This window comes from Sceloporus undulatus, chromosome 7, assembly GCF_019175285.1.
Source record: "Sceloporus undulatus isolate JIND9_A2432 ecotype Alabama chromosome 7, SceUnd_v1.1, whole genome shotgun sequence".
NCBI classification, from domain to species: Eukaryota; Metazoa; Chordata; class Lepidosauria; order Squamata; family Phrynosomatidae; genus Sceloporus; species Sceloporus undulatus.
Window position 1 is genome coordinate 2,884,352 of NC_056528.1, and position 125,608 is coordinate 3,009,959.

Here is a 125,608-nt window from a genome sequence, read left to right on the forward strand (position 1 = left end):
CATGCCTGGTCTTGAGCGATAAAGCCAATGGATTCTCAAAGAAGTGATTGGTTTTTACCTGTTTCGTGCAAGTGATCCCTCGCCAGTTCAAAGAGTCGGAGATGCATGTTGGTGATTGGATTGAAAGACCCACATGCCAGAAGAACCACCTCACTCCTGGTATCTGAATTCTCCATAGTCTTTTGACGCAGGGGGAGAAACAAGGTCGGGCAATCGCACGCTGCATATTAATAAGAAAATAAGATAGTAATAGCTGTTTGTAACAGTCATTTGCAACAATAAATTTGTTAACAGTCATTTATAACAACAGTTCCAAAAAAAAGAGGCTCAGTCATTTTCTGTTTACTGCCTTGCCTTGCTTTTCTGGCTCAAATGTTTCATGGCCACAACAGCAGCGGCCTTTACCTGCATCACACCTCCTTCCATCGCCATCTTAAAAGTCAGCTTTAATGTCTCAAGAAAGATGCAATATATGTGACTTTCCATCATCACATCTCTTCCCCTAAAATGACTTTTAACAAAGAAACTTGTGAGATTTGAAAGCGTTCTGATTTTGTGTTTTTGATTGGCCCTAATGCATGTAATTTACAGTTGGATGCATTCAGTTAAAGAAGCCACAGCTGCACTGAGTTTGCAAGACAGTTGAGAACTAGGGATCTTGCAAGTCTTCCTTTCACTGGATTGTTGTAACTCAAAGTCAACTTGATGGCAAATAACAACCAAATAATGGTACCACAAGAATATATACTGTATTTTAGATTTTGCTGTTTGGCCAACACAGCTAGCTACCTCTAGATATATAATTGTTCAATCATTCTTGTTTCTCCATGAATTCAGACTTCTGGAAAGGCCACCTGCAACCTGAAACCATCTCACAAGAGTGTAATTTGAACGCCTGCAGACTCAACCCCCCTCCTTTGACTTTGTTCATCACCTAACCCTGAGTTACTTTTTGGGGACTTCAGCTCCCATCAGCCTCAGCCAGCAAGGCCAATAGTAAGGGATTATGGGAGCTGTAGGTCACAACAGCAGAAGAGGTGACAGTTACTACCGGCAGTATCTGATGAGTGAAAGAGAAGTCTAAATTCTGCACGCTCCCTCTTGTGATCTGGAGTTGGCCTAAAAGAAAGGTATTGCCCTACATAAGGATTTTTAAAAACAATTCCTCCTTCCTCTTCCTGGACAAAATGTCTGCCTTGGGGATTTTTATGTATATGCCTTTCTTGGTATGAAATGTTTTGTGTGTTTTAGGATTTTAGTCTCTTTTTACTGCGATTCCTATGTGTTTGTATGTATTCTGACCTCTATTTCTTTTCTTTTTGGTAAGCTGCCTTGATCCAAGTATTGGGGAAGAGGCAGGATATAAATGGCTTTTTAAAATGATGATGATGATGATTTTATTTCTTACCCACCTCCCCTCGCAGCTCGAGACGGGTTACAACATAGTTAAAACACAATCGTTACATAAAATACACATATTAGGCTGCATAACATACACATATTAAGAGATCTACACAATATTTATATTACAATATTTTGATGATGATGATGATGATCTCTACTACATCTGTTATAAACAATTGGAAATGCTAAGGTCTGAGTTTCCATTGAGCTTCAGGCTTTTCCTTTGTTGGGAAGCAGAACAGAGAAACAGGTAAATTTGGGGTTTTATGTTTAAAATCCTAAAAGAAGGAATTCTAAGCTGCTGCTCTCTCTCTTCCCAGATTCTTGACAGTCAGTAATGATTCACTTCTGCCTGGCCCATGCTGCCTACCATGCCGGCCGATGCCTACCAAAGCGTCACCACTTGAGATTGTAAGCACCCATGACTTACTCTCCAACATTTCACAGACGAAAACAAGGACATGTATGGCCAAGCATCACCAGAGAGTGGTCAAGATGGCAATGTTATTCATGAGGAAGAACACATAAGCTAGGAGAGGTTGCATTTTGGACTACAATTCCCAGGCTCCACAATGAACTGGCTGGGAAACCTGGGAGATGTAGTGCAAAAAGGATATTTCCCCAAACTCTATGGAAATTTGTGTAGAGATAAGCTAAGGAAAGCTAAACTGCTGGATCTGTAGTAGATTTGTGACTCCAGTCCAGGTTGAAAAATCTTAACAGTCCTCTGTATTTCTCCCCGTTTCTCTTTCCTCAGCCAGCTCATCATCTTTGCCATTGGGCTCGCCATTCTCCTCCTGCAACTCTATGTCCTACTAAGGTAAAAACAGGGGCTCTCATTCATTCATCTTGCTTGTGATTTGCCTTGATTTGCTGGCATACCTTCTAAGACGTCTGAGGAGCCACCCAGAATATCCCACGGCAGCATTCTTGAGCAGAGAGAACTGGCAGCCTGGCCCATTAGTATTTTGGGATTGGTCTTGGTTACTTTTTTTTAAAAACCACAGGGAGATTAGCAGCAGTTTTCCTGATATTGTCCCCTCATAGTTCTGAGGATTCAAACTCCAGACCCAAAGGACTCAAAATGCAGCCGAAGCCTGTAGGAATGTTTGTTAAATTTCAAATTTCAGTTTGTTAAATTTCTGTTTACAGCAGCAATAATGTAATCTCCAGCGCCTGTGTATGGCATCCTCATCGAGGGCATAGCATGAGAAAGTTACTTTTTTGGAACATACCTCCCCAAATCCTCCAGCCAGCATGGCCAGTCTCTCTCAACTGGTATCCTCCAGATATGGTTTGAATTAGTTGGGAAGGACAACACTTCCCAGTAGTGGCTGCACGTTTCTAGCCCTTAAACAAAGGAATACATGAAAGTGTATTTTCCAGTGGGAAGGATGCATTGCCTAACAGCCTAGAGCTGTCCAAAGAAGTGAAATTACTCTGTCATACTTGAAGATCTCCTTATTAACCTGGGACACAGTTGGATTCCTGTTTTCTCAATGCTGCTTTTTCAGACCAAAATCCGCTCGCTACTGCAGCCAGCCTCTTCTGAATAACCTAGTTGGAAGCATCGTCTTCACGTTCTTTGCCACTGGTATGTTCCTGGCTCCACTGCCATTTAGAGAGCTAAATGTCTGAACAGCCATTGTTCAGATGGATGCGTGTGTGTGTTTTATTTCTGCCAAAGGTGCCATTTGGAGAGGTTTTTGTATTTTGGATGAAAGTCACAGTCTTGTTCCTCACTCTTGTTCATTGTGGCATGTGCCCAATAATGAAACAGTCACATGGCATCACTGTGGAAGTGTTCCTCCTTCACTCCCTTTGCTTCTGTGAGATCTGGAACACAATTTCTAAACTTCTGGTTTCAGTGTTCGACTACAATGCTGGAGACCAGGGTTCAAATCCCTGCTCAGCCATGAAACCCACTGGGTGAGCTTGGGCAAGTTACATGCCCTCAGCCTCAGGGAAAGCAATGGCAAACCTCTGAATAAATCTTGCCAATAAAACTGAATGACAGGAAACTTGAATTTTTCAAGTCAGAAATAACTTGAAGGCACAAGTACACACAAGAGTGTATCAACCGTCCTGTCTCTTGGCCTTGATGCAAACTCCCTCCTTGCCATCTCTGCAGGGCTGTCTCTGCTGCTGGTCTTGTTGGAACCCATTCCCTGGGAGCTAAGGACCATCTTCTCCATCTTCGGAGTGGCATCTTTTGCCCAAGGAGTTTGCACCACTGCACTGACTGCCTTAGCAATGCAATGTGTGGGTAATCGCTGCTCCCATTATATCTAGCCACAAGTACTAGAGTTTTCCTATTTCTATATATAGTTAAGGCTCGACTGCAAAGAAGACTGACGGGAAGAGAACTCATTTGAATTATGGTGCTGGAGAAGGGTTTTGCAGATATCATGGGCTGTCAGAAGACAAATAAATGGGCAAACCAGGCCTGAACTCTCCCTAGAAGCCAAAATGACTTCTGAGGCGTTCATGTTCTGGACATATCATGAGATGACATGATTTATTAGAAGAGTTTGGTAAGGTGGAAAGCATTAGGAACAGAGGAAAACGACAGTACAAGGTAGATAGATTCAATGAAGGAAGCCTAATTTTTAAATTGTTGGGGGCAAATCTTTAGAAACAAGAAAATGTCTGTTTCCTTCCAACAGGTTAAAACTACTCCTGAGCTATATTACTTCTCAGTGACTCTGTCTGTAACCAGCATAATATCAGTTGGTACGTATCATTATATCTCTTCACATTTCCTTGTTAGAACCCGCTGTTGGTAAAGAGCTTTATCTTAGTACCTATTGATCAACATGAGACATTCTGCCTATTTGTAGCACTGCTGAAAACCTATCTTATCAGTATTGCAGCCTTACCTGGAAATGTCCCTGTATTCTCCCACAAAGCTGCTGTTGGCCACTTTGAGCATGGTTTCACCATGAAAAAGCAGCACAGAAATCAATAGGTGCCGATGATCAAGTGGGCAAGGGTGCTCCAGATGTTGTTGGACTGCAACTTCCATCAGCTCTTGCCAGTAGAGCCAAATGGTGAGGAATCATGGGAGGTGCAGTGTAATGACATCCAGTGGGATATATGCCCCCAAGTCCTGCATTCACATCTGATGGGGGGTTTATAGCTGAAATGATGTGCCTTTCTCCCCTCCCCACTCTAACTGCAACTTTTGTTGTTGTTGGTTGCTTTCTTACAGCCTTTTTCTGTTTCCTGGGACCATTCTGGTTGGCCAACATGGTATCTCCTGGCCTGGTCCTGAACAAGGAGACCAAGACTGGGATCTGTTACAAGCCAGTGTCTGAATGCAGCTGCCTCTGGCACGTCTGACCTTTAAAGCGCTGGGCATCGGGTTCAGCAGTTCCTTCCGCTCCATCCTTGCCAACCATGGGCACCCCACTAGATTCACTCTACTTCCATCCTTTCTTTGCCAATGGAGAAAACTGACTGATCTCTGCAGTGGCCACAGTGGAAAGATATTCAGAATCAGGGATAGCTAAGGTGTTTAACTATTCATAGGATGCTCACCTCAGGTGGTGTTTTGAGTTGAAAAGAGAGTTATTTAAGGAGGGAAGAGGTTTTACAGTCCCGAGACTTCAAACTGGCTTTCAAGTGTGCAGGATCCCATCATCCACATTTTAAAATAGCTCACAAACTCCCCTTTGTTGTTGCTATAGGGAACAGTTAGCGGTCACAAGCCCTGCGCATGTAGCGTGAAGCATGGCAGGAGGAGCGATGGGGAGACAGTTGCCATGGGAACTGCCAGGGAACCGGAGACGAGAGGAGCAGCATCTAGTGTGAGCTGTTTCAATGTCAAGGGAGCAAGTTGAAAGAGGGGGGTGGGAGGGATTTTGGACAGCGCCTTTTCCTCATTGCAAGCATTAGGTGGATGGTTCAGTCTGGAAGGACAGGCAGATGTTTAGATCAGGGGAACATCAAGCCCTGGCATGTTATGTATATTTGATACTACTGTGAACCGCTTTGATCGCTGTGGAAAAGCAGTATATAAATAAAATTTATATTTTTTATTATTATTATTATTATTATTATTAGACCAACTGAATGATAACACAACTGACGGCTTCCCAGTTTTTGTATCTGCCCTATCCCCACTACTCTAAAAGACTATTAGGCTATTAGCATCGCAAAAGGGGTTAGGCAAGGCTGCATACTATCCCTCTTTATATTCAACCTGTATGCAGAAAATATCATGCACAGAAAAAGTCTCCTTGCAGAAAAAGAGAGAGAGAGTGTGTGTGTGTATGACACTAATAAGGATGAGTCCTCCTTAGCCAAAATTCCAAAGTACTCCAAAAACCTTTTTCATGGGTGGCTGAGATAGTGACACTTTTGCTTCCTGATGGTTCAGTGTACACAACCTTTGTTTCATGTACAAAATTATTCAAAAACATTGTATAAAATTACCTTCAGGCCATGCATATAAAGTGTGTGTGTGTATGCATTCATGAATTTTGCATTTAGACTTGTGTCCCATCTCCAAAATACTTTATTATCTACGTATACATGTTTATTCCAAAATAAAATCAAAATACAAAACAGTTTCGGTCCCAGGCGTTTCAGACACTTGTACCTGAATCCCCAAGGATTCCTAGCCTTTTTTGATATGCTAGAATTTGCCGCCGTTTGTTGAAATTTGTCTGACAGAACTTAGTGTTTTCTTATGGCATCATCCTCTGAGCCACTCCTGACAGTTTGAGCCGAGGGACAGCTCTTACAAATCATTAACTTGACCAAATGCATCTGAGGAAGCAAACTCATGCCTTTCTTTTAGTTAGTCTCAAAGGTACCAGATCTCTCTACATACGAAAAGCTCTCAAGTCTTTCCTCCGCTTCGCCCAGATCGGTTGTGTGCACACTGCAGAATTGATACAGTTTGGCACCGCTTCCATGGCCATGGCTCCTTGCTATGGAATCCTGGGTTTTGTAGTTTTGTGAGGTATTGAGCCTGAAGTATCATAGAGCTCTGGTGCCACTGCAAACCACAATTCCAGGATCCCATTATATGGAGCCATGGCCAATTTCCAGGGCTGGGGAGTAAGAAGTTTTTATAGGAGTAGGAATAAGGAATAACAAGATATTATATATTTTATTCCTTATTCCTGTTCTTATATTGTATATGCAAACACACATTTTTATTTTTTGACTGAGGAGTAGAGTAGGAGTAGGCGTAACATTAAGAAAAAATATCTTACTCCAGAGTAGACAAGGAGTAACCCCCAAAATTGCCCAACTTCCCAGCCCTGGTTTTGGAGCCCTGTTTGATGGTGTCTTCCTACATGGCTGAGGGTTGGACTGGGTGACCCTTGAGGGGGGGGGTCTCTTCAAACCCTAGGGTTCGAAGTCACATACTCTCAGCCCTGATTATTTATACTGTATAGATCAGTGGCCCCCAAACTGTGCCCTTGGAGAGATTTTGGACTTCACCTGTTTTCCTGTCTCTGATGGTTTCAATGATTTAATGCATTTAATGCCGTCAGAAGAACTGTAAGATCTCCGACTGCACTTTAGTCCCGTTCTATAGTTTGCTCTGTGTGTGTGTGTTTGTGTGTTTGTGTGTGTATTAACTCTTATATCGTATAATTGTATTTTAAGAGGACGGGGGACTGAGGGTTTGGAAATACATGTTCTTTTCTAATCTTTGTCAGCTGCCCCAATATAAATTAGCGGGATATAAATAAATTTTATTACTACTATTATTATTATATTTTATTAGTGTTATATTGGAATTATTATGTTTTTGTCTGAGGAAGGAGGGAACGACAGGACTTATTTTACTGTATATTGTATGGGTTTAATTATTGCTGTAAGCCGCCCCGATCCTATGGAGAGGCAGGATAGAAATAAAAGTTTATTATTATTATTATTATTAGCCTTGGCCATGTTGGCCAATAGTCTGGAATTCTGGGAACTGGAGTCCAAAGAAATCCCTAAAAGAGCACAGTTTTGGGGACCACTGGTATAGATGCACCTATAGATACAAAATAAGTGCTCCTGGTAAGTAAGCAAGGAAACAGCCTTATAGAAGGGAGGCAGAATGCAATTAACGGTCAGCTAGCTTAATATACTAAGGCTGCCCTTCCCTTAAAGACCCCCTTTACCTGCTTCTCAGTGACCCTTTAAGGCCCCTTCATCCCCCAGAGCACCCCTTTGCCCCTCTGAAAGCCCCTAAAACAGCCCTTACCAGCCTGGAAAAGGCGGCCTCCTTGGAGAGGGGAGAAGGAGCGGAAGCACCGCAGCATCGGAACCAAAGAGTGCGGTCGAGGTTCCCGGGGGAACGCTATCGCCGCCGTACCCCCGAAGCGCCTTCTGATTGGCCGCGCACACGCCGGAAGTGGCTCTCGAGTCCGTCGCCAAACATGTTCCCCCACGACCTGGAAACCGGAAGTGGGGAGGTTTCGATCCTCCTTAATAGGAGACCCCCATTTGCTTGAAGGGAGGATGTGATTGGAAGGTTTTGGAGGCTGGAGAAGGAGGAAGGTTGGTAGGTAGGGTTGTCTTTGTGTGGTTGTGTGTCACTCTTGGGTTTGTGGAAGTGATGGGAAAGGGTTAATAAGGATGGTGGGTGGGGGCCTTGGGAGGAATAGGTTCCCATTTTATCAAAGACCCTTTAAGGTTTTGAGGCAGGAGAACCTTTTGGGCTGAGGTAAGGCACTAGGATGCTAAATTAATAAAGTAATAATAATAAATATCTAGTTTGTTGTGGCACCAGAGCTCTCTCACAAAAGGTGAGCACAGGTGGCTTAATGTTCCTATGGAATATGGTTGGGAATGCTTTGACTTGGGGTGCATCTACACTGTAGAAATAATGCAGTTTGACACAAGCCTTGGCTCCATCCTACAGAAAACTGGGATTTTTAGTTTGGTAGACACCAGCACTCTTTGGTACAGATGGCTAAAGACCTTGGAAAACTACAAACCCCACAATTCCATCGGATGGAGCTGCAGCACTTAAAGGGGTGTCAAACTATTATTTCTATGCTGTAGATCCTTTGTAATACATTGCTGCTGTATAGATTAGGTGAGTATATGCATACCGTATGTATTTTGTAAGTTGTTGAAAAGGTGTTGATGTTGCAAAAATAAAAGAAATGAGAGTGATGTGAAATGCCTTTTCACTAAGGCTGGGGTAAAGAAATTGAGATTTTAGCACTAGAAATACAATGAACCTAGGTGAGCTAAACATATTGCAATAATCCTCCCAAGCCTGTTATTTTTCTTGAGACTCTGTAGGATGGACATATTTAAATAAGCAAGAGAATAAACATTGACCTTTGCACTAAAGCAACGTAGTTTTATTATTCCTCGCTTTATAACTTTAGCTGGTTATTTCCACTGCACATTATGTTTCTTTTCTCTCCCAGAAGTGGTTGTGCAAATAATTTAAAATGGCTTCAAGAGGAACGATTGAAACCAGTAAGTTGAAACAGAACTTGGAAGAGCAGCTGGATAGATTAATGCAGCAATTGCAAGATCTGGAGGAGTGCCGGTAATAAGCAAATTCTTGGAAATGTCTATGTTAGAAAATGTTGCCTTTTTAATGTGATAAAGGTTTTGCTTTTGGCAAGGAATGGGTCATTGTATTGAGTGGTATTGTGATTAATCCCAAAGTTTAGACATTTTTAGTTACAAAATGATTACCTACTTGCATTTAATTCCTTTCCCCACTAATAGAGGTATAACTATATCACACTGTATTTGTAATTAACAGCGAATGGTGTCACTTCTTCTCGTGGGTAACTGTAACTTTGTAGTTCCTTACATAGTTATGGGAATGGGGTGTCGGTAGATGTTGGAGAAACAATAACACGGTTCAAACACTGGATCACACTATGCTTCGTGTCTGTGAATGAAAAGCATCCAGGTGTTTGGAGGGGAAAGCAACTAAAACTACTAGCATCTTTTGAGAAATGGGAGGGGGAAAATACTGTTAAGATGTGTAACTACAACAGTAGTTATGGTTTGGAAACACAGGAATCATCTGTAATAACTTAGAGACACACTTATGTTAGCCTGGAATATCAGTATGAAAACTGATCTTGAAGCACTTCGAGAAAGGTGGGAAAGAAGTTGTAGTATAAGCTTTCATAGACTTGATCTACTTCCTCAGATGCACAGTGTGAACTGGTATCTAGAAAGGACCATTATGGACTGTATGAATACCCATCTTTACTCAACAGCTTCCATTAAAACTGAACTTGTCACTCCATCACCATACCCAAATTTTGCATTTCCATGGGTATTCATACACTCTACAAAGGTCCTCCTTGGGCATCAGTTCACTCCATGCATCTGAAGAAGGAGACCACATCTGAGCTACAACTGCTTTCTCACAGTCTCAGAGGTGCTGCAAGATCCTTTTGCATATTGAATAACTTAGTTTTTAAAAGTATCTCTCCTCGTTCTCATTAATTTCTTGGCTCTCAATAAGAGATGACCTGGATGCAGATGAGTATGAAGAAACCAAGAAGGAAACCCTGGAGCAGCTGAGGGAGTTCAATGACTCCTTGAAGAAGATTATGTCTGGAAATATGACCCTGGTAGATGAACTCAGTGGGATGCAGTTGGTGAGTGCTTTTATTTGAACCATTGTGAATCAACACATTTGCTAACCCCTTTTCTCTAGAGTAAATATGACTTACTGCCACTACCTTGGATATTGTGATTGCTGGCAAACATTTACTCACCTTTGTCCTGAAGAGTTTGTTGGCGCACATAACCTCATAATCTGAGGTGTATGTGCTGTTGAGAATAAGAAATGTTGAAAGAAACAAGATGGGGGATATATATGCAAAAACACCAACCTTCCAGTAATATGTAACACACCCACGTTCCAGAGGGTGGCACAAGAGTTCTCTGGCTGACGGAGAATAAAACATACCTTCCTGCTGCCTTCTTGGTAGGGATTTTAAAAATTAAATTTATATCCCATCTCCAGTGAGCGCATAGCCTTTTACATGACTCATCCTCCCCACATAATCCCTGCAACAACCCTGTGAAGAATGTCAGGTTGAGAGAAAATGACTGACCCAACCCCACCCAGTGAGTTTCACAGCTCAATGGTACCTGAATCTAGAACTAGCCCTAGTCTTATACTCTAGCCAGTTAATCACATTATCTTGTAAGTATTCATGTTTTGATCTCTCTCACAGGGTTATTCTGAGGATAAACTGGGGTGAGGCGGAAAAACTTGTTTTCCACCATGAGCTCATTTGGGAAGAAGAATCATATAAATGTAATAAAATATCAAATGCTTATGTAACTTACATATTATACCAGAGCGTGTTGAAGAAGCTGAACCAGGCTTTGACCTAGTTCAAATAATAATAAATATTTTTAGTTAATAGACACCGCTATCCAGCAATGACAGAGCGGTGTACAGTAAAACTGGCAATACAATAAAAAATTGCAAGGCTCTCTCCCCCTCAAGATGGGGTTGGAGGAGGGCTCTTTGTCTTACCAGGCCTGGCCTCTCGCCCCCTCAAGATGGCGTTGGAGGAGGCTCTTTGTCTTCCAGGCCAGGCTCTCTCCCCCTCAAGATGGGCGGTTGGAGGAGGGCTCTTGTCTTCCAGGCCCAGGCCCTCCCCCCTCAAGATGGCGGTTGGAGGAGGGCTCATTGTCTTCAGGCAGGCCTCTCTCCCCCCACAAGATGGGTTGGAGGAGGGCTCTTTGGCCTTCTGGGCTCTCTGAAGGGATTCTCCCTGGTTGTCTTGGACAGAGCTTGATCTCATATATCATAGTTTATCAGGCTAGGACTATTACGGGATCAGTAACAAACTTCACACCACCTTCCCTTTGTCCTGGTGTCTCAAGCCACAATATCACAATCCCTGTATCATGATATTCTAAACCACAGTGTCCCATGACATTGTCCCAGAAAACTGGTTTCAAACTTTCTTCAAAGGTTATGAACCCCTGTTTCTTCTCATACAGTGAACTAAATCCAGTGTTAGTCCTACCCAGGGCAGGCTAATTGAAATAAATAGGATTTGAGAGTTATAATTAACTTTAGCCCCAGCAGGTCTTATTTGTGCTGGACCAACATTAAGCTTAAGAAAATTGCTTCGGATTAATAAGATATTGTTTTGCAAACACATAGAAACATCAATTTATGGTCTAATTACAAAGTCTAATGTCAGGGTGGGCAACTGCAGCAGATCTAGGGGCCAGTTTTATGTCCTAAGACCTTCTAGGTGCTGCATGGACAGCCAAAAACAAAACAGATAGATAGGTTATTATTATATATTATTTTAAATGGACATGTCTGGAATGTTGATTGTGGTTTGGAAAAACAGGGTTTGGGTTTTTTATGATACAGGAGACACTGTTGCTTGTTTTAAAAATATTCTGCTTCTCCTGGGGTTTCCAGGAAAGGCCCTCTCTAGGTTCCCCTTGTTGTTGTTGTTGATGTGTGCCTTCAAGTCATTTCTGACTTACGATGACAGTAAGTCAAACCTATTGTAGGGTTTTCTTTGCAAGATTTATTCAGAGGTGGTTGGCCTTCCTCTGAAGCTGAGAGAGCGTGACTTGCCCAAGGTGATCCAGTGAGTTTCTCTGGCTGAGCAGGGATTTAAACCCTGGTCTCTAGAGTCATAGTCCAACTTTTAAACAACTGCACCACGCTGGCTCTCTAGGTTCCCTTAGAGTTGCAATAAGTTGAAAATGACTTGAAGCTACATGAACAATAAAGTGGCAGGAAGCATGATGTATGATTGTATCTCAAGGACTTTATTCAAACAGAAATTGAGCATCTCTTTGCAAGTGTATTAATTACTTGCTTCAACAGTGGATAACTGGCTCTTGATATGCGTCAAGAGGAGTACACCATGATTTTAGCATGTCTCTTTATCTTGCAGGCCATACAAGCAGCCATCAGCCAGGCTTTTAAAACCCCAGAAGTCATCAGGATGTTTGCCAAAAAACAGCCTGGGCAGTTGCGGACAAGGTTGGCTGAGGTAAAGATCTTCTCTCCCATATGCATTAAAAAATGCACATATGTTGCCTGCTGGGATTTGCAAAGTCAAAGATGTAAGGTGTATTATAGTGTTGCTTCTCAGCATGACAAACAGAATAGCTTTCAGAATCAAGGTTAAATCTCTTCCTTGGTCAGGCAGCTTTCAGAACCGGTACTTGAGTTTGTATTTTTCCTCTTGCCTCTCGCTCTCTTTATTCTTTGGTGTCATGCATTTTCTATATAAGCGTGGAGACACAGACTGTCTTGTTTTTGCAGATATTTACCTAAGCTGGTCTGCCAAACATTTTGGCTGAAGGAGAATGTAAACATGCTTTAAACTGAAATTCATGTAAATTTATGTAAAGCGTACAGAATTTTGTGTGTCTTAAGGTCTGTGTATTGGACCAGTTGCTTGCATGAATAGTTGGAATGTAGGAGAAGAGAAATTGGGAAGTAGGCTGGACTGTGGGCATGGCTTTGGATTCTCCCTAGGGTTTTAGCTATGATGGATTTTACTTGTATTATTTTTATTACAATCATTACTTTATTTATCTAGCACTATCAGTGTACATGGTGCTTCACAAGCCCTTTGGGTGGATCTGAGAACTGTCATCCAAAAAAGCAACCTTTCCAAACTTTAGTTGTGATAAGGTCCTCTGTTAAACATTTACCAGCGTGTCCCTTAGGAGCTGTGACTTGCTAGAAAAACATGCATCTCTTTGCGTACATAACTTTAGAATTATTGCTGTGAACTCTGTAAATCTTCATTCATTGTGAGTATCTGGTCTCTCTCTTTCTTTCCCCCTTTCCTCCTCCTCCACTTTACTGCATAGATGGACAGAGATTTGATGGTTGGGAAGCTCGGACGGGACCTTTACACCCAGCAGAAAGTTGAAATCCTCACTGCTCTCCGTAAGCTTGGGGAGAAGGTACTTATTTTCAATATGCGTCCTTCACAGAACTATATAGTTCACAAAACTCTAAATAGAACTGTATGTATTATTTTCTGCTCTCTGTGTAAAGAGAGATTAGACTGATCGGTTGTACCAAGGACAGGGCCTTTTAAACAGTGGGCCCACATCTTGATCTCTGTCTCTCCTAGTGTGACTTTGTAAATGTCCAAGAAACAGATTAATGCACTAGTAAATCCCCCCATTTCCCCTTCAGCACATTTGGGGACATGAAGCAGGTACAGTTGGGAGATATATCCCTCTGCAGGGGCTAATGTGGCCCCCTGCCCTCCATAGTTGCCCACCACTCATTTATAGCTTCATATGAAATCTAAGGATTATGAAAACCCTTTGCCCTTTCTCTGTGGATTGGTTACACTCTTCCCATTCATAGATTAATGACTTGTCAGATGCCATGTAAATATGATACGGTCAACTCTTTTCCTTTCCCTTTTCAGCTGACTCTAGATGATGAGACCTTCCTATCAACAAATGCCGGAGCTGCCCTTAGCCAATTTGAGAGGGTCTCCAGTGACCTTGGTCAGTCCGTCCGTTGGTCTGCCTCGCTTGCTTTCTTTTCATGACTTCCTTGCAGTTGGTTGGGAAAAAATGGCTTGAATCGTCTTAGATTCAGAGGGAGTTAGGAACATGGAAATAGGACTGGGCTTGTGGTACGGTTTTGCCTGCTTCCTCTATGTTAAGAGGCCTGAGGCCTGGATGGGTCATAAGGTAGAAAAATGTATTTGATGGGCATTGGGATGCAGCCCATGGATCTCATGCCCTCGATTTCCCAGAAACGTTGAATATCTTTTGGAAAGAAAATAACGAGAATTGCTTTTTTGTGGGTTCCCCATCCACCCACCCAGAAGTAACAAATTAATTGGTCTCAAAGTATCCAGAGGTGATTTTGGTTCATTATGGTTCAACTGAAACTTGGTTTCTGGATATGCTGGTCTGCCTAGGATTCGTATGAGCTGGAAATGGCCATCTTCCACCCCTTATGTGTTTCCTCCTGTTTTTAATACATCTGCTTAATGTACCTACATAAAAATCCTCTAGTGCTGCATCCGCACTGCAAAAAAGCAAAGCTCTGGTGCCCCAACAAACTACAAAGCCCAGAATTCCATAGCAGGCTGGGGCTGGTAGGAGTTGTAATCCAAAGCATCAACCCAGAACCAGATTAGATGGTTGTTTGTGGGGTGGGCTTTGGTGCTTTGGGGGTGTTTCTAAAGCTCTGTGATCCCAGCACATGGTCACAATGAAGCATAAGCCGGAGTGGGAATCAAACAGTCTTCTAGATGTTAGTTTTTTGTGGGTTTTTCAAGCTATGTGGCCATGTTCTAGAAGAATTTATGCCTGACATTTTGCCAGTGTGTATTGTTCTGTTGCTGATGGCAACAACATTGACTTCACTTCTAGATGTTGTTCGACAGCAGCTCCCAGCATTCCTCACTTGCACTGCTGGATAGGGCTGCTGGGAATTGTTGTTCAGCACCATCTGCACAGTCGCACAACTCCTGTCCCCGATTTAAAGTTTCAGTTTAAACCCTATTTTGGGTGGCTATCGTTTATTAGAGGAAGGACCTTGATTGAATGAAGGCAGGGTTTTTAAATGGTTCATTCTCTCTCTTTCTCTGACTACAGGATCAGGGGACAAGGTCTTCGCTCTGGCAAGTTTTGAGGTAGAAAAATCCAAGCAATGAAGGCTTTTTTCCCTGTTTGCGGGCTACTTCTCTCTGCCATGAGAAGCTATATTGGCCTCACCTTTTTAAAAAAGAAAAGCTAAGTTGTATGTATGTGTTTCTTATGGACTTTTTATATATATATATATAACATACTTTCTCATAACAGCAAGCTAACTGAAAGCAACAAGTTTTTCAAGTACCTTTCAGAAGCTCAACAAAGTAAGACTCTGAGGCTGAAACACTAAGTGGTACTTTTGGAACAAAAAGAAACAAACCTAATGTAACTGTGATTGTCATTTTCTTTTTGAACACAGGCAAATGGGGACAAGTCTTCTCCCCCACTTTGCCTTTGAAATGTGCGTTTTTCTAGTAAAATGTCCTCTCTTTCCTTCCTTGTTGTTTTCTTGCACCTAATGGCAGAAATCCTCTCTGTCTTCCGCAACCAGACAGTAGTGCAAGTGTAGCCGTTGGCCCGAAATCTAGATACCTTTGTTTCCTCGAAATCCCCTATTTATTTTAGTGGAGGGGGGGAAGAGTCTGGTTCGGTATGGAATGTGGCAGCGTCTGCTTCAGACCCCATTTCTCTAAGAACGGAGCGCGCACACAAGCCAAGTGTACTACTCCCACCCTGCCAGTTTCGCCCTGGCTATGAATGGGCGCCATTGTATTGCCAGATCTTGATTGGCAAACAATGGCAGCCCTGTCGGGAGCTGTTCTAGCCCAATTTAACTCCATGTAACGGAATGACAGGGAACGCGGTCAGAAACAGCAGCCAGGGGCTGCGCCTCGGGCCTCTTTCAGGGAGCCTGGTGTGTTATCGGCTGCGGGCCGCCATTCTTCTCCATCGTGTTTTGCGGGCAGCATGAAAACAGCTTCCTCCCAAGTAGAAACAAACAAACAGAGTCTATTCTCTTGATGAATGAAAGTCATGCTTGCTGTCTACTGACCTCCTTAGCCTCCAGGGCTCCCTTTTAGCTTCCAGACTGATCTGCTGGATGCTGCTTTTGACCTACAAGTAGGACTGGTCTCTTACGTACCTGAGAGCACTCCTTTTCTTTTGTAATCACAATTTCTTTATTTCTGGCCTTCCTTTTCTCCAAAGCTCTTGGAATAATGCCCTTCTCTTCCCCCAACCCACCTGATACTACTATCTTCAGAACCCTGCAAAGTAAATTAGGACAAGGTGGATTAGATCAGGATCTCTTCAGTGGGCTTGATGGCTTAGTAGGAATTTGAGCATACATGTTCTTACCTTAGGAGGGCAGAACCCTGGACTGAGAGGACTCTGGGAGACCAGGGTTTGAGTTACCGCTCAGTCATGGAAAGCCACTGGGTGATCTTGAGCAAGTCTCACGCTCTTAGCATAAGAGAAAGGCATTGGCAAACCTCCTCAGAATTATCTTGCCAAGAAAACTAGGATAGGATCATTGTAAGTCAGAGTTGACTTGAAGGCACCTAACAACAAAGAATATATTAAATTTCTATATTGCTTGCCTTGAAACTTGAAAAATGGATAAGAAAACTATTTTCCAGACAGAACTTCTTTCTCCTTACCTTGTCTGCTTAAGTAATTTCCCCTGGGGACCTTCATTCCTCAAGGTTTAACAAAGGATGAGGTATCACTCTATGAATCAACTCTTACCATTTCTACAAATCCCAAGTGAAGTCACTCTGTAGTACCTTGAGAAATTCCTTGACTTTCTCTCCGATTTAAGAAACGAACAACCATGACACTGTGTTCTCTCTTCCTGGCTTGCAAACGTGTGCGGATTGCCAAAAGGGTACTGGCTGTAGCATACTGTGGTGTTGTTACAACACGATTCTCCCTTATTCAGCAGTTTTGGGAATGCAATAACAGCAGGGTTGTGTTGGGGGGAGATAGGAAAGGAGGCTTGTTTGTTAGGGAACAGTGGCCAGGGTGAATCTGTCCTAAAACAACCTCCTGGACAAAGATGACAATGACCTTCCAGGTTTATGGAGCAGTTTTGGATGGCTTTGTTCTAAACAAGATGGCTCTAAGGTCAAACTGGGCAAGTGGGAAAGTTTTCACAATAATCAGACTAGTAATATTCAACCTTTATTAGGAAGGGCTCTGTAACTTTAAATCATATTGTCCAACCTCTAGTAATGTCCGATGTAGAGAAACTGAAAGTCATATTTACTTCTGGCATCCGGAGAAGGGTTTTTGTAGAACCAGATGACTTGCGTAACTGAGCCAAACCACAAATGCCAAGGGAAGGCAAAAGACCCAAAGGCTAGTCCTTGCACAATTCCTACCCAGCTACACAAGTCTGCCTAAACGCAAGCAAAAGGTAGTGTGTTAATCTGGTAGACACAGCTAAGGGTTATCTTTAGCACTGTGTTCCAAGGTTTTGTGGTCCTACAGAAGAGTTTATGTTATCCTGGCATGCTGAAGCATATTCCCCCAAAGACTATGAAGTGACAACTTTAACCTCTCTGACAATTTAGAGGTAATCTGGTATTCTGACTTTTCTCAATCTTACTCTCACTGAAGCATCAGTAGAATGGTGCTTTGGGATTCAGAACATCACTCAGTTATAGATGCTTCAGCATGTCATGGACTTTGTTTATCTTAAGAAAGTAATTTGCCTTTAAGGAAGATGGGGAAATAACCTGCCCAGAAAGACAAGAGGAGAGAAGATGGTTGTGGAGACTGAGTAATTGTATGTTTGTTGGGATTTGGGACCATGAAGGCCTCAGCAAAGCAGGTTGGAGGGTCAGGCTGTCCTCTTTTGACTGGTCTGCCTTGCCCTCTGGGTTGCCATTAGGCCTGGGCAGTTGGGAGCCACATCCTTTGAACATCTTCCCTTTCCAAACTGCCATGCCTAAGTAACAGCTTGTGTGAAATGTGGTTGCGGACCTCCTCTCCCTTGAAGACCTGAGCAGCCTCATTAAAGATGATTAGAGGACGAGTCGGTTGCTTGCAGAAGGGAAGTGTTTGCTGCGCTGCAGTCATAAATCTGTGCCTTGAGCCAAACCCAGCCGTCACACCAGCTCTTAATAGGCTGCCGCTGCTTCTGATCTCCCTCTTTCTGCGTACCGATTTACATTTGTGTGCCTCCATTTGCATACGATTCATCTCACTTGAATAAGCCGTCGCTCAGAAATGCACTTTATCTCGATTGTCAATTGATACCTCCCCACACACTTTAAGCAACAGTGACTTCGCCGGAGTTTTCCCCCTAATAAGACCATTGATTTTGAACGCAATACATAATTGTTAGTACGGGAAGAGAGGAGACTCTTGCGAGCTGGGATTGCTTAAAGCGATGATAAATGAGGCTCAAGGTGTCTTCATGCTGGGTTTTGAAAATTCCAATCTTTAAAACCCTCCTTTTAAAATGGGTAGATTCTGAAAGTGTTTCATGGAGGGATGGGTGAGAAAAGAGCAGCAAGGACAATGAGAGGTATGGAAAACACAAGAGGAAAGGCTGAGGGAACTGGGCATGTTCATCCTGGTGAAGAGAAGACCGAGGGGGTGATGTGACCCCACTTTTTAACTATCTAAAGGGCTGCCACAGAGAAGAAGGTACAGGTTTATTCTCTGCTGCCCCAAAGAGTAGGACCAGGTCTAATGGTTTGAAGTAACAAGAGGCTAGGTTTCAATTGAACATTATAAATAACCTTGAGCAGCTTGGCAGTGACCTAGAGATAGTAGGGCTTCTTTCTGTGGTGAAGCTGGACAGTTACTTGCTGGGGATATTCTAGATCAGTGCTTCCCAAACTCTGGTCTGCCAGGTGTTTTGGACTTCAACTCCCAGAAGCCCCAACCAGATTGGCTAACAGTCAGGAATTCTGGGAGCTAAAGTCCAGAACTTCTCGAGGACCAAAGTTTGGGAACCACTGTTCTAGATGAGGTTCCTACAATGAACAATTATTTTACTGTGCCATTGCATTTAATGGGACTTGAGCATCCATGGATTTTGTTATCCAGGAGGTTCCAAGAACCAAATCCCAGTGGATACCAAGAGTTTGCTGTATCCACAACAGTCCTTGTAGGCAGGACACTGTCATTTCTGCTCCGCATCCAGTGCTTTTGCCTTGTTGGTGCTGCTCTGTTGAGTACAAAAGCTCACACGCTCCGTTTTTGCTTCTGTGTCTCTCTCTCTCCGAGAAAGGAGAGCAAAAAACACTTTGCCTTCCTTTTATTCTTCTCAGCAAGAATAATAAAAACGGCAATCATTTTACATTTTTCCAAAGTGAGAGATTTGGGGTTCCAAAGGGAAGAGTGTCATGTATTGATTGTCTCTTCTGAACACCATAAAAAGAGTCAGGATGGAAACCATAGCAGGGAATTCAATTTAGGGAAAATGAAAATGTCTTAGCATGAGGCTTAATCCACTTTCGCCGCCATACGGGAAGGTTTAGTTTTGGGGCGGCAGCGGGATTATGGGAGAATCCGAAATGAATTTTCAAAGGAGATTACTCTGGATGGCTGAAGGGAAAGAGATTGAAGCGGAGAGGTTTTTGTCCAGATGGAAGGAGGGCTGGGAGAAGCCTTGGGCTTGCGGATGACTGAATTAACCGTTACACCTAAAACGGAGGATGCGTAACACAAAGGGAGCCGCAGGAGTCGGGCAAAGATGCAAAACATACAGCAGGATCTACTGTAAAGATGTGCGTTTTAACACCTTGAAATGTATTTTGTTAAACCAAAGGACAAGACGAAGCCAAAGGGATCCTACGGTCCTCAAAATAATACCTGGGTACATAGATTTCAAAAGGCTTTAGCACTGCAGGTTTGACCAGTTATGGCTATTTTTAACGGCTCTCCAAAACCAAAGAGGTTTGGAGAGCTGTGCCAAGGGGAAAAATAGCCTCCTGGCTGTTGCTTCCATGCATCTCTGGAAGATTGTACCATCGCTTTGGCTGGGAACTGGGTCAGGAGCAGCAGAGGCTTGTGAATAATAGTAATAAAAATGCTCCTGTCCCTTTCCTCCAGGCTCAGCCTCCTCCAGAAAAATGCTTTCCATTCGTTTTCATGGATGCTGTATACTTTATCAGGTGCTAATGAAGTTAATTCAGATCTTCCCCAAAGGCCTTCTTCAATATCCAGGTTTTCATTGCTCACACCAAAGGCAAGCAGTGTGTGTTTCATACACTGTCCAAGGCTATCTTAGGTGTCCTTGCGTGAGAATAACAACACTGGTGTGTGTTTCTTGTGTGCCTTCAAGTCATTTTTTACTTACGGTGACCCTGTCTTGGGGTTTTCTTGGCAAGATTGGTTCAGAGGAGGCTTGCCATTGCCTTCCCCTGAGGCTGAGAGCCTGTGACTTGCCCAAGTTCACCCAGTTGGGTTCACAGCCAGGTAGGAATTGAACCCTGGTCTCCAGAGTCGTTGTCCAGTGCTCAAACCACTAGGCCATGCTAGGTCTTAAGAACACTGGTACTTATTTTCAAGTACTTATGGGATTGGAGGGCGACTAAAATGGTGAAGGGTCTGGAAACCAGACCCTTTTGAAGAGGGACTTAGGGAGCTGGGGATGTTTAGTCTGGAGAAGAGAAGGTTAAGAGGTGATATGAGAGCCCTGTTTAAGTATTTGAAGGGATGTCATATTGAGGAGGGAGCAAGCTTGTTTTCTGCTGCTCCAGAGAACAGGACCCAATGGAGTAATGGACGCAAGCTGCAGGAAAAGAGATTCCACCTCAACATTCGAAGGAACTTCCTAAAGTAAGAACTGTTTGACAATGGAAGATGCTGCCTTGGAGGGTGGTGGAGTCTCCTTCTTTGGAGGCCTTTAAACAGAGGCTGGATGGCTTTAAGTCAGGGATGCTTTGAGAGTTCCTGCATGGCAGAATGGGATTGGACTGGATGGCCCTTGCGGTCTCTTCCAACTCTATGATTCTATGATAGTACACAATGCAGAATGTTATACAGGGCCCTGACCCGAAGTGGTTACGCAGTTGCGCAGCCAAACCAGGACAAGGCAGAAGCATACGGTTCCTTCGAAGGCCGCCTCAGTCAATGGCGAAGGGTGCCCAGCTGCCTGGATTGCAGGTCTCCCAGCAAACAGGAGCAGAAGACGGCTCTGGCTGTGGCTCCCTGCTTCCCGGCGTGCGCTAATTAACGCGATGCTGACAGAAGGATCCCCGAGTGATGTTTCCGTCTCCCTTTTCTTCCCCGCAGCCTCCGTTTCCCCTTCAATAATTCATCATCTTCCCTGGCTGCCGCTTGCTGTGTACATGGCAGCGATCCTCTCAGATCCCAGCATATTTGCTCCCTTCCAGTTCCTGTCTTTCAGGGGCTTTCATGTGAAGGTCTTCATTAAATGAGACGGTTGTAGGGTGGCTCTTTCCCCTTTTCTTCCTGTGGCATTCAGGCTTTGATGCCCTCTGTTTCCTCCGTGTGACTTATAGGAGAGAAGGAGAAATGGAAGGGGGGGAAATGATGGCATTTAAGCTTAGTATGTTCACATTATTGTGAGGAAGCAAAATATGAATGTTGTGGGGCAGTGGTTTGAGAACTGGGCTGAGGCCCAAGACGCACGGCAGAAATAACCCAGTTTGAGAGCACTCCAAAGGCCAGGGCACCACGTCTCTCCATACACTAATCGTCCCTCTTCCGAGGCATCGCTCTTTTGTGCATTTTGGAGGTTATTGTGGTTTATGTGTGTGTGTACATATATATATATATATATATATATATATACACACACACACACACACACATATATACACACACACGCACGTGCGTGTGTGTAAATATGTATCTATATATATCTATACACACACATGTGTGTGTTTATATATGTGTGTGTGTGTATACACATATGTATGTATGTATGTATATATAAATCATAATTTATATTCTGCCTTTTGCCAAAGGAATCAATATATGTGTGTGTGTGTGTGTGTGTGTGTGTGTGTGTATAGATAGATAGATAGATCTATATACACACATATTGACTTTTTGTCCAGCTCTGTGTACAGTACATCTATAGTGCTTCATAAATAAAATTTAATAATATATATGTGTGTGTATGGTATGTATAATATAATAGGATATATCACACACACACAGAGATAGTAATGTGTATGTATGCATCCTCCCTGGTTCCCCAAACGACCCTGACCTCCTTTCCCCATTCATTGCCTGACAGGCAGGCAGTCACCTACTTCCGGTCCCGCAAGCCCCGCCCTCAGGACTCGCCCCGCCCCATTCCCAAACCCCTCCCTCCAGCGTTAGCCCCGCCCCCTCGCGGCGAGCGACAATCCTGGCCGCTGCTGCTCGTCAAGGCCCCGCGTGGCCCCGCCCCTTTTACCTGAGGCCTGAGGCGACGGAGGAGGAGGCGGAGGCGGGTCCTTCCTTCCTTCCTTCCTTGCCACCTTCGCTGTGATTCACGACGGAGGAGGAGGAGGAGGAGTCCGGCTTCAGAGAGACTGAGAGAGAGAGAGAGAGAGAGAGCCTCTTCCCCTCAGAGCCCTCTTTGACTCAGTCATAATCAGGAGGGGCGAGAGAGGAAATTGACGCCGAAGAGGAAGGAGAGCGCCTCAGGTAAAGCGCCACAAAAGGCTCCGGGGAAGGAAGGAAGGAAGGAGGGAGGCGTTTGTGTGTCCCTGGGTCCCTCCCTCCCTCCCTCGGAAGGAGCCCCGAAACGTCGCCCACCAAAATGGAGTCCCTCTGGCTCCTTCCCTCCCCACAGGAAGCGGAAGCCAAGGGCACCAGGCGCCCTCTCTCCCCGACTGCAGCCTCCTCCGCTTGGGGCCTTTGAAGCCCTCCTCTCCAGGAGCAGGAATCATGGACGTCTCTAGGGCTGCTCTTAGCCCAAGGTCCTCCATCGCGTCCTCCTTCCCAGGAGGAAGGCCAACATGGGGCTCACGGTGCCAGGCGTCCTCCTTTCTCCAGGAGCTTCTTCCCAGGCTCAGGAGCAGGAATCATGGGCCTCTCTTTGGGGCTCCTGCTATGGCTGGCATCTCCAGAGGCCCCAAAGACGCCAGACGGAGATGCTGGCGAAGCATCAGGAAGGGACTCTTCTAGAAGACGGCCACAGAGCCTGAGAAGCCCACCCAAAGCCACTAGGGATGCCAGCCATGAAAGCCTTCGGCTTGACATCTCCATGAGTCCTAGGGGTTCAAGTCATAGCATCATAGAGTTGGAAGAGACCACCATCCAGCCATGCGCTTGGCCAGACTCATAGCACCCTCCTGTCCTCCATTGCTCTGCTTAAACCCTGTCAATCCAGGCCCCTGGCCTCCCTCCTTGACTCCATGCGCTCTTCTTGTCTTTCTACATCCCTAGATATCATTGCCTTTCCCAATGATTGCGCCTTCTCCGTCTTCTGCCCTAAGAGTCTTGTCCTGAGTACAGATTCCCCATCTGTCCAATGTAGTAGTGCCCCTCCCATGTCTTTAAGAGCGTTCCCAAAGCCATCAAAGGCTCAGCTATAGTCTATAAAGCATGCGCTTACATATATATATATATAGCACATGACGCCAAACATGTTCTCCCCAAAAATGTGGGGAGAGGGAGCTGGTGCTAATCATAGCAGCCGCTGTGGTTTTTATTGCTGCGGTTGTGTGCCTTTGAGTCATTTCCAAGTTACCACAGGTATCTTCAGGAGGGGTTTGCCATGGCTGTCTTATGAGGCTGAGAGAGTGCGAGATGCTTACCCAGCGGTTGAGCTGGGATTTGAACCTTGGTCTCCAAAGGCCTGGTCCCAATGCTCAAACCACTAGGCCACACTGCCTCTCAACCTTATTATTACTTTATGCTATCGTTGTTCTCATGGCTTTTTTTGCTTCTGCTGCTTATGATGACCGTTGTTACTATTCCTAGGGTTGCCAGAGCGAAAACCGAAGAGGGTTCCTGTGCTTTTGATCATTGTGTAGAAGAGGGAGTTTCAACAGGAGAAAGGCATAGCAGGCTTCGCAGGTTTGTTACCACTTTATTTATTTGCTTTATCTCCTTTGTTTCTCTCTCAGTGATATTATTACTTGATGCTGTAGCTGTTATCATAGCTGTTATTGTTAACTGTTGTTCTCATAACGGTTATTATTTCTTCATATTGTTGTTATTTCCAGGATTGCCACCGTGAAAACTGGAGAGGGCTCCTGTGCTTTTAATGGTTGTGTGGAAGAAGGCGTTTCAGCAAGTGTAACACACAACGGACTTAACAGGTTTGTTACCATGTTATTATTATTACTGTTATTTGTTGTTCTCACAACTGTTACTGCTTCTTATTATTATTTCTAAACCAGAGAGGTCTCCTGTGCTTTTAATGTTTGTGTAGAAGAGGGAGTTTCAGCAAGTGTTGCTTGTCAAACAAAGCAGGTCCTGCTGAAATTCCCTCTTACATACACAACCACTAAAGCAGTGGTTCCCAGCCTGTGGGTCGGGACCCCTTTGGGGGTCGAACGACCCTTTCATGGGGGTCGCCTAAGACCATTGGAAAACACCTATTTAATTACAGTTATGAAGTAGCAATGAAAATAATTTCATGGGTTTGGGTCACCACAACATGAAGGACTGTATTAAAGGGTTGCGGCATTAGGAAGGTTGGGAACCACTGCACTAAAAGCACAGGGGCCTCTTCCGATTTCATTCTCACAGTCTTAAATGCAGACATACCTCAGTTAACAAAGTCCCTGACAAAGAAGCTCCTTTTTACAAGCGTCCCCCCTGTTTCCCAGTTCTTTTGTCCTCCCTGCTCTCTGTCTATCTGGAAGTTTTTTGGGAAGCATCAGCATGAAGGATTGGGAAGGAAGGTTGGAGAAACATAGGCTTTGGGTACCAAGTGTCAGGTTTTGTCGTGTGCCTTCAAGACGTTTCTGACTTGCAGTGGCAGAATTTGTTCAGATAGGTTTTTTCTTTGCCTTCCTTTGAGGCTGAGAGTGAGGCTTGCCTTGGGTCACCCAGTGTAGATATCCATGGCCAAGGAGAGGATTGAACTCCCAGAGTCATAGTCCAAAACTCAAACCACTACTACACTTGCACTGGCTCAGTAATGCAGCAAGCAAAGCATTACAGGGTCCTGTTCTAGCTGAGCTTGCTGTATCTATGTATGCCTGCCTTAGGCAGAAAAGGTATCTGCATCTGTCTCAAGCATGTTAAAAAACCATAGACCTCTATGTTTGGCCACCAAAATGGAAATTGTAAGCAAAGTGAAAGAAAAATTATTCCCTGGTTGCTTTTTGGAAGAAGCCTTCAAGCAGTCTCTATGGAAGATTCAAGATTCGTTTTTGTTTGTTTATGCAAGGCTTATGTGACCTGGTTCTTTCATTTCATATGTGCATATTGCGCATGCTGCAACATGTTGAACTGCTCTTCTTCTTTTTGAGGTATAGGACTCTATCCCTGTTTTCTTTCCATGTTCTTTCTTCCTCTGGTATCAAATTTTCTGTTGAAGAAGTTGGGCCCAGGAGGGACACATTGACTATCTCTGTCTCCCTGTTAGCTATGTTACATTACAATGCGTTATCACTACTATTGTCATAACTGGCATCATCATTGCTGGTATATTATCGCCATTGTTAAATTGGCATACAAATAAGTATTTATTATTATGTCTATTTACAAGATGCACGTGTCAGTGTGCAACAGTATAAGTCGATATATAAAATCAAGGTGCAAGGTTTACGTCGCCCATAAAATAGACAGTAAGGCTGAAATGCAGGAATAGTAGCTGGTTATTATGTTGAAGCTTTCCCCCCCCCCTTTCTCTCTAATTCAAATTTATTAGCAAACTAGAAGAAGCCACAAAGTGGTGCAGAGATACGCAGGGATTAGCCAACACAAAGACAATTCAGCATCTCAACAATAAAGTTCACTTCACAAAAATCAAAAGGCTGAATGAATTAAATGTTTGTGGAGGTGGAAGAGGGGATGAGAACATTTTATCCAGCTCTCAGTGTGTTAGAAAACAACCACAAAGATTGGTGTTCTTGTTTGCTTCAAGATTACTTTACTTACCTTTTAACCCGTTTTAGGATTCGTGCTCAAAATCACTTAACTCCTGTTTAAGATTTGTTTAAAATCCCCGCTGTTCTGTATATGTCTACAGGAAAATTGGGAATGTGAATGCTAGTTGGTAACCAGGAGGACAGGACTCTTGATATGGAGCTGACAGGTATTGCTGCAAGACAGTTGGCACTTTCACTTGTGCAATACAATTTGCACCATTTCCAGGTTTGGGAACTGGTACTAAATAAGCTTCATCGTCCGATGCCTTGCACTGACCGTCCAGTTGTAGGTTGACAGTTTGCCACTGTGGTGTAGTGTGTGTTTATATAAATGTCTTACAAACGAACCATGATTTCTTGTAGCTGACATCTGTGTCTCGGAAGTTTATCAAACAGGAGGAATTTCTCTTAAATTTGAATGAAAAGAAAGTGGGGCCAGAACGCATTCACTTAAAGTCGCTAGTTTAGCGCAATTACGTGAATACACATTGCATTCAAACTGGCTCCCCATTGCCCGAAAATAGCATGTCCGAATTTGCGTGTGGCAGTCTATCGCGCAATAACATGAAACCACATGATTGCGTTTGGACTGACTTCCCATTGCTCAAATTTGTGTGTGGCGGTCTATCACGCAATAATGTGAAACCTCATGATTGTGTTCAGATTGCCATCGGATTATACCGTACTTCCAATTTCCCTTGTCTGATAAACTCCTAGGTCAGTGTGATGGCTTCATCTCTGAGCATCTTCCAACTGCTGTTGAGGTAAACACTGGCTCTGAAACACTTTTATATTAGGAAGGCATTGCTAACAGATTTCAATTGACTTGCATTTGCGGTTGTGGGTGGCAGAAAGATCAATATTTACAAGCAGGCCTGACTTCATAAAGGTGTTTTATTACCGTTTACAGGACAGTGATAGATAGATAGATATTGTTTATTATCGTCATAGACCAGTAAAAGTTGCTCCAAAGACATAAGTTACCAATAGTTGCAGAATAGAAAAACTTCAATACTGTATATAAATATGTAATGGCATAGATAAGAATGATCAGAGTGATAAAGCTCACAGGGATTACAGCTACAGGTATTGCATTCATCGTCTGTCCAGAAACATCTGTGTATAAGTTACGAATAGTTACAGATATACATAAAACACAAATGTAAAAGTATACAATGGGATATTAAAACTAGTCAGAGCTACAAAGATTTTTAAATGTTAAAAGTTGCACAGCTATATGTATTGCATTCATTCTCTATCTAATATCATTCTTATCACTGCAGCACAAAATTTGGCGACCTTAAATGTTATATCAGGGTTAGTATCTGATAATGTTAAGAAAATATAAAATGCTTCGGAACCACCTGCACGATCCCAAATTCGGCGAAACAGCCTTCTATTTTTGTCAGTAAAACCTTGAAAGAGTAACTGTAGTCTCAAATTCTGGCTGAATACTGAAAAAAGGATCTTTCTTAATTGTATGCAGTAAGCCCCCAGAAATCCTCAAAACTGTAATTCCTGGTGTACAATAAAGTTTGGGTAACTAAGCTGTTCATGTGGGTTAATCGTAATGCGCATTGTCCGATCTCGGCTAAGTGACTGTGCAAGATTTGTCTGGCAAATGTTCTCAAGAACATAGGCACCCAATGGATAAGTCGGCCTGATAAGTCTTTAACATAATTAATGCTAATCCTGCATAAATCGAGTTTGTATAGCGATTAATTGGAAGCCACGGCACAAAGCTCAGTATAGTCACTTGCATGACTCTTCATCCTAATATCAATTTCACTTTCTCTCATTACAAAATGCCCATGCGGTAATTTAGCATTGATTTAAGGTTTTGTATAGCACTGTCTGGAAGAGCTCAGAAGTATATATTTAAAATAAAGTGTAGTTAAAAGGAAATTTATGTTTGTAAATGTGTTACTGCTTTGAGCTTATTCTGTTTCATAGCAGTTTTACATGTCACTGGTTGGAAAGGAAGGAAACTACACCCTGCTGAGTACATTTCCTTCCCTCTTCTTCTCTTAAAGAACAGCAAATGCAACAACCTAGGGCCATATATTGTGATATATTGGTCTGCAGAGTTTAAGATGCATATGCCTACATTAATGGAGGACGTAGAAGAGGTAGTGGGATGTAAAGTTTACAATGGCCTGATGCAGACAGGCCATAAGAAAGCTGCTTCGAGTCACTTTGGAGGTATGCTGTTTAAAAGATACATGCATCCTAAGAGTCCAGAAGCCGCACCAAAGCCATGCTCCAGTCTTAAGAGCTGCAGTGCAGCTTTGGTGCAGCTTCCAGACTCTTAGGACGCATGCGTCATTGAAACACCATACCCCCAAAGTGACCTGAAGCAGCTTTATTTTGGCCTGTCTGTATAGGGCCAATGTTAGACTGGAACATGAGAGATCCAGCTTCCGTTCCATTTATCCCTGAGTGATAAAGTTGCCGCAATACAATTAGCTTCCTGAGAGAAGGTTGTTTCTGGAATAGCAAACATAGTAATGTGTTCACTACTACAAGTATTGTTGTCATGACTAAAAATAATTTGGTTTCACGAATACAATATTGTGTTCTGTCTCTCCCTGCTCGCTTAAGGAAGTAGAGTAAACTCACCACTGAGGTGTAGTGAGTCTTTGATAAAGACTACTGAAGATGCTTGAAAGTTGACCAGACCCAAAGGGGCAGAAGTAATAGCATGGCTGCTTGAAACACTCTATTGTCTCTTGGTATAGATTCAGCTCTATTTTAGCTATATGTTCAAGTCTGAAGGCCAAACTGAGTTAATTCATCTGGAATTAACATTGACTTTTAAAAGCTAAAAACATCAGTTGGTTGGCTTGGAGTATAATAGAGACAGCCTTTCTCTGTTGACGTTGCGGAGTTGGCAGAAATGTAATCGGCTGCAAATGCCGGCTGCAAATGCCTTCAAGGATGGAAGTCAAACAATAATTCACAGTTAACTTGATTCCATGTGGTCAGGCAAAATTACCGAGGGGAATTCTTGAATTTGGCTTCATTAGTGCCCTGAATATGTTTGAAATCTATGAAAGAAGCTATAGACATGCATAGATCATAACCAGGAAAAGAAAATTTCCCTTGTTTTGGTCTATAAACTCTAAGGTATAGATGGCTGCAGCTTATTTTATGTAGAACTGTAAGGGCTTTGTCTAAAACCTGAACCACTTGGGAATCTTAGCTGGAAACAACCATCTGAGAATTCAGTTTGAAGTCAAATGCAACTGAAATCTTACACCAAGAGGGTTGAGAGTCTCTGAGAAGCCTGACACATTCGGAAAAAAGATGAGACGATAAATATTCCACGTCTTGCTGTTCAATTATAAATGGCTAAGTGTTATGGATTTTGCATTGCTAGCCAACCTCTAGAGATGTGGATTAATGCAATCTCAGCTGCCTGTGGTTGAAAGTTGCGAATCACATTGAGTCTGAACAAGATAATCGGGAGCATGAAGATGGGTTTTCTGGTTTCAGTGCTCCAGTCTTCATTAGAAAATCTGATTGTGAATTAACAAGGATTAAAGGTACGGCACACTCTTGTATACCTTCCAATTGTGACCACATTGTAACCATTAAAATCTTTTCCAAAACCCGCAAAACATTGTGATAATCATACTGCTGAGCTAAAGGAATGGCTCCCTGCATGTTATTAAATTGCGACTCTGGAGATCAGAGTTTGAATCTCCATTAAGCCATGGAAACTCAATGAGTGTCTTTGGCCTCAGAGGAAGGCAATGGCATACCACCCTGAACAAATCTTGCCAATACAACCCCATGATGGGGTCACCTTAGGGTTGCCATAAGTCCGAAACAACTTAAAGGCACATGACAACAAGGGATGTAGACATTTAGGCTCTCCAGAAGACATCCAGGGATAGCTGTGATACCTTTATTGGGACAACCAAAATGCACTATATACATGTTGCAAGCTTTCGATGCTCCACTGGCGCTTTGAAAGCTTGCAACATGTATATTGAGTTTTTCCAGAACTTGTACCAAGGATCTGAATCAGTATCTACTCTTCTTGTTCCCATATATTGCCCAGAAAAGACACTTTTAATATACATTTCACCATTATGGGAATTAGTGTAGATGTAGAATGTCTGAGAGATGTGTATATAATGCTTGTGTGGTAGAAATGGTGGTTTTGAAGAAGCTTTTGTAAGTTTACCCCTACAGACAAAGTATTTAGAGCCTCATATTCCACATCCTGAAACTCCTGTGAGATTGTGTTGAGTGATATATTGGGGATATGTAGATGACTTCAGGAATTGTAAGTCATTAACTCATGTTCTACAAATGAGACGCTGGTGTTACTCAGTGAATCCATGGCTGAACTACCCATGGAATTCAGTGCTGACCGCCTGGAACCATTATGGTTCTCCCTGAATTGCACAATGAGATCGAAAAGACCTTGGTGTTAGTGGTTCAGCTGTTGTACAGCTGTCTTGCTAAGCATTGCTGCTTGCTTTAGGGACCTTGGTCATCTACAAATGTCCGATCCCCGCCACTTCAAATATCCTGTTACCGAGTATTTGGGGATCCTATTTCTTGCGAGTCTGCGTCTTGTTGAACATTTCAGATTTTTGGTTGAAATGAAAATCCTTAAGCCTAGCCTTAAGAGTCCTTGGGATCAAGGTCATAGGCTTGGTTTGTGGTTCTGAATATGTTCATTGGGACTTTGCCTCCTAGAGAAGTATAGATATTGGCGAGAAAATGGAGGAATAGAGCTGGGGCAGGTTAGTCCCTCAATATGTACCATTAATTTCAGTGTAGTCAAAGCATGACTTACAAAACTGGGCCCATCCCAATATAGCTTAACAAACAGAGAATTTACTCTTGCTTTATCGAATGTCTCTTTTTCTTATGAGTGTATTTTAGTGATGTTTTGTTTGCAGTCTGTGTTGTCAGCTCCCATAGGTCCCATATTTAGAGAAAGGCAGGACATACATTCATTAAATAATAAATCAAGAAATCTGTGCCTTTATTCAGAAGTGTATTCTTTCCAGGCTATATAGAAATCTCTTTAATCAAAATACTAGTGTCCTCAAGTACTAAAGCTAGATCTCAGTTGAAAGCTTATATGCAAGATGTTGTGATGGAGCAATAGTCAAGGAACTGTAAACTTGCCTTGTAAGACCTGGAGATGGTGGTTCAAATGGCCGAAGCTGCATGCCTTTGTCCATCCTCCTATTAAAGCCATCCAACCTGGTGACCATCCGTATATCTTATGATTGTAGATTCCACAATTTGACTTATGAACTGGGTGAAGAAGTCCTTTATTTTCCTAACCTGAATCTCCCACAATATAGTTTCACCCAATAATCCCTTTGGCTTCTAGTACTGTGTGTAAGAGAGTGTGTTTTCTCCATACCAGGCATTATTTTATACACCTTTATCGTGCCTCGCCTTTTGAAGCTAAACAGCCCCAAGTATTGTAACATTCCCCGTAAGGGACTTGTTCCATTTGGTAATCTTCTTTGCCCTTTTTGCACCTTCCCCAGATCTACAATATCCTTTTCCAGGTGAATAGTAGTATTTTCAGTGTAGTTGGTTACTATAACTCTCTTGACTCTCTTGTCGGAATTGTGCTGAAGCTCTCTGTTATTTGTTGAGCTAGTAAAGATAACAGAAAGTAATTACTGAACTGAAAAAAAATTAGCTAAGGCCTCATACAGACAGGCCAAAATAAAGCTGCTTCAGGTCACTTTGGAGGTATGCTGTTTCAATGATGCATACATCCTAAGAGTCTGGAAGTTGCACCAAAGCCACGATCCAATCCTAAGGACTAGAACGCAGCTTTGGCGCAGCTTCCACACTCTTAGTATATATGCATCATTGAAACAGCATACCTCCAAAGTGACCCAAAGCAGCTTTATTTTGGCCTGTCTGTATGGGGCCTAAGTTTTTAAAATAGCCCTTTCCTCCTGAATTTTCTTCTTTGGAGGCAAGACAATTTTTTAAAAGAGGGGCTGGTTAGCTTATTTACTCCAGGTCCTTCCTGGGGTGTTTCATTGTAGAAGGGATTTGCAGGAATCCCAGCTACAGGGTCCCTTTCTGATGGAGACATTCTAGGGATTAGTTTGGCATCTCTTCCAGATGCTTTGTGGGATAGCAGAAATAAGCTGACACTCAGGATTACCAGTCTTTGCTTTCTGACTGAAGCTAACACTTGTGTGCTGCTTGAATCAGTAACATTTGAACAGCGTTCTGTGGAGCCTTCAGGCTCCTTGAGAGGATATTGAAAGGGATTTCTCAGTCTTTTGTGGGTTTTTTGGGCTATCAGGCCATGTTCTACCATCTTCTTTTTAAGTTCATGAGCCCAGTTGGGTCTGCAAGAGCATGCAAAAGAGCTATCTCATAGGTTCAGAACATCTTCCCTGTGAACATAGCAAGGATATATGAGTATATTCTAAATAATAATAACAATATTCTGAAAATGATGTAAGTGACGATCCATAGATGGACCCAGCCAGAATGGGAGAGCATTTCTTGATAATATCTGCATCCAATCTCCTAGCATCTCTTCATATTCTGTGACCACAAAATTATCACAACCACACAATCCTACCAACAAGGAGGTAGGTTAACATGTTGGTTTATGGTTAGCCCATCTCAGGTTGTTGGTCTTGTTTTGCTCATTGGTGTGAACTTGTTCTTGCATAGACAATGCTTCTAGATGTCTGTATTAGGAAGAGGTTACTTTTGTGTAAATAACAGTAGCTAGTCTTGGAACGTTCCTGACATTGCTTCTTTAATTTTCCTAATACATCTTGAAGAACAAGATCATCTTGATAGGAAAAGGATTGCTGTACAGTACAGAAAATACAACCTTATCTGGTTCAGTACTGTGATTTCAATTTTCATTCGTTGTCTCAGCTTACCTTCTATGTTAGTCTTATTTTCATGATTCCCACATGTCCTAAAGTCAAAAGAAGGGTGATAAATTTGGTTTACACTGAACAGGATTGATTTTTAGGAGGGGACTTTTTTCTTTGGCCTTTGAAAGTGGTGCCATCTACTGGAAGATAAAGCCAAAAAATCCCACTTTGTATTTTTCAGAGCTGCTTACATTCTGTTTCCTCTGTTTGTACTTTCCTTTCTAGTTTCCCTAGAGTGACCGTTGCTCAGTAGCATTCCCTGTAACGCACTTAAAATGTATATCATGCTACCTTTTTTCCTCCCTACCCTTCTGGCCATAGAGCTAAATCGTTGGATTGTCATACAAGTATCCATCAGGTCTCTACAGTTTAGAGTTCCATAATTTATGAAGCAATTGTAAAGCCCAGATTGCGACTTCATGGACTGTTATTGGACTAACTGGGATGCTGAGTGGTATAGCGGGGAAGATGGCTTGTTGTGTCACATGAGAAACTGCTGGCATTCAGATTGTAATACCTAATGATGCCAAGAAGGTATAATAGGTGCCATTGTACTGCCACTTGTTCAGTGTCTGATACAGAGTGTTGTCCTTCAGTATCCAGCCCATCTGTGGGGAATATTCTCATGTTTATCTGGAATATATCTCTATTAATAGTTGAATGCATTTGGGCTAGTTCACAAAATAACCTAGATAGTGGTATGAACAGGCAGTAATGCCCTTTAAAAAGAGGGTTGCATCCCTTTTGCAGTATGTACTTGTTCCAAATTAGCCAACATCAGTGACACGTTGCAACTGGTAAGTAGGCAACCAATATCTACCCTACAGATATGCTAGACCAGTGGTTCTCAAATGCTTTTACAATTGTTACCCTCTTTACATGTGAATTGTGCCCCACAACATATTATTATTATTATTATTATTATTATTATTATTTATATAGCATTGTAAATTTACACATTTAGTATATGCATACTATTTACCCATAGTATATGAATAAAAATATTTTGTTTAGTGTGCATATTTTCATTTGCACATCCATGTATATTCATATTTTAACATTTTGGGGGGCATTGGACCTCCAAATCTCTGCCCCACAGTTTGGGAACCACTGCACTAGGTAGTAATTCCCACTGGCACCATGCTAGGGAAGACTGAGTTGTGCAAGGTTGCTGGATATAGTTATGCTCTTGTTGTTTAAACCTTCCCGGAGAAATGTGTGGCCCTCCAGATGTTGTTAGACTGGAACTTGCTATTGCCTCCCACGTTATTGCCTGTTCGGGCTAGAGCTGATGAGAATTGCAGTCCACTAACTTGAAAACCAAAAATTGCCTATCCATGGTTGAAATACATGCTATAGAAATTGCCAGATGCCTAAATGAAGCCTCATCTTTCTCGGTGTTTGTTGCAGGAGGTACCCTTCATGCTTCCCCCAAGGCCTGAATTACATCTTTGATTTCTTCTACCCAGCTGTCCTTGACTAAACATTCTCATAGCCTGAAGTGACCAGGCAAACAGGTAACACAGCCTCTTCTTATACCCTGTTGCGTCTTGTTTTGCTTCTTTCTCTTTATGAACTGTGACCAGTCTGGCATGGGTTGAAGGCATCCAAAGGATAGCATGGAGGATCTGTCAGCTATGCACAGTATAAGAAGTTAATTTATGGCTAGAAATTCCTGCTGGTGACGGATCAAGGAGGCATCTAGAATAAATCCTCCTGATAATTTAGAACCAATGGCCCAGTGGCTAAAGCTCTAAAAGCAGCAGTACATGCCATCATTCTATAACATTTTAGCTCATTACCTGATAGTCTTAGAATAGTGATTTGTTAAAGGGAGCGGCACTTGATGTAATCATGTATGTTAAACAGAAAGTCTTGACACTACAAGTCCACTAAAACACTGTTTGGAATAATAACACCATAAGCTCCCATTTGCTGATTCTTCTGTGTCAAACACTATTGATGCATACACTGGTCTGTGGTACTGTTGTTCTTCTGACAACATTTTCTTCCCTAAGAAGAAGCGCTGAACCGTTTCTTCCCTACGGAAAATGAACTTGTCAGTTCTACTAGAATTTGGCTCAAGCTGAACGCTCCCAGGAGCCAAACCTGTCCATGACGTTTTCTAGCAGAGTTGAATGGCATACTAGTCAACAAGTCCCAACTAGTCAGCTTTTCTGAGCGAGGTAATGATGGCTTTCACTGTTAATATTTTGGTTTGCTCCTTTTTTTCTTGGTGTCAAATATCTAGAAGTCTCAGGAACTGGGAAGAGGGGAATGAACCGTGAGGGTGTCCCCGGGAAGAGTCCGGAGGAGATGTATATACAACAGAAAGTGAGAGTCCTGCTTATGCTTAGGAAGATGGGGTCAAATGTAAGTATTGCAGGCAGCCTTGATGACAAGCTCACCGAAAGTTAATAACCTAGATTTTTTTTACCAGCCTCCTAGAACTTAATAGCCAAGTTGAGGTTATTACTAAAACATCTAGCCATCTTCTAATTTATGAAGACATCTGCTTCTTAGTCACCATGGGCTGCTGGGTGAGTAGATATTTATAAGCCTGATCATAGACATTTTAGACCAAGATTATTTCGGGAAGTGGTGCAGGATAATATCCCTCAACTTGGCTTTACATCTGAAGAACTTTGTGGGCAAAGGCTAAGCTGGTTTTCATTAAATTATGTAAAGTAGTTTTAAAGTCTTGCCTTCTGGCCTGTACCCAATTGCCTAATAGTTTATGTCTTATATTGCATCTAGGTGTAAGTAATTCTTCTGCCTTCTGATTTCTAAAATATAAAGGTGTAAAATGAAACTGTACAGTATCACTTGAGAATTGGAGTTAATTTAGGAATTCGTGCTTTAGTTCCCTGTGTGTCTATATAAATGTTTGTTTGGTGTATTTGAGGGTGTTTTAATATCAAATTGAATAATAATAATAAATAAAAATTTTATTTATATACCGCTTTTCTAAAAATCAAAGTGGTTAACAACATGTGCAAATACAATCTAAAACCATCAAAATACAAAACATCATATAAAACATCAGAACACCAACTACAGCAAATAAAACCACATCTCGTGCCAGCTCAACAGTGCTGACGAGGGGGGGGAGCACATCGGGAGTCAGGAGTCAGGGGTATGCCTGCTCAAAGAGGTGTGTTTTTAAACCCCTTCTTAAATTGGTTCAGTGAGTTGGCCGAGCGGAGCTCATGGGGAAGCGAGTTCCAGAGATTGGGGGCCGAGATAGAGAAGGCCCTCCTGGTGGTAGTAACTAATCTGACCTCCGGAACTCTTAATAATTGCTTCCCGGTGGATCTGAGTGTGCGGGGCGGATGTACAGAGAGAGGCGGTCCTCCAAGTACCCTGGGCCCAAGCCATTTAGGGCTTTTATAGGTAATAACCAACACCTTGTATTGTGCCCGCAAGCGAATAGGCAGCCAGTGAAGGTCTTTAAGGACCGGTGTTATGTGGCTGGTCCTAGGTGTATTAGTGACCAGTCTTGCTGCCATATTCTGCACCAATTGCAGCTTCCGGGTATGGTACAAGGGTTGCCCCATGTAGAGCGCATTGCAGAAATCCAATCAAGAGGTTACCAGAGCATGTACTACCGTTTCAAGGTCCCCCCGGCCCAGGTAGGGTCACAGCTGGCATATCAGCCTAAGCTGATAACAGGTGCTCCTGACCGTCACATCCACCTGAGATGTAAGGAATGGCTGATTTAGACACACAACAGCATCTCTAATGGTTAGAGAAAATTAAATTCAATTTATAGCTGCACAGCTAGGTTCATAAACCACATCAATCCATTGTCAGTGTTGTTTGGTTATTTTCCTTGGGGATCATTTGATGCGGGGTTTGTATACCTTCTGTGAAAGGGAGTATTTTGTGTGCCAGGGCTTTACTTTATCTGACTTGTGTGCCAGGGCTTTACTTATCTGATTACTGTCAGCAAAGGAGACTAATATGAATTGTAACAAGACATGGACCTTGCTAATGAGTTTTATCTTCCACTGTATTCTTGTGGATTTACTCTGCTTTGTCCTTTTCCCAGTTAACCACCAGCGAGGAAGAGTTTTTACGGACATATGCAGGGGTAGTGAACAGCCAACTTAGCCAGCTTCCTCAGCACTCTATTGATCAAGGTGAGTAAGAAGGAAAAGGGAAGCAGAGGAAAGTTTTTGTTTCTTGTTGGTGCAAATAACTGGGTGCTGGATCATATCTGGACACAATTCAAAGCACTGATTATGACTTATAAGGGAACCTGGGAAAGGACTTTCTCCCTAGAGCTTCAGGCTGTAGAACAATCTTCTAATAGATGTTAGGCTGACACCCTCCTTACTGTCTTTCCACAGGCAGGTAAACACCTTTTTATTCTGGCAATTGCAATTCCTCATTTTCCATGCTTGAATGGATTAAAATAATTTCAGAAAATGATAACACATTTTTAGCAATCCTGAACCTTTGAAACATGGTTTGGTAAGGTGCAAAACCCACCGTGCGTTTTGATGATTGACAAAGTGATTTAAACATCCTTGAGATGCTTGAGGAATGAAAAGCAGCATAAGCCACAAAGACTTCAAATGGTAATCAATCGGCAGGAAAGCTCACTTAAAGACAGTTTCAGGTTCTGTGTTTCTGTACAGCGTAACAGTTTTGATCATTTTCTTGGCCTTGAGCAAAGTTGAAAAGGTGGTTGCGGAAAGAATGGTTAATTTTAACAGCATACATATCTTTTTGATGTGCTGCTAGCAGCCGCTTGCTGACACTGACCTGGATTTTTCCCCCACTTCTAAAATTGGAAGTTGCTCATAGAGTAAATTATGATGCCTTCTGCTGGGATGGAAGGGCAGAGTGCAGCCTACAGGTTACATTTAGGCCCAAAGCCCCCTTTCCAGCCCTTAAATATGTTTTCAGTTTGACATCCTGGTTTGCTGCCAAAATTTGGCAGCAGACCACTGAAGGCATTATAGTCAGTGAGGACAAGAACCAATATCCTATATTCAATGGAACATTTAGTCAGTAGCAAATTAATTAATGCTAATAGCATATTCATTCATGTTAATATATCAATTAAAAGGAAGTAATCTATATCTGTTTAATGAGTTTTCATGAAAAGGTATACTAGGTTTTGCCCCTTCCTTAGGCCATGCCCACTGATATGCAACCCTTGACCATGTATCCCTTCTGAAAAGTGGCCCCCAGACATACAAACTGGCATTAGAAGTAGGTGACCTACAGATTAGAGCCAGTTGAAGCAATGTTTGATCTGATGTGGACCATCAGGTTGCTTATGTGTGTGTTTTATTAACTCACAGTCATGGGAATGCATTTTGTGGTGTTGTGTTGCTTGTCCTTGCGCTACATTGGTTTCAGTTCTAAATATTCTATACTCGCTTACACTTTTCTTAGTTCCACTTCTACATCATGGCACTTGCATTTCATGAATGCTGTTTATATGCCATCCATATAAGACCCTTCTTCCTTTGTCCTGTGGCACACAGTAGGCTTTCTGACCTGGACCACATCACACTTGTGTTTTGGATGCTACTACTTTATATATATTGAGAGAGAATCCTTTTTAAAAATCTTTGGTGAGAGGGAGAGCCCATCATGGAGCAAAATTAAACCTATTTCAGTGTCTGAATGGCCAAACTGAAATTTGGAGTCTGAATAGAAGCATTATCCACTAGATGGCAATATCTTCCTGGAAAATGTGTCCCATGCCTCTGGGATGCTTGAAATAAAAACATTCAACACCTCCTTCCCAATCGTTTAAAGGTATTTCTTTTAGTACCTTAAACCCGTGGCTGATCAGCAGAGCTCATTGTAAGCTTCCTTTTATCTTACATCATTTATTTTATAGTGTCTTGTATGGTATATTAATGTTTATCTTCTTAGTTATTACTCCCACAAGAGATCTGACTGATGCTGTTCAGTGGAACTGCCTTTTACTTCTCTGTTAAGGGTTTGCATGCTTTCTCTTTTCCCATGTGTTTTCTGCATTCTGTATATTCTGCTTATGTCTGGAATTCTTGGCATTTAAATATTCTGACAGATATTTGGCAGTAACAAAGAGAGGTATATGCTGAAGACTGGCAATCAGGTCTGATTTTAGGTCCAAAATAGTTGCCAATGGCATCTTGGCTGAAGATTAATACAGTCTCGTATAGCTGCTGCTACATCATGTGCCTCATAGACATGGGGCATGTGTGCAGAATAGACTTAACAGGCGGTCTAGTCATGGGTCCATTGCTTACTTGGAGGTCTCTCACTCATAGGATCACCATAAACTGAGGGTGACTTGATGGCAGCTAACAACAATAACCAAACTGAGGTCCAAACCACACTGCAGAAATTTTCCAGTTTGAGACCGTTTTAATTGCCCTGGCTCAGTGCTAGGGAATCCTGAGAACTGTAGTGTATTGTGGCACCAGAGCTCTCTGGCAGAGAAGGCTAAATGTCTCATAACACTACAGTTTACAGAATTCCTTTGTCCTATACCAGGGTGGTTAAAGGGGTCTCAAACTGGATTATTTCTGCTGTGTGTTTTGGACTTAAATTTCAGTATGTGATTGAACAAGGGATAGTGTCATTTCTTATATAGTGTAACTATTACCGTTATGATGAGGAACCCTCAATGAATGATGGAGGAGAAATATACAATCATAGAGTTGGAAGAAACCACAAGGGCCATCCAATCCAACCCCCTGCCATGCAGGAAATCACAATCAAAGCATCCCTGACAGATGGCCATCCAGCCTCTGTTTAAAGGCTTCCAAGGATGGAGACTGCCACAATCTCTGAGGGACTGTGTTCCACTGTCAAACAGCCCTTACTATCAGGAAGTTCCTCCTAATGTTCAGGTGGAATCTCTTTTCCTGCAGCTTGCATCCATTGTTCCGGGTCCTGTTCTCTGGAGCATCAGAAAACAAGCTTGCTCCCTCCTCAATATGACATCCCTTCAAATATTTAAACAGGGCTATCATAGCACCTCTAAACCTTCTCTTCTCCAGGCTAAACATCCCCAGCTCCCTGAGTCGTTCCTCATAGGGCATGGTTTCCAGACCTTTCACCATTTTAGTCGCCCTCCTTTGGACACGCTCCTAGGTTTCACAAGGTTTAAGTCCTAACTCATGCTCAGTTGAGGATACTGACGCATCAAAGCAGGCAGGGAAAGTAGTCGTTGAAATTAAACACTGGGGATAATTTCACTTGCAAGTAGTCTACCTGGTTACTATACACTGGTGGCACAGTGGTTCAATGCTGGTCCTGCAGCCACAGCATTGTAAGTTCGATCCTAGAGGAGGGCTCCGGGGTTGACTCAGCCTCCCATCCTTTCGTAGGTCAGTAAAATGAGTCCCCAGCTTGTTGGGGGCAATTGGCTTAGAAAGTGTTAGTTCTCTGACAAGTGGTATAAAAATGTACTTGCTGTTGCTATATATCACTGGCCAATAGTGCAAGGCATGCTCTCTTCCTTCTAAGTTTAGATCTGTGCCAAGCATGTTGAAGGAAATTAATTTGAAGTAGCTTTTGCAGAGGAGTTCCTACGGCGAGTGAACGGCTGAGCTAGTTATTTCGCAAACCTGGGTGAAATCTGAAAAGTTCCAGAGTGCTCTGTTGGGTGATCTTGAACTACTGCAATGGCCATGGCATTAACCATGAGGTGGTGAAGGATAATTAGCACTCTGCCTCTCTAAAGCAAGCTGTGCCTCTTGGAGCCTTTGCCATCAAGGGATATTTTGAAACAAGACCCCAAGGTTTGCGCTTCGGCAGGAGCTCAGATGTGCGAAAGATCTGAAGAGCCGAGGCATTAATCTGTGTAAGTACATGCCTGGGGGAACGTTGGCCGCCTTCTTTCTCAGTCATCTGTTTTGATCTATACTGCCTAGCTCCTTGCCTATTAAAGGAGGAGCAAACGCAGCGGCTCTGGAGGGTTTGCGCTAAGCTGCGGGTGCTTGTCAGATAAAACCCAAAGGCTTCTTGCTCTTGAAATGCCTTGTGCACCATGCAGCCTGGTTTGGAGGTTGGTTTGGTTCATTTGCAGAATGAATAAGGTTAGCATGATGAGGTTGGAGAAAAGGGAACCCGCACGGTCCGGCTAGGGGTAGTACCAACCGTAGTGGCTCTGCCCTTGCTTGTTGCTGTAGCAACTGTGCCTTGTGGGTTTTTGCAGAAACATGGATCCCTCTGGGAGCGCAGAGCTGAGAAGATAGGTTGATGGGCTGGCGTTTAGAAATAAAGCTGCTCGACCTGCGCTTGTCTTAACCGGGGGAAAGTTGTTTGGGGGACTGAGAAGAGAAGGTTAAATAGGAAAGATGCGGGATCCATGCTAAGCTGCCTCCTTTTGCAGGTGTGGTGTGCAAGCATACTGTGCAGTCTGCCCTTCCTTTGTAGTCTGTGACTTGTGCCTTCATGTTTGTGCTTGAAGGCAGAGGCTCTTTTGAGGCTGTGGAAGAAGTGTTTTTATCTCTTCTAATAATGCTAGGCCAGGAGTGGGGAAAATGTAGGCCTCTGGATGTTGTTTAATTACAACTCCCATCATCCCTCACCACTGGCAATGCTGGCTCGGTCTGATGGCTGTTGTAGTCCAACAGTATTTGGAGGGCCACACATTCCCCAGCATTGTTGTGGGTCCTTTAGAATCATAGAGTTGGAAGAAACCACAAGAGCCATCCAGTCCAACCCCATTCTGCCATGCAGGAACACACAATCAAAGCATCCCCGACAGGTGACCATCCAGCCTCTGTTTAAAGACCTACAAAGAAGGAGACGCCACCATTCTCTGAAGGAGCATCTTCCGTTGTCGAACAGTTCTTATTGTCAAGAAGTTCTTCCTAATGTTTAACTGGAATCTCTTTTCCTGTAGCTTCCATCCATGTTCCAGGTCCTGTTCTCTGGAGCAGCAGAAAACAAGCTTGCTTCCTCCTCAATATGACATCCCTTCAAATATTTAAACAGGGCTGTCATAGGGCTTGGAGTAGCATGAGCGTTGTTCATACCTGAAATGTTGCAAATGTGCGCCAAAGAGGCAAAGGTGCAAAGCATAAAACGGGTCTTAATTCTGAAGCCATCGCTGAAGAGATTTCCAGTAGGGATTATTAATCTACAGAGTTCCTAATCCCTGCACTTCTTATCTCCAGAAATCCCCTATGGTGAGTGACTGTCAGGTGGAGAGGAGTGGTATATTGTGTCCTAATCTTGGAGGAAAAAATAGTCTTTCAAAAACTGAATATGTCAGTGGTTCTGCTGAGATAATGAATGTAGTAGGGGAAGCACATAAGCCACATATTAGAAAACACACCTTAATTTCATATTGTCAGATCATCTTCACAAGAAGCTAAACCACTCTGAAAGCAGTTCTCCTTCCTAACTTTGATTCTGATTCCCATTATTGGGCAAACCTGCCTTTTTCAAGCCTAGACACTTTGGTGAGTCACTCAGCCTTACTTTGGGGCATCATTTGGGAGTCTAAAAGCTGCAACAGAATTAAGCAGCTCAAACAAGCCTATGTAAATTGGGACTTGCTGGGATTGAATCACTTAATGCCAAACCTCACATTGCTTCCTACTTGGTTCCTTCTGTTCAGCGAAGTCTATGTTTGCTCATGCTGAACAGGGGACATTTTCTCTGGTGAATGCTGAGTTTAGAGACTGCTTGTCTCCTCTGCTTGATTCCAATAGCCTTTTCTTCTTCTTCTAACATCCCGGTCTGCTGAATTCCTTCAAAAAGAGAGAAGTTGGGGAACAAGATATTAAGCACTTTGAGGGAGTAGACTTCTTAGTCTTTTAGTCTTCTTATTTTTAAGAAAGCAAGGGTTGACAGGAAAGAGAAGCAGGCCTATGGGAAGCACCCCTGAGCCAGATGAGGAACCCTGTAGGTCACATTTGGCCCACCACTTGGATGTTCTCCATTGATGTCTTGATATCTTGGGATAGTTGGTTTAGCAAACATCTTGTTTTTGTTCTTCTTCTTCTCTATCTATCTATCTACTCTCTGGACTGTCGTGAGTCTTAATGTCTTCCCAATATGGCCTATCAGTTGGTAGTATTTTTTGTATAACATACAAGAATATGGAGACAAAAAACAATTCTGCCCATCAAAGTCCTCACTTTGTATCATCTTCAAACAGAATAATCCTCCCCTGCTACATGCAGCCTCCTGCTCTTATGTTGTTGATGCATGCTTTCCTTGGCGCACCCTGGGGTGCCTCATGGATGCGTGAGATGAGAGAGCATAGATGCATCCACTGGATTCCCTTTGGGAATGAAACATGAAAGAACAGATGGGGTTCTTTATAACTGCAAGGTGCCATTGTGTTGTTGGAGAAAGAACCTGGCACTGTTAAGAAATGCAAGGCCATTGTCAGAATCAAAGTCCGGGTGGTGCGGACGTTCTGTTTGGAGCCGGATTTGTAGACGTACAGCTGCAGTTGGGAAAAGGTTATTCGTAACTGCTGCGGTTCAGATGTCTCGGTAATTTTCCTGTTGCCACAGGCTGTTCCCCTGCCGTGCACGCACCGTTTTGCGTGCGAGGCACACATTGCCTTTGAATATCATCCTGTATAGAATCAGGACAGGTTAAGGCAAGTTGAAGCTTTGAAACAGCTTCACACACTGAATGCAGAGAAGCCTGGATGAGCACAAGCCACATACGCTCCCTGCCAAGGACAATTTGACAAGTCTGCCATGTGTGTGTTTGTGTCCACCGACTTGCACATATCACTGGCAGCCATTGGTGACCTCAGTCGAAAAATAAAGCAATGCTTCAGACTGATCACCTGCAAGCAGTTTCTTAGTCTCCAGAGCCTGCTAAGAGTGATTTGATATCTTCCACGGTGTAGGCTCTGGGCCAGCTGCTTTGTTTAAACAAGAGGTAATTTAAGCCTTCTTTTTAGCCTTTGAGTGACATCATTTTTACTCTTTCTGTGAGTCAGTATTGGGTGCGGATCCCTGAAGGGTTACATGCCGAAACCTTGACTTCCAGACATATAAGTGCCTTTGACTGCCACAGTCTCCTCATTTCACCCTTGAGATTTTTTGGTGGGGCAAATAGAAAGGAGCCCAACTGAATTGCAAGTCGGGGTGCCTCCTTCCCTATACACAGTGTTCTCTCCTACTCCTCCCTTCTCAAGACCATTTATTTAGTGGGTTTATATCTCACCCTTTCCCGAGTCTATAGTCCTTGAAACATACAGTCAGGATATAGTCAGGATTATCAATATGTCTACACATATGTCTGTGTAGTCACTGAACAACATACTGCATTTCTTTGTGCAAAATAACTCTGTAGAAACTAGCACTTAGCCTGAATACACAGTGCTCTCCATAACAACCAACAGCGGCAACAGCCTCATAGTCTTGTCTTTGGATGTTTTCCTGGTAGATCTACCCACTACAGTTTTACTCATGATTTTCAGTAAATACATTGGGACCCCAGGATCTTGAGTTTAATTTAGAACATGATCTTGAAAGGACACAGAAAAGCCCTTTTCATAAATGAAATACTCTGCCTGGCTCATAGTTGTCTCACAGAATTCGTGAAAGATTGCTTTCTTGACTCTTTTTCTTACATCTCTCCTTTTTAGAAGATGTTGCGCTCAATTTGTCTCAACACACTAAGCTTCTTAGCTTTGCTAAACCTTCAATAATGTTAGTTCAGAGAGTGGTATCTGCCAGATCCGTGTTCCTTTTCGATTTGAAGCAAAGCCACATAGTTGAAAATAACTGTTATTGATTATGGAAATAGATGTTCGTTATTTGTTTAAATATTGCAAGGTGGCCTCTGTCTCCATTTGTTCTCTTGTTAATTCATTAAAGGAATGAGGAAAAATCTGAACCATACTGAAAACAAGTTGACTTTGACATATGGTGACCCTATGAATGAGAGACCTCCCAAGTCACCTTATCGCCAACCGTTCCACTCAGGTTTTGCAAACTCAGGGCTATGGCTTTCTTGGCCGAGTCTATCTATCTAGAATGTGGCCTTCATCTTTTTCTACTGCCTTCCACCTTAACAAGCATTATTGTCTTTTCTATGATATGTCTAAAGTATGACAGTCAGTTTAGTCATCTTGGCTTCCAAGGAAAGCTCAGGCCTAATTTGATTTAAGAAACATTAATTTGTCCTTTTATTAGTTCAGGGTATGCTCAGAACTCTCTTCCGGCAACACATCTCAAATAAGTTGACTCTTCAGAGTTATTGGTTACTGAATATTTTAATAATGGCATCTGCATGAAAGCCCAAGCTCTTTCCAGAAGGAGAGTTTTGTCGGTGCATCGGTGCAGTGAGCCACGGACTTAATATGTAGTTGGGGGTCCATCCCATTCTTCTTCAGCCTGTCCTGTTTATGAAACACAAGATGTGGGTACTGGGAACAGTTTTTTGCTGTTAAAAGCAAGTCAACAATGCAATTCCCTTGACTTGCAACAGTAGATCCATAACTGAAAAGGTGCCTTTACAGACCCTTTGCTGTAATGCAGTCTTCCTCAATCTGGTGCCTTCTAAATGTTTAGCTCTCTGCTCCGATCAGCCCTATTTCATTACAACTCAAACATTAAAACTCTAAATAAAGAAATAAGTCTACCACTAGCCCCAACCATCATAGCCAAAAGTCAGGAATCCAGGGAGTTGTAGTACACTGCTGAATCTTGGCATCAGAATAGTGGGCTGCAATGGCTGCCCCTGTTGTCTTTGTATTTGATGTATCTGCTGTCCTTTCTGCTGTTCTTTTCTATGATCTACCTTCTTGGAAAGCAAACTTTTCCCTTGAGGTTTATCAACCGTACTCTTTTTAACCCTGAAGTGCTGTGCTCTGATAAGAGAAACCTCAGGCTGTGGTGGGTCTGTGAAGCAATTCCTTGACTCAAAGCAAAGGCAACTTTCCATGGCACGAAACTGCGATCTTAACAACCTCCATGCTGTTGGTCTGTCTCCAAAGGCTATGCGGCACTTTGAACTGTCTTGCCAAAAGATAGCGGCCTGACCGATTTGGGGGGTTTGCATTTAATCTCTTGTCAGCAAAAACTAAAAAAGTGGCTTCCTTGGGATGTGGTTTGGAGGAAAGGCCATATTGTGCCTGTTGCATTTGGAGTGGTTGTCTCTGTTTAATCCTTTTAACCAAGAGGCTTCAAAGAAAGCCTTATTAAAGGAAATAATCTGTTCGCACAGGCCCTAATTGGTTGGTGTGGGGCCAGGGAGGAAAAAACACCACGCTCCATGTTATCAGTTGCACTTAAATGGCAAAGATCGTTTTAAAAGCAGAGATCAATCGCACATTTAGCCAAACATCTGCAGATGCGTGGGTGGGGACTGCAGGAACACAGACAGCTTCTTAATTTGGTTCCAATAGCTGCTGTTTGAGGATCTGAAGATGGAAGAAGTGTCAGCCACTTCCTCCATGTTCAGTCTGGGAGGCCAGACACATGTTCTGCAGCAAATTAAACATGGCACAGACATTCCCCACAAGACAGCTGGGGCAAGCCTGCCTTGAGAAAGAGGCTCAGGACTGACAGGATGAAACAAGTCTTTTCCCTCCTGTGTCCAAGAGCACAGCCATCCTGTGTTGCGTTCTCAATGAAGAAATATGCTAGATCAAGTACAGTGATAGTGGGAAGCCTCATACCCTGGAAGCAAATCCGGCCCTCTGTGCTTATCCAGATTGCCATGCCCTCTTCCCCGCGTCACTGCTGTTTGGAAGTGTCTTCAAAACAGGAATTATCCAGGCTTATGTCTTTTAAAAATGACCAACAGATTAGACCAGGTGTGTTGAATGGATGTGCTATTTTACAATCATTTGAATAGGGTAATAGAGTGTAAGTTGGGGGATTGCATGGAATGTGATCCTTTTCCCTTGAGTTTATCCCTTAACTCAAACAGTGACATAATTCACAATGCTCATTATGATTCCCCAATGAGAGAATGCTGTATAAATGTGCCATCTTCAACAGAACGTTCTCACCAGGACCTGGCCCAATGAGGACCCCATACCACCATATAGAGATGTCTATGTGGAGACCTCTTTAGTTCTCCAAAACAAGTGAATTCAAACCATATTATGGACAGGTGACTTACAGTGGTCAAATTACTTGTAGCATCTACCCTGGGTGGGTAGATCAATCTTGATAATCTCCTCCCTTTCTTGTCTTCTGATGAGGAACATGGATAGTGTACTCCCATCTCAGAAGAGTATCTTTGTACAGTAAATGTAACAGGTTAGGTTTTTGGCTGTAAACCACGGATCTTCTGAGGCTGAGGGTCACTTTTCAGGCTGGCCAGATGCTTTAAGGCCACACTTCTTTTACAGTAGGTCCTTGTTATCCTCTGGGACTTGGTTCTAGGACCCTCAGCGGATGTTCAAATCCCATTAAATACAATGGCATAGCAAAATGGTGTCCCTTATATAAAATGGAAAAACAAGGTTTGCTATTGAGAGTTTATACTTTTTTTGGAACATTTTCAAGCCATGGATGCTTGAATCCATGGATTAAAAAATCCATGGATAAGGAGGGCTGACTGTATTAGTTTGTTTTTAAGGGTTTATGTGGGGTTATTTTTTAGTGAAAAATAAGTTTAAATCATACTGAATCCAGTCATACTGATTTTTGCTTCTTATTCTTTTGTGCTCCAGGTGCTGAGGATGGGGTGATGGCATTTTCCAGATCGGAGACCGAAGACAGAAGGCAGTAACTTGAAGGGTTGCTTGAGCAATAAATAGCGAGAATGGGGCAAATAACGCTCTGGGAGATCACGGAAGATGGCCGGACAGTCATGAGTTCCTTTGCCTTCCCTGATTTTTGTGTTGTCCTGTGATAGCCTCCCTTACCCTGAGTTCGGTTTCCCCGTTGCCCAACCTCCTGAATGCTCTTCACAGCCATCTGTTCTATATCCCTTCTTGTTGGCTCTGTGCGGTAGTGTTAATCCAGGACAACGCCGGGAACACGTTCACGATTGGCTCCAAAAAAAGGTGGACTCTGATTGGCAGGCTAAAGGAAGAAAACTTGACCAGTGGAAACACGTCCCGCCCCCCCGACTCTCAATTTTTGTATTTTTAAGAATTGTTGCTGACACCCTGCTTCTAAAAAGCCTTCAAGCTCCGGTGCTTATTTAGGTCATGCTTGTGTGGTGTGTTATTTTGGAGAGAGGCGTGCCTGTGTGAAATTGGAAAGGGGACTTCGGTGACTGTTTCCCGAATGAGCGGTTTGCAGGTGTCCTGCTGACAGCAGTATTTTCTTTGCTACAAACCAGGGAGGGGTGGGTAGAGTAGAGGGGAATCGACGTATTTAGTTATCCGCTTCCCATTTTACGTTGGGGCGGGAGATGTTTTGCCATATTTATTACATGCTTGCTTGCCTTTTTTTAAAACATACCTGGTTTAACTATTGACTTCATGTTGGCTGCAAAGTCTCCTGTGTGACTGATGCTCCCCCTTGTCTGCTTCTGTGCTTTCCTTGAAGGATTGGTGCTCCGAGGCATGCGGGCTTTTTCTCAAGCCTACCCAAGCTGCAAGGAGGTGGTCAGAAACTCTCCTGCTTTGTGTAGACTTGCGGCAGTGAATCCTGGCTCCTTCACACCTTGCTTGTGTCCGAGGATTTCACATGCCACAAATCTGTGGCATGGTTCTGTCAACCCAGCCCAGAGTACAGGGCGGTTTTTCAAGTAGTACATACAGACCATCCTCTTTTAAAATCTGCGGACTGATTCGGAGATGGGAAGAGGGAGAACACAAACCTTTGGGTAATATTGGCCTAACATATGAACTGATTTATGAGCTGGGTGTATCCTCAGGTTGGTCTTTCTTACTTGTGATCATTGATTCCTTGGGCAGCAGTGTTACTCTTCCCCAAAGAGAAGCAGTCTTGGTGGTTGCAGGTGCTATCGCCAGATCTACTGAGTCAGGAGCATTATTTTGTGATATGCCTTGACTTGCCAGGAGCCTGTACACTCTGATCTTGATGTTCCATGTGCTCTTGCTTGAGTCCTGAGTGTTTTTCTTCTCTTTATGTGCCATGAATATTCGCAGTACTTCCAGAAAGGCACCTGGATGGGTTGCACTAATAAAAGATTCCAGAACAATGTTGAAACCGAAACGCATTTTGCCTGTTCCCTTGTCTTTAGGACAGAGACCAGTTATCTAGAGGAAACAGTAGAAGGCCAGTTGACATGAGTTGTCCAGGGCCAGTGCTTGTGAAGCTGTAGAAGTGGTCGCAATCTGTGTGTGAATGAAGGGAACGGGGGGAAAGTTTCTGTAGCCAACACAAAGCAGAGGAGAAAAATGACACTTGAGTTTGTAAAGTTTTCAGTTTGAAAGACAAGCCTCAGCTTCCTGAGACTGGCGATAACATGTTTAGTCAAATGAAATGAGCAATAAATTCAGTTCATCCTTTCAATTCACATTTTTTCCCCAAGATGAGAAGGTTCTGACATGAGAACACTGTGGCTGTCACTCTTTTGTTGCTGGGCATCCAGACACTTTCCTATACCCAGACGTTTCCATGAGAAGAAATCCTGATTTCCCCAAGATTTAAACTACAGTATGTTGAGGATTTTTGGGGAGGGTTTTTTTTAACACTTTTTCTCCTACTTACCCAGTGCTCCAGTTAATGGCTGGTAAAATTTGGACTGTGGCTGTGCCATTGCCAGGACCACCTTTCCTCCGCTTTGCCCCATACCAGCCTGTGCCACTTCTTTAATTTATTTGTCTGTTTTTACTACTACTGTCATGACTGAGGAACTCCACAGCTGAAATGCAAGAGAGTTTGTGGGGAAAGGGTCTAGTACCAGTCATGCTACCCCTGTACCCTTTTGTAGCAGTTTCCCAACAGTTTGTGCACCCCCCCCCCAAAAAAAAAAAAGCTTTGTATTTGACTTGTTCTTATCCCTTCCCTACGGACGTTCCACTCCTTAGTATTTTCGTAAAGCAGCAAAAAGGTTGTTCCAGTTTGCCCCATCATTGGATGCCGCTCCCACTCCTGCGCATGCGTTCATACCTATATCTGTTGTATAGGGGATGAGATGTTGCACTCCAGTGCTGCTGCTTTGGGGCTGGTGCAAAGAATTACATGCTCTCTGGAAATAAAGTCCTCTGGAAAGGTCTGGAAAGTGTGGCTTGGTGAGTTTTGTTTTTGGCTGGGTTGAATGAGCGACGTTGAGGCATGTTTGATTCTGGCATGTGTGCCATGAACATGTGGTATGTCCAGGCTGTCATGTCTTTTTAACGGAGCAAGGTGAAGTGTTTCTTTCCCCCCCCCCTTTTTTTTTTATTCATCTTTTGGAGGCTTAAAGTGTATCTGTAACTCGAAGGGGGTAAGGGAAATACAGTTTTTGAGACATATTGCTTGCTTCTTGTATTATGTGGATCCCACTGAACGTCAAAGTGTCTACAGACATTTCAAGAGCCGTGCCACAGGTTCATGAAATAATATAGTTTTGTACTCTCTCTGTAATACTGTCCACTGGTAAAAAATCAGTGTGGAGTAAGCCCCATTTAACTTGGTACTCGGAGTAGAATTGCAATGTTAATGCTGCTGTCTCCTTCTGCCTTCCAATTTGAGCATAGTTCATTCATGCCATGTTCAAAAGTAGATTATCTTTAAACTTGGTAACATCTCTCTCGTACAGCTTTCTCTCCTGTAAATGCAGTGCCCCTTCACAAAGAGCTAAGAAAAGCAACTTCAGAAACACAAGCAGTAAATTGAAAATGTATGTAGCTCAGTTTAATAGCGTCAGTCCGAAAGGAGACAAAATTCCCCTGATTTTATTCCAGCCACACTGAACTGGCATAATGCTGGTACTGTTGGGCAAACCAACTCTCTTAGAATAGAGGATTCTGTAATTTAGATGCCACATTCAAAAGGGCCCTATGCGTTGTTCTTATCTCTTGTACCTGGACCAGCAATGAGTGAACAGTTGAGGATAGGAAGAAGCGGGTCTTTCCAATTTTGAGGGGCATCTACATAGAAGCATTGAGTTGGAAGGGACCACAAAGGCCATCGAATCCAACCACTTTCCACACAGGAATACTCAACTGGAGAGGTGACCATCCAACTTCAAAGACCTCTAAAGAAGGAGATCCGCTGCCCTCAAAAGCAGTCCATTACACTGTCAAACAGCTCTTGGAGTCAAGAAGGTCTTCCAAATGTTTAGGTACAATTTCTTTTCTTGTACATTGAATCCGTTGGTTCGTGTTCTAATCTCTAAAGCAGCAGAAAACGGGGTCTCCCCATCTTCTCCATGCGAGTTCTTCAGATATTTGAAGATGGCTATCATCTCACCACTCTGTGATTTTTACCCTTATTTTAAAAAACCTTGCCTCAAATTGTTCAGCGGCAGCACTTTTTTGACATTGGCTTAGAAACAGAAACGATGCCTGCTGTGTAGAAACCATGGAGATAATATCTGAGTCGCATAAACGGATGGAAAATAAAATATTTCCTGATAAGCATCGGACTGAATGAACAGCCTGATATCCTTGGAAACCTTTGCCTTATACACGCATAGTAACACAGGAGACTACCTTAGACTGAATCAGACCATTGGTCCGTTTAGCCCAGTATTGTGCCACCTCTTTCTGTCACTGGCTGCCCAAGGTTTCACATAGGATTTCTTTATTAGTACTACCTGGTGATCTCCTATCTGTATCTTAACCAGACCCAACCCTGCTTAGCTTCCAACAGTAGTGGATTTAGCAATAGTGGTAATCCATGACGGTTGTGTATCCATGAACCAAGCCTTAGACCTTAATGCTTTTTGCCCATTTGCTCAGTGTGCCCCCTCTTCTTACCTGCTGCTAGTTGAAATTCCCAATACTAGACAGTCATGTTGCTATATATATATATATATATATAGAGAGAGAGAGAGAGAGAGAAGAATGGAACATGGTGTGAAGAGAGGCTGAACAGAGAGCTGTTCCTCAAGCGATGCCAGTTTCTGCCAGTGACTCTTGCACTGCAGTTTGTTTTTGCCACATTAGACAATGGTCATTTAATTGAGAAAGTGGCTCTGCACATGGTGAAATAAATAACCAGGGGTTTGTGGCTTGTTGTGCGCCTTCAAGTCGTTTCTGATTTGCGGCAACCCTAAGGCGCACCTCTCTTTGGGTTGTCTTGGCAAGATTTGTTCAGAGGACATTTGCCCTTGCCAGGCCCGCAGCATGTGACTTACCTGTTTTATTCCTTTCTGCGATCCCCTTTCACTTTATTTTCTTGGGTTCTTGTCAACAGCATTGATAGACCTGTCTATTTCCCCCCAAGCACAGGCTCTATAGCAAAACACTTTTAAAATCAATACTGTACACAGTGTTATGCAATGCAACATTTCGCCTGCATCTGTGGCTGGCATCTTCAGAGAAACTCTGGAGATGCCAGCCACAGATGCACAGATGCAGGCAAAACACGAGGAATAAACTCTTCTCGAGCATGGCCACAGAGCCCAAAAAACCCATGGAAAACTATCCCTTACCAGTTTGGGTGTTTTTCTCACCAGTTATACAAAGTGCAACACCTAGAATGCAACACCATGGACTGCAAACTAGTCCAGGTACCTTGTGTTAACTCCAGAGGGGACTTAACAGAAGGTACCAATTGTCAGGAGAATTGAGCATGAGGCTGGGAGAAGAATCTCCTCTCCAGGCCTACTTACTTCTCTTTAACCTCCCAAGCCCATCTTCAAGCATCCTCTGGTGCCAAAGAGGAAAGAAACACCTGGGTCCGTAATGAGGCATCTTTGGCATCCAGTCGGACATAATTCGGTTGCGTCAAAGGAGCTCTGGCTCCAAGCCCTTTTTTTCTTCTTCTTTAAAAAAAATTAAGACTGTTAAAATTCTAAGCATTTCTTTGAAGTGCTAGGAAGTTCGAGGAGGTTGTTTTTTTAAAGCTCTCTTGGCTGCTGCCTTTTCCGTAAGCCGCTTTGAGCGTGAGAGAAAGATCCTAATTAAACTGGACAGCTTCATAAGCTGCACCAGCAGAAATGCCCATCTGAAAGGGACGGAGCTGCTCTTGCACTGGATGCGGATCTAGTGGCACCCGCCAGTTTTCCTCCCATTCTGTCAGTTTTCACAAAACGTGAGCAGGCTATTTATCTCCTGCCCCATAGGAAAAATAAATACAAGTGAATGTTGATGGAACCAAGGGGATTGTGCCTAGGCCAAGATGTCTGTAGATAGCTGGGAATCATAAACCCCACCTGATGTTGCTGTTATATTTATTTATATTCTGTTTTTTCATCAGCTGGGGACTCAAAAGCGGCTTGTCACCATCCCATCATTAAGTGAATTTGGACCTCGTACAGTGAGCCATCAAATACTGTCAAAACAGAACAGTCTTGTCTGCAGAGCAAAAAATGTGGAGGGTGCCAGTCTAGCCTCTTTGGTAAGGAAGCCTTAAAGTTAGCTTGGTTTTCAGACCACTGGAAAGGCGGTATATAAATAAAATATTATTATAATTTTTATTTTTATTTTATCATCTAAGTCACTTTCCTCTAGTCACGTTTCATCTTTTAGGAGCCCTGGTGGCGCAATGGTTAAATGCCTGTACAGTGCACCCATGTGAAGCCGCACAGCAAAAGAATGAATGGTGCATGTGTTCTGCCATACCACAAGCACAAGCCCTATTCATTGGGGCTCGAGTATAAGAGTTTTTCGCCTTAAGCAGGGGGGTCCGTCATGGATTCCCTCCCTTAAGGTAAGGGTCCACTGTACTACAGCCACTTGCTCAAAATTGGACACAGGACTCCAGGTGGGGTCTAGCCAAAGCCAAATAAAGTGACGCTATTATCTTGATATGGACACTGTGGGGAAACTGAAACCAGAGAATCCTGTCATTCTGGTCATCTCCTGCCGTTCTGCTTCTTCACCTTCCTGTTACCAGTACCTTTTTTAGGATGTAGCCTTATAGCTCTATGGGGCAACCCAGTGTGCTCCTTTCTGCTGGCCAACTTTGCTGCCAAGTGCTGAACATCCTGGTGCTTGCTGCAGAAGATGAGAAGCTCTCCGTCAATGTGAATGCTCAGAAGCTATCCAAAGGGAGACAGCTTTTAGGATAATTTTCTGTGCATAGCCAAGTAGTGAGCGCATGGTTACAAACAGTTTAGAGGAGGAGGTCAAGAAAGAGCTCCACGGAGGTGGAAATGTTAACAATGGATTGGGTAAGCCTTATAATCTTATTTATTGGTAATTTCTTTCAACTGGGAATATGTTGGGAATATGGCACCCTATTACCCCAGCCAAGTTGCCGCCACTGGAGGTTTCACCATCTTTGTTCAGGCAACAAGCAGTCTTCACCTAGCCCTGCTTTGCCAAGTTGTGAGGCTTTCCTTTCCTTTGCACAGATTTTACAAGCGAGGGTTGTATCAAAGCTTCTCACCCAGGGAGAGCGAAATTGTAAATGCGTCCTATTACGTTTTTCTGTTCTCACATGCTGCCAAGGAGGATGCGCAATTATCGCAAAGGAGGCAAGCCGAATCATCCCAGATGGTGTTTTTTTTGCAAAGGCAATGCATCTTTCCCCCTTCCTCCTCCGCTGTTCACTTGCTAAGACTTGGATTTTCTGCTTCCCTGAAGGTTGTGTGTGTGTGTATTTACCCATGAGGCCATTGCAATTCCACCAGTAAAGCAAAAGTACTGTATAGGAAGGTGTCTTTATGACAGAGGAATTTATGGGGGGATGATTTACGTCCCGCCATGTAGAACATGCCACATTAGCAGCCAGTATCTCACCGATTCCTAGATTCAGTCCATATTCTGAGAGTCCGAAATGCCAGTCAGTAACTTCTAGACTGGTTGAAACAGAGCAGAACAGTAGTAGAAGCTGGATGGATGGATGGATTGATTGATTGATTGATTGATTGATTTTCCACTTTCCCCCTGAACCTGGGATTTCAGGCACCTTACAGGAGTCAAAACAAATACAGATTTTAAAAAGCAGATGAAACGTTTTCTAAACATTGTTAAAATCAATCTGTAGGGTTATAGTTTAGCATAGTCAATGTAGATTTACGAGAACGAAAAGCAAGATTGAAAAACTATCTACATTAAAGGGCGAGAACAAAAACAACAGAGCAGCACATTATTAAAAGCCTTGCTGTCAATACAGTGGGCGCTTAGGGTTTGGTTCCAGGACCCCCGCGGATACCAAAATCTGTGGATGCTCAAGTCCCACTAAATACAGTGGAACGGCAAAATGGTTGTCCCTATATAAAATAGTAAATTCAAGATTTGCTTTTTGGAATTTATATCTTTTTGGAATATTTTCAAGCCGTGGATGGTTGAACCCGTGGATACGGAGAGCTGACTGTATTCAGAAGGCGTTTCAGAATAAAAATACTTTCACCTGTCGATGGGAGGCAGCCAAGAAGGAGCTAGGACAGGAGTCCCGGAGCCTAAAGGCAGCCACCGAGGAGGTCCTCTCAGAAAGCGCCATCTGCATGCTGCTAAATAAGTACTCTGGACAACAATTCTGTGAGGTAGGACAGAGCCTTGGGCTAGTTGGTGGGTGGTGTTCCTCCATGTTCCAGCTGCCACTGCTCTACCCTTTGAGGGAGAGAAGAGCAGCCAGGCATAGCTGCATCATGCCTTGGTCCCAGCTGCTGGTGAGCATCCTCTCCCTCCATTTCAATACCCTTTGGTCTGGCCTTCGAGGGAGAGAAGAAGAGCCTGGCACAGCTCCATTGTGCCTTGGTCCCAGCTGCTGGTTAGATCCCTTCCATCCACTCCAAATCCCATTGTTCTGGCTTCTGAGGAGGAGAAGAGCAGCCAGCATCTTGGTCCCTTTCCTCACTACCATTCCCTTCTCCTTATGTGCCCTCACTTACTGTATAGGTTTATGCTCATGTATATACTTACTGTATATACTCATGTATAAGTCTAGAAATGTTAGTCAAAAAATGGACCCCAAAAACCTTTGTCGACTTATCCATGGGTTAATGTAAGTACTATACTTTCATTCTTATTTTAAAAAGGAACCATGACCTGGAGAAAAGCAAGAGCATAATCTGTCCTGAAAGCACCGAAACTCTCTATTCATAGAATCATAGAATCATAGAGTTGGAAGAGACCACAAGGGCCATCCAGTCCAACCCCCTGCCATGCAGGAAATCCAAATCAAAGCATCCCTGACAGATGGCCATCCAGCCTCTGTTTAAAGACCTCCAAGGAAGGAGACTCTATCACCCTCCGAAGAAGGAGTGCATTCCATTGTCGAACAGCCCTTACTGTCAGGAAGTTCCTCCTAATGTTCAGGTGGAATCTCTTTTCCTGTAGCTTGCATCCATTGTTCCGGGTCCTGTTCTCTGGAGCAGCAGAAAACAAGCTTGCTCCCTCTTCAATATGACATCCCTTCAAATATTTAAACAGGGCTATCATATCACCTCTTAACCTTCTTTTCTCCAGGCTAAACATCCCCAGCTCCCTAAGTCGTTCCTCATAGGGCATGGTTTCCAGACCCTTCACCATTTTTGTCGCCCTCTTTTGGACACAGGGCTCCAGTTTCTCAATGTCCTGTTTTGTCATTCATCCATCCTTTAAGATGAGTACAAACAGTTATGCTCTCTGCTGGAATTTTCCAAGTTATCTGGCATTGTTTCCCTTTACTTCGTCCTTTACGTCCTTCATTACATGCCCCTAAGTTTTACCCTCAACTTATCCATGGGTCATATCAAAATCCATAATTTTGGCCCTAAAACCTACCCTTGACTTATACGTGAGGTCGACTTATAGTGAAGTATATACGGTATTTAGATTTGTACGCCGGAGGGCAGGGAACCATCAAATTAATTAATTGCAGACCAGCCTGGGAGTCCTTTTTGTCGAAGGGCCTGGTGGAAATACTCCAAACAATATATTAATTGATTAATTTTGAGGATAACCGAGATTTTGATCTTAATGGGGAGAAAGTCTGCCACATCCATCCAGGCTTTGTGAGAAATTGTGACTTCCGATCTTTAAACGTTTTTTATTTTTTAATGGCAAACACTGCTAAATTTATATCCGCAGCATAAGGATCCTGGTTGAAACCCCCATTATTCCTAATTATTAATAACGCTCTAAGCCTTGGTGGGACTGTAGTGCATCTTTCGGAGTGATTTTTATACAAAGCAAGGTAGGATGGTTGATGTGAGGGGAATAGGGAGGAAGGCCTATAATTGTGCTAATATGCCGTGTAGCAAAGCATGCAATTAATACGCCTTAGGAATAAAAAGCGTGCCTGCTAATAATAGAGCGTAATTGGGATTCAGCTGCACCCGTGGTCATGAGCTTATATGATGGAACGCTTGTGTTTATGCTCCTTTTCAAATTAGCAACGTGGAATAAATTAACAGCTTGCAATGAGCAGGTCTCCTTTCTCTGCAGAGCTGCAAAGGCAGACAGTGCCTCTCCGTCCCTGTATTTCTCCAGAGAAGTGCCATGAAAGTTTTATCTCTCCAGTTGAAAAGGGAACATTGCAAGCCATCTGTGGATTTAGGTATGTTTTTGGTGATGGTGTGGTTCTCAGCAAAATGGGCCAGGTTTTGGGGCTGGGAAGTAGGAAAACATTAAACATTTTCCATGGGCTCAAACGTCCGGAGAGGTGGTTTTTAATTTTACAGTGGACACCAGTTTGTACATACACATACCCTGCATAAGTAACATTCACACAGCAAAAGCCTATTTAAATAAGGATGTCTTCAGCCGCTGGCGAAAAGAGCAAGATGGAATTCCAGAGTCTGGGAGCAGCCACCAAGAAGGCTCTCTTCCAGGTCTGCACCAGCTGCGGCTGCGAAGATGGTGGGACTAAGAGAAAGCCTTGCCCTGAGGGTTTTAACACTCAGGTTGGCATGTATATGGAGACACGGTCCTTCAGACAGTCTGGACCCAAGCTTTAAAGGTTGCTTTCTGCATCTTTGCATGAGTTAATGCTCTGGTTTGGCTCTCTTCCAGTGATGCTGGCGCTTGAAATGCAAGCTGTTCATTTCAGCAAATCTTTTAAAAAATCAATCCAGTTCTTCCGCCGCTCAAAATACAAGAGGAGGGGATGAATTATTTTCTCAAAGGCTGGGGTGGGTGGGTGTCCGTTGTAGCACAGTGTGCTCTCGCATGATCTCTGCTGCACTGTAACATTGCATTGAGTACAAAGGGAGGATCCAGCTGGCTGAGTGGAACAATGAACAGGACCTATTCTCAGTGCAACTTTGTGAACCTGTATCTTAATCATACCTATTATATTTTTAATTATATACTATTATATTAAGAGAGCCACCGTGATGTTGCAGTTGGAGGGTTGTGCTAGGAGACCAGGATTCATATGCCTGCTCAGCTATGGAAACCCACAAGTCGCACCCAGCCACAGAGTAAAGTAATGGCAAACCCTCTTGCCAAGAAAGCCTCATATGAGATCTTTAGGGTTGCCATAAGAAGTGACTCATCAGAGATGACCCAAAGGCATGCAACCACAACAGATATTATACACAGAACCAGCATAGTGTACTGGTTCCAGTTTTGGACTGGGACTCTAGGAAACTAGGGTTGGAATCCCTGCTCAGCCATGGAAAGCCTTTGGGTGACCTTAAGCAAGTCTCACAGTCTCAGCTTCAGAGGAAGGCCATGGCAACCTCCCCGGAAAAAACCTTGACAGCATGGTGTAGTAGTGACTTGAATGTTGGACTAGGACCCCAGGGTTGGGATCTTTGCTTAGACGTGGAAATATAATAGTTGATCTTGGGGAAAGTACAGCTCCAGCTCCAGAGAAAGGCCATATGGCAAACCTCCAAATAAACTTTGCCAAGAAATCCCCAGGAGAGAGTCGCCGTAAATCAGAGTTGATTTGACACATAACAACAGCATATTACACATCTTTCCTTTTGGTACAAGCGACACGCAAGCCATCAATTCACCAAATCTCAATGGAAATCATCTCAGATCAATCATTTTGAATAACCTTCTTGTAGACCAGTGGTTGTTAACGTGCGTCGCAACCCCTTTGGGAGTCGAACGTGCCTTTCACAGTGGTCGCCTAAGACCATCAGAAAACACATGTTTCCGACAGTCTTAGGAACCGAGACACTGCTCTTCTGTAGTTGGGGGTCACCATAACATGAGGAACTGTCTTAAAGGGTTGCGGCATTAGGACTGTGGGAGACCAGGGTTTGAATCTTCCCTCAACCATGGAAACCCATGGACTGGTTTGGGCAACTTGTACTCTTTCAGCCTCAGGTTTTGCAAAAGCAAAACCTTTATGAAGAAATTTCCCTAAGAAAACCCTGCGACAGAGTCAGCTTAAGGTCACCGTAAGTCAAAAATGACTTGACGGCTCACAATGACAACTCACCCAGACGCAGCATCATTATATGTTGTGTATAGAGAGAGAGGGAACCTGCAGCGTCTCTGTCACTCTGGAGCCACAGCAGGGAAGCCTCAATGCCTCTGAAGGGTTTGGCAAAACAGCCAGGCTCTTGGGGTTCAGCTCTCCCAGGTAACGCACCAGGATTCGGAAGAGACGGGCTATTAATAGACACCATATGGCACTTGCTGATGTCTTTTCCGTGGTTCGTTTAAGAGAAGCTGGTGCAATGTTCTTCTGCAAAGCCCTTGGAGAAAGTCTCATCTTAGCCTTGGCAGCTGGATTTTTCTCCCCCGTTTTTTTGGGGGAAGAACTTCCTTCGTCTACGCCGCTGTTTCTTCCAAAACTTTTAGCTTAACAGAATTATTTCCATGTTGACTTACCCACTAAGGGGTGATCCTTCCTCTACCAACAAGGCTGCGTTTTGTTTGGACCTATTTCTGAATTCTCCATTGCTGTAAAGTGAAACCTGGCCTAAAGCAAGGGAAGTTTTATTAAACACAGTACAGTACTGTACTGGCTTGTATTCAAGTATGTAACTATGGCCATGAGGACTAGACTATGGCCATGAGGACTGACCTTTATGTCACCAATGAGAACCGGGACACGTGTGGCCAAGCGACATGAGAGTGTGGTCAAGATAGCAACAGTTATTAAAGAGGAGAAGCATAACAAGCAAGGAGAGGTTGCAGCGGTTTGCTTTTGCCTGAGCCTCCTGAGAAGGGCAGGGGCATTTTAAAAGCAGCTGAACAAAGTGGGATGTTGTCTTTGCCGATGGGTGCCTTCAAGTCAGGATGGCAGGGGATTCATTGGCATTGTCCCTACCAAACTGGACAGTATGTGACCTTAGAATCACCAAGGTGCCGCTTTCCTTGTTGGCCGTCGCAACCAGTCTTGCACATTCAAACCCTCTGCCAAGCTGGATGGGCATCTATGCTTGGAAAAACCAGAGAGTAAACCTGAAAGCAGTCTCCCTTGCAATAGCTCCATTCCTGCACCCCTTTGTGAATACTAGCTGTTTTTCTTTCCTTTGTTGTCCCTGTCTTGTTGAATTTTCCTCCGTCTTCTTTTCCGCCTCCTTCCTCTTTCTTCTGATAAGCCCCCCACTTCAAGGGCTGCTTGAGAATTCCCCAAACGCTCCCAAAGATGTCAAGGGAGGGTTTTCTTTCCCAGTCTTAGCGGATCCTGAGCTTTTCATTTGCATCCCCTTCAAGAAGCCCACAGCCGTGATCAAAGAGCGGAGAGGGAAAGTTTCAGTGGGGAAAGAATGGGAGATGGGGCTAACCCTCTTTAACATACATACACCATTCGTTACTACTGCAGTTAAACCGCAGTTAAAAGCGAAGTTAACTGTGATGTTGTGCGATAAACTTTGGGCATTTCTGGGTTCTCTTTGCATTAAATCGCATTTAATTCTCGCTGGTGTGATAAACTCCATAGACTTGTTTTCTCCAAGCAGCTGATGTGTTAAAACTCTGTATTGGCGATCTTTTGATCCCTGCATTGAATATTTCCAAATACATTAATATGTGTATTAATGGGTCTTATTCCGCTGCTGGTAATGTCCTTTCGCCTTCGCTTTGTCAACAACCGTCTCTTTTGCTGGAGGGTGAGACGTATTGGGAGGACAGCAACAGGAAGCTATCTGTTATATTGATTTTTTATTTCCATCAAGGCCTGCCTGGAGGCCATGCGCCATTCCCGCGTGTGACGGAGGACCATGTGACAAACTTAAAAATAAATCTTTGGCTGGAAACAGTAGCATCCCAGGGGCTCTGGAGCCGATTCTGCGCTTTTGTTGTTTCATTCCGGAGAGGTAGGGAAAAGAGGAGTGTGAGTGCGGGAAGGAAAAAGAGAGGAAATGATGTTGTGAAAACCACCATCACAGAATGTCCCTGGTTTTAAAATACACCCATCCTGCCATATTTGCGGATTTGATTATTCATGGATTTGATGAATATGTCCTCTTTAGGAATATCTAGGTCCTCCAGTGCAATTCTATGGTCAACTTTAACTAAAGGTTGCACTGAAAGACCTAGAGATTCCTAGAGAATACTCTACACAGCCTTTGTAGCTCCTCCAGCACAACTCTGTGGTCAGTATCTGTTGGACGTTGACCACAGAGTTGTCCTGGAGGACCTAGATATTCCTAGAGAGGTGTCCTCTCAGGTAAAAACATAGTGTTTCTGTTATTTGCGGTTTTTCCATATTCACGGGGGTCTTGTGCCCCTAACCCTAGCCAATACGGTGGGACAAGTGTATTAGCCTTGGGCTAATGGATTGCCCCAACATCCAAAGCTTGGAAAACTTACCTTTCTGGACTTCAAAGTTCAGAATCCCTGAAATGACTAAAGGATTATGAGAACTGCAGTCCATAAAAAACCCCTATATTATTAATGTTATTAATATAACAATTATGACATCTTATTATTAATAGTTATGAATAATGTTTTTCATTGAGAGCCAGTGTGGTATAGTGGTTTGAGCATCTGACTCTGGAGACCAGGGTTCGAATCTCCATTCAGCCATGGAAACCCATTGGGTTCAAGTCACACACTTGACAAAGACAAATCTCACTAAGAAAAACCTGTGATAGGTTCACCTTAGGGATGCCATAAACTGGAAATGACTTGAAGGCACTCAACAACAGCAGAAAATGTTTTATCATTACAATCATTAATGATTCATCATCACTGATGACGATAATAACAATGATAACATGTTTATTAATCCTTATTCATTACTATAACAATTGTTAATAACCAATCATCCTCCTCTTCCTCATAATCTCTCATTTTCAGAGTCTCCCAGGTGTTACTGACTGGCGTTTTGGACAGTCGGTGATTCGGGTCCCATCCAAAAACGTAGGAAAGTTTATCTTTAGTAAACCGAAAGGGGGAATTTCTAGATTATATAAATTTTTGTTAAACTTAGAAATGCATGAAGACCTAATTAAACCAACAATGATAAAATGGGCGCAGGATCTTGGAGAGGCTATCCCGCTTGAGCAATGGGAAAAGAATTGGAATGTGAGACAAAAATATACATCCTCTATCGCAATTAGAGAGAATTACCATAAAATGCAGAATAGATGGCATATAACACCCCTGAAACTAGCTAAGATAGATAAGAATAAGAACCCGGTCTGTTGGAAATGTAAAGAAGCCTCTGGCTCCTTTATCCACATGTGGTGGTTTTGTAACTATGCTAAAAAATATTGGAATATGATACATCATAGAATACAACTGATCTTGAATGAAAAACTTCCTCTAGATCCTAAAATGTATTTGTTAAATATGATTTTGGATGTTAATTTGGAAAAGAAATATGGCAAGCTACTTTTTTTATATGATTTCAGCAGCCAGGATTTTGTTCGCTACTCACTGGAAGGTTACGCAACAATTAACATGGGAGGATTGGTGCATGAAGCTCCTTGACTATATGGAAATGGATAAACTCACTTGCTTTATGAAAAATCTGGACTGGAACAAAACCAAAGAGATTTGGAATCCTCTTATGTTGTACATGAATAATGAAAATTTAATTTCTAAATTTATCTGGTAAAAAGGAAAAAGATGAAATGATATATATATTCGTTATAATTATACAATGAAAACACCGAAGCAAACTTTGGTTTAGTTAACTGTTAATTTTCAAAACACATTTATAATAAGCTTGTATGAATTAACTATGATTTAGAACCATAAATGTATTAGGTAATTTAGCCTGATATAAGCATGTCCCCTCTCCTCTAGGAAACCGAGTTCTGTTTTAAAGTATTGACAGGAAAACTTGTATATAATTCGTTACTGTATATCTATACATTTGTATGTATGTATGTATGTTTTTTTTCTCTCTTATGTTTTTTATGTGCTGTATGTTAAATATATATTATAGAAAACCCTAATAAAGATATATATATACAAAAACGTAGGAAAGCAACACCTGGGACTCTAGGAAACTGAAAGACAACGGTGGCAATGGTAATTTCGATGATCGTTTTCGACATAATTGGGCCCCGCTTCTGGACAAAATAGAGAAAAGCTAAGAACAGTTTAAAAATCATATATGATTCCTAGATTATGATGGTGATGATAATTATATATAACTGGGAAGGTAGATACCTGTCTCCAGCCAACGTAACTAATTGATTCTGCCTACTTTTGCTCTTCATTAAAGAACCGTTAGCGAAGCCTGCGGAGACAAAGAACTCATTTGCTAATGAACAAGTTGTTGACACCTTAATTATTTATAGGAGCAAGCTGGAGGCAGAGCATGAAACACAGGCTGGCTCCCCCGAAATGCATCCAGGCCTCAATCTTAATCCAGATTAGCAGCTACTTGCAACCAGTGCATTTGTTCTAAGCATGCCCTTCTCTCCATTGGATCCAATTGGACCAAAATCGTATCTCCACTACAGAGTTATAGCAGATGAGTACCACTTTAGTGGTTACGACTCCCGTCCGGCGGAAGACTGGGATTTGTAAATCGGTGGTGGGTTTAGAATTAGAGTTATGGATTCATAGGAGTTTATCACACTTTATCACACTCTCCTTTAAATCCCGTTTTCCCGTGGGATCTCGCTAATCTGATGAACTCAGAGTTGGAAGGGGTCTCATGTACAATGGTCAATGCAGAATCTCGCCGCCATTCCCAAACTCTGGCCTTTTTTGGACTTCCTTTCCCAGAATCCCAGACAATTGGCCAAGAGCTGAAGTCCAAAATCCCTGGAGGACCAGAGTTTGGGGATGACTGAGGTAAAGCATCCTTTGCCAGGAGCTGTCCAGCCCTCTTTTTGAAGATATTCGGAGAAAGAAGCCCCACAGCCGCTCTAGGCCACTAGTTCCATTGCAGACCCATACTCTTACTCTCAATAAGTTCCTTTTTTATGTTAAATAAAAATCTACTCTCCTGTAATTCCTACAAATACTCTATCTCCATTGCAGTCTCCATTATCAGAGGCCTGAGGATTCGAAGTTGGTTTAAAATGTACGAAACATTGCTGAAAATGGACTCAGCAATCCCATTATTACCTCACATAAAATAATATATGAAACCACACAGAGACATGCGCATGGTAATGCATATGTGTTTTATTGTTATACTTTTACACGTCTCTTTGTTTGGAAGAGACTAACATGGCTATGAGAGCCAGCATGGCATATTAGTTTTGAGCGTTGGACTATGGACCTGGAGACCAGGGTTTGAATCCCACCTGAGCCATGGAAACCCATTGGGTGCCTTTGGCCAAGTCACACTCTCTCAGCCTCAGAGGAAGGCAAAGGCAAACCCTTTCCGAATGAATCTATGTTCGCCTTACAGATACCATAAATCAGAAACGACTCTGAGGCGCAAAACAACAACAATTAGCGATTATCGTTACTAATTTTAACTAATTAGTTGAACTAATGTTGAAATTTGTTATTACGGGCTGAACCACACTGTATTAATAACCCAGTTTGGGACTGCCTTAACTGCCCTGGCTGAATGCTAGGGAATCCTGGGAAATGTAGTTTTGTGAGACATTTAGCCTTCTCTGTCAGGGAGCTCTGGAACCACAAAAAACTTCATTTCCCAGGATTCCCTGGGCATTTAAAGCAGTCTCAAACTGGATTATTTCCTCAGTGTGTTTTGGATCTACAAGAAGGGATTTTTATTTGCGCCTTTGGGACTGTGGTTCAAGACACATTGCAGGAATAATCCACTTTGAGGCCGCTTTAACTGCCTTGGCTGAATGCTATGGAATTTGGGGAACTGTAGCTTTTGTGAGGCATTTAACTTTCTCTGTCAGAAAGCTCTGGTGCCACAACAAAACTACAACTCCCAGAATCCCCAGCATTGAGCCAGGGCAGTTAAAGCGGTCTCAGACTGGGTTATTTCTGCAGTGTGTTTTGGACCCTATAAGAAGGACTCTTTTAGCACCTTTGGGACTGTGGTCCAAAACACACATCCACTTTGAGGGCGCTTTGACTACTCTGGGGAATGCTGGGAGTTGTAGTTTAGCGTGGCACCAGAGCTCCTAAACAATTGACAGAGCAAAAAAAGGCGTTTAAGAAGTCGAGGAAAAACGTCCCCTTCCCCTTCCGTCCCCCTCCATCTGAAAAAATGGTTCCTCCCTTGTCCCCTCCGCTGTATAGTTAAAATGGTTCCTCCTATTCCCCGCCTAGAAGATGGTACGGTCCGGCCTTGTCCTCCCCTATTTCTTGTCGCAGTTGGTTCCTTCCATTCCGTTGCCTGGCAACCGGAGAGGGAGGGGGAGGATCGAGGAGGAGGCGCCGCCATCTTAGTTCTTTTGGCAGCAGCGCCGCTGGTTGAGGCTGAAGCCAAGGGCGGCTCCTCCTCCTCCTCCTATTATTTATTAATTAATTAATTATTAATTGTTATTAATTATCATTATTAAGAAGGAGAGGAGCCCGCCTGGTGTCTCTCGGGGGTCGGTTGGGGGGCCCAGGAGGAGGAGGAGAAGCCCCTTCTTCCCTTCCCTTCCCGGCCAAGATGCTGCTGCCTTCCCCGCTGGCCCCCGCCTGGATCCTCCTGGCAGCCCTTCTCCTCCTCTCCGGAGCCGCCAGAGGTAAGGCTATGGGGAGAGAGAGAGAGAGAGAGATGTATAGGGCAAGGCCGGTTGCATAAAGGGGAGAGAGGGAGGCAGATGGAGTGGCAAAGGGACAGGTTTGGGAAAAGGGGGACAAATAGGTTGCAATAGATATAGACATATAGAGGGATGGATATAGGTACACACATATAGGGCAAGGTTGGATGCAAAAAGGCAAAGGGACAGGTTGGCAAAAGGGGGATAGATAGGTTGTGTGTGTGTGTGTATATATATATATATATATGGGCAAGGTTGGTTGCAAAAGGGGAGAGAGCAGGTGGAGTGGCAAGGAGACAGGTAGGTTGCAATGTATAGATAGAGATATGGGTAAGGTTGGGTGGAAGATGGAGGGGCAGGTGGGGTGGCAAAGGGGCAGGTTGGCAAAAGGGGGACATATAGGTTGCAATAGATATAGATATATAGAGGGATGGATATAAGTACACACACATATATAGGGCAAGGTTGATGCAAAAAGGGAGAGGGACAGGTGAAGTGGCAAAGGGACAAGTTGGCAAAAGGGGGATAGATAGGGTGTGTGTGTGTGTGTATGGGCAAGGTTGGTTGCAAAAGGGGAGAGGAGACAGGTTGCAAACATAGATAAGTGGGCAAGCTTGGTTGCAAGATGGAGCAGGGAAGGGGCAGGTTTGCTAAAAGGGGGCAGATAGATTGCAAGTGTGTGTAAATGTGTGTGTGTGGAGGGGTGGGCAAGATCAGTTGCCTAAAGGAAAGGGGCAGGTGGACTGGCCAAGAGGTTTGGAAAAGGAGGGCAGGTAGGTTGCAAACATCGATGGATGGAGGGGTGGGCAAGGTTGGTTGCAAAAAGGGAGAAGAGCGAGCAGAGTGGCAAAGAGACAGGTTTGGAAAAGGGGGGCACTAAGTTGCAAATATGTGTGAGGATTGGGCAAGGTCAGTTGGAAAAGGGAGAGAGGCAGGGTTACAAAAAGGGGCAGGTAGGTTTCATATCTATCTATCTATCTACACAGAGAGAGAGAGAGAGAGAGAGAGAGAGAGGTGGGTGGGCAAGGTTAGTTGTAAAAAGGAGCAAGTGGAGTGCCAAAGAGACAGGTTTGTAAAAGGGGGGCAGGTGGATTGTCAATGTCAGTGAGCGTTGTGGGCATGTATGGGGGGCCAGGTTGGCTGCAAAAGGGATGCCAAAGGGGCATCTTTGAGAAAAGGAGGCAGGAAGGTTGCCCATAAACTGAAATAGGGGAATGTCTCCCTGCCTCTCATGGTTTATGATGAGTGGAGGGGCCATGCGTTGTTCATACCTGACACCTTTGCTGCCTTGTAGGTGCAAATCCTGTGCATCTTTACCTGGGAGTCAGTCCCCTTGGAGGGCGGCCGGCCCTTCAGTTGAATTGTTTTTGCCCTGTGTCTTAGGGGCCGCTTCTTGAGCATACATTGCGTCTCTTGTGGGAACAGACATGGTTGCATAATGGCACAGTTTTGTAGCCTTTAGTGCTGGCATCCCTGTTATGATATGGTTTCGTACTTGCTGGCTGGGCGTATATAAATGTGTTCCAGGTTGTGGCGGTGTAAGCATTCAACTGGGAGCAAGCGCTGGCAAGCTCAGTGCTACTTACTCTGAGTAGACTTATGTATATGCATAGAGACAAATTTGGACATATCACTGAGTGTCAGACTTGTATTCCATATGTCCTGAGACTGTTTCAATATTGCGTTGTTTAGTAATGCTGTATAGTCTTACCAAGTTATGGTTTGTCATATTAATTCATCAGAATATTAATAGTGTGATGTAGAGTCTTGCGTTTCATTATAATAATGTTACGTTGTGAAGCACCATAAATAGCGATGGTGTTTAATAATGTATTGTTGCTGTATTATTGTAGCTGGATATTGCAGCCATATTAATATAATGCATCTTTAATAATCCGTTTAATGGGACTGTGATGTTGCATCGGTTAACAATCCTGTATTACCCCAGAATATGGTGACTATGTATGATCGGAGTAAGATACTATCATCATTAGTTGTCTAATAGGGATATTGTTATTTAATAACAGTGTAATCCTCTGTTAGCATGGTAATGCTGTAGTATGTATTGCAGTCTTCATAACATGCAGTAAGGGTTATGGAAATGTTGCATTTCTGTTTAGTTATATTATTCTTCAGGGTAATGTTTCCTTTTTTACCTTCTATTTACTGGTTTTACAATGAGGATGGGGCCGATGTAGGCCTTCTTACTTCTCATAGCAACAGCACAATCCCACCATCTTCTCTTTAAGCGCCGTACCTTCTCTGGTCTTGCGTGGTGTTTTGGTTGTGGTTTTGGTGTATGAAACATGTAACGAACATCACAGTGCCATAAACATTAAATGGCAACTCCTCTGCCGGGATACCTGTACCTCTTTCCCCCAAAACATACACAAAGGGTACCCTCTTATTCGGGGATGCCTTTCCTGACATATACATTTGCCTCTATGTTTTACCCACAACTTAACCACGGGTCTTATCAAAATCCATAATTTTGACCCCAAGCCCTCGACTTATACATGAGGTTGCCTTATAGTTGAGTATATACAGTAGTCCCCTCCACATCCCACATCTCTGCATGGACCATAGTCCTACCTGTCCTATGCCTACTTGCCCCCAAAGAAACTCTTTCTTGAGCAATAACCCCTTTGCTTTCTTCTGTTCCTCCCCATTCTCTCCCTCTGCCCTTCTCAGTGCTACCAGCTTCACGCAAGGCCTGCCCATAATGTGTTGATATTCCTTTGCCATCTGGGTTTTCCTAAAAACGTATGCCCCTTCCGCATAGCGCTTGGAGACCTTAATGATTCCCCTATTCCCCCCATTCATTTTGGTATCTCTCCAGGATTACAAGCTTCCTTGGACCCAGTTGCCATGGACAGTGTGCTTGGGGATGATGGTTACAACATCTGGAGGTCACTTGGCTGTGAAAGATTGCTTTGCCACCTCCGAGAGCCTGTTTTTGCCCCCAAAAGGTGTGCCCCCCCCCACAATCACGCCCCACAAAGAGAAAGCATTTCTTTAAATCTGGCTTTGGCAATGTTGAAACAAGAGCACCTTTCCCATTCCCCCCCCCCCCCCACACAGTTTGGATGCCTTGTTCCTAAGGCAATGTTTTGCGTTAGGTGGAGCTTGATATATAGCCCTTACGGAATTTTCCCCTTTGGAAAGAGCGGGGAGAGGAGTCTGTCTTCCCTTTGCAGGGTTTTAAATTCAATCGCCAGTACCCCATCTAATCCCTCGCTGGGGTTAAATCCCTCTCTTCCATGCTCCTCCTGCTGCCCGCCCTCCTCCTTGCCTTATGGCCCTTCCTCTGTGCCTATACATTAATCTCCTTTCCCCTATAGGGATTTAACTCGCCCTAATCGCTTCCCCCAAATCTGATGCCCCTTTGTTTCCAGATCCCTGTGTAAATGGAAGGGAGGAAGAAGGGTGACTGTGTCCTTGGTGTGTGTTGGGGGGTCTTATTCCCTTCCAGCATATCCGGGTAGTGCCATGAGGAGCAGATGGCCGGTGTGTCCTTTCTGGAAGGTGACAGAAATATGTCCCCAAGTATGATGGAGAGGGAGGAGGAGGCGATGGCGGTCCCGTGCAGAGTAAGAGATGCTGTAGTAGAGGATGATGAAGGATAATGTTGACATGACACCGCAGTGAACTCTCTACCTCCCTTTCCCCCCTCCTGCTGTACGTTTTGCTTTGGCACAACCATTCCTCCCTTTTCTTCAGCAAGGAGAAAATTCCTTTGCAGCATATGGCCGCGTTGCAAGGCATGTTAATAAAGCATGGCAACCTGTTTGTCTCAGCGCAAAGAAGTGGCGCAAATCTTTCAACTGTTCTTGGCCAAGCAAGGATGAGGATCAGGATGCAAGGGACCAGAGGCAGTGGCTGGTTGTGCTTTTCTGGCATGGAAAGCTGGCCCAGCCATGTCCTCCTCTGTTGCCCTCTTGGCTAGCAGTCCCAAAGGAATGTGTGGGGTGTGATGGCACTGCTTTTGTTTGTGTGCAAAGGAGGGGGGAGAGTCTGCAGCAGCCATGCAGCACACACTTTGTTGGCTTTTTTGTTATGTAAATCCTTTCTCGACTCTCTTCCCCGCCCCACTCCCAGTCATTTTGGATCCCGATTCTTTCGCCCCTTTGGGGTTGGGAGAGCAAGGTTGTTATCAGGGTGCAAAGAAAGGTTAAACTTTACAAATGGGATGAAACTAAGAGCCCGCTTTAGATTGAGAGCTGCTCTTCCATCTTCTCCTCTCCCCCTGCGCCTTCCCATCTCTTTCCTAACTGTGATGGCATTTGGGTCAGTGGAATTGTGTTTTTGATCATCCGCTGTGAATAGACACACTGCGTTCGCACTCTGGGAATCTTAACCCTTGCCGGTTTCGCCCCAAATGTACTGTCATGGTAAAATAACCACGGTCTCCTTGCCATGGTCTTCCTTGCAGGGCTCTGGAGTTGGTATACCAAACCTTTGACTCCAGACTCCTCCGTTTTTTGACTGTCCGACTCCATTATAAATGGTAAATGTATATTAATTAGCAATATCAAATGTACTGTAGATAAATGGTACCCCGAGGCGTTTCTTTGCCGTGACATGAATCACCACTTAGATTGATGGAACATAAAATACCTTTATTTGATTGAAATTTCCTGAACAGGAGAAAATTCCCACATGGCTGTGAAAGTAAATATGTACAAACTAATAATGTAATGTCCAGCAAACTAGGCATTTAATAATTGCACATTTGTCTTGCTTTGAAGCTGGATTAAGAGTCAATGCATTTCTTCTGTCTGGGCCTCCACCTATTAAAACCGTTTTAAGGAGGGACAAATGATGTGAGGATGTTGACTTTGTTTTCAAAGATGGAAGCTAACCCTTCTCTGTGGATTGTTACTAGATGGAGCCACAAGAAGACAGTGTTTAGTGTTCTTAAGTTTCATTTCAGCATAAAAATAAAACATCCACAAGTCCTGTTCAGCCAAGGGCAGAAAAAAAAATGAATTCTTCTATTCAAAGACATAGCTGTGTTGTTCTGTTTTTCCATAAATACTATATAATAGCACCTTTGAGACTAAGAAAAGGGAATTTTTTAACGCAGGCTCTTCTGGATCCTAGGCTGCTGCATCATGAAGTGGACTGCAATCCAGAGAAGCCTATGCTAGAAATGTATTTTCTCAGTTGCAGAGACGCTACAGGATTCCTTTATGTCTCAGAGGGACAGCCATATGGTAAAACCCTTCTGTAAAACCTTCATGAGTCTTGAGTACCTGAAAAATTTAACACACTACTTCTGGCGTCAGAGTTTCCTTCTGGTGAGATGGGCTGAGGAGGTCCACATAATAAGCTCATGCCACAATACATGTGTTACTCTTTGAAACTGTCTCAAGGATCTTATTTGTCTTCATGTTCTTGAAGCCTAGGGAGATGTAGCGCAGCTCCCTCCGCTCTGTATTTCCTCAGCCAAAATTTACGGCAAGCGTGGCGCTTCCACTTGTGGCAGTCTTATGCATATTTAATTACATCTTTGTCTTTTGAGAAGCTGCGCTGGAACCGCATCCTCCGTCGGAGGTTATGATGGCGGTCATAAAAATGAGAACAGATCCCAGAAAAGTTGCCAGGAGAGTGTGTGAGTAGCTTAAGGTCGGTTAAGAAAAATCCAAGGTTGTTTTACTTGTCCATTCCTGGAAGAACTTATGGTAGTCGCTTTGGAAGTGCAGGTAGCCAGGCTGGGTCTGGAAATGCAAACTCTTGTTGGCCACTGTGAAAGCCAGGCTAGGAAGGATTTCTTGCGGATTTACTGGCAAGGCTGGAGGAGCAGATGCATTCATTCTCTTTGGTCTCTGGATACAAAGTTTATTTCAATCTTTATATCCCATCCACTATTGTGGGATCTCATGTCAGAGTGCAGGAGCGTCATTTAATCAATTTCAAGCAATTAAAGGCAATCAAAAAATAAACAGACTAAAAGCATATTTTAACAAGTGGCCATTTATAACCCAGTTAAAGCAGTGTAAAATATTTCATGATCTGCAGTATTTGGGCATGTATTCACTAGTGGAGTTGGAAAGCTATATCCATTCTGGCAGAGGCAAGGAAAAACGCCCTCAGGATGTTGTTGGATTGCAACTCCTATCATCCCTATCCATCGGAGCGATGATGGGGTAGAAGAAGCAGTCCAACAACATCTGGAGGTTCACAAGATGGTCATTGTTGGTTTCTACTGTGCTTTAACCTAACACTGTTAAGCCAGAAGCCCATCTCAGCTTGGTTGCCTGCGGTGAACAGCGATTGCTTACAGGAAACCAGGCAAGGGCTGCATCTGCACTGCTGTAATAATCCAGTTTGACATCATTTTAACTACCATGGTTGGATGTGAGGGAATTCTGGGAGTGGTAGTTTTGTGAGACATTTGGTCTTCTCTTTCAGAGAGTTCTGATGCCACAACAAACTACAGTTCTCAGCATTCCATAGCATTGAGCCATGACAGTTAAAGCGGTGTCAAACTGGGTTATTTCTGCAGTGTGGATGCGGTCAAGGAAGCGGCTGTGTAACAGTGTATTAGTCCAGAAGATCAATGTGCCAAAAAGGACTAATAGAGGTACATGTGGTCGAATGAGGTGAGAATAGGAGTTGGATTTGTTGCCTGATGCAAGGCTTGCTGATAGTGATGTAGCCTTTGTGAAGCTAAATTGTCCCTGCTTTGCTAATTTTCCTCTTTTTATTTAGCACAGCTTCTGATTAGTTCTCACAAAATTGCATTTCCAGGTGCTTTTTTAAAGAGTGTGTTATTGTTGTGTGCCTTCAAGTCATTTCTGACTTGTGATGACCTTAAGGCGAACGTATCGTGGGGTTTGGTTGGAAATTTTCTTCAGAGGGGTTTTTCCATTGCCATCCTCTGAGGCTGAGAGAGTGTGGCTTGCCCAAGGTCAACCAGAAAGTGGGTTTAATTTAGTCAATGCTGTTGCAAAATAATTTATTAAAATGTAAATTATTATTCTCCCCCCCCCAATGGCTGTGACATACTTGGAACAGAACCAGGTGCTGCGACATTTTATAGCCTGACTTTTAATGATGGCTGCGTCCAGATGGCCAGTCAGTTGTGCTATTTATTATTGCAAGCCTGGACGTTTATTGTGAACCCGGAAATATGGGAACCACTATCACAACGAAGAGACTCAAAGTTGTGTGGGGTTTTCAGGCTGACCGTCCATTTAGCATAGTTTGGATCTATGGCGGCCTTATCCGATGTGCTGAGTCAACGTCTGGAACATCCCCGGCCCTTGAAAACGTTGCGCTTGGGAGGTTTTCATTGCTTAGATTAACCCAAAGAGGCTCAGCTTGTAGGTACGGAGGCCTTTGTTTCCCTGATAGGGTTGGAGCAGTGTTCAGGAATGCGATGGAGAACTGCTGATATAAGACCGGAGACACTTAGGAGTTGCATTGTGCATTTAAACCCTGGGAATTAACTAGGTGGGCCTAGCAAATAGTTTATACGGCATCCAGTCCTGCAGGATTGGCTTACAGATTTTTGCTTTCTCCCTCTGTGCCTCTAGAGCCTCTGTTTGGAAATTCAGCCATCCTCTCTGAGCTTTTGCTGCAATGCTGTAGAGAAGATCCACGAAGCCTTCGCAGCCGGATCTACGTTACCAGCGGGGCCTTGTCTGCTTTTCAATGGACAAGCCTTCTCACTGTTTAGTTTCTTTGTGGCAATGAAAGCCCGTTCTTCTCAGGTTGGCTTCCTTTGTTCCTCCGCTTGAGTTTCCAGCCCGGTGGGAACGCGGCAGCAGTGTGCTTTTGTTTTGGCCTGGGAAACCTCCTTTAAAATAGACTTGAAAAGGGGCAACATCACATCTTCAGCAATTCGTCTCTTTTTATTTGTCTCCATGCAGTCAAAGCTATTCAGAGGGAAACGGTTGCATAACTGTACCCTTATGAGGCTGCTTCTGAGATAGCTTTGTGCAAACAGAATCTTTACTCATATATACCTGCGCAAGTCACCTGCGCATGAGGAAGCAAACATTTGTAAAGCATAAGTGCTTGATCACCTGAAAGGTATTCTTCCTTGCCACAAGTGACTAAATGAAAAGGCTCTCGATGATGGCTGCAATTGGGATCAGCTTCATTTAATGATTTATTAGCTGCATCTTACTCTACAGCTGGAAGCGACCCCAGAGTAGCTTGTGTGTATATGTCTGTATGTATGATTATTTGTATGTAAAGTGCTGTGTACATTTACAGCGCTATAGAAATAAACTATAATAATAACAATGTGTATGTATGTATCTTCAAGGTGACTTATAGGGACCCCATGAATTTCATAGGGTTTTCTTAGGCAGAGGTGGTTTTGCCAGTTCCTTCCTCTGAAATACAGCCTACAGCTCCTGATGTTGGTTTTCCAACATCTAAAACCAAAGCTGACCCTGCTGCTTATCTTCCAAGTTCAGACAGGATCTGATGCTCTTTGGGTATTTAGACCCAACGTAGTTTACACATTAATAAAAACCAGACATGGTTGTGTGTGTGTGTGTGTGTTTCTTTTTAAAAGAAGATGCAACAGAAACAGAAAGCGGATGAGGAGGGCAGGCTCCTGCAAAACAAATGCATGCACAGGCTTTGTGTTTCCCATAACAACCAGTTTTAATGCAGCTGTAACACTATAATGCATTACATTTTAATGGATGCAGACATCGGTCGCTGTCTTATCATGATGACCTACAATTGTTCAGGGAGAGGAGCCAGAAGTGACCCAGTCAATAGAGTGTCCCTGCTTCCTATTTCTCCGTCTCTGTATGTTGCTGGAATGGTTGGTGGAAGACAACTGGAGGAGACGCAAAGTCCAGTGAAAGTGGTTTCTTAATCTAGCTCTTACCTTATCACTGCAGTATTAAGTTTTAAGTCAACCAGACATCCAGACAGCGATTTGATGCCCAGGTTAAAAGAGGTGGACATATACCCCACTTAACAAAACACATTTGTTCTTGAGCATTACTGTTTAATAGAAAATTTGGTACCAGAGGCAGAGATAACATGGAAACAATAGAGCTAGGTTCCAGCACTACAACAAAGAACATGTTTCAGGGAATTTTCACTTAGTACTAACAATATGCACATGTGAAGTACCATAACCAGGTCAGGGAGGCCTTGCATAAGTAAAGAAAAGCATTTTAAACCTTCGAGAGACCCTGTGAAGGCTTATAAGTTATAACATTTAAGTGATAATTGATCAGTTACGTTGGGCTTGCTAAACAGTGATTTATAAGTCAAGTGGGACCTCTGAAAAGCATGGACTTTTACGTTTTTGGCTATCAGAAGTTGGGGCCATAAAACCAGTCTAGTAACAGTATCCCGGAAGTCGTCGTAAACTCTGAACGGTTTATGTGGTTTTCAGTGATTTTGTAACGCAAACCACAGACAACTTTCTTGTCACCACTACTAGGCCTGGCTGGGGATTTCATTTCCTTTGCATTTAAACTTTCTCTATCTTTCTCTTGGAGGAGTCCTGAGATTTATCTCCTTTAGGTTGTCTACAAAACTTAGCCGTACCATAAAGCTTACAGGAGACGGAAGTCAGGAGAGGCTGAAACAGGCAAAGAGAAGAGAGTTTAAACAGTTCTGACCACGAATTGGTTGCAGAGCTCTGCCAAAGGCTATGCTGGCTGGGGGATTCTGGGGTATACCATCCAAACAGTAACTTCTGACTGTTTAGTACAGCTTGACAGGTTCTTTAACATCAGAGGAAATTGACAATAAATGTGTATCTATCACCAGACAGGGCTTTTTATTGGAGGTGGGTTGCTGTTGCTGTGTGCCTTCAAGTACACTCATCCCTCCACATTCGCTGGGGTTAGCGGCACAGGAGCCTTGTGAATGTGGAAAAACCGCAAATACTGTAACAAAAACATAATGTTTTTACCTGAGAGTACACCTCTCTAGGAATCTCTAAGTCCTCCAGTGCAACTCTGCGGTCTACATCTGCCAGACTTTGACCATAGAGTTGCACTGGAGGAGCTATAGGTAGCTTAGTGGAGTGTTCTCTCTAGGAATCTCTAGGTCCTCCAGTTCCACTCTGTGGTCAACATCTGCCAGACACTGACCATAGAATTGCGCTGGAGGAGCTACAAAGGCTTAGTAGAGTGCTCTCTCTAGGAATCTCTAGGTCCTTCAGTGCGACTTGTGGTTAAAGTTGACCATAGAGTTGTGCTGGAGGACCTAGATAATCCTAGAAAGAACATATTAAAAAAATCTGAATCATCAAAGCCGCAAAAGTCAAAGCCGCAAATGTGGCGGAACAAGTGTAGTTTCCAACTTAGGACTCCTCCAAGACGAACTCATCATGGTGTTTTCTTGGCAAGGTTTGTTCAGAGGAGGCTTGCTATTGCCTGCCACTGAAACTGAGAGAGTGTGTGAGAGTCACCTGCTCTCCATGGCCAAGCAGGGATTCGAACCCTGGTCTCCAGAGTCATAGTCCAGTTCTCAAAGCACTACATTACACTGGCTCTCTTTAACAGAGAGTGCAATGGATTTTGATGGAGATGGGTGTGGAATGGTTTAGCTGGCACAAGTAGCTCTCCTTGTGAACCTTGTGGCAAAGAGGTAACTGGGAGTTGGCACAGAGGAGAGTCTGACCCCCAGAGAAAGCACAAAGGTGATAGTTTGATAGGGAGAGATGCAATGTTTGGTGCAGGAACTGCAAGCTAGGATTTTCAACTGCAGGGTTATCTCTCGCATATTGTCAAGTCAACACCTGGGAGTGAAATAACATACCTCACTTGCCAGTACAGTAGAAGCAGGATTTGAATCCACTTGACCCTTGGAAACCATCCAGTCTTTAACCTAATCAATAAGGGTTTTACCTTGCCAAAGGCACCACATTAACCTTTTCTTCTTCTTCCTCCCGTAAACCCTCACGTCCTTTATTTTCAGTGTGATGAGAACATTTTGGATGATGCCATCTCTTTCCCATCCTGTACCTCCAAAGATGTCATTCAATCTTAATTGCCAAACATATCCGCAGGGCATAAAACCATTTTTAAAAAATCAGTTTAATCTCCCAGACTTATTTTGGTAACAAAAGCCGCAGTATTTTAACTGGCGCATCGTATTGGGAACGTATTTATTATCCCTTCTGAGGGGGAAACCTGTGGTGACTGCTGGAGCTGGTTAATCTAACCTGCTTTGTATCTGAAAAGATTGGCTTGGCGGAGGAAAATATCAGTGCCACCCACAATGGAGAGAAGACGCTGATCTGCTTTAAAGTGGTGACGCCTAAGCAGTCCATACAGAAAAGTGTATTTAGTTAAAATTGATCATATTCACAGCAATCCAGGTTGTGGTTTGTTAAGGTTCGACATCTTAAATAACTATGTTTTGTGGCCTGCTGCAAACAGTTGGAAGCCCTGGATTGTTCTTGGTTTAGGAATCTAAGGCCTGTTACAGACTGCCAAAATAAAGCTGCTTGGGGTCTCTTTGGAGGTACGCTCTTTAAATGATGCCTGGGTCCTAAGAGTCCAGAGGTCATGCCAAAGCCACACTCCATTCCTAAGCACTGGAGGGCAGCTTTGGTGCAGCTTCCGGATTCTTAGGATGCATGCATCATTTAAACAGCATACCTCCAAAGAGACCCCAAGCAGCTTTATTTTGGCAGTCTGTAACAGGCCACAGCTTGTTTAAACCATTGCCTGTTGTGTGTGAAGCCAGAAGTGTTGCTTGCCCCTTGCCCTTGTTTGTTTTTCTAGCTATCTGCCCTGAAATAAAAGCTAACCAAAGGAGACAGGAGTCACAAATGTTGGAAAACAAGCAATGGGTTGGTTGGTTGGTTGGTTGTCTGCCAGACAACAATGAACCATGGCTAGCATAAACCATGATTTAGTGTGACATGCAGACATAGTGTGTCAGATCAATGGAAACCATTACCTCAGAACATCTTCAGGAACGACTTCGAATCGTCACATCTCTAGGAAAGATTTTGGTCTGGATTCCTCCTCTTCCAAAAAATGTGATGTTCCAGTTTGAGTGGATCTGTGATCTCTAACATTGCATTTGATTGTAATGAATTCTCTGCTAAATATATTCTTGGCTGTGGACTATATTAATCCGCAGATGTCATTGGCCTGCTTCCCCACCAGTGCTTATATTAGCCATATATAATGCACTGCTAGCCATATCAAGGAACTTTTCAGTTCTCCGAATCCATTTTTCCTGGTCACCTGGTGATAGTCCTTACTCCCCAGAGCAAGGCTGCTGAATATGATTTTGAGTTGTTGTTTTTAAAAAGCAACCATTGAATTCAAAGTCCTTGGTCTGGTCATCCATTAGGCCATCTTTCCCCTCCAAACACGGGTTTAAAAATAAAACCAAGCTTTTCAGCAGTCGGGTTCTGAATCTCTGCTTATCAACATTGTCAGCTTGAAACGAAAGTCAGTTTTTGTCTGCAGCCACTTGTGTGTCAAGGAACATTCTCTTCTGCTGCTGGATTAAATGTGAGCTAGGATGTAGTGCTGTCGCATCTGATCATGGGATTTGCAGCTGATTCCAGCAGGGTCTTGCGAAGGTAGGACAGAACACTGTATTTCCAGAAAACCAACAGAACTCATCCTTGCTTATGTGGCGAGACTAAATGGCAGCTAATACTAGGAGCTGAAGGCTCTGTTTCGGAGAAAGGAACCGGCAAAACTACCTCTTTTGAGACACAGCTTGTCTTACTTCGGTGTTCTTGCTAAAAGCCTTAGCAACCATATACTTTGGAAGAGGCTTTGAGAAGGCACACAGAACAAGTCTTAAGAGGGGTGACCATCTTGGTATTCAAGAATTCAGATTTGCCAATTATTGTTTTTTTTTTTTTATGGAACCACAGCTATGGATGCTGAGACTTTAGGATCGTGGCCAGGCATAAAAGCATTGTAATTCGGCTCTTTGGTTATTTAGTGTATCTTGAACTAGGTCATCATTCTTTTGCACCTCTGATCAGCATAAGGCCTATGAATCCTAGGATTTTGTAGCATGAAGCTCGCTTCTTCCCATCCCTCGGTGTCTGTAGCCTAGTTCTCTTTCGTAATTGTAGGACTTTGATGCCACTTTAATTGCCATGGCTCCAACCTACAAAATCCTAGGATTTCTAGTTCTTTGAGGTATTTAGAATTATCTGCCACAAAGCTCTTGAACTACACATTTCAGGACTCTGTAGGGGACTTAAAGTAGTAAATAGGGCTGCAGTTGCATAACGTGGAAGAGCCCCGCGATAGTCTACTATATACTATATTGCAGTATAAATTAGTCTTGTGTTGTGTGAAAGAGATCTAGACACACAAACACATCCATGCATTGGCGCAACCTGAAGTTGCAGGAAATAATCCCCTCTTCATTCATTTATCCATTCATCACTCTCCTTTCTGGTGACCTGGTTTGCAGTGTATTTGGAACATGGAGTCGACAGTGAGGAGGTATCCATAAGTCTTGTAGTCTCTGGAAAGGGCATTGCACCGTATTGTGTGTCCTGGTAGGGGCCAGAGGTCAGTAGTGGGGTGAAGTCAAAGGAGTTAGGCTACTTATTATGCATTCTTCAGTGTTGTATTTCAGAGCAGAGCTTGAAAACATCTGAGGTCTCTTTCTGATTATACAGCGGTTCCTCCATGAATGTGGACAAATCACAAATAAAAAAATACCTTTCCTTTTACCTAAGACAACACCCCCTAGGAATCTTTAGGTTCCCCCAGTGCAACTCTATGGCCAACATGTGCCAGGTGTTGATCATAGAGTCATGCTGGAGGACCTACAAATGCCCAGAGAAGTGTTTTCTCTAGGAACTTCTAGGTTCTCCAACACTATGGTCAACGTCTGGCCAAATTGCACTGGAGGACCTAGAGATGCCTAGAGCAAACACATTAATCAAAACCGTAAATAATCAGATTCACAAAAGTCACATGTGCAATTGTACAATTATAGCAGTTTGTTAGCATCTTAATGGCCGCGGCTCCATTCTGTGGAGTGCTGGGGTTTGTAATTCTGCCCAGAGACCTTTAATGCCTCTTGAAACCACAAATCCCGGGATTCTGTGGGATGCAGCAATGGAATTTAAAGTGGATGCTGATGTGCAATTCCTACGCATGGTTGGACAGTGAAGGAAGATGGCAGGAAGAAAATAATCTCATTTGAAATGTGCTGGGAGTGAGTTTGGTGGTTATCATGGATTGCTAAAAAGAAAAACGAATTGGTCTGAGAGCAGATGAAGCCTGAATTCTCCCTAGAAGTGACAATGACTCAACTGAGGCTGCTGTGCTTTGAGATAATGTGACTCATTGGAGAAGACAGTGATGCATGGTAAAGTGGAGGGCAGTAGGAAAAGTGGGTTGATTCAGTATACAAAACACCAAGGCCCTGAGTTCACAAAACCTACACAACACGAGTGGGGCACTTGGAGGTCTTCCATAAGTCAAAGTGACAGCAAATAACAACACAATAGATTGAAGCGCTATCCTTGTGTAGTGCCGAAGAGACCTGAAATTCAAGCAAGCCTACCATTTCTGAATATACTAATTGGTACTGTCATTCTGTTATGTTGGGCTATTTCATTATGGCTCTGCTGTGGCCCAGCTTTGTTGTCTTCCTGGAAGTTGAATCTGGTTTAAGTACCTTTGCCTGATGCAAAAGCAAGGCTTGTTTTTGCATTGGAGGATAGTGGTTGGCCATCCTGAACCCAAGGGGCGGCTAAGTTTGGAAACTGGCCACCCAAAGAGAAACTTGCCTTCAATCATTCCTTATATAAGAAGTTGTTTTTTGGCTACATCTCTCTTTTTTAATGTGGCAATGTTATAATTAACCTACTCTGTATTAATATCCGGATTGCATTGTAACAGGCTTTCTGTCGGAAACATCAAGCGCTTTAAAAAAAATTAATCCAATTTCAATAACAAAAAAAATTCTGGTTCTCTTAAATTCATTATCTATCCTGAGAAGCACTTGATCATATTAACCTTCCTAAAAAGACGGCTTATTAATCAAACTGTACGGCCGAGATAAGAATTTCGACATAATGGCGGATTGTTCTAGCGTTCTCCTGTAGGTAACTTCAGCCTCGATCATTTGTTAGACAGCGATGGGGGAGAAGAAAAATACCTCTGTTGTTTCTGCATTGATGGCATTAAAAAAGAGAAAGCCAAAACCCCCATACGTGAAAGATTTGTCTCTTCTTGAGTGCCTTGGCCCTTGTTTCTCATGGCGGGAGGAAGACAAAGCAGCGTTTTGCAGTTATTTAAAGTGTCAAGCTTTGGTTTGCAGCGACTGGAATGAAGGACCCAAACTGTGACTCCCAAATAGACACCGATGGTTTATGCTGATACTCTCTGGTCTTGTTGTCTTTGCTACCCTACTAATCCATTACTACCTCTGTGGCGTAGCAGCTGCATTTGTGGTTGTAGCTGTTTGTCATTTCACGCTTGGACGCTTGAACCACACAGTTGCAAGCCCTGGTTTTGCAAATCCACATTAAGCCAGAGTCTTTGGCTCTTCCCTGGTCGGGATTTGGCTCATTGACTCTGTTGTCTTTAAGCTGTATGTGGTTAGCTTGCTGAGCTAGCATGGTTTAGTGGTTTTGATGTCGGAGACCAGAGGTCGAATCCTTGCACACTGGGAGACCTTGGGAAGTCGCACTCTCTCAGCCTCAGAGGAAGGCCATTCCAAACTCCCTCTGAACAAACCATGCCCAGAAAACCTTGTGGTAGGTCTGCCATAGGGTCTCCATAAGTCGGAAACAACTTGAACGCGCAACGACAACAATGTTAGCTTTGTTCCTGGACCATTGACCTTCCAGATGTTTTGGATTCCAGCTCCCATGGGCAATGATGGCAGGAAATTTTGCAAGATGAAACCGGAAACATTGGAAAAGACAAAGTTTCCCCTGACCTTCACCTAGATGCCAGAAAGGATGGAGGCAGTGGGGTCTTTCAGAGGAACAAATCATGATAGGTGTTTTCTTTTTCCTTGGGGTTGCCATAAGTCGGAAACAACTTATGGTTGGGGGAGAAGTCTCATTAAACTCAGTGGGTGAGGGTTTCTTGTAAAGTTGTTCATGCTTGGACTGTGGGTTGTAGTCAGTAGTTGCCTCCTCCAAACTGTGCCCTCTTCTTAGTTCTCAGTCCTCCTCAACTCCCAGGTTGAAGATCTCTTTCATACAGTGAAGAACACCAAAAGGCAATCTTTTGCTTGTGAAGTTTGGAATCGGTATGCAAGGCAGCTTCCATAATAATTTTTCTAGTACTGTAGTAATATTCAGAAGCAAGCTGTATTGCAGGATATTTGTTCTGTTTAACTTGATTAAATTCACAGTGGGTTGCTCTAATCTGGATGTAAACCAAAGCCATGTGTGTCTTTCACCTCCTTGCCCTGCTATCTAAGGCTGGCTTGCTGGGAAGCTACCATGGGTTCTGTTGACAAGTTGAAAAAGAAGATGCAGGAGCTGTGTAAAACACAAAATGTAGAAGTGTTCATCCAGCTGAGTCAGTTTTAAAGCTATCTTTCTCTCCATTTAGGTATCATTGCCAGAAAGCTTGCAAGCCTAGAGACATAATTTTGCACTTCCAACATAGCTGTTGTTTCTGTGGGTGCAATCCTATTCTTTTTGTGCACTGGAAAAAGGATACTGGTGCTAAAACCTGGAAGATTATTTGTTTTGAATTAGTTTATAGTCGTAGGATGGATAGTATCCTCAAGGATGGCATCTTAAAATAAATAAATACAATTTAAAATAAATAAATACAATTTAAAAACATGGCTGTGGACCATGAAGGCCCTCCTGGTGATGTAGGATTCCAGTTTCCATCATCTTGTACCAGTCTGGCTAATGATAATGGATGATGGGAGTAGTATTTCATCCATATCTGGAGGACCACCAGATCCCTGTGTTTTAAACCAGTGGATATAAATAGACGAATACTGGCATGTGCTGTGCTTAATCTTCCTTCCCTTTCCCTCTTCTTTTACAGTAAACAAGCACAAACCATGGATCGAAACGACGTACCATGGCATAGTCACAGAGAACGACAACACAGTCCTGCTGGACCCCCCATTGATAGCACTGGATAAGGACGCACCTCTCCGTTTTGCAGGTATGAGGGTCTTGGGGTATATTTGGTAACTGCTGTATCATGGGAAGCATGAGAAACGCAAGCCGGCCAAAGAAAACCAAAGCACACACTTGATAGATGTTGTTTTTGAAAATTGTTCTAACTGTTCTGTTTCAGTAGCGAGGACCCAAACTGGAAAAGAAGGCTAAGTAGGGTCTACAAAAAGATTAGTCCTGAGGGCCAGCATCTTCACTTACATTTACTCCAGAGGGAGCAAATAGTACTGCAAACTCAATTTATATCACATTGCTAGGGGACATGTGGGAATTGTGAAGCCCTCCAGATGCTGTTGGACTATAACTCCCAGTAGCTCTACTCAGCATGTTCATGGTGACGCATGCTGGGAGTTGCAGTCAAACACCATCAGGAGCACCATGTCATTTCCTTGTTTAAGGAGATGCCAGTCATCTCAAATGATTAGGGTACTTAGTAGATAACCAAAGCAAGGTTTGACATGGATAAATGTAGATTGCCACTCAGAAAGCGGGAAACATCTCATGTTAAGGCAGGGGAAACCTGGTTAAACAGACATGCTTTCCTGAAAGTAAAGTAAACCATTGAGTTACTCTTCCTAAAAAGGTGTAATTTGAGATGAGAGGGCTACACTGTGGTGCAAAAGATCATGATTGCATTTCATGTAATGGAACTGAAAGAAGATTTGAACACTATTCATACTATGTATAGAATACAGTCTTCTTCTTCAAAGTCAATACATTGTGGGAAGGTCTGGGAGAGGGCTTTCTCAGCTGTGGCACCGCAGTTGTGGAATGCCCTCCCTTTGGAGGCCTGACTGGTGCCAGCACTTGCCTTGTTTAGGTGCCAAGCAAAAACATGGCTGTCCCCTGTAATAGAAAGGTTAGAGTTAGGCCTTTGGGGCCTTAATTCATTCATTCCAAAATACCTCTGAACATGTTTCTAAATTGTTCAGACTTCCTTAATCTGTTTTTTCCTTGTCGACTTGTTTAATATTTTTTCCAGTTGATTTAAATGGTTTAAATTTCTTTCTTCTGTTAAGGTTGATTTTACTTGTATGCTGCTCTGAGATATTGTGATATAGCATGCAGTATAAATAGTTTAATAAATACCTGAGTATGAAACAGCTGGGTGGGGTTCAGGGTGAAGCTAAAACAAAGTCTTCTGGCGTGACGTCAAAGGCTTTCATGGCCGGCATCCATGGTTTTTGGTGGGTTTTTCAGGCTATGTGGCCACGTTCTAGAAGATTTTCTTTCTTATGTTTCGCCAGCATCTGTGGCTGGCGTCTTCAGAGAAAGTCTTCTGGCCTTTTGAAAGCTTAACAGTGTTAATGAGGGAATGTTTGGTGAATTAGAAATATCCATCCTAAAATGGATCTAATTCTAGTCTTCGAAGGTTTACGCCATAATATCTGTGCCGTGTGGCTTGGCGCACATGTAAACAGTGTAATGGACAGAAGTTGCAAGGAAGGGACGTAAAGCTTCTGATTTTGGGTAGGAACAAAGCATGGCTCTTTTGCTGTCTGTGAACTCAAGCACTTCTTACCAGGCCAGGATCTGAACCAGGTTAGCCTAAAACAACAGACATGACTACCCATCCTCTGTCTCACTGCCAGTGCGCCGAAAGATACTAGGCCTTCCGCATCCTGGGGACCTTTTGATCATTGGCCATTGGCTTGGGCACATGGTGGTCCAGAGAAGATCTGGAGAACATAAGGCTGGAGAAAGCTGATTTTGAAGGCTGTGATGTAGAGGCAGAGGGCATCCTTTGGGAGTAAAGGCCTTAAAGAACAACATAGCAATGAATGGAGATGCCATGGGAAGTAATTAGAAAAGAAAAGCTTGATGGGCATTAGTCATGGATGCTGGAAGGAAAACTCTCTGCTGTATTAAGTTTAAGATGCTGGACCTGTAAGAGTAACTAAAAGCTCCAACCTGTCCATAATTTTGTTTGTCACTACCCTGTTTTGGTAGGTCTCTGTCAACAATGAGCCACTCACATTGAAGCCAGTTTCCTTTGATAAAGAGCGAGGAAAAAACCCCTCACACAGGTTGCGACTCGGGTCTGACTTAAGGAGATTATGCGCAGGAGAGCATTTGGTGTTAAGTCTGTCTTTATTACCATTAATGTAAGCTTTTAATTAGAGGTTTGTTGGTGTCAAACCTTTGCTAAGTAAACCATTTGCGGCACTACATCCTTGACTGGAAAACGAAACAAAGCATTTGCAGCTGGCAGAAATGTTAAGAGAGTTGGTGCTTATCGTATTGGCTTTCATTTCTGACCTGCGTGATCCAACTCCAGTTTGGTTGCAAACGCACAATAGGCTGTTCTGTGGTGAGACTGTCTGGCATTCGCATAGAGCCTGAAGAACCTGTTTTGACTATATTCTTCAGTTCCAATAATAGTCTGAAGTCTGATTTTCACCCTCTTAGTGTTAGTGAAAATAGCTGCTTTTAATGAAGTGACCATTGGTCATTCTAGCTACACTGGTTCCCTGGGATTTCAGACCTTTGACTTTGGCGGCTCCATAGTGGGATGGACCATAGCTCAGTAGTAAGGGCATGCCTTGTTTGCAGACAATCCTGGGTTCAATTGTTGGCATTTCCAGGTAGAGTTGTCTTTGATAGGGCACCTGGCAGAAGATCTGTGGTTGGTGACTTAGTGACAAAGAACAGTTACCTATAAGAACCAGTGCTCTTTGTAGGATACCACTACATCTCACACTTTTGGCATCTAAGGAAGTAGACTGAAGTCTATAAAAGCTCATGCTGCCAACTTCTTTATTTCTGTTAGGCTCAAAGGTGCTACCAGATCTCTCTGCATATAGCTTTGAGTTTTGGCTATCAAAAATAACCTATGTCTCTTTCACCCCCCAGTTTGGTGCAGTTTCTGGTAAGCTAACCAAGTAAAGGCTGCATTGCAAGTGAATATCATAGTCCTCAGACTTTCAACCTATATATGATTTGTCTGGGTTTCAAGATAGCTATGGCAGGAGTCATGGAAGGCTTAGTTGTATGATTCTACCTGCAATCCTGTGCAAATACTTAAAGCTTCAGAAATACCTTTACATTATTGTTGTTTGCTGTCAAGTCAGCTTTGAATTATGGTGACGGTTTGAATGGCACACCTCCAAGAGCCTTAGTCATCAGCAACCTTACTCAGGCCTTGCAAACTCATGACAACTTTTATCGAATCAATCCTTTGACCCACTTTTCCCACTGCCTCCCACTTTATCAATATTATTATTCCAGTTAGTCGTGTGATATCTTGATCCATCCAAGATGTGATAGCCTCAGAAATCACATTAGCTTCTAAGGATCATTCGGGTTTAAGCTGATCTCGGATCCATTCATTTGTCTTTTGGGCTTTTCTCAGTTAAAGCAAATGTTGAGTTCCTTCTGAAAGTCTTTGGTATAGTTAATAAAGAAAAAAATTGCATTGTAACATCAAGTAGGCCATGGTTTTACTGCCTTAAAAGGAGAGTGTTAAAACAAAAACAACACCCTGGCATTAAACTTGAAACATTAATGGTGTGTATAAGGAACATACTCTTATAGCAAGAATTAGGTACTGTATCCCATATCCCATACTGCCATATCTTAATGCTAAAGTTGCCCATTGTTCATGCTTCATGTCTTCATTTTTATGAGACTTTGCTGGACCTGAGTAGGTATAATGTTAATATTGGTGTCTCTTGGAGGTCTCTCATGGGAGCCAAAGGTTATCACCCACTTGATAGCAATCTAACAACAAAATGTTTAACTCTGGATTTAAATGTTTTCATCAAGAATCTGGAATTCTGTTCTTGGCATTTTAAAAAAGAAGGTTTCATCTCTGCAGCTCTTGTGAAAACATTTCATACTCATTAGTTAAGGCCTGAAAATAGGGAACGCATCTTAAACGGCGACTCTTGGCTCAGTTAGCATGCGCAGAGCAGCAACAAAGCGATCCTTTCTGTGCATCTTTCTTTCTTTCTTTTTTGAAATGCCGGTCGTTCTCACAGCGCTCAGAAATGCATGTTTGGGTGGAATTCTTGGCTTTTTCTCTAGAACAGTGAGTGGCCAACTGAGTGCCACACTTCAAAGCCCAGCGAAAGAATGTGCCATGCTTGGAATATGTCCAGCTCAATGCTCTCTCTCCTCCTCCTCCCCCATTGCTGTGCAACAGGCTTGGAAAGAGAGGACCGGCTCGAATTCAAAGAAGGATTGCTGCTTCAGATACACCAGACCCTTCTACTTCAAATATTTGCAAGGATTTTTTTTCCTCCCCTCATTTGGCTGCGGCTTTAAAAACAAAGCAGAGGTCCGCCATTGTGAAAGCAAGAGCTTCCAATGCCTTTGGAGGATGCATTAGGATCCACTTGATAATGCAGGGTCCATCTTGCCTCTTGCATTGCAGTTCGGGGGGGGGGGTACCTTTGCTTCCCTCTGAGGCTGAGAGAATGTGACCTGCCTAGGGTCACCCAGTGGTTGAGCAGGGATTCAAACCCTAATCTCCAGAATCATAGTCAAGCACTCAGATCACTAGACCATCCTGGCTCTCTGTGTGCCTCCTTCTTTTAAGAGAAAGGGGCGCTTCCTTCTATGCTTTCTTCAGGGTGGCTTCTTCCTCCCACTCCCAATAATTTCATGTTTTGCTTTCAAAGAAGATGTTTAATACTCCCATAAACACATTTGTGGCACAGAGAGTGTGGTTACATGGATCGGCAATGACGCCAGAGTGCCAAGAACAGTGATGCTCGACTTGCCTCACAGCAGAGGCTGGCACTGATGCTCTAGTTCAGAATCCAGTTCAGGTGGCCAAGAGCCGAGCGGCCTTTGTTAAACAGTTTATTTTCATGCAAGCCCAGACACAACTGTCACACTAACACACTTTTTGCCTGCCCCCTTCCCTCTACTTTTTGGGGCTTTCCGCGCAATGCCTGCCTGGCTAGGCTCTTAATCCTTCAAATGGGAACGTTTTGACTCCCAAAGCTGAGAGACGTTGGAGCTAGTGAAAGATGTTTTTGAAATCACCTTTGTGCCTGGACTTTTTTATGGTGGCTGTGTATTTGGCCAGGGCTTGTGCAACAATAGACGTTTGTTGCTTTGGTGCGATTAAGCCAGATGAGAGTTTGCAATTTTCTATGTTGCAACGAATAGGTGTCAGTGGTCTTGTTGTTATATGCCTTCAAGTTGCGTCCAACTTATGGTGACCCTAAGACAACTCTATAATGGGGTTTTCTTGGCAAGTTTTTTCAGAGGGGGTTTGCCATTGCCATCCTCTGAGGCTGAGAATGATCTTCCGCAACAGATAACCTGGGAAGCATTGATTTTTAGAGACTGCAAATCCAAGAAAAGGGAATGGCTGATAGGGGTAAAGAGAGGCAGTCTGCAAGCATCTACCTTTGATATACAGAGCTATCTAACACAGAGTTACTTTGCAGCATTTTGAGCTTTGGGTGTGTCTTAACTATCTAGCTGTTGTTACATGCCTTCAAATCAACTCTGACACATTGCGATCCTTAGGCGAACCTGTCATGGGTTTTCCTTGATCTGGTTGATCCACAGGGGGTTTGCCTCTGCCCTTTTCTCAGGCTGAGAGAATGTGACTTGCCCAAAGTAGGTTTCTGTGGTTGAGTGGGAATTCAAATCCTGGTCTCCTAGTCCAACGCTTAGATCTTTATATCACACTAGTTCTCATATCTGGCTATAAATGCCATCAAACACACCTGAGAGAATCTCATGGGAGGTGACTTTGTTGTAACCAGAGTTGCTTTTGATTGTGACAATCCCCAGTTGCTCTGAAGGGTACAATTTTGTACATGCAAGACCTATAAAAACTATATGTGAATAACTTCACAGAGAGATGGGCTTGCTGTTGTTATCCTGTTTAACTAGTGAAAGGAGGCATGGCAGCCTACAAAGGTTATTGCTGCTGAAGCAGCCTACTTGCATTCATTACTTCTTGAGCTCTGCATTTGGAGAGCAGAAGGATAGAAGTAGGCAACTATTGTATTCAGAAAAGTCGTGAAAGGCTATGTAGGAAGTGTTGGTCCTCCCACAACTTGGCACCCACACATCCCAACAGCCAGCTGATCTGGGATGCCATAGGGCCACAGTTACAACATGCAACAGATGTTTGGTTGCCCGCCTGGGACCCTGCTGAGTCCCTGGCACACCAGTTGGCACTGCTCCTTGCCTAAGAACTGGCATGTCTGCTCCATGTTAAATGGCAGGGTAGAGGAGAAGAGATGCCTCTGTATTTTGTCTGGGTGGAATGTGCTTACAGTTACTCAGCACTTAGGAAAGCCAGGTAGTTCTCCTTCCCTGATCCTCTCCTTCTGCTTGGTTGCTCTCCTAGAGCTCAACAGATGAACAAGAAGAATGGCTTGCAGACTGCAGAGGCAGGGAAGCAAAAGGCTCTTGCTCACAGCATCAGAAAGCTACGCATTTGGGGCTCTTGTTATAGCCGCGTGCCTTCAAGTCATTTCCAACTCATGGTGAATCTATCACAGGGTTTTCTTTTGGCAAGATTTATTCAGAGGAGGTTTCCCATTGCGGAGTGTTTGACTTGTCCAAGGAGACCTACTGAGTTTTCATGGCTGACCAGGGGTTCGAGCCTTGGTCTCTCAGGCCTGTTACAGACTGCCAAAACAAAGCTGCTTGGGGTCTCTTTGGAGGGATGCTGTTTAAATGATGCATGCATCCTAAGAATCCGGAAGCTGCACCAAAGCTGCCCTCCAGTGCTTAGGAATGGAGTGTGGCTTTGATGTGGCCTCCAGACTCTTAGGACCCATGCATCATTTAAATAGCATCCCTCCAAAGAGATCCGAAGCAGCTTTATTTTGGCAGTCTGGAACAGGCCTCAGAGTCCTTAGTCCAGCACTCAAGCCACTATACTTTGCGGGTCTCTGTTTTGGGATTACAGCTTTTCCAAATCCCAACACGGAGGAGTTGTAAACTAAAAGAAAACTGGATTCTGGAGTTTATACTTCAAGCTTTTCCAAGCTCTGCTTTTGCAATGACTGGGAACATGCTTTTTGTCCCAGTCTAGATCCAGCCCTGATGAAGTGTAACCCAGTTTCTTGTAGGGGAAAGGCCACAGTTGAGTATAGGAAAGCAGTTTTACTTGCAGGAGGTCTCAGTTTACATGACATTGTATTAATTAATCTATATCCCTACTTTCTCCCAAAGCTGGGACTCGTAAGATAAGAAGAAATAGGCGCTAAAAAAAACCCCACCAAAATTATGCTTAAAATGGCACGAAACTCTCTATAGAATTAGAACCATTTAAAACATCTCCACTGAAAATTAAAGGATAGCAATATGACATGCCAGAAAAAAACCCTTTTGTAAAATGGTTCCCAAGGGCGAGATGAAAGAAAAAGACGCTCCCTTGCTAATGAAAAGATAGCCAGGGAGGGTCCATTTGCACCAAGGAAATGGTGAAGGGTGGCAAGGAGGGAAAGAAAGGCCTCTCCTGAAAATCTCAGCTTCCATCCTTGGCATCTCTGATTGAAACCGTTCAGGTAGTAAGTGATGAGAGAAACTCAATGCTTGAGAGGTTGTACCGCTGGAGAGAGTGCCATCATTCACTTCAACCAGTCACTGTTTGAGGTTTAACCACTACAAGCCCACGCATCATGTCAATGCAAAAGGCACGTTTGAGCAGTAGTGGAAAAACAACCTCATTTGACCACTTTATCATCTGTACTCATGTTAGCGTGATCCTGGACATGTTTGCTTGGAAGCAGCTCCAGTGGATTGAACTCCTAGACAGATAGAGTTTTAACCTAAGTTTCAAAACTGTATGGTTTATGAGAAATGCATAACCAGCTGAGTAGGAAAGAAAGGCAAGATGAGAGACAGACTCAAGAATGGTATTCTGTCGGCCAAGTTGGGACATGGTCTTTCATTTATCTTACGATTCCTGGAGCTGAAAGCATGTGTGCATTTAGAACGGATGCTCCAGTGTTTCTGAATTTAAAAATGGTGGGTGGGTATACGTTAAAGATCTGATAATTCATTGTATTCGTAGCAACTGACAACCGGATTTTCTTTTAGTTTTGGAAAGGAAAAAAATGTTCAGAGGTTTTCTGTGTAATGTCTGCATCTTTGACCTTTTCCTTATTTGCTCCCTTCAGCCTTTCCTGTATTACTGACTTGGGTTTATCTTTTCTCCCTTTAGAGAGTTTTGAGGTGACAGTCACCAAAGAAGGTGATGAAGGGTTCTTTCTATCCCTTTTTTATGAATATTAACCCACTAACGTTTGGTTATGAAATGGGGAATCAGCACTTAAACAGAAGATCCTGTCATGCCTCTTGACCCCATTTTGTCTTCCCAGTTTTTCCCCCCTTCACCCCACCCTCCTCTCAAAATATACGGATAGAAGAAAATGTTATGTAACCGACCCTTGGCTAGAAATATCGGTAAATCAGACATCCATTTGAACTAGGGAGTTTTGCTCTTCATTTAAACTATCCCTTAGATCTCTTTCTAATAACGTTGTTTTATGAGGGGTGTATTAGCCATATTTTGTTAATGAGTAATGTGACCCACCTCCGGGGCAGCATTAAAGCTTTGGATTGTATAGCGTTTGCTAGAAATGCACAGCCTTGATTCTGGAACACCTCTGATTCCATAAGATGCTATGGCTCAGCTCCAGTGTAATGTTCCCAGTTGCAGAACACACTTTGAGATTGTCAACCCTTCTGCCTTCGCATCCCTTTTAGAGCTAACCCTGATTCAAAGCTGCAGCTCTATTGATGTCTCCATTAACCATGATTTGTTTCCAAACGGTGACACTGTGGTTGTGAAGTTTCTGATCCCTGGTTTGAAGCTAACCACATCGATGTCATCCTACAAGGCAGATGGTGTAGGGAGGCGTGTAGGAGCATGTGGGCCACACTGAATCTCCTAAACCATGGTTAGCATGATAGAAATACAGTGGACCCTCTGGATCTGCAGGCTCCAGATCTATGAATTCAACTTCCCACGGATTGAAAAACAATATCTGGGAGGAAAAACCCCCAGAAAGTCTTGCTGAAGCTGGCAAATGTGGATGCGCTTGTGAGGAAAAGAGTTGGGGTGACCAGCAACCCATGCAATTTCTTCTGGGAGTAGTTGCCAAACTGTCTGCATTCACAACGCTACCATTTAAAAATATGGGACTTGATCATTTCTCATTTTTTGGTACCCAGGCAGAGTCCTGGAACCAAACCCCACAGATACCAAGGGCCCACTGTACTACATGTTTGCACCAGCCCTATACTGGTCCCTTCTAGATGGTTTAAACTGTAGTATTATTGAAGTATAATGCAGCAGGTTAAACCCCAGGGCGACCTAACACTGGTAATGCCAAGCTAGTAGGTAGCTGTTGAAATGGATGCCTGAGAAGTTGGTATTTCTACCATTTTCATTCAGTAGTTCATTTTGATTCCCTGACACACTCTCTCTCTTTTTTTAAAGCCAGGTACATTGCACAGGAAGACTTTGTCTTTTCGACCAATTGACAGAATTTTTGTGAATTATAGTGCTGAATCTTCGATACGTATTTATATAATACCTTGGAGCTTTCTTTCCATCTCTTCTTTGCCCCCTTTCCCTCCACAACTTTGTAACTGCGCATTTTTAACCTTCTGCTATGGTCAAAAAACCCCAACAAGCTGCCTAGCTATTTCCCAGTAGCTTGGCATAGAAAAGACTATTCTAGGCCTTGACTGTGTGTTCTCTTAAGACATCTACTCTTTTTGCCCTAGAGTTTCTCAAGTACTCCTGTGAAATGCCTGTCTACATCTCTCTTTCTCTTTCTCTTTTCTCTTTCTCTCTTTTTGTGTTCCTGCATGAATGGATGCAAAGTAAACCCAGTTGCTTGGAAAGCAATATGTATGCCTTTTAATTTAATTTTATTAAAAAAGCCAAAAGACTACAATTCCCAGAGCTCACCCATCTTTTCAAGCACAGTGCTCTTGCTTTGTCCACAGACCCTCACAAAACCCTTTGGCTGCAAATCTGTTGAGTGATACTTGTTTTTAAAAACACTGTCTCTCCATCTCAATCTTTCACACACACACAAACACATCAAGGCGCGTGCTTTCACTGCTTGAAAACCCTAACTGCAGTTGCTTTTGCATCTCTTAGGTGAGATCTGTGGATTTAAAATCCACGGGCAAAATGTCCCCTTCGAAGCGGTGGTGGTGGACAAATCCACTGGCGAGGGGATGATCCGATCCAAAGAGAAGCTGGACTGCGAGCTGCAGAAAGACTATACGTTCACCATCCAAGCCTACGACTGTGGCAAGGGACCAGATGGAGCCAACATGAAAAAATCCCACAAGTAAGTACCGCGTGGGTGGGAGAAAAAGGAAGTCTGGATTCTCTTGGTTATTTATCCCTCCCTTCTCTCCCAGCGATGGGATGTGGTTTCTACTTTCTGCTGTTGAATGAAATGGAAACCAGGTGGTGGGGTCAATGATCCAAGGGGGAACGTTGGTGCCAACTCCGGGAGGCACGATGACAGAAGGGAGACAGTTGAATCCTGATCCACATCCTGATCCACATCCTGAATCTAGATTACAGTGCAGTTACATGCTACTCTGACAGTTACTGCTTCCCATTGTGGCTCAAATATAGATTAAGATATAAATATAAATAGAGAGAGGGAAGGGCCTTGTTATCATGCTTACCAACAAAAAGTCACAATGCACATAGGAAAGAATGTGAAAGGAAAAGAACGAATCCATAGACTGGTTATTATTACAGACTGGTTATTATTAGTTATTGTATTTACCACTCCGCCTACATCCGGCTGAGCAAATACAATGGAAATGTGAAGGGGAGGATGAGGAAGACTAGCAAATTCAGTGACCAGGTCACCACAGGCATTGTCTATATGCGGACTCGGGAAATGGCTGCCCTAACTGTTGGAGGGTGATTCTGTCTTGCCCACACAACTATACAATCAAGCAGCAGTATACTGCAGTTGGCACATGCCTTCTTAGAAGAGACAGTCTGTTTCCCCTGTATGCAGAAACAGAATGTCTCTTGAAGGATGTCTGTACGCAAAAGGATCTTGCAGCACCTTAGCTTGTATGCCTTTCCTCATCACTAAATCTTGACCACACTCTGATGTTGCTTGGCCACATGTGCTGCAGTTTTCGTTTGCTCTGGAAACATGGCAGTGTGACAAAATGGTTGTTCAGATGGCCTTATGTCCTGTGACACATTTAGAGGTCATGTGTGGACTTGGCCATCAGTGGAGCAGTCAGGCAGGTAACAGAAACATTGCTACAGTGTGCTTGATCAGAAGGCCCTCGAGAGCATTCTCTACAGAGAGGTGCTATTATTGTAGAATCGCATGGATGGGAGTTAATAGCATTGCTTTCCAATGTGAGGATAATGTTGAAGCAGCCTGCTGTCTGCACTGAGAAGGGGGAAATTATTATCAGATGACACCCAGCAGGCGCCAGAGGCAGCTCTGGCGATGGAAAGAGAGACATAAGGGGGCTGCCACACTGTATGGAGCTTACAAACAAAGCTCAGGCAGAAGAGGTCACCAATGCGACAAGGGTTTATGGCCTAAGCTGGCAGTGTTGACTTGCTTATTCCCAGGGAAATCTGTCGTCACGTGCCCCTGTCTAAAGTGTACATCTAGGACAGGCTGGGGAGAGAGTGGTCCAAGGGCTGCATGCTGCTCCCTAGAATGGGAGGTTGATATAGCATCAATCCATGGCCATGTGGCTCATGGGGAGGGACCCCCCAGCCTTTCCACAGTTGGCCACCCTGCCCTTTGCTCTTCCCTTAGTGGATTTCTCAAAGAGCACTGAAGATGTGGCGCTGATGATAGTTACATCTAGCCTCCCGTCATAGATAGGATGTGAATACACATCAGCATTCTCATCTGACACATATGAGAGGACATTGCAGTTGTAATGCCAAGGTTGAAGAGCTTTACATTTTGTTGTTATTGTTAACTGCTCTGAAGTTGGCCCCAACTCATGGTGAACCTGTAGATGAGACATCTCCATGACCCTCTGTCCTCCTCTGTTCTGCTTAGTTTCTGCAAATTCAGACCCATGGTCTCCCTGATTCAGTCTGTTCATACAGTCTTCCTCGCTTTCTGCTGCCCTCCACCTTTCCTAGCCTTATTGCTTTTTCTAGTGCATCATGCCTTCTCACGATGTGACCAAAAGACAACAGTTTCACCTTGACCATCTTAGCTTCCAGGGATATTTCAGGCTTGATCTGTCCAAGGACCCTTTGTTTAATTTTTTTGCTGTCCACAGTATCCTCAGCACTCTTCTCCAACTATAATGCCCATGTTTCTTCACCACTGCCATGTTGAGTGGAGTGTCTGGGAGCTGAAATCCAAAGGCTCGAGGGCCAAAGGTCCTCCACCGCTCCTTGAAGCCCCTAGAAGATCTCATATACCCCACAACCTATACATAGAGAAGCTCATTCACCCTCCAGTGACATATTAAACATTTTCCCTCTTGTCACAAGGAAAGCAATTCAGTGCCACCATCAACGCCCTTTTTTGCATGCTAGGGATGCTGAACAAAGTGTTGTTTTGGGATGGGAATTGAACTAAGAATCTGAAATACAAAATGGGTCATTCTCAGGATGGCAGCAATTTTGTGCACTGTTATATTTACAGAAATGAACTTTTGCTGGAAACAAGAAGTGGGGTGTGTGTGCATCAAATCGATGCTTCGGAAGCACACAACAAGCTTGCTTTCCAGAAAGCATTTGCATGCCTGAGACTTGATCCTCCAAGGGTTATCTTTGAGTTGTTTACTAATAAAGGACTTTTTTTTTCTATTAACCTTGAAATTCAAGAGGAAAGAAGTCACAATTCTTCAAAGGCTTTTCTGTTTTAAGAAGGTGATGAATTGTCACTCGCTTCTTCTTTGGCTTTTTAAAAGAAATCTTTGCATTCAAGAAATTAGACAACTTGGCCTCCGGTTTAATAAATCTGGGATTGTAATAAAACATGCCTAATCCTGCTGACAGAGCCAATTTCCCATCTTTATTTAGCTCTCATAATTCATGGCTTAATAGGGTGCCATTTATAGCAGGAAAGCTGAATATCTGACCTGTCACTGTGTTAGATGTGTAAAACCTAAGAGTGAGGAGCAGCTTTAAACGTTAGAGATCCGGGGGTGGCAGATTCTGGTGCTTTCCCTCCAGTTCTTATGCATTTCTGTTGAAGGTGAATTGGATCCTGCAGATAGGGAGATCATGGACATTTTAATCTTCTCCTCCTGTTAGTTGTTCTGAGCATGGGCTTGCCATCAAAAAAGGAACACAGAAATCAACGGATGCTGATGATCAAGAGGTGAGAGCCCTTCAGATGTAGTTGAACTGCAGCTCCCATCAGTCTTTGCTAGTATAGCCAAAGGGTGAGGAATTGAGGGAGCTGCAGCCCAATAACACCTGGAGAACTATAGGTCCCCTAGCCCTGCATTCAAGTATGAAGGGACATTAGCTGTGCCTTTATCAACATTTAGCTTGCATCCATGTATAAGTTCAGTATACACACTGCAGACCTATAGTTTGACATTGCTTTAACTACCATGGTGCCATTCTATAGAATTCTGAGATCTATAGTTTGGGAAGGCACCAAAGCTCTCTGGCACAAATCCCGATGGAGTTGTTTCAGTTAAAGTGGGGTATCAGAGTGCTATAATTCAGCAGTGTAGATACACTCTCAGGCACATCTTACTGCTGAATCTGGTGCTGCAGTCCAATCTCTGTGGGTCAGCCTCTGAAAAATACCTAACATTTTCAGCTGGTCCAGAGTCGGAGGCCAGAATTTTGAGAGGTGCGTGACTTCCTTGTTACAGTGGCTCCATTAGCACTTGGTCTATTTTGGCACACAATTCAAAGTGCCAATTCAAAGTGTGACCTACAAAAAACCTAATTGACTTGGGAACAAGTTATTTGAGAGGCCATATTCACTAGTACAAGACTGCCCTACTTTTTAAGACATGGGTTGGGGGCTTCTCTTGTTCCTGCCCTCCTTCGAGTCACATCTGAAAATACCAGAGAGGACATTATTAGTGGCGGCTTACAAACTTGGAACCTGAATGCTTGATGCTATTTTATATTGATGAGTTTTTTTGTAGTTGTGTGTCTTCATGTTGTTTCTGACTTATGACGACCCCATCATGGAGTTTTCTTGGCAAGATTTGTCCAGTGGAGGTTTGCCTTTGCCTTCCTCTGAAGCTGAAAAGTGTGACTTGCCCAAGATCAACCCAGTGGGTTGCTGTGGCCAAGCAGGGATTCGAAACCTGGTCTCCAGTGTTACAGTCTAACACTCAAGCTGCTACAGCATTATGTGTTTCTGCTTCATTTTAAAATATGTTTTCCATTGTGGTTTCTTTAGATTCAAGTTTTACTATTGTTTCATGCCCTTTTTTGTGGGGGGCAGAAATGAGCAATATCAATTCAACACATGTAAGTGATGGAGACCAGTCTTCCCCAAGCTCCAGATGTGTTATCCTATAACTCCCACCACATGGCCATTGGTAATGAGAATCAGCGTCTGAAACATCTGGAGGGCATTAGGTAGAAGAAAGTGTAAGTGGTTATGGTCATGAATAGAGAGATGTGAAGGCCCAGGAAAAAAAATTAACACAAATTTCCCATTTTTTTCTGATTTTCCCTGGGTTTTATCTGGGGTTTTACCTCTCTAGTCATGGTCTTACTACGTGTATCCATCTTTCTCAGCTCAGCATCTCTATAAAATGAGAGTAACCATACCCTCACAAGTGTAGTTGGGAGAGTATTTCCAAAAGAGGGAACGTTAACATATTTGTACACAGTTGGCTGTGAACTCATTGCAGCTCATGGTTTATTTTGATTCTGCTGGACATTTAATAAGGATCCGTTTTCTGATTCCAGAGCAACAGTGCACATCCAGGTGAACGACGTCAACGAGTATGCGCCAGTCTTTAAGGAGAAGTCCTACAAGGCCACCGTGATCGAAGGAAAGAGGTACGACAACGTCTTGAAAGTGGAAGCGGTGGACGCTGACTGCTCTCCCCAGTTCAGCCAGATCTGCAGCTACGAAATCGTCACTCCAGACGTCCCCTTTACTATCGACAAAGATGGTAAGGAGGGCACAGATTCTGCCCAGTGGCCAGTGTTTGGGTTAGTGTCTACTAAGCCCAATAAGTAGCATTTAACTCTGACTCGCTTTGCCTTGTGTTGTGTAAAAGTCTCTCATTTTTGGTATTTATTTGCCTTTTTTAGCTTAAAAAGATAAGTAATTTTCTTGACCACATTCTGTAGAGCTGCAGTGATGGTAGCATTCTTTTAGCATTTTCCCCAAGAGATTCTTAGTGGTCAAAAAGCTGTTGAGAAAGAGGGAGAGGTGTAAGGATTGATCCTTGTTCCCATTGATGAGATTGATCAGAGTTGGCTGTGCAGACTGTGATAATGGAAACGGCAGTCCAGCAATACTAGGGGAGTCTCACATTCTGGGCTCCTCAAGTGATGCATTTTGCAAATGACATATTTTGTTCAAGCAACATGGTATGAAGTTTTGAAGTTTAAAAAAGGATCCAAAAATTAAAGAAAACAGATCAGAAACAAAAAACAATGAGTTATAAAATGTAGAGGTTAGCCAGTAGAGATTAGCTGTCAGTAAATAACACTAGCATCGCCATGAGTAATGGTTGCAATCATTCAGGCTATTAATTCAGAGAATCATTGAGTTGGAAGAGACCAAAAGGGCTAATATTTGTAAAGGGTTAGCAAAATCATTAACCCACCTTATTAACAAAAGAATAGGTAATAAAAACCCAAACTGAGAAATAGCTACGGAACAGAAAATGGATTATTTGTTTCCATATTCTATTTTGCTTTCTTGTAATCCCTTGTCCCCTTCCTTCTCAAATCTATGTCCTGATCCATTCCTTTCCAAATGTGAGATTATCCTCCCTACGCCATTTTAAAACTGGTTTGCTCTCATTGTCAGGTTACATTAAGAACTCAGAGAAACTCAACTACGGGAAGGAGCACCAGTATAAGCTCACAGTGACAGCCTACGACTGTGGGAAGAAAAGGGCTACAGAAGATGTGCTGGTGAAGATTACTATAAAACCAACATGCAAGCCAGGATGGCAAGGTTAGTTCACCAACTTTTTTATTATATGCTTGAGGTCAGTATATTTCCGGTCCTTTCATAATCATTATTATTCACTTACTACACACTTAGGGAACCTTTTCAGATGGGAGGATGTAGTTGTTGTGCACCTTCAAATCGTTTCTGACTTACGGTGACCTGAGAATGATGCGTGTTTCAAACACCATAGATAACAGTTACCTTTTCATTGGTAAATTCAGGATGGAGCAAAAGAATGGAATACGAACCGGGGACAGGTGCGCTCTCTCTCTTCCCTAACATCCATTTGGAGACGTGCGATGAGCCCATCACATCCGTACAAGCCACCATCGAACTGGAGACCAACCACATTGGGAAAGGTTGTGACCGAGATACATATGCTGAAAAATCTCTGCATAGGCTTTGCGGTAAGATACTGTCTGGCTGATTTGGGTAAGTGGGGATCACATATTGTGCCTTTTTTCTTGCCTCCCTTTTGAATTCTAATATTTTTTTCCCCGCTAGGCAAGGATGCTGAAAAATATGAATCCAGGGAGAAAGGAAAAAACAGACTTTTCACCATGTGGTCTTAAGAAATCCGCATGCAGACCATGCAGTGTTAAAATAGCTCCTAGGAAGGCAGGCAGACTGACTTCTCCCATCTCTAATTCTCATGATAGCTCAGCTTTCCTCAGCCTCATATAGTTTGGATTTTGGCTGCTGCCTGCCCCAGGCTATATGGTCCACAGTCAGGAACACTGGGAGATATAGTCCAAAACATCAAGAGAACATCATCTCCCAGTATCTCTTTACTTAGCTGCTGAAGGTTGCATGTCTGGACACATAATGAATAGTTGGAAAGAGTGAGCAGAAACAGAGATTAGAAAAGTTACCTTTTTTGTAACAGCTCCCTTTGGCCATGCTGTCTAGTGTTCTGGAATTGTACTCTATAAAGAAGTAACATTTCCAAGGTCTAAGCCGAAAAGCAGTAGGCCCTGTACTGGAAGATCTCAGGGTGACTTGCAGTGGATCAGCAAGAGTTTGTTTTTGTGTTGTTGTGTGCCTTCAAGTCATTTCCAACCTGTGGCAACCCCAAGGTGAACCTTTCACAGGGTTTTCTTGGCATGATTTGCTCCAAGGGGGTTTGCCTTTGCCTTCCTTTGAGTCTGACAGAATGTGACTTGTCCAAGTTCATTCAAGGGTTTTCCATGGCTGAGTGGGGATTTGAACCCTGGTCTCTAAAGCTGCGATGAAACCACTACACCACTCTGACTCCCCAAAAGGAATTTAGATCTCATTAAACCTCCCATCCAATTTGGCTATTAAAATTATTTAAAAATGGGAGTGTTTGGGACAGACTTCAGGACATAATGAATTTCAGTTCAGGCTGTAGTTCTGGTACAGGAATTTATTAATACTGAATGTTTTCAGAGGGGTCCCCTTCCTTTCATTCAGGTTAGGTTCATTTCTTTTATACCTGGCTCTGGTATGTGGAACATGAGGCTCTTTTGGAGGGAGGTGAAAAATAAATTGGATCTGACAACCCTGTAGTGTCTGTCTTTGCCCTTGAAAATGGAGGTTGGGTTTTGGTCCCTTTTTTACCCATCTTCAGAGGTGGCTGCAGTGCTGGCCAATGAAAGACTGAGGTTGGGGAGCCGAAGAAAGGGAGCCTATATGTGAGGAGAGTGCTGAGAAGTAGGGATACTGTTCATCAATCTGAAATGAGAATTGGGCCAGTGGAGTGCCATTACTGTATAATGGAATTCATGTCACAGAAGGGGCCAGAGGTACTGTAGATAATGGGAGCTGGATATTCGCCAGCGCATTAAATAACAGGGAAAAGGAAATCTGTGCCGCTCTCCTCGGGTCTGCGGCAGTGAAAGTTTCGCCCACAATGCCGGCGCTGAGATTTTACTGCTAACGCCGAAAGGCTAGCGTTTGTCAACTCGCTCCGCGCACATAGAAGCCGAGTAATTGTGTTCATTTTCCTCCCATCGGGAATCTGCTGCTAGCTTGTTCTTCATCACTCAATTGCAGGTGCTTCCTCAGGGACAGCGGAGCTGCTTCCCCCTCCGAGCAACATGGCAAACTGGACAATAGGCCTTCCGACCGACAACGGCCACGACAGCGACCAGGTCTTCGAGTTCAACGGCACCCAAGCTGTGAAAATACCAGACAGTGTTGTCATCGTCAATATGAAAGAGCCTTTTGTGATCTCAGTGTGGATGAGGCACGGGCCTGGAAGCAGGGAGAAGGAGGCCATCCTTTGCAACTCAGACAAGACAGGTTGGGAAAAGCAAATAAATCAAACTGAGACAGTTGTCTAGTTTTGTAGAGAGGCGCATGCCATCCCCAGCCACTGGCTAAGCTGCTATAAAGTCATGGCATGTTCACAAGCATTACAAGTATGGTACCAGGTTGGGGAGGGAAGAAAATCCACAAAAACACATCTAGATGCAGTCGAGAAGTGGAAAAAATAATTGGCAAATCTCTGATTTCTCTTCTTTATTTTTCCATTGTTGGCGCGGCAAGGGTCTGAAGCGACAATCTGTTCCGATTTTGTGCTTTTGGGGGGAAAGATACAATTCTTCATGTTAGCAAGTAGACAGAAGTGTGGGCGTTGATGCCTTCTAGTTCTCTGTAGCAGGTGTTGCAAGATGATTCCTTGGTATATTTGCAGAAGGAACCGACTGCACAAAAGACTTGATTGATTTTGTTTTTCTGGGAGAGCATACTTCTCTCCTTCCCTCTACTCCCTTCCCTCCCACCTATGAATAGCTTTCTCTGTGAATAGCACCAGCCTGTGAACACGGCAAACAGTAATTTGGAAGATGATATTGATACAAAGGAAATGGGATAACTTGGGTTTCGTTATTTGAACTTTAATAGAGCAAGGGAATTGTGCGTTGCCATCTGGAACAGACTGAAACAGCCATTTTGAGCAAAGAAAACTCTGTTCTTTCAAGGTTCAGCCAAAGCTCTCTTTCTGCTTTTGAGCATTTCCTGCTTAATTTAATAAGAGAAATATCATAGGAACCTGGATCCTTTTGGGAGAAAAGCACCCTCAATGGCTAATAGCAAAGACTCCTTCCTTCAATCTGAATCTTGTGAGAATCACAAGGTCTAATCTGCACTGCAGAAATATTGCAATTTGACACCACTTCAACAGCTATGGCTCAGTGCTATGAAAATCGCTGTCAGTGAGATCTGGTGCCACAACAGACTACAGTTCCCAGGATTCCATAGCACTGAGCCATGACAAAGCAGTGTCAAATTGCATTATTTCTCCAGTGCAGATGCAGCCTAAAATGAACTCAAGATGTTAACTCTTCATTAAAAAGGACAACTCTGGAGCCCTGAAAATAATGAGATTTTAAAAAGGAGGTTTAAAACGCGAGTGAATGATATTATCATTAGAACCATTCTTTCTTTGAAGTGCTAGGAAAACTTTGCCACAGAGAATTTAACATCTGAGTGTAGAGATGTATAGAGCATTTTTTTCCTAATCTGGTGGCACTAGCTCAAAAGTACAATTATTTGCAACAAAGGCTATTGCCTTCCAGACATGTGTTTGTGTGTCTCTCTCAGCCTCCAACCCGATTTCATGGCTGACACTAGCTGAAACAAACGGCAGAGTTTCTTATGATTCAGATAATTTCCCAAATCCAGGTTCCATGTCTCTTGATACCAAGTCCACACATGTTTGTTAGCAAAGCTCTCTGTGTGTGTCTCTTTCCACATGAAAGGATGGGGGAACTTTTGCTTGGCAGCTAAAAATTCAAGCTCCCATAAGCAACCCTGCCTGCTCCCGGTCATTTATTTGGTTATTGCTTTGTCTGCTCTTCAATGTCCTCCTCTTATGCCTCTCTGTGAAATTTCAACCTGAAATTGTGTGCCAATAGCACATTTTTCCCCCTGACATCCTGCAGTGCCACTTGTTGGCTGTCAAAAACATAATCATGGTAGAATTACCCTTATGGAAGGTGTTTTTCTCTTAGAAACCCACTCCGTTTGCTTCTGTCTCCTGCACTTTTTAAAGATACTCCCTCTATTCATAACACAGCCTACCCCAAGTTGAGCCTCTCCAAATGGTTTTTACTACAGACCCCTTTCTTATCCAACAGAAAGTTGGATTCAATAGGAAGAGGTTGCTTCCATCTTTATGAAGGAGTCACAGTTCAAATTTGCCATTGCCCTGAGAGGATGAAATCCCACCAGCACCAGTCTCATCTTTACCTGTGAGAAAGCACCAGGGTTTTCTCCTTTTAAAAGGAGGGATGAAGAATGTGTGGCCCTCCAGGAGTCCTTTCTCAGTGCACAGTTATAATGCTATGATTCCACTTTAACTGCCATGGCAATATCCTGTGGGATCCTGCGATTTGTAGTATGGTGAGGCACTATAGCTCTCTGTCCAGATGTTGTTGAGCAGCAACTGCCATCAGCCCCACCTGAAGGTATTGGGGACTGATGTGGGTCAGAACATTGGAAGGGACTCAGCTTTGGGAAGGTTTCCATACCAAGTTGGTGCTGAATTGTTAATGTATATAAGTATATCCAGGCAAGGCCCTAGCTAATGACTGCTTTAGATATTGCAAACAGGAGAGCCTAAATTTTTTTGACTATTTCTTTATTTGCAGGAGGTGCAGCCCTCCAGGGTCTCCTGGGGGACTTGTGCCATCCCCTAGCCTTCTGCACAATTGCTAACCCCCTCGGCTGTGGTAACACATCTAATTTCCTCCACACAGATATGAACCGACACCATTATTCTCTCTACGTCCACAATTGCCGACTAGTGTTCCTCTTCCGCCAAGATCCCTCTGAAGGGCAGAGTTACAAACCAGCGGAGTTCCACTGGAAACTAAACCAGGTGGGCATGGGAAGGCTTTTCCAGGGGTTCCTCACTTGCCACTGGCCTTGGCTGTTTTTCATTGTTCACGTCTTGCCATACCTATTAACAACCAAGGCAACATCACTATTTTCGTTGCTGCGGTCCATGAAAGCAGGTACTGACACATCCCAACATTCCTTTACACATTGCAGATGTGCTTTTTCGGGTGCTGCAAGGTGTCAAGTCCAGCAAGAACCAAGTTCAGAAATTCAGGCTACAGTAGTTAAACTCAGAAAACCTTTATTCAGTAACTGTAGATCCAGTCCAGAGTCATTCATTGTCAGAACTAAGCAACAAACATTAACATTGTCCAATTAAACTACACACAACTCCAAACTCATGGTGGGATCCATTCTCATGTATTACAATCTATAAACACATTTTGCCCCTCTCATTCCCATTCCACCCTTCTTTGTAGTTATGGCTAGATTCGTTTCACAACCTTAGACAGGCTTGAAGCTTGTCTACCTCCTCTCCATAGATATCTCACCACCTGTGGCTAAACTCGCCATGGCGGGAAAGGTGCATTAACAACTTCTGGCATACAGCCCCCTGAAAAACACATTTCCTGTACCCCCAAAGCTTTGCAGTCACAAGCAGCAATATAAAAGGTACATTAGCAAGTCCTGATCAATATTCCTTTTGTCGCTGCACAGTGCCAAAAGACCCTGTCCCAGCTCATTTTAAAGCCCCGAAGTGAGCATGGCCATTCCATGCTTCACAGCAGGAAAGATTAGAGGAGCATCTGGCAACTCTTGCCCCCTATAGCCAGAGACCCTTGGAGGATACCCACGGATTTCAGCACATGGCTGTAGCCAGACACTTCTCTGATCCTGCCTTCTGGCCATGAAGCACTGAATGGCTGTGCAAAGTGGCTTTGGGGCTTTAAAGTAAGTCGGGGTGGTATATGGGTCAGCATAACATAAGGTCCGCATGTGGATATTTGTCCTACGCTGAGGACGCGCTCAATTGAGGCCATAATGTGTTTAGCTTTCAGATTCCATAAGGATTTTTATTTTTTCTGTAGCTAGGAAGGAAACGTATATTATTTACCTTAACAAATGTTTTGCCCAGCTTTTCTTTGGAAGCACTGCTTTCACAAGAAAGCCGAGAAGATTGCGAGAAGACAATTACAGTTTAAAAATACCCACACACCAAACAGCTAAAGGTTTTTGAAATGTCAGCTGCAGACTTAGATGGAATAAATGTATCTCCAGACAGTTTGCAGAAAGCCAGCAGTGATGAAGCCAGGCTTATCTCCTTGGGGAGCTCCAGCTGCGTGCGCAACGTCTCTCCATCATTTAGCGAGAGAATATCCTTTTGCAACAGGCTGTTTGCAAAATTATTTCGGTCTAGTGATTTCTCCTGATTAGCAGATTTTTCAGGAGGGTAGCTGGGTTAATCTGCTCCGGCAAAAACAAGAGGAGAGTCCTGTGGCATGTTGAAGATTAACCATTTTTATTTGCAGAAGCTTATGTGAACTGCAGTCTACTTCTTTAGAGGCATGAAGTAGTGTCTTAGATGGAAGATCATTATTGGGTGGCCAAGTGGGTGCGGTAATCTAACCTCCATGTGCAACACAATCAGGGTAGCTTAAACTTTAAAATATACAATCCCATATCCCAGTAACCCACCCCTTAAAATACAATTAAGCAGTTTCCAGATTAAAACATACCTTAAAACAATAAACAAATCCTTGCCATCTTTCCTTTTCCAGGTGTGTGATAAGGAGTGGCATCACTACATCCTCAATATAGAATTTCCAACAGTCTCGCTGTACGTCGACGGGGTTTCCTTTGACCCTTTCCCCGTGACGGAGGACTATCCACTCCATCCCTCCAAAATAGAATCCCAGCTGGTGGTTGGTGCTTGCTGGCAAGGTAAGGTGTTTCGAGGGCATGCCTTGGCATCCTGACAGCAGTGGTTTCAAATCTATTGGGACTTCTGTTTCTCTCCAACTTTTTCACTCCACTCCAGTTTTATGGTTGCAGTGCACTGGGCATGTGTCTCTCTTCTCTGAGACCGTGCAAGAGAACAGATGGAGGCTGAAAAATAGAAATACAGTTTCAGCGCAGAGCAAACTGTGCAGTCTCCCTTAGTTATATCAGACTGCTTGTAAAGCCCAGGTGTTTGGCGCTCTCACCATCTGTTGGCAGTGTTGCCTTTGGAAATAAACCTTAGTTGCAGTGTTGAGAGCCAAGGTGAAGAAAGAAACCTCATACTGGAACGAGGACAAGATGCTCTGGATGAAATTGAAGGCAGAATGTGTATTATCCAAAACCCCTTTGCCTTTGACTTTTTGGTCTGTTTTGTTTTCTTGAGAGGATTTTTCTGAGGTTTGCTCTGTGTGTGTGTTGAAGGATTTTGCTACTTATGGCTATAAAAAGCAATGCTGCAGCAGCAGGAGGTTTTTAACATGCAAAGCAGGTTGGCATCACTATTCCCTGAAGGCTGCATAATGCTGAGTCACAGACTCCAAGGCCTTGGCACTTTTCCTTGTCAGCATCCCAAGAAAATGGATATACCTGGGTTTATCCGAAAGCAGAGGAAAGCAGGGCACTGACCTCTGCAGTGATTTTGTCCTTTCCCATTTCAGTCTTATTTCCATTCAAATGGCAACTGCCTCCCCTCCCCCTTCCAAAAATAGGCTGTTCCTTGTTCAAAATGACCCAAAATCTATGTTAAAAAGTGAGCTTTCTTTTCAATAGGTTCTAATACTTTCTATTTCTGCTGATATCCTTCAAGGTTTCTTCAGTAGGATATTAGAAAGATTAAAATACCGGTACTTTTTTGACTTGAAACAATGGCTATCACATGTAACGCTAACCATGGTCAAGTGCTATGTGCCCAGGCAGAAGGGATCCCAAGCAAGTTCTCAGATCTCACACTATCTCCTTCTCTCTTTCTCGCACCTGGCAGAAGGAATAAACCAGAATTCAGTTTAGCAAATGATGCAAAAGAAGACATGCCTATCATCTGCATATCTATCAGATTTGCAGATGACACCAATTTTTTTTAATGGGTGGTGGGAGCTAGTACTCCAGAGGACAGGCTCAGAATTCAAGATGGCTTAGACAGATTGGAGAGCTGGGCCAAGGCTAGCAAAATTAATTTCATCAAGGATAAAGGTCTAGGTAGAAAACGTGAAATGCACAAATATATGATCGGTGACACCTGACATGTATGCAATACATGCGAAAAGGATCTAGGGATCATAGTATATCCCTAGCTAGACAAGAGTCAACAGTGTGGTGCAGGAACCAAAAAGGCCAATTGAATTCTGGGCTACATCAATAGGAATATAGTATCCAGATCAAAGGAAGTAGAAGTGCCACACTATTCTGCTCTGGTTATAAGCACCACAGATGGAGGTCTACAGGCTGGAATGTGTCAGAGGAGGGCAGCTATTATTACTAGGGGTCTGGAAACCAAGCTTTATGAGGACCAAAAGTAACATGATAGGCATCTTTACATATCTGAAGGGATGTCAAGTAGGAAATGGGAAGAGCTTGTTTTCTGTTGCTTCAGAGAATGAGACCCAATGGATTCAAATTGCAAGAAAAGAAATCCCACTTAAACATTAGGAAGATTTTCTTTAGTGTAAGAACTTTTTGACAGTGGAATAGACTGTCTCAGAAGGTGATTTGTTCTCCTTCTTTGGAGGTCTTTAAACAGAGCTTGGATGGGCATCTTTCAGAAGTGTGGTAGTTGTGTCCTCCTGCATGGCAGGGAGTTGCAGCCCCTTCCAGCTCTTAAGATTGAGCCTTGAGGAGAGATAGGTGCCTTCCTGGCACACCAGGATTAGAGCCCTTAGATATCTAGAGGGGTATAGGTTAGGGAGAGCTGTGTTCACTTGAAACTGCAACCTGATTTATATATCATCCCTTCCCATGCTGGAGGAAGAGAGGCGAAGGAAGAGGTTGCATGTATTTTGGCACATACGCATAACACTAAGCCTTAGCGTAGCCTTGTGTGCGCTCCCTCCCGCTGTGAAAAACACAATATTAATCAATATTAGAGGGAAGCATTAGAAGGGGAGTGCTCACAAGCGGCAGGTAGGGAGGGTTGGAATGGATAACACGCTGGGCATTCTTGATTCCATCCCAGCATCGGTATTTTTAAAAAGAAGCTGGAAAATGGAGCTTCTGAACCGTGGAGAAATGCTTCTAATCAGAGGAGATGTTACGAATGGTACCTAGGGATTGTTTTATGACTGAGCAAGGAGAGTATGGGCTGGGCTAGTCCTGCTGCTTGGCACAAAGCGGTAGCCATCTCTGGAAGCAAAGAGCTAGTTTTTGGATTTATTCAGCATGTATTTGTGCTGCATAGAAGGGGCAGAACTGCGCATAAGATTTTTCTACCTCCAATAATCTTATATATTTTTTTAATTTGGTGAGTAGAGGCAGTAAAGTTGCCTTGGGATGGCTGCATTTGTGTGAAAAAGAGAGGGGTGCACATCTTTGGAGGCCTTACTGGCTCCATAAAGGTCATTTGGGGGCATTCTGAAGCAAAAAAGTATTGGTTTTGAAAAGAAAAACCTGCAGGCATTTAACTGCAGATATTTTAAAACCCTGTGGGCCACAAAAATGGCCCTTGGGGACCAAACCCTGCCCATCCCTGCTCCAGATAGACTTTCTAGATGTTGTAGAACAGATTTCTTTAACCATGCAGTCTCCAGATCTTGTGGACCATAGCTTTCTTGAGCTATAGCCATGCTGGATATGGTTGTTTGGAGTTGGAACAACCAGTGTCTTTTGCATTTAGCCAAATGTCATCATAATTTGGTAGACGATGTTTCAAGAGACCATCAATAAACTCTACTTGAACCATCACAAAACCATAACCCATTGTCGATGCAGGCGATGGAGTGATGGTTCTTTAAAATAGATGATGAAGAACTTTTAATTTCCAGGCAGCTGTGGCAGTAATGCGTCCATATAGTCCATACTGTGTGGATTATTCTCCAATAATGGCTCCACGGTGCACCATGAAGTTTTGTTGGAGTACATTCTCCTTGGGATTACATTGGCAAGGGTCAGAACGATAAGTATGTCTTAATTTATCAATGGCCTGTTACAGACAGCCAAAAAAAGCTGCTTCGATCACAGTGGAGGTATGGTGTTTCAATGATGCATGCGTCCAAAGAGTCCAAAGTCGCACCAAAGCCACACTCCAGCCCTAAGGACTGAGAGCATGGCTTTGGTGCCGTTTCTGGACTCTTCGGACGCATGCATCATTGAAACACCATACCTCACTGTGACTCGAAGCAGCTTATTTTTGCTGTCTGTAACAGGCCTTGATTGCAGCCTAAATGTAATTTCCATACTGTCAGAAGATTATTGAACCCCCAAGCATCTGGACAGTACCAACTTGGGGGAAACTACACTGCAGGTATCTTTGTCATTTTGGGGGGGGTTTCCTGGGCAGAGGCGTGATGTGTGTATATTTGGATGTGTCAGATGAGTGTCATTTGCTCTGATTCCAAGATCCAGGAGTCTCTGTTTTGAAGTGGAGAAGTCTTGATTCTGTACCGAACGCAGAGAGAGCCAGGTATCTGGTAAACAGAGCACGTCTCTCAAGGATTGTGTGCTGTGACAGATAAACGTACAGGACTTAACCACCCGGTTCCTTCTCTTCTTGTCCCTCTTCTCTTCTTTTCTCTTGCCTCCTCTACAGAATATGCAGGAAATGAGAATGACACAGAAAAGGCGACTGAAAGCCCTGCAGGTTGCTGGTGTTCTTTTTCTTTCCTTTCCCTTTCGCGTTTTTGCTCTTAATTTTTTTCCTCCTCCCCTCACTTCTAAGCCAAGACATTGCTTCATCTCACACACAGCATGAAATGACAGCATCACATTGTGGCCGTTGAAATGACGTTGTGTTACGGGTCTTGTTTTTCTTCCGTTTTATCTTTCGTTCTTTCTCATGCATTCACTTTTTTCTTTCAACCCCTCGCCCCCATCCCTTTGGCGATAACATCCAAGTGTAGATTCATTTGTAAACTAAAAGGTGGTGGAAGAAAAGCAGGGAAACGAAGAGGGATCAGATATATTTCATTGTGGAAGGGTCGGTCACTTCATTGGCTTGCCCAGGAATATGATGGGAAGCTTTTGTGGTCACTTTTGGTGCTAACTGGATAGTGGATCACTTCCTCGAAGCCAAGGAGCCACTTGGAAAAGCCATGGTTTTCATGACCTTCCTTTCCCCAAGGGAAATGGGGCATGCAATGAGTAGGAAATGTGGGGAACCCATGGCTGGCTTGTTTTCCAGAGGTTCAGCCAGTTATCTACTTGACCCCTTTCCTCACGATTGCCATTTCTATCCATTTCAAAGATATGGAATGGGATTGTAGATTTGAGGGAGAGGGTGGAAACCAGAGAGGAAAACCAGGTAAACTTCGTCAGATCTGTGTACAGAAGAGTCATAACTTGGTGGCTGACTTTGTGTGCAGAAGGTCCCATGTTCTGCCAGAAGCATCTCCTGGTGGGACTGGGAAAAAGAGTCCTCCTTGAATTCCTAGAGAGTTGCTTCCAGTCATGGGTAGCAATACTGACCTACTTGGACGAATGGTCTGACTGGACTTGATGGCATCTTCCAAGGTTCCTTGTCCCAATGTTCTTCCTAGGGCAGTAGATGTTCTTGTTCTGTACTTAGTTTAGGCAGCCATGGCATCTCAGAATCTGAAGAGCATTCTTAGTGCAGACGTTACATTTGCAAGAACAAGGGATAGCCATGACTTTACGGTTGAACAAGGTCATTTTGCTTCCCTCTTCCCCTGCCGTCTCAATAGTCATTTTGCATGAGTGAGCGTCTTTTAAGTTTTTATCGCTTTTCTTTTTCTTTCGTTTCAACATCTGGTTGTGCTTGAACGTACCTGCAAGGTTAACTCAGGAATGGGCACTGACTAACCTGCATGCCGGTTTTAAGAACAACCAATCGGTGCTTAAGAAAAAGCCAAACCCCAACTTGGATGCTCTGGATGACCCTCTTCCTTTACCTTTTTCAAAGGTGGCGAACTCCGCATGGCCCAGTACTTCCGAGGCAACTTGGCCGGTTTAATGATTCGCTCCGGTAAACTGGAGAACAAGAAGGTGATCGACTGCCTTTACACCTGCAAAGAAGGGCTGGATTTACAGATGGCAGACGGTGTTGGCAAGGGCCTGAAGGTAAATGCGTGCTGCTGTGAAGTAGTGAAAGCTAGAAAGCAAAGATGGAGCAGATCTATCTTCTCTGTGTCATCTGTCTCTTTGATAAAAGAGGGAATAACACCTCTCTACACATTGCCCACATGTCTATTAAGATGGCTTTAACTGTTGCTTTTCACAATCTTGAAAACTTTCAGTAGAGAACATAAAGAAGAGAAGGGAAAATTAAATGACTTGCCCAGCAGCTAGCCTTGAATGTTCCTCTTCTTTTTCTCCTGTTAACCCCTACATGGGTATGCCTCAATAATTCACGCGAATAGGACAATTAAATCAAGAAAGGAATGAGAGGTATTGTTTCTTATGGGGTGTGATAGAATGAATTGCTGTACCTGGAAACACTCAAGTCTGTCCCGCAAATTATTCCCAGAATTATTGCAGTATTTGCCTGTAAGAAAATCCCGCAGATGCATGAGCAGGCAGGCATGATGGGTCTGTGTGTCCCTCCCACACACACACATAGTTGTCATGCACAATGGGATTGGGGACTGGGAAGGGACTATTGTACAAAGCACTGTGTACCGAAGGTCCCTGATGTAGCTCAGGAGCATGACTAGATGAAAATCTGGAGAGCTACTGCCGGTGAGCATGCTGTGGACATTGCTGGATATCATTAGACCAATGGTCTGAATCAGCAGAAGGGAACAGTAGCCTCATGTTCCTGTGATTCCTACTGAGCCTGTAGGAAATCTCCTGCATTGCAGAAGGAGCCGTTTGAGAGAGGGAGGTCTCTTTGCTCTCTTCAGCTTCCTTATCTTGCAGGAGGCAGCGTCATTCTTTTCCTGCTGCAGGAGTTAGTGAACCTTGCAGTGGTGCAGAAAACATGCGTGCAGGGCTGTAGTGTTTGTAACCTGTCAAGTTCTTCGGGATTTTACTGGGTAGCGAAATATGCTACCAGTATGTGCAGTGAACTTTTGAGAGCCTATTAGGGGCACTCCAACCCTTATAAAACTCCTCTTACTTACCTTTCCCATGCTCACTACAGAAGGCCTCGTGATCTCTGCAGCGAAGAACCAATGGCACAGAATGAATTATGTGTATACTTCTGAGGCCTGATTTTCCCCTGCTCCTTCTGTCTCCCTCACCGTCCTTTCGCTGTTTCTCTTGATCCACTTTCAGATCCACATGAACCCGAGCCAGTCGACCCTGAGCTTGGAAGGAGACGACATTGACAGGTTTGACAAGGCCATGCAGCACATCTCCTACCTGAACTCTCGGCAGTTCCCGACACCAGGCATCCGTCGGATCAAGATCACCAGCACCGTGAAGTGAGTCCCACCTTGGTTAGAGACCAAATGCAGATGCAAAGCTATCATGGGGAGCTGGAGGGTCTCTTTCAGTCCATGTGTGTGTGACAAAGAGCAGCCCTCCAGTTGTTGGACTGCAGCTCCTATCAGTCCTATCAAGCCAGTGGGGACAGATGATGGGAGTTGTAGTTCAGCAACATCTTGATGGCCACACGGTCCTCATCGCAGTTTCCAGTGACTATATAATTCTAGATCCAAACCAGCTGGAGTAGTTCGTTCTGATCCATCCTATTCAGTGATGGAGATCTGCCAGGGTGACTTTCCATGGGTTTCCATGGCTGATGAGGGATTTGATCCCTGGTCACCAGCATTCTAGTCCAACACTCAAACCACTGCACCACACTGGATATGTACATATACATTATATTTATTTAAGCTCTCTAATCACATTTTGAAAGCTCTTACAGGCTCCGAGTTGATAACATTTGCAAGATAAAATCTAATCAGTTTTCAAGTTTAAAAATCTGAAATAATTTAGAGAGGGGTGACTATGTGCCAGCCTGTTGCAACAAAAGCAGCGGGCGGCATCTTAAAGACTCACCAGTTTATTTGGCATGGGCTTTGGCCAACTACAGCTCGCCTGCAAGATCCCTTATGTAACATGCATCTGATGGAGTGGGCTACAGCGAGCAAAAGGTTTTGCCAAATAAACATCAGTCTTGAAGGAGTCACAGCACTCTCTGGTGTACCAGCTTAAATGAAATGCCATGCTGAAGGCCAACAGCTGAAGGATCTCATATCTGGGAAAGACCAGCTTGAAATCTTACAGAGGTACCACTGTTTTTGAAAAGATACAGAAGGCAGTATTAGCACGAAGATAGGCTTCGTCCCCAACTTGAAAACACCCCCTCCCCAGCATAAAGAAGAAAAAAGGAGGATGCAGTAGCACAGATCTATCAGCACCTTTGAAACTAACTGAGCTTTCATGGATTTTAATTCCCTTCTTCAGATACACTGATAGAATGATACTAAATCCACAGGTTTTGAAGCAAGGTGTGGCGGTGGGACAGAGTGTAATTTGGTTGAAACACCTGAGCCTTTACTATCCTCAGGAAGTGTAAATATCTGAAGGGAAGTCCTTTAGAAGATGGAGCCAGCTTGTTTTCAGCTGCTCCGGAGACTAGAACACAAACCCATGGATTCAAATTGCAAGAAAAGAGATTCCACCTAAAGGTTAAGAAGAAATACACTTGTCCCTCTATATTCGCTAAGGTTAGGGGCACAAGACCCCCGTGAATATGGAAAACCTCTCTAGGAATTTCTAGGTCTTCCAGTGCAACTCTGTGGTCAACATCCAACAGACTTAGAACTGCACTAGAGAAGCTACAAATGCCTAGTAGAGAATTAGTTGACTATGGTCAACTTTATGGTCAACTAGAGTTGACTATGGTCAACTTTAACTAAAAGTTGCACTGAAAGACCTAGAGATTCCTAGAGAGAACATATTAATCAAATAAATTCTCAGGAATGTGTCTATACTCTGCAAGTGAGGTAGAGCTAATGTATGGTTTGGTTAAGCTTGCTGTCTGGTTTTCAAAATGGGGTGTTCCTGGGGGTGGTGATGCTCATTCAATGCGCCGTGGGTCTCTCCTCCTGGGACATGAGCCTCTTTTTAGCAGCTGATATCTGTGGCCTTTGCAGGTGTTCCAACGATGAGGCCTGCATCGCCATTCCCTTTGTCGACGGCTACATCATGGTCTTGCAGCCCGAAGAGCCCAAGATCAGCCTGAGCGGCATCAACCACTTTGCCCGGTCGGCTTCAGAGTTTGAGAGCCCCGAAGGAGTTTCTCTCTTCCCTGAGCTTCGCATCATCAGTACCATCACGCGGGAAGTGGAGCCAGAAGGAGATGGCGATGAGGATCCCACAGGTAAAGGATGCTGCTCACCTGGCTGGTGCAGCTGATAAATACTGAGTCCTAAACACAAACTTAACACAGGAGTACCCTGAACTAGGTCACTGAGATATGAAAAGCCATCAGGTAACACTATTTGAAACACTGAATACTTCACAAAATATTAGAACACTATTAACAAAATGAGTAAAGGAGAGACAACAGTGTGATTATAATAAACTACGTCAACCTTTTAAACAGTATAAATGCAACATGTTCACCTCTTCCTTTTCTTTCCAGTCCAAGAATCCTTAGTCTCTGAGGAGATCATGCACAATTTGGATACCTGTGAGGTCACTGTGGTGGGAGAGGAGCTCAACCAGGAGCAAGAGAGCTTGGAGGTTGACATGGTGCGGCTGCAGCAGAAAGGCATGGAGATGAGCAGTTCCAACCTTGGCCTCATCATCACTGGTATTTTCCTTTCCTCCTTCCACTGCTTATGAGTTTTGGCATCCAAATGTCACAGTTAGAAAAGAGAGTGCCAAATAATGGCAAGTGGCTCCTGAAGTCTTGAAGCATTTTTCAGTGTAGAATTTGGGGATGCCTGTGGATAATGTTTTCAAATGCATAAAATAAAATATATAAGATTAAAGAGGAAAGCAATTATATTTGAAATGCAGCTATCAAAATAGTTAAAAACACTTTTGTGATATAATAATGTATGTGCTTCATAACAAGGCAATCCATAAAAAATACAGGCAAACTAAAGTTGAATGTTATTAACTGAATATACAGAGAGGTTACTGTATATAGAGTTTTTTCCCCAAGCCAAATTCATGGACCCCCTGAAATCTTCTCATCAGACCCCTTGGCTGAGAACCCCTGCTCAAAGCCATGGCTTGCCTGTAGTGTTTTGGTAGCATAGTCCTTTGTTTTATACTCCCTGGACTTGTAAGACTGATGGTACTCATGCGCATCTGATCTTACGGGCTAGAGTTAGCAGAGAGATTTTAATATTTTCAGAGTCCTGTAAGCAAACAATGGTGTTTCACTTCTGCATGTCTAATCTCTCATCCGTCTCAGCTATATAAAACTAAGGATGCGTAACCTAACATTCAACAAGAGCAGAATGCTCTTTTTAAATAACCATCAACCTACACTCCACATAGTTCAGACCCTGTGAATTATGTTTCCACAAATTATAATTACACAAAGTAGAATTATGAGGCTAAATCCATGGTTCATTCTGCCCTAAACCATATCCATTGAAATCAATGGGCTATACATTCATTGTGATTTCTCCCATATGGGTATACTTTAGATAGGACTAAGATTGGATTCAGTTAAATGCCTTGAAAATGCAAAGACAGGAACATAAGTCTTACATCTGCTTTCTTTTTCTTACTTACTTGTTATAACTTGCCCCCAAGAGCACCCACTAGCTTCTGTGTCCCTGTCCTTCCAGGGGTCGATACCATGGCCAGCTACGAAGAGGTTTTGCACTTGATCCGCTACCGCAACTGGCACGCCGTCTCTCTGTTTGACCGCAAGTTCAAGTTGGTCTGTTCGGAGCTCAATGGGCGCTATGTCAGCAATGAATTTAAGGTGGAGGTACGTGAACAGGCCTTGGCTGCAGCCTTCAATACTACTAGAAAACTGGACTGAAATGAATAGAGTGAAATTCAAAAGAGAAAAAGTGAAATTCTGCATTTAGGCCACAAAAACCCAATGCAAAGGTGTAGGATGGGGGATACTTGGCAGGGCAGTAGTGCATGGGGAAAGGACCTTATTTTTACAACTTATCACAACTAGATTGGATAAGTAGGGTTATTGGGTGTAGTTTTGGAGAGAATCACTGTAATGGAGGTTAGTCTTTTTTTTTTTTTAACCTTGCCTTTTCTTTCTTTTCCTGATTTCTTTTAAACCAAATTTTGGAGCGTTTGCTTAAAAGATACTTTAAAAGATTGGATGGGGTGGTATATAGTGAAGAGAGGCAGCTTGTTCTGAAATAAGCTCATCTCGGTGGCTCATATGATCTTTCCTTTTTGCCAGGTGAATGTGATCCATACTGCCAACCCCATGGACCACGCAAGCCACATCGCAGCCCAGCAGCCCCAGTTTGTCCAGCCCATCCACCACTCCTTTGTGGACCTCTCGGGTCACAATCTTGCCAACCCTCACCCTGGGTTCTCCGGTAAGGCCTTCTCACAGAAACCCTTCCTGTAGCCCCTTCGGTTGCTTTGGAGCCCTTCTTTTTCATTGGTATTGTTCTGGCTCCCTTCCTTGCTGATGCATTAAACGAATTATGTCTGAGCAGCCCTTAATGTCTTGTGGGCTGTGAAATTCAAAATCTCCCAAGAGGCCCAAATGGCCTGCCAGGTTTTTAAAGCATGGTCCTTTATATAAAAGAGAGAGCGAGGAGATCAATGTATGTTTTTCCTGCCTCTCAAGGGAAGAATGAAATTTCTAAAGCATTGCCAAACTTGGGAAGATGTAGGTTGCTGTTCTCTTGGGCCCAGAATGAATGAATTGGCAGATCTGGATTTGTTGTGGAAAATTTGTTGAGGACATTGACAGCTGCAACATGCTAGACTTGGTCTGTTTGCCTCCTTTCTTACCTTCTGGAGTAAATGCCTGAGTTTCAGGGACAGGGAGTGGGAAGAAACTGATAGGATTCTTCGTGAACAGCTGGAGGTTTTGACTTCTTTCTCTTTAGCTACCTTCCACATTACTGCACTGCTCTCTTACAATGCTGCTATTCCACTTATACTGCTCTGGCTGCCTCCTGTTGCATCCTGGGGTTTGTAGTTCAGTGAGGCCTAAGAGCTCTCTGGCTGAGAATTCTAAATGCCCCTCCTTTAACTGCAAATCCCAGAATGCAACAAGAGGCAAGTCAGAGCAGTTAAAGTGGAATAGCATCACTATAAGAGTGTATTGAGATAATCCCATGGAGAAAGAATAAGAGGCCCCATACAGACTGCCAAAATAAAGCTGCTTCGGGTCACTTTGGAGCTATGCTGTTTAAATGATGCATGTGTCCTAAGTGTCTGGAAGCTGCACCAAAGCTGTGCTCCATTCCTTATGACTGGATCGTGACTTCTGGCCTCTTAGGACGCATGCATCATTTAAACAGCATACCTCCAAAGTGACCTGAAGCAGCTTTATTTTGGCCTGTCTGTACGGGGCCAAGGTTGCCCTAGTCCAGTGGTGCCTCGTACAGTCGGCCCTCCTTATCCACGGATTTTTTAATCCATGGATTCAACCATCCATGGCTTGAAAGTATTTTTTTAAAAATATACATTCCAAATAGCAAACTTTGATTTTGTCATTTGATATAAGGGTCACCGTTTTGTTATGTCATTGTATTTAATGGGACTTGAGCATCCACGGATTTCGCTATCCACAGGGGGTCCTGGGAACCAAACCCCAGCGGATAACAAGGGCCCACTATACTTTTTAAAGTGGGCAGTCTGGAGTGTAATGTACTCCAGAGGTACCCTTTTTTGGGACCTCACATCCTGATACACTTGTTCTGTAATAGCTGCCCAACATGAATATTTAGAACATGGCAGTTTCTGAAGAGGACTTACTTGTACTAGAAACATGACACTGAATTTCTCAACACTATGATAAAGGAGCCAGTGCAGAGGTAATGCATCTTTGTGCTGCAGTAATTTCTTCTGCACATGCTAATGGTGCCACCTTGTGTCTTTTCCCTTCTGGCTCCCTTTCATAAACCCTCGCTCCTAGTGGTTCCAAGTACCGCCACTGTTGTGATTGTGGTGTGCGTCAGCTTCCTGGTTTTCATGATCATCCTTGGAGTGTTCAGGATCAGAGCCGCCCACCAGCGAACGATGCGGGACCAGGATTCTGGGAAGGAGAACGAGATGGACTGGGACGATTCGGCTTTGACCATAACCGTTAACCCCATGGAGGTAAGTCTCACCTGCTTCTTATGGATATTAATGCAGCTTCTGTTTATGAGGCTGGACTCCAAGGGAAGGGCCAGGACTTCCTAGTCCTAGTGACATAGGACATCTCCTTTGTGTGCTAGAAGTCTCTGGTTCCACCATTGACATTGCAGCTGCTCTGAACTCAGAGGAAGGGAAACATCAGGATGCTTTTACACATGGAGTTCATCCCTGTTTTCCTTCCCCCTCAGAGCCCAGAGCCACTGTATTTTCATTTTATGCAGCTGGGGAGAGGCCTTGTACCCATACAAAGGGATACAGATAGCTTCTTGTGACCCAAAAAGGAATACACATGCACATAAGCCCCACTTACACATACATCACTAACAGAATCCACCCTGTTGTCTGTATGTTGTTGTTCCTCCAAAAAATACAAGGCACAAAAAAAGAATGTTAATATGGAAACTAAAGAGAGATAGGTATATGGCGTCACTAAGAAATAAGCATTGCTGAAGTAAGAAGGTATTTTTTAAACAACAGAAGGTGTGAAGAGATCAGGAAGGCTATTGTTTTATGTTGTGTATTGTGTTGTAAATTTTGGTTAGGCTGCGGGTTGTTAATGTTCTTAACTCAAAATAGGGTCCATCTCCCTCTTGAGTCAAGTGGCAAAAGGTCCATCCTGGGAGAACCTAAAAGTAGCACCAAACTCCTCCATTCTCTCCACTGAGGTGCTGCTTCTGGCCTTTTTGAATGGCTGGACAGGAAAATAGAAGCATTCTTTGGCATCATTTTCCTTTCCTTCATTCTTTACATCCTTTGTTGCGTGCCCCTAAGTTTTACCCTCAACTTATACACGGGTCATATCAAAATTCAAGATTTTGGCCCCAAAACCTGCCCTCGACTTATACACGAGGTCGGCTTATAGTCATGTATATACGGTAATTAATAAAAATAAAAAGTCATTTAAAAATACAAACAAATGCAATGGGAGATGCAACCCCCCTGGGAGGAGAGTCATTGGGCAAGAGTAAAAAATACCGACGAGTGTGTGTCTCTTTACCAGACCTATGAGGACCAGCACAGCAGCGAGGAGGAGGAGGAGGAAGAGGAGGAGAGCGAAGACGGAGAGGAGGAAGACGACATCACGAGCGCCGAGTCGGAGAGCAGCGAGGAAGAGGAAGGGGAGCAGGAGGACCAACAGAACGTGAACAGGCAGCAGCAGCTAGAATGGGACGATTCCACGCTCACCTATTGATCCCAGCGCTTCCTGGCGTCAGCGTCGTCGTCTCTTCTCTCTCTGTCTCTCTTTCTTTTATGTCGTTGCTCTTCTGTTCTAGAAGACTCCACTGCAAACCACTCCATCGCTCTCCGGGACGCCTGGTGTGAGCGGGCCGCTTGGGCCGGCAGAGGCAACCAATGCACCCCGACACAAAATCCCCCTCCAGCCTCATCCACATGTGTCTCTCTCTCTGTCTCTCTCCCAGCTCCCCTTCCTTCCCTTTAGGACTCCAGCTAGCCCCTCTTCTCCCTCTGTTCTCCCACAGTGACTGGATTACGATTATGGGGTTTGGGGCGATTGTTTTTTTTACTTTGCAAGGGACTGCCTTGTATTCTCTCCCGACGTCATCTGGCTCAAGGGACGCAACAGCTCCGTAGCCATTGCACACTCTCGGTTTTTATCCTTCTCGTTTCTTAAGGTTTCCTTTTGGCTCGGTTCTTCTCCCAGGACAAGAAACGGCGAACGCCAAGACCGTTGGGTGACCCAGGGTTAAATTCTTCCTCTCTCTTTCTTGTTTCGATTTGGGTGCTTTGCCGGGGAGAGCAGGTGGCGGCTCATGTCATCCCACCCACCCATTCCTTCCCTGAACCTTTTTAAACTTGTTTTCCGCCCCCATCTCTCTCTCCTCCCAAACTCTAGTGCATGTGTAAAATCGCAGAATGAGGTCCATACGTAGACGATTAACAAGACTTTTTAATATTTTGTAAATATATCGGAATTATGTAATTACGTCACTTGTGGTAGTGAAAAAAACAAAACCGGGGTGGGATGGGGAGACTTGGGAGGGAGGGAGGAAACCATGCTCAAGTTTTAAAGACAAATCATGCAGCATGCTGTAGTGATAAGGTTTGGGTTTTCCTTTTCTTTTTCCTCTTCTGAAACCCCTGCTGCCCGAAGCATGGGGCAAGTTTTCATTAATGTAGAGAAATGAATGATGATCCAGTGGCGTTGGACTCGGCTGCCATCTCCGCTCTGTCCCAGGCCCTGTTTTTGTTTCTTTTGTTCAGAGAAAAGGCCGAAAAAGAGAAAGGAAAAGTGGTTTTAGTTGCAAAAAGACCCCCTCCCTGGGTCTGACTACCCTCCCTTCTCACGGTTTGGGTCCTTATCCGTTTTGCTTTTGAGAACAATGTGTCTGGGGCACTTGGTATACATATATATATATAAAAATTAATGAATTGTGTCTCTTTTTGTTTGTTCGTTTGCACAAATAGAGAAGAGCCCAGTTGCCGCTTTGGCCGGGCGCTTTCTGATTCCATGCTCCTGCTTTGCGCAGGAGGCTCCGATGATTGTAATGGCAATGACGGCAGTCCGGAAGGCATGGCTGCTATTGCGGGGTAAACTAGGAATAAGGCGTTTGAGGGGGAGGCGGGAAGGAGGTTGGTGGGGTACCATTCCTGTCCTAAAACACTACAGTTTGTGGCCTGTAACTCCTTGTATAATAATTTGGGCCTCTTGGTCTTTGGGCACCGTGGGGCGCGAGGCGGTGCCATTGTTTACACTGAACGTCTGTTAAGTTTTTCCTCTGTTTTAAGATGATTCCTGGCAACCTTGTGAACCCGGTTCAAGGCACACGGTTGGAGGAGCGGGATTAATGGGGGCGACGGAACCAGCATCCCAGTCAAATCTCACTTGGGTTTTGGGGACAGTTTCCGCCCCTCAAAGCACAGAAAAGCAAGCAATGACCCCAATGGCGTGGCGGCGACGGCTCGGCTTTTCACGGGGACAAGTGGCTCTTTCCCCTCACTTTTAACTTTTTCCTCGAACAAGTCTTAAGTTGGTTGCCGCTTTGCTTTTGCAGTTGTTTGGGTTTTGGGGAGGAAGTTGCAGCTGGGGCTGTTTTGCTCCATCTTGCGCTCCTAAGTAGGGAGAAGTGAAGTGGAGGCATTTGGTATCTGGCAGAGCATCTTCTCTTCACTGCATAACACCACTTTCAGGGCGAGATGCTCACAATGCTGCTAAAAAGGTTAGTTTACGGTGGGGTCAGGCATACAGACAACAGACAAGAGGGGCTTGGAGAGGTTGCATGCTTTGCATGCAGAAAGTCTCCATCTCTAGAGATGGAGAAACCTTGGGAGGGTTGTGGCCGGCCAAGGCAAACCGCACTAAACGCGACGATGGACCAAGGGTCTGCCTTGCTGCCCAGAAGCTTCCCAAGTCAGTGCTTCCCAACTTTGGGCCCCTTGGGGTTTGGGCTTTAATGTCCACCATCCCTTACTTGGCCACACTGCTAGCTGGGGATGCTGGGCACTGGAATCCAAAACCTATGGTGGGCCAAAGGTTAGAGAACCACTCGGTGCCCATCCTAAGCCGTGAAGCATTTTTTCCCTCCTTCCCTCGGCTTTGCAAAAATCTATCCGCTGGGTTTAATTTCTAGGAAAGCTGGTCTCTGGAGTGCCTTTTACTACGGATGGCTCTGAAGACAAGGGAGGTTTAAAACGTACCCCTCTTTTATAACTGTAAAAAGCTAGGTTTCTATAATGGGCAAGGAATGCTGGTTTTAGACTACTTTTACATGGTCACTGCTAGTTTTTAAGTTTTAAAAAGATACAAAGCAAAACCTGGGAAGACTTTTAACCTCTGTCCAAGTTGTCCTGTGTTTTAATGTCGCTGCGTAGAAGACTCTCGACCCCTTTCCCCCACGAAACCGTCACTGTAGCGGCTGTATTTTAGAGACTGTAAACCCGATTCATGTGCGTGTGTCTTTCTCCTCTCTCTCTCTCTCTTAAATGCTAATGCTGAAAGGTTGTAAACTTTTATTTCCGACGCGGTTTGTAGCCATCATGGGTCTAACATTTCAGATGTGTATATTGGTAAATAGGGTCAAGTTTGGAAAAGTCTGAGCTACAATAAATTTCTGGTTCTGAAAAAAAGAAGTGTCCTAGTTAACTTCTGTGAAAGACTCTTTTGTTCAAGGTACTTTCTGAGGATGCGTGGTAAAGAAACATGGAGTAGCAGTGCACCATTCAAGAGGTGTGCTGATGTGTCCAGGGACTTAGTTTGGGGCTACAATTCCCATCGCCCTTCAACCAACCCACATGGCCATGGCCCTGGAGGGCTCAAGGATGCTGGGCATTTCCAGAAAGGAGCTCGAGGGAGGGACCAAGGCTTTAGGGAGGCCTCTGCATGGCCTGCTGGGGATGATGGGAAGTGTCTTAAATTTTAACTTTGTAGAGTTTTAATTAGTTTATTTTAAAATTATTATTTTTTAAATAATGTGCATTTTATGTGAGCGCCTGGGTCCCTTTTTCAGGGCATTAAAATGAATTATTATTATTATTATTATTATTATTATTATTATTATTATTATTATTATCCTTGCCTTCTCCCAGGACTGGGACTCAGGGCGGCTTACAACGTTAAAAAAGCAAGACAATTAAAAACATACACAAATATTACATTAAATTACGGACTACAATAATTTAGAGAGAGAGAGGCCATGTCGGTTGGTTGGGGGGTGATGGGAATTGTAGTCCAAAACTGTGTCCCTGCACTAGCCAAAGGCACCACCCCCATATACTGTATATATGTACGCACACTTCTGATATATATATGTGTATATATATACACACACACACCTGGAAGTGCCAAGCGCAGAGGGATCCCTCACTTGGCAAAGCCAAGGACCCTTCTTCTCTTCCATCCAGCTGTAAGGCTTTCTAGCAGCATTGGCCTCAATGGGGGACAGAGAGAGGGACGCAGGGAAAGAGCCGCTGTCTGAAGCCATGGCCCTCCTGGGAGCCTCCATTTGGAACCCCACTGGCCTCTGCACCTTATGAACCATTCATCCTTTAAATGATTATTAGGAGGGTGCTCCATGTGCAGAGGGGGGCCACGCCCCTCGGGAATAGGCAGCCAATGGGAGCGGAGGAAGGTCCAGGGAAAGGGAAGGAAGCCACGCCCCCTCAGGAGCGAGGAGCCAATGGAAAAATCCCCTGAGTCCCCATAGACTTCGGTTTTATCAAGATGTGGCTGATAATAAAGAGCATTCCTAATACAAGGGCGCCCTCTTGTGGCTACTCTAGAGCACTGCAGCCTCTGGATCGAGACAGATCCATCCTTCCCTCCCTTCCCAGGGCTCACCTGAAAGGCCCGTTGTGCACCAAAACCTACTAAATCTATGTTTGTGTGTGTGTGTATATATGTATATACAACTATATGTAATATGTGTGTGTATATTTGTATTTGTGTATATATACACACACACACACACACATATATATAACTATATATGTATGTATGTGTGTATTTATAATTATATGTATGTATTTATAGCTTTGTATATATAAGTGTGTATGTGTGTGTGTATACCGTCTGTAATATTATGTATGTGTGTATATACAAACATATATATATAATTACACACACATACACACACACACAGTACTGTAGAGGTCCCCCAAAGCCCTCCCCCCAGTCCAAGCCCCTTCTGTCTTGTGGGGATACATAGCATCCCACTGTTATCAAGGGACCCCCAAAGCCACCCTTTTGAGGCTGAGACAGAGTTACCAGATGTAGGAATGGAGGACATTTTGAAATTCCTGGAGTTCAACGCCCAGCATCCTGCAAAGGAAAGATGAGGACTGCAATCTTAGAGGACCAGAGGATCCCCTTTGACTCCTCCATTCCACTTAATGGGACTAGAGCATCCATAGGTTTTGGCATCCATGAAGGGGCTGTTCTAATTCGTTGGACTTCAGCTCCCATCAGCCTGGGGACTGCAGTCTTAGAGGGCCAGCGGGTCCCCTTTGCCTCCTGCATTGCACTTAATGGGACTAGAGCATCCATAGGTTTTGGGATCCATGAAGGGGCTGTTCTAATTCGTTGGACTGCAACTCCCATCAGCCTAAGCCAACAATAGCCAGCCAGGGATTCTGGGGACTGCAGTCTCACCAACCCTTTCACTCCTCCCTTGCATTGAATGGGACTTGAGCATTGTGGCTTTTGGGATCCACAGCTACCCTTGAATGTTTTCTGAATAATAATAATAACAATCACAATAATACTACTAATAATTAAGCATACACCTTTTAATTGATAAGAGAGAGAAGGGGGGGTCTTAACCTTTGGAAATACCAAGCATTGCTGACCTCAAGGGTTTAGTTTGGAGAACGTAGGCTCTGGAAAAAGGAGAGAAGAAGAAGGCATCCAGGTGCATTTAGATGCAACCATCATCATCATCATCATCACCAACACCTGAGTCTCCATAGACTTCTATTTCATCAAGTTCTGGGTTATAGAGAACATTCCTAATACAACGCTGCCATCTAGTGGCGGCTCTAGAGCGCTGCAGCCTCTTTGCGCTTCCTCCAAAGTCTTTTGGATAGACCTTAGGAGAGAGAGAGGCGCTGAGGTCGAGCAAGAGAGCGAACTAAGGAGAGAGAGAGGCACAAAGGTCGAGCAAGAGGTCGACCTAAAGAGAGAGAGGGGGGAGGGAGGAGCCTGGAGGGGTGAAGGCGCCCTTTCCGTTGCCGCCAGAGGGCGCTCCAGGACAACAGGGAAAGGGGAGGCGCCCTTAGCGAGGGCAGGGACTGAGCTTGGGACTACAAACCCCCAACCGGCCCACGTGCCTATGGCCCTGGACCACCCTTTATATGTTGTTGTTGTGTACTTTCAGTGTGTTTGTGTGTGTGTATATATATATACACACACAAACATACATATTAAATTATATATATATATATATATATATATATATATATACACACCTTGTGTAATATGAAGGCACACAACAAGAATGTGTATATATATGTGTGTGTAATTAATAATAATAATAATAATAATAATAATAATAATTTTATTTTTTACCCCGCCTTTCCATGGAGATGATCAAGGCGGCTTACAAAGGTTAAAAACATTACAATACAAGATAAAACAATTACAATATAAAGTTAAAAACATTGCTACAAGGAATGGGAACAGGAATCAATCAAATACACATGTCAAGGGCAAGAAAAGGGAAAAATCAATTTACGATGGTCCGGAGTCAAAAGGAAAAAGACAAGGGGCAGAGAAAAGAACAATTAACTAAGGTGGGAAGGCCAACCAAAATAAATGCGTTTTTAATTTTTTCTTAAAAGAAGCCAATGAAGCGGTGGAGCGGAGCTCTACAGGGAGCTTATTCCAAAGAGAAGGGGCAGCGATGGCAAAAGCCCTCTGTGAGGTCTTCACAAAATGTGACCTAGGGACCTCCAACAAATTTGTCCCGGATGTTTGAAGAGTGCGGGGCGGATTATATGAGGAGAGGAGGTCCTCCAAGTACCCTGGGCCCAAGCCATTTAGGGCTT

At 43.6% G+C, this 125,608-nt stretch overlaps 5 protein-coding genes across 12 annotated transcripts in view; 3 read left to right on the forward strand and 2 right to left on the reverse strand.

The window, feature by feature from the left end:
- Positions 1–7,700, reverse strand: part of NMNAT1 (nicotinamide nucleotide adenylyltransferase 1) — a 10,706-nt gene extending 3,006 nt beyond the window's left edge. Inside the window, exons 1-2 of one of the 2 annotated variants that reach the window (XM_042479745.1) lie at positions 7,619–7,700; positions 59–220 (exon numbers count right to left, since the gene is read on the reverse strand). In XM_042479745.1, coding sequence (XP_042335679.1) covers positions 59–220; positions 7,619–7,676 — 220 coding nt within the window. In that variant the 5' untranslated portion in view covers positions 7,677–7,700. Of the gene's footprint in view, positions 1–58; positions 221–4,283; positions 4,630–7,618 lie in introns of those variants that run through there. The other variant, XM_042479744.1, reaches the window with a different exon arrangement.
- Positions 7,701–7,783: 83 nt separating this feature from the next.
- On the forward strand, positions 7,784–15,411 carry LZIC (leucine zipper and CTNNBIP1 domain containing). Of its 4 annotated transcripts, none has more exons than XM_042480432.1 (7): positions 7,784–7,918; positions 8,799–8,923; positions 9,866–10,001; positions 12,291–12,389; positions 13,222–13,317; positions 13,797–13,878; positions 14,983–15,411. In XM_042480432.1, exons 2-7 carry the CDS (start codon positions 8,823–8,825, stop codon positions 15,039–15,041), a joined length of 573 nt encoding a protein of 190 aa, XP_042336366.1. In that variant the 5' UTR covers positions 7,784–7,918; positions 8,799–8,822; the 3' UTR covers positions 15,042–15,411. The 4 variants fall into 4 exon arrangements, with proteins under 4 accessions (XP_042336366.1, XP_042336365.1, XP_042336364.1 ...); XM_042480431.1 differs by having other exon boundaries at positions 7,795–7,914; XM_042480430.1 differs by having other exon boundaries at positions 7,807–7,922.
- Positions 15,412–22,243: 6,832 nt separating this feature from the next.
- CTNNBIP1 (catenin beta interacting protein 1) lies at positions 22,244–50,174 on the forward strand. Its single transcript, XM_042479761.1, has 7 exons — positions 22,244–22,539; positions 23,821–23,916; positions 24,066–24,161; positions 34,256–34,362; positions 35,097–35,218; positions 36,897–36,987; positions 47,472–50,174. Exons 5-7 carry the CDS (start codon positions 35,123–35,125, stop codon positions 47,528–47,530), a joined length of 246 nt encoding a protein of 81 aa, XP_042335695.1. The 5' UTR covers positions 22,244–22,539; positions 23,821–23,916; positions 24,066–24,161; positions 34,256–34,362; positions 35,097–35,122; the 3' UTR covers positions 47,531–50,174.
- Positions 50,175–65,432: 15,258 nt separating this feature from the next.
- CLSTN1 (calsyntenin 1) lies at positions 65,433–120,492 on the forward strand. 4 transcript variants are annotated; one of them, XM_042478631.1, is made up of 19 exons: positions 65,433–65,722; positions 82,705–82,827; positions 90,988–91,017; positions 92,941–93,136; positions 97,705–97,913; positions 98,783–98,932; positions 99,151–99,336; positions 100,946–101,194; positions 103,654–103,775; positions 105,514–105,676; positions 109,473–109,523; positions 110,802–110,959; positions 112,115–112,263; positions 113,944–114,170; positions 114,435–114,605; positions 115,600–115,745; positions 116,187–116,328; positions 117,885–118,069; positions 119,109–120,492. In XM_042478631.1, exons 1-19 carry the CDS (start codon positions 65,647–65,649, stop codon positions 119,298–119,300), a joined length of 2,925 nt encoding a protein of 974 aa, XP_042334565.1. In that variant the 5' UTR covers positions 65,433–65,646; the 3' UTR covers positions 119,301–120,492. The 4 variants fall into 4 exon arrangements, with proteins under 4 accessions (XP_042334565.1, XP_042334567.1, XP_042334566.1 ...); XM_042478633.1 differs by lacking the exon at positions 109,473–109,523; XM_042478632.1 differs by lacking the exon at positions 90,988–91,017 and having other exon boundaries at positions 65,434–65,722.
- A 3,920-nt stretch (positions 120,493–124,412) lies between these two features.
- Positions 124,413–125,608, reverse strand: part of LOC121936380 (solute carrier family 2, facilitated glucose transporter member 5-like) — an 8,548-nt gene continuing 7,352 nt past the window's right edge. Inside the window, exon 6 of the mRNA XM_042478588.1 lies at positions 124,413–124,441. Coding sequence (XP_042334522.1) covers positions 124,413–124,441 — 29 coding nt within the window. The remainder of the gene's footprint in view (positions 124,442–125,608) is intronic.

Excerpts from the sequence above, each read along its gene's own strand:
- LZIC (XM_042480432.1), top strand. The coding sequence starts at position 8,823 with ATGGCTTCAAGAGGAACGATTGAAACCAGTAAGTTGAAACAGAACTTG. Across the intron at positions 8,924-9,865 it reads CAAGATCTGGAGGAGTGCCG|AGATGACCTGGATGCAGATG; the intron begins GTAATAAGCAAA and ends GCTCTCAATAAG. Across the intron at positions 10,002-12,290 it reads AACTCAGTGGGATGCAGTTG|GCCATACAAGCAGCCATCAG; the intron begins GTGAGTGCTTTT and ends TTTATCTTGCAG.
- CTNNBIP1 (XM_042479761.1), top strand. The coding sequence starts at position 35,123 with ATGAACCGTGAGGGTGTCCCCGGGAAGAGTCCGGAGGAGATGTATATA. Across the intron at positions 35,219-36,896 it reads TTAGGAAGATGGGGTCAAAT|TTAACCACCAGCGAGGAAGA; the intron begins GTAAGTATTGCA and ends TCCTTTTCCCAG. Across the intron at positions 36,988-47,471 it reads TCAGCACTCTATTGATCAAG|GTGCTGAGGATGGGGTGATG; the intron begins GTGAGTAAGAAG and ends TTTGTGCTCCAG.
- CLSTN1 (XM_042478631.1), top strand. The coding sequence starts at position 65,647 with ATGCTGCTGCCTTCCCCGCTGGCCCCCGCCTGGATCCTCCTGGCAGCC. Across the intron at positions 101,195-103,653 it reads TTGCAACTCAGACAAGACAG|ATATGAACCGACACCATTAT; the intron begins GTTGGGAAAAGC and ends TCCTCCACACAG. Across the intron at positions 116,329-117,884 it reads CCCTCACCCTGGGTTCTCCG|TGGTTCCAAGTACCGCCACT; the intron begins GTAAGGCCTTCT and ends CCTCGCTCCTAG.